Source organism: Cavia porcellus, unplaced genomic scaffold, assembly GCF_034190915.1.
Source record: "Cavia porcellus strain 051 isolate PalLab524CR breed Dunkin Hartley unplaced genomic scaffold, mCavPor4.1 scaffold_32, whole genome shotgun sequence".
Classification (NCBI taxonomy): domain Eukaryota; kingdom Metazoa; phylum Chordata; class Mammalia; order Rodentia; family Caviidae; genus Cavia; species Cavia porcellus.
Window position 1 is genome coordinate 8,148,885 of NW_026947515.1, and position 144,179 is coordinate 8,293,063.

Here is a 144,179-nt window from a genome sequence, read left to right on the forward strand (position 1 = left end):
CAGGGTCACAGCTCTGAGGAGAAAGATCTGAGTTTAGACCCAAATCCTCCTCCTGTCTTCCTATGTAAACCTAGACAAGACACTCTCCCTCAGGTCTTTCACAGAGTGTCCCCATGCACTATAGAGGTCATCTTGGCATCTACTTCCAAGGGACATTATCACCAGTCTGAAATGACAATTGTAATGCCTGGTAGCTGGTGTCTTGTGTACATAGTATACAGAATTAGAGGTTAAATCCAGGAATGGGCGCAATGAACGTGGAATACAGTGCTGCCTGGTGGTAGAAATGACACTGACCTCCTGGACATATTCCCTGGAGGCATTGTGAGGAGTTAGACGTTCTTCAATTCAATCATCTTTATGTTCCCTAAGCATCACAATCTCTGCTATGTACTGGTGCTATGGCCTCGAGTCAGGAACTCACACAGGCTATGCAAGCACTATGGATGGAGTTGCACCCCAAATCTTCTGGCATTGCTTCTACATTCACACCTTTGCAAATTAGCACTCCTATGACCTGACTCCTACTCAATAGCAGACAGCTGATCTTCTAATGCAAAAAGCTGAGTAGCCCATTCCCTACATTATTGGCCTCACTTAGTCGATTATTTTTATTATTACTATTATTAGTGTTGTTATTTTGCATTAGCAGTGCTGAAATTGAGCCCAGGGCCTTATGCATGGTAAGCAAGTACACTATGCTGAGCTCTCTCCCCAGCTCCTGACTCACTGTTAAATAACTGACAATGGCAGACATCATGTGATGCGAATACTAAGGTTCACGCATTAAAATAACTGTTATACATCTTCTGTTCTTTCCCTCTTTTGTTCTCTCTTATATTTTAGTATTTATTTTTCTCCCTCTCTGGATCTCTGGCTGTGGGGCAGTCACTGCTGTCTCTGAAGCTTGCAAGAGGAGAGGCTGATGAGCTTTGAGTGAGAAAAGGGAAAACAGTCCAAAAGGAATCAGGCTTTTGCCTTGGGTCCTGCAGCCACACCCAGCATCAGAGAAACCCTAACCCCCACTGCCACGCCCACCGCCTCATTCTTGCCTCCTGGAGGGCTCTGCACCTCCTGTGTCCCAGCTTCTGGCCCCACCACTCACATCGCTTGGCCCCACCCCCTGGGCCCGAGGGAAGATTACACTCCACCTGGCCCAACCTGGGCGGCCCGTGCCCAGGGACGGTCCCTAGCCACTGGCCTCCACATCCCACTCAGTCCCACCCCGCTCCCGGCCTCGCTTCACAGGGGATGCACGGAGTGGCCATTTTGCCGCTAGCGACCCCTTCTGGAGACCTGAGCACTCTTCCTTCCTTCCTCGGCCTAGGCTGTGGCTGGGCTGGGACTGGGGTCTGGCCAGGTAGGTGGACAGCAGCAGGTGTTGAGTGGTGGCGCTGCCCGGTTGCCCGGATTTTAGCGGCACAGGTGCCCTTGGTGGGGGGGGGGTCCGGGGAGGCTGCGGGCGCGGCACTGGGGCGACCTAGCCTCAGGTCTTCAGGGCCCTCTCTCCTTTCCTCCCTCCTCTCTGTCGGGGTCTGCATGGCCAGCCTGGCAAGGGGCCTGGGATCCTCCCGGGCACCCCCCCACCCACCCACTAGGTGTTGTTGAAAGCCCAGCCCTTGTGTGAGACCTGTGGCAGAGAGGCTCAGAATCTCACATGGCCTCTGTTGTCAGTGAGCCGCGGACATTTACCCCAATAGGATGATTTTATTTCACTTGGAGCTCCTCCCTTCAGACTGAGAGAGGACCTAGATGTTAAACTAAGACAGCAGTTCTTATTTTACCTGCACATGCTTTGTCTCCAGTCCATTCCATTGATAAGGGCTTTCTGCTTGTTTTAATATTGGCACCTCTTGGGTGTTTAAGCTTTGTGAGGAGTCTGATGTGGCATGGGGCTTTGAAGGATGAGGAAGTGTGATCAACAGTTTAAAAATTTAAGTCCACAAATAAGAATAATTCCCCACATTGTTGAACCTGCTGCAGAATACCCATCTTGTCCTTATTCGGCTGTCTCTAACCATACTCCCCAGTTGTGCTCACATCATTTGTGTATTTGCGTAGTGTTGAATATTTATATTGTATGCATAGGTAGAGTTTTACTTAGTTATCCTGTTACTGACCATGTACACAAGTCTAGTTCCTCTTAGAAAAACTGCATTGAGTATATATCTTTTTTTCTTGGGATAAATTCCAGACATTGGAAGTAGAAAATCAAAGTTCTGTGTTCTTTCCCTGGTACTTGATATGAATTGCTTCTTAGACAAGACATGTTAACAATAGACACCTTGAAAAATTTAGGTATTTGCCCAATTATATGGAGAAATTTGGAGTTCAGTAAGGTGTTGAGTCATTTTCTGTACCAGCTGAGAGGCCACACCACCTACGGTTGGATTTTATTTTTAACTGATGTACCATGATAATCCTTTTGTTTTGATTCACTCTATTATGTTTTATTTCATTTGGTTTTATCCTCTTGACAATTAAAAAAAAAACACTTTCTTGCAAGGCATTGTGGTGCATGCCTGTAATCCCAGCACATGGGAGTGTTAGACTCGAGGATCACAGGGAGTTCAAGGCTAGCCTGAAATACTTGTTGAGTCAAGGTCAGCCTGCAGTACATAGCAATACCTTGTCTCAAAGGAAAATAAAACAAACAAACAAACAATTTTTTTCTTCTTTTTTATTTTAATGTAGCACAGGTAGATGTTAATAAAGTATGAAAACAATTTTATAAATAGATTAATTTTTTCATAACAGAATAATGGTTAATACACTGTATTCAATGATCCCAGGGATTTCTGTATGAGCTATATGCCCATGCACTTTAAAATTTGTTGTTGTTTTTTTAAATTTTTGACACAATCTCTAAATAATTTACTCAGCTCTCCAAGTTGGGTTTAAACATGTGGTCCTCCATCCTTACTCTCCCTGAGTGCTTGGAGTACAGGTATAGAATATCTTCCATTGGTAATTCACAATAGTTATGAATGTTTGTGGGGTAACATGTACTTTTGATCTATGGCTCCTTTGTAGAAAGAATCAATCCAGTTAATGTGTCTACGACGTTACTAACCTACAAATACTTTCACAGTGACTACAACTGCAAATCCCATTGTTTAGCAGTTTTGAAAGCTATCCTTCTTATTAACTGTGGTCACCATGCAGTTTAGTAATCATTGAAAATTTCTTCTCCATTGGTAATGAGACTTTGTATTCTTGGATGAAAACCCTCCTTTCCCCATCCCTCTTGGTACTGATCATTCTTTAAAATCAAAGTGACCAAGAAAGATGTGGAGGCTCAAGCTGCTTGGGGCACACTGCTCTCCAGAAAGACCAGGTGATGGTGCTTTGTAGCCCTTCAGCTTGCTCCCAATTTTTTTCCTTAACTCAATTCAGGGAATTGAATGCAGGCCCTTGCACTGAACTTCAGTAAATTCTGATTTTAAATTTCTTTTTTATTTTGAGTCAGGGTTTGCATAAGTAAGTACACTGCTGAGACACCAATCTTGGGCATAGATTCTTACATTTCTGTGCATGAACATACATTGATGTCAGAGACATTTCATTTTCAAGACCAAGATATTCCATGCACACATCCTACTCTAAGCAGTGTATTACTTTGTGATCAGATTCCTTTTTCTCTTATCTTGTGGGCCCAGAAAGACTGAGCTCAGCATCCCCGCAGCTTTCCCTGGTTCTTGTGATCCATTCTAATCCCTTGAACTCTCTATGTGAAGTGTAGCAAGGCTCCCAGTGTCCTCCTGCTTCAAACAGTGCAGTGAACCACAGTCTTAAACACAAAGCCTGAAAAGTTATGTGGATCTCTGTGTGGGATAAATCTCTATTGTGAGCATTGCAAGGTCTGGGGACACCTGTCTAGAGCTGTGATGGGAGCTACTGGACAGGGCTCTTCTCTGAACACCATGTTCTCCCCAGTGATGTTCAGCACTTGCCTTAAAACCCGCCATCAGATGGGGACACAGCACATGTCAGGGATGTGTGCCTGCATGAATCAGCTTTGGGAATCTAAGCATTTTCTACATTTGTTTACATGTGGTGATTCTCTTTTGAATTACAAGAATTTTTCATCTCTCACAGAATGGACTCATGACACCTCTTTGTCACTTCTAATACAAACTATTTATCTGCCTACTGCATGTAAGCAAAGATTTCTTATTGTGGATTATACATTATTCTTGTTTCTGTTTTTCAAATGTAAAGAATCAGATCTTTCTCTCTCCCTTGTACCACTGAAATCATGGGAAAGCTTTTCCAACATGAAAAGATGAGTAGATAAACAATAGTCTTTACATTTTATCTGTACACTTTGGTCTACCCAGGATTTTGTCTTCTATCGAAGAGCAATAGCAGCCAGTCTCCTCTAGGAATATTTGGTCAAACATTGTCTGATGCACGAATATTAAAGACCCAGAGAGCTAAATCACATGGTGAAAAAATCAGAGTGAGTGGGGAATAGTAAGAGAGTACAAGAATATGGAAGGCTACAAAACTGAGCAGAGTGCTGGAACTCAATGGATGTGGAAATTGTACAAATTGGTGATGTGATGACATGCTACTGAATTGAATATGTTGAAATGCATGATATCTTCACTTTAAATTAAAATTAACTTAGAATTTGATGTTGAGAATAATTATAGAGATAGGAGTAAAAATCAAAACTGAAAGAAATACTAGGGGATGGGTTACAAGTGGCTGGGAAGGTAAAAGCAGGTACTTTGCAGGACATGGCCTAAGTGGAGTTCAAGACACCTGTCATGGCGTGAGTAAAAGTGCCAGTTATGGAATTCCTTAAGAGTGCGTGCCTCACCCTAGTTTTCACTTTGATCCCAGAGCTGGTGAGGTCAATGGAGGTGCAGATGACCAAAGCTCTGCAATTGGGACTTGAAGTTAGTCATGAACCAGCCATGCATCAGCAGAAGGAGAACAATCACCAACTGTCCTGGCTCCTTGCAGGGCCCAGAACTTCCCAGTGCCTGTCACAGACAACTCTGTTCACAAATCCACCCCAGCAAAGTTTCTCACTCAGGTTTGACCAACTCATTTCTGCATGCCTCAGGGTTGCATGAGGTCCCAAGACTGGCAGTCTTTCTCCTTGTCAAGTGTCCCATGCACTCATCAGAGACCCACAGGGAAAAGCCAAAATCTTCTGAACGCAGTGTTTAGTTTCAGTGAGCTCAGGTTGATCCAATTCAGCTGGGACATCTTGTAGAATTGGACACCAGCATTCTTCTCCAGTTGCACAAAGCCCAGCCCAGCCTTCTCTCTGCCTTGAATGGGACAGTGCTGGTCCAAGAAGACTTCCCCTGCTGATAGTAGTCCCTAAAAGTGCTGTGACCACCATGCTTCGTTCTTTAGGAAAGCATGGAATCCATCTTCCTTTCCCACCCTCGTGGTGTTGTCTCTGTGAGAAAGAGAATGGTGTCTGCAGTGTTGCTCTACTTGTGCTTACTCTACAGGGTTGGTGCACTGCAAATATCTGTGAAATGAGTGGTCAGAGGGACTGTGTTCTGCCTGCCATTCCTTCCTCTTCAGTTCATATAGAGATGCATCATTCCATTATGTGTGTCTTCTGGGGCACCTATTCCTCTATTATGTGTTCACATACACAGAGACCAGGTATTTAGAATCATTCACAGTAATGTGGGTAGTACCTGATCTGTTCTTTAGAGGGACTTGTGTCCTGGATAACATGGAATCACAAGAGAACAGTGGCAAAATTTGCTCTGGCCATTGCATTAGGGTCATAGCCTAGTAAATTGGTGGTTAAATGCACTCACCAGCTCTTTTTATGATGTCTGTGTGAACCTGTGTCCTATGGTATCCCCCAGAGATTCTTACTGTGGATACCTTGGAAGCCCATGGAATGACTCTCCAGTGTCCTTTACAATGAAGAGAACAGCTTCACCCATGTGACAGATCCATGATAGGAGGCAAGGCTTCCCCAAGGCTAAGAAAAACCAGCAGTGATGACAGGGTCACAGCTCTGAGGAGAAAGATCTGGGTTTAGACCCAAATCCTCCTCCTGACTTCCTACATAAACCTAGACAAGACACCATGCCTCAGGTCTTTCATGGAGTGTCCCCATGCAATATAGAGGTCATCCTGGCATCTACTTCCTAGGGATATTTTCACCAGTCTGAGATGACAATTGTAACGCCTGTTGGCTAGTGTCTTGTGTACATAGTGTACAGAATTAGAGGTTAAATCCAGGAACCGGTGTGATGAACGTGGAATACAGTGCTGCCTGGTGGTAGAAATGACACTGACCTCCTGGACATATTCCCTGGTGGCATCATGAGGGGGCAGAAGTTCTTCAATTCAATCATCTTTATGTTCCCTAAGCATCACAATTTCTTCTACGTATTGATGCTATGGCCTCGAGTCAGGACCTCACACAGGCTATGCCAGCACTATGGATGGAGTTGCACCCCCAAATATTCTGGCATTACTTCTACATTCACACCTGTGTGAATTAGCACTCCCATGATCTGACTCCTACTGAATAGCTGACAGACGACCTTCTGATGCCAAAAGCTGAGTAGCCCATTCCCTACATTATGGGCCTCACTTACTGAATTATTATTATTATTATTATTATTATTATTATTAGTGTTGTTATTTTGCATTAGCAGTGTTGAAATTGAGCGCAGGGCCTCATGCATGGTAACCAAGTACTCTATACTGAGCTCTCTCCCCAGCTCTTCACTCACTCTTAAATAACTGAATATGGCAGACATCATGTGATGCAAATACTAAGGTTCAAGCATTAAAATAACTGTGACCCATCTTGTGTTCTTTCCCTCTTATGCTCTCTCTTACATTTTAGTGTTTATTTTTCTCCCTCTCTGGATCTCTTGCTGTGGGGAAGCCACTGCTATCTCTGAAGCTTGCAAGAGGAGAGCCTGATGAGCTTTGAGTGAGAAAAGGGAAAAGAGTCCAAAAGGCACCAGGCTTTTGCCTTGGGTCCTGCCTGTAAGCAAGGGACAGACCCTGAGAGCAAATTATGCCCTAGTGCCATCTCCCCTGAGCCTGTCTTTACAGAGATATGATTGTAACAGATCCAGCAAAGCCTCTTGGATTCCTGATACACAGCAACTCTGATAGAACAGAGTTTATCTCTTATATGAACTGACCTTTCTTCTATCACATGTGTCTTGTCACATTTTCAAAATGTATGTAATGACTGGATAGAATTTGACCTCTCTGCCTTCTTTCATCAATCATAATCATTAAGGATTATGTACAGTGAGATTGCTGTACAGTGTTTTCCCATGGATTTTCTTTCGTAGGTTCTCACTTCATGGTTTTCTGTGTTTTTTTTTATTCATTCAAATGTTATTGGATATTCACATTGCAATTTTCAGTTGTTGGAAACAAAGTTCATGTGAATATCTTACAAAATTCTCTTCATGACATAGACAGGATTCTATGTACAGAATCCTAAGATAGTCAGATTAGTTAATGTGAAATTAACTGTCAAAATGATATCTGAAGTGAATTTACCACAAGCAAGAGAGAAGAAATTTTCTTTGTGCACTTCCTCACCAATACCAGTATGTTTTGCTGAAAAAAAGAAAGTCTGCTTTTGTGCTCTTCAAAACAAAAGCAGGGTTTCTCTTGTGGAATGAATATTCGTTTACCTGATAATTGACAATGATAGGAGGCGTGTAGAAACTGTGAAGGGTTCATGTGACTGCCACGGGCATGTTGAAGGCCTTAGAAGTGATAGAATTGTGAATCCCATGGAGGACTTGGAATCACAGCTGGCTCCTGTTTAAGTCACACTGCATGACCCAGGGAGTGCTGACCTCTCCTGAAGTTAAGGCCCCATGACTAGGACAGTCCCTGTGAGAGTTCCTTGGTATTGCATGACAGGCCTACTACTTGACAGAAGATGGAGATGGAGGAGCCCCTAGCCCAAGGAGAGGGACTCAGGGGACTCTCCTCTCTACCCATAATACATGTGTACAATCTAGACAGCTTTGGAATATGGGAGCAGCCAAAAGAGTTAAAGCAAAATGTGAGTGAAACAGTCCCACCATGGGTATTATACCTATTGGAAAATGACAAAAAGAAAAGGCAAAATGCAATCTCAAACATCTAGTCCATCAGGAGAAAGACCAACCTACATTGAAATAGAGGACTTTAAAAGTCATAAATCAGAAACCTCAAAAGATAGAAAATGAAGTAAAGAAATAAATCTATGATGCTATAGAGGAAATTGAATTAGAAATAATTTCTCATGTAAAGAAATAACAACTATAGTAAACTAGTTGCTCAACATAGCTAGAGAAGAAATACATAAAACAAAAATACAGGAGCATGGTAAATTGAAACTATGAATGAACAATGTAGAAAACAAGCAGAATCTATGAAACATATGTAAAGAGATAGTCAAGAAACAAAAAAATATACTGAAAGCTGGCAAAACCATTTAAATGAAGCTGAGGATAGAATTTCATAATTTGAGGACAGTATTGCAGGGAGTGATCATGAATGTGTAGAACATATAAAAATAACAAAGCATCATGAAATGACAATCCAGCAGCTTAAACATGATGCCAAGAGAAGCAATGTAAGACTCATAGACATCAGTGAAAATTCAGGAGTCAATGCAAATGACATAACTAAGCTATTCACATAAATAAAAACAGAAAAATTTCCAAACATGAAGAAAATTCTGATATACAAAAAAGTGAGACACACAAAGTGCCAAACAGTCACAACAATCATAAGTCTATGTTCAAACATATAATAATTAAGATCCCAGATATACAGCATAAAAACAGAATAGTAAAACTGTTAGAGAAAAGACACAACACACCTGTCCAGTAAAGACTATGATTACTATTAAGGCAAACTTTTCAGCACAAACCTTCAGGTTAAGATGAGTTTGGTGTGAAAAATTTCAAGCCCTAAAAGAAAACAACTTTCAACCTAGACCTATGTACCCAGAAAAAGTGTCTTTCAAATTTAATGGAGAAACAAGATACTTCGATGACAAAGAACGACTGAAGAAATTCATGTCAATCAAACCAACCCTAGAAGGATTACTGAAAGACATGCTACATAGAGATAAAAATGACCACAATCTCCAGAACAACAGAAAGAAATGACCAGGCTGGGCAAGAAATTGAACAAGGCAGAAAAGCAGGAAATCAACAACAGGAATACTACATGGCAAAGTCAAGGAAGTACATTATCAGTGATATTTAAAAAGGTAAATGGACACAACTCACCTATAAAAAGAAACAGGTTGACAGAGTGGATCAAGAAACAGGAACCCACAATATGCTGTATACAAGAAACACATTTTACTAAAAAAAAAAAAAAAAAAAAAAAAAAAACTTCATAGGTTAAAAGACAAAAGATGGAAAACAGCTTTCAATGAAACAGGAACCCAGAAAAAAGCAGGATAGCCATTCTGTTTGCAGGAAATGTGAACTTTAAACCTAAAATGTTTAAAGGAGATAAAGAAGGCCACTACATATGTGTAAGTGAGAAACTACAAGAGGAAGAATTACAAATATATATGCATCAAATACAGGAGCACCCAGCTATATGAGACAAATACTAATGGACATGAAAAATCAAACACAAGTATATAATTGAAATAGGAGACCTTAACACCCCACTGTTAGAGATAGATCAATGAGACAAAAAGCATGGGGTTTAAGAGGGCAGCTAGTTTAACAAAGAGGCATGGTACAAGTACATAAATGGCTTTTGGGGAACTTAAATATTCTCACAGACCCCGACAAGTTGTGTGCTGATTTCTGTGTTTGTTTGAATCCACACTGATCATCTGTCTGTTTGTCCATTTGTCCACTCTGTGAAAAGCTGTTCCTTTCATTTTAAGCTCAGTAACTTTTCTCTTTTTCCAAGTTTGCATTGTTTGATCAAAGATATGTTTGGGTTGTGAATTTATGAAGCATGGTTTCACATTGGTTGCCAGCTGCTCAAAATGTCACAAAGACTGGGTATATGAATGCAATATGTTGTTCTTCATCACTGATTTATAGTCTCATTATTTAGAAATTATATTATTAGGATGAATAAACAAAGTCCTGGAGGAGAAAAGATGGTGGATAGGTAACAGCAGGCTGCAGAGATTCTCTGAGATGTCACCTTAGATTCCAAAAATAATACAGCATAGTGAGACCCAGGCAGAGGGAGATAGACCCTCCCAAGCCTGGAACGAATTAAGCTGAGAGAAACCATTTAAAAATACAGTCCCAGTGCTTCTACTGAAAAAGCTACAGTCTTGGTGCTGCCACTTGAACTTGCTGCCACTCCTACACTTGATCTCATGCAGCCAAGATTTATGGAACTACACAAAAGCTCATCAGTTTCATCTCACTGGAGATGCATTTGCAATGAAGATGGGAGTCGGTGATCTTAACTGACAAGCTGAGCTGGCAGGGAACCCTGCATCGACCTGTGGTGAATGATGGGAATAAATGCCTTCCATAGAGCCTCCAAGAGATGACATTCTGGGACAGGGCAAATTGGCCAGAACAAGGGGCTGCAGTGACTTCGGTCAGCTTCTTCCTTCTCAAGTGGGATTGATGGGGAGCACCTGACCTGTGTCATGCCTCAGGCTGAAACCAATAGGCTAGCCCATACCAGTCCCAATGAACTAATGCAGTAAGCCTTCAGCAAGCTGATTAATCCAGAGGGGGCGGGTGCAGCATAGGCTTCCCTGTTCTGTATCCACATAGTACACTGCACTGGGGGCGGGGGGACATACAATCAGCACTTCAGACAAACTGTAACCTACAAACAAAGAACCTGGACCTCCCATATACACCTGTATGGAAGGAAAAAAAAAATAATAAGAGGAAGCAACAAGAAAGGGTTCCCATTCCCCAATCATGAGAGCATGGATCCAGGAACTGTAAATGCAAAGCAGAATGAGGACAGCAAACATGCAATATCAGACATGGCCCTGGGAGACATATAGCAATATCTTCAGGAATGCATAGATAATTTGAAAGGTGAAGTATTTAACCGAATAAACCAAGATATAAATAGAATAACTTAAGGAATGCTAAGCACCTCCCAAGAAAAAAACATGGAAAAAGGGAAGAAAACAAAAAAAGGGGAGAATTGTTTCATGAGGAAAATAGAGAAAAGTTAGAAGAAAGGAAGCTGGTTCAAAGAGAGAACCATAAATTTAAAAATTCCTTTGCAAGCTGGCAAAATGAATTGCAAGAAACTAGGGTAGATTATCCAAACTAGAGGACAGGTTTGCACTGTAGGATAATGAAAGGAAAAATTTCTTAAATATAACAAGAAAACAAGTAGTAAAAGTACAAAGGCTAGATGATGACAACAGCATGTATAACTTAAGAATAACGAATGTAAATGAAGAAGCAGGAGTACAAACAAAGGAACTACAAATTCTATTCACAAAAATAAGGAAAACATCCCAAGCATAGTAAAAGATTCTCAGCTGTATGAGGCATACAGAACTCAAGCCACCTAAACCAAAACAGAACTACACATAGGCATATAATTATCAAGATACCAGAAATCCAATATAAGAACAGAATATTAAAAGCTGTCAGAGAGAAGAAACAGATCGTCTATAGAAAGTCCATCAGAATTACATCAGACTTCTTGGCACAAACAATCAAATCAAGAAGAAAATGGAGTGAATCATTCCAAGTCCTGAAAGAAAATAACCTACTGCCCAGATTGATGTATCCTGAAAAGTTTTTCTAGAAATTAATGGAGAAATAAGATGCTTCCAAGATAAAGAGGAACTGGGAGAATTCACAACCACCAATCCAACCCTACAGAGAATACTATAGGACGTTCTAAAGAGAGAGAAAATCACCAAGATTTCAGGAACAGTGGTAGAGAGGCCACAATGAATGGAGCAAAAAGCAAAGTGAAGAAGACAAATAGACATCTGATGACAGAAAAAGAGAACAACAGAAATGAGACAGAGAAGGTTGGATATAATTTCTAATACAGATGTCCTATATACACTGAATTAAGGAAAAAAAGAGAGAATCACAGACAGAGTGGATCAAGAAATAGGGCCAACTGAGATGCTCTTTATAGGAAGTATAATTGACCTGAAGAAGGGTATTTGGACCAAAATTGAATATGAGAACATAGAACTCGATGTGATAGGGAATGAGAGAGTAATAGGGGCAACTGGACCAGTATTTATGGGTAGGTTGGAAAGAAAGGCTTTAATAAGTAAAGAAATATAACTAGAGGTCAAGTCCTGGAGTGAGAAATTTCAGAAACACTTAGATAAATAGCAGGTTGCCCACACAATATAAAACCAAAGGTGTTGGAGAGACCCAAAAATACACAGTACACCCTGGGGGAGTGAAAGCGGAAGAATAGACTTTATTTTTTTTAATTTAAGAGGAAAAAGAGAAAAACACAAAACAAAACAAAGCAGTGTAAGATTACACATAATACAGAACTACAAGAAAAAACATAACAGTACGAAATCACCTGTTAATAGATTACATATTATCATCTTGGAAATAGTTGCTCAAATCACAGTATCAAAGAATACAAAGTAGACATTCAAACAGAGAGACTGCAAACAGCTTTGTTCAATGATCCAAAAACATTAATATAGTCAGCTATTTAACAGCCCTATACACACTTGCTGTTATATCCGTTAGAGCTCTTTTTTTTCCAGGGAAGAATAGACTTTAAAAAGACAGAAGAAGATTTTGCTATAAGTGTATCAGGAATTAAAACCCATATTACTTGTACCACTCTGTTTAGATAGAACTTATTCCATCCCAGTTTTTATACAAGCACTAAATCTGAGGGCACAGACAGCTATCCCAAAAATATCAGGATATACCACAGTAATCACCTTTAATTTCCTGTTAACTTAAACCAGATTCCTCTATAACTTATACTGTTATATCATTACTGAATTTATTTAAATCTGATTTGTTTGATTGCTTCTTGTTATTGACTATTTTATTCAAAACCGTTAGGTTGATAGTATTGTCAGAGTGTAGACAACTACACTGAAAATAGAAATGATTCTCTATAATACCCATTCTGACTTGATTAATATCTGTTTTTGTAGCTCTACACTATCTACAAAGTTCTATTTCTGTTAATACTGTTATGCAGTGATATATTCAATTATATTTTATCCGATGATATAGCCATTTTTATTGATGATAACAAGAGACAACACAGTAACCATGGTAGAACTCCTTGTACAGCAGTTTTATATGTCTTTTTAGTTTTATGTATCTCTAGGATTATGTTTTGCTCTGTCCTGCTTTGTTCTGTTTCTCCCTCTAATATAGAAAGGATAGTAACACATGTTAAGGTGCATGCTTCCATAAAACCTATCAATAATTTAGAAAAACTGATTTTATGATACATGATGAAATGAACAAATACTTTGAAGGAGAAAAAAGGGGACTGCAGTACCCAGTGCTGGTTCTATAGTGTCATGATGTGAAATCAAACAATACTATTAATCTTCAACTAGAGTGATTTTAATCTGCTTTGGTTTGTTTAAACTCAACATAAATGAAGATATGGATAAATACATACATGATTAAGTGTATAGGATTGATTACCATATTACTTACTTTTTATTAGATAGTTGAACAGAACTACTTGAAGTCTCCCTGATTGAATTCCCATTTATATGGTCCACATTTGTATCTTGAACAATTGTTTGAAAGAGGACAATAAAACACACAAAGTAGTGATTTATTACTGTTTATTCTTTAATTTGAATGATGTACTATTTATGCCTGCTTTCTGTTTTGTTTTGTCTTTCTTTAAATAAAAATAAATTTAAAAATATAAATAAATAAAGTCCCTTAGCAGTTAGATTGGTGGACCAAGCTCTGATTGATAAATAAGAAAGCAGCTGTCTGGTAACATTTTTAACCAGTTTTTATCCATTGATTAGAGACATCAATGATCTCCAGATCACTATAGGAGACACCTCAAATAAATTTATGAAAGTTTTTCCTAAATGTTCACATTGGTCATTATCAAATGAAGTAATACATATTTTTGGTTTGATCATGCATGTATAAAGGTTTCACACGGTTATGACAGTTGATTTTAATCAAATATATGATGTATTGCATATATTCATAATTCTGGATGCATAAGACTCCATGATTGTAAAATGGGGATTACTTATGGTAACAGATTTTTGTCTCATGTGCACACCTTTGCTGCTCACAAAGACTTGTGAGATTCACATTCAACTAAAGATCAATAAGTTTTTCAATAATATACAAAAAACTTCTTGTGTATTAGATAAGGGTGATTGACTAAAAGGGATATTTTATGTCAAACAAGAATTTAGATTATTACAAGAATCTCGTGATTGTCATGATGCAATACTATGTATGGTTCTGATTCCTGATATATTATGTAAAATATGCAAGTGTTAATACTGTAGGTATTCAAAGGCTAAAATGTCCATGGATAGAAGAAAATAGGATTCATTTAATGTTCTAAGATGTTTCATCTTTAGATAAAATAGTAATATTATACTTACTGCCTGTAATATACTGTATTGTTATGAAAAACTTCTTTTGGATGTTTGACAGCTAAGGTTTGGAAGCCAAAACTCAGAGAAACAGATGGGCTAAATGGATAGCCAATATTTTGGCCCCAGCCCTTCAAGGGTGGTGGAGACCCAGGATATAAAATAATCTCTGATTGCATCATCCTAAGATATTCAGTGAGCCCCTGGTTGTCTCATCAAGGAGATGATGAAACCACAGAGGAAAGTCACCTTCAATGCAAGGTGTGCCTAAGAAGAGTCACAGGAGAAAAATCTCCCAAGCTTTCACAGAGAGCAACCTGGTGAAGCAATGATTGTGACTCTTCTAAGTGGCTGACACTGACAGAAGAGCCATGAGGTGTTATGAATGGTTCTAAGATAACTCCTGAGAAGACCTAAGTGACCTTGATAGGAAGGTCTTTTGGCAACTCTTGGAGGTGGACTAAATGTCTTTTGCATAATGGATGTATATGAGTCCTGGGGGCCAGGGGTGGAATGTCATGGTTTATGCCTGTGCCCCCCAGGCCTCATGAGTTTGCATTGTGCATTTATGATGGTTCATTGTCTAGTGTTCGGATTGATAGTGTCAGTCCTAAACCCACATTGGGTGGAGCCAGGATGTAATTCAATGGCAGGAAGAAGGTGTATCTTGCTTTTTTGCTGGTTCCTGTGTGCTTTTTGCAGCCTCCATGAACTGTGGCCCAGCCATACCTGCCTGCCTTGGAGCCAACTGAGTGTGAACTGAAACCTGCAAAAAATGTAAGAAATAAATCTTTCCTTTCTGAAATTGGGCTTCAGGTATTTTGTCTCAGCAACAAGTAAAAAGTAATTAAGACAGAATTTGGTACCTAGGAGTGGGGTCTTTTGCTGTGACTATTCTTGACTATGTTTTTCTAGAGGCTTTTGAAAGGGCTTGCGGGCAGAGTTTGGAAAGGTTTGGACATGTTGCCTGAATGTGTAGAGCTGGAGCAGCTTAGGCTGTTCTGTAGAGGGGATTCTGGTCAGAGCTCAGGAGACCAGAAGGCTGATAGAGGGCCTGATAATAAAAACCAGGCTTGGGAGGTTTCTGTTGGGAAGAAGGACTGCATTGGTTGTTGGACTCCACCTGATGTGTGGTATGGCTTGGAAGAAGGTTTGTCTGCATTTTGCTACTGCCCAGAGACTTTGCTGAGACTGAGACAAAGGGCAATGGACTGATTAATCTTGAAAAAGAAATTAAAAAGCAATCAAACCTTGAGGCTGTGGCATGGCTATTGTTGGGGGCTTTTAGCCACATTTATGTTGCATATCAAAAGCAAAGAGATCAGCAGGATAGTGTACAATGCTGTGAGTTTGGCCAGAAGGAAAATTCCAGGAAGACTGTGGATTGCAAAGACAGAGTTGAGATTTTGATTCCTGAGGAGAAACAGAGAGATAAGAAAGATGGCCCCAGGGCATCATAGGAAGTGGGTCCCCACCCTGTGCAGCCTCACTGCAAAAGTGAAAGAATTTGCTCAGAGGGAAAAGCTGCAGAGTGCCATGTTTTAGAATGGCAACAGAAGCCACTTGAGGTTCCAGAATGGTGGCCCCTTTGAGAAGCTTTTCCTCACAATCATGTAAACAGAGCCCTGCAATCCAGGCAACTGACCCCTATAGCCAAAAGGCAGAAAAGTGTATGTAGCAGCAAACCTTGGTGGCATCCACAAGGTGCTGATTTGAGGTGCAAGGAAAATGCACAAATTCTGAGGCAAGATGGCATCCACCTCAATTGCAAAGTGCCTGGGAGGCAAAAAGGTGTGCCCCTGAGAGGGCCATTTGTGAAGACGTAAGGGTGAAGCCAAAGGTGCGGTGGAGACTTCAGATGTTTGGAAAAGGCAAGAATGTAGTTGATTCAGGGGAAGCTGCAAAAAGAGAGCAGAGAAGATTTAAGAGAAAAGCTGCTGGAGTTAAAATCGCTGGAAATGCCATGGGGGTAGAATTACCCAAACGTTTTGGAGTTTGCAACCAGATTGCTTCTGATGCTGAACATGGAATTCTAGGACTTAATGTTCACCCTGCTGGACTTCTTTTCTTTCCAGTACTTTATGTTCCCATTCTTGTAACTTTTGGAATGGTAATCTTTACCTTGTGCCTTTGCATTTGAGAAATGTTTAACCTTGTTTCATTTGTACATGGGTTATGGTTAAGAGTTTGTCTTAGATCTTGGAGGAGACTTGGGAATTGGACTGTTCAGGAATGCTGAAACACAGGACATTGGCAACTCTTGGAAGTGGACTAAATGTCTTTCGCGTAATGGATATACATGAGTCCTGGGGCCAGGGCTGGAATGTCATGGTTGTGCCTGTGTCCCCCAGGCTTCATGAGTTTGCATTGTGCATTTGTGATGGTTCATTGTGTAGTAGGTGGATTGATGGTGTTAGTGCTACACCTACATAGGGGTGGAGCCAGGATGTAATATAATGCAGGAAAAAAGTGTGTCTTGCTTTTTGCTGGTTCCTGCTTGCTGTTTGCAGCTGCCATGAAATGTGGCCCAGCCATGCACACCTGCCTTGGAACCAACTGAGTGTGGACTGAAACCTCCAAAAAATGAAAAAATAAATCTTTCCTTTCTCAACTTGGGCTTCACGTATTTTGTCTCAGAAACAAGTAAAAGATAACTAAGACAGTAGTTAATGCAGGTCTCATGTTAGCTTGGCCTTGGACATCCTGAAGAAAAGTCTGGCCTCTGAAGATATAGTGCAATGCAAAAGCTTCACTGTGGGGGGAGCTAGGATCGCTAACATCCTCTGACAATTGCTGGCTATACTGGTAAATGACTGCTGTTATGAACTGATGGACTATGATGAATTTAAATTGCAGTTCTCCTCATGCTTCCCCCACCTTAAGCTGGCCACCCATCCTGGGAGTCAACAAAACAAAATAAGAGAGAGTTGTTGGAAAGGGTTGAAGATGAATACATGTTCAGGGCTGTGGTGTGGCCTGGGCATGATTGAATTGAGAATGAGGAGACACCGCAAGGAACAAGGTAGGCCACAGCTGAGGCCACCTAGAGACTTCCTGAAAAATTTTTCGTAATTAGAATCATCTGTTGCTCTGTGGGTTCCTTGAACCTCTCCCAGGGGCCTGCTCAGGTTTTTACCATTGTCCACTCACTTCCTTGCTTGTTCTGATTAAATATGGGCTGCCTAGTGACAGGTGGCTGGCTGGTTAGCAGAGTTATGAGTTCTGAAGAAGATTTCACTCTTCCCGTTGCCCTCAAGACAATGCCACTTTTCTCCTTCTTTTGGTCCTTTGCTGTGCACTTTTTTGGGGGCTAGGTATTTAGGCATAGGCTACAATAAAAAATTAACTTCCAGATAGGATAACTGTAAGTTTCCTGAAAATTTTGTTGCATGTAAATTTTCTTTACCTGTAGATGGAAGTGTTATTATCAACAAATATATTGTTAACTTATCAACATATGCTTCATTATTAACATATTGAGGGGTATTATAGTGATTTCTCAGAAGGCATGATTATACACCTCTTTACATCATTGTCAGTATTCTGCATAACTTTTATAAGTCAGTACTTATAAGTGAAATTGGTAGATAATAACGGAGGCCTCCACCAACTTGCTAAGTACTATGTAACATGAGTCTCGGTGTTTCTAGCAGTTCATTTGTTTTAACCAAGAATTCCTGACCAGATGCCAGTTATGCCTGCTTGGCAGCGAATGGATTGTACAGAAAGTTAAGTGGTTTTGATCGCCAAAAAATTGCTGGAGTCAAACTGAAACACATAAATGCTAAAAAAACTGTTAGGGTTTACATAGATTAAAAACTCATTTACATAATTAGTTGAAGAATGAGTTGATGCATTTGGAAGATTATTCAGAACATACAGCTAGCTGAATTATATTAGATATTTACTTCTTTACTTTTATACAGGTACAAAATACCTGACTTACAGAATCTAATTTAAATATATTCTTTATCTCATGGTTTCCATGAGGGATGTTTGGTTTTGACTGTTTCCAAAGCATAAATACCTTGGAAAAAAGTGAAAAGGAAAAGGTAACTTTTTTTATGAGGTCAAGGAGCCAGAGAACTGTTTCAGAACCTGAGAGGAAGGATCCAGGGACCAGATTTCGTTCATGGGTTCCAACACACATGGCTGCAGTTTATACATATAGAAGCAATCATAGTAATCTCCTAAACATTTCTGAAGCCAAAAAGGTGTTAACAAATGGATGACCAGGCTTTAGCGAATATATGACTTCTAGGAATATTAAAATCCGGAAAAGTGTTATACTGAGATGCTAAAAATTAAAATAATTGATTAAAAGATAATTAACAAAAATGATTACTTAAAAAGATAGTTATTAGTAATATTATCATTCTACTGAGCTCATTGCCCTAGTAACCAAGCACCAACCACATAGTTATAAATTAACTGACCACGTCTTTCTGCTGTTCTGTAATGCATCATCCCCCCCCACTTAGTGACCTGTGTGCTATGTCAACTTTTATTCCCCTTGTAAGAGACAAATGATGCTGTGTCCACCATTGTTCCCTTTATGAGAGACAAATGTTCCTGAAATTGGCAGACCAAGGGCTATGAATTGGCTAACCACCCACTATGAAATGCCTCTGTCCTCAAGCAAAGGGGAAAATAGGCCCACCTTAGTTCTGTTTCTCATCACTATGTACTTACTGATCAATGAGCTAATCATAAATGAACTATAAAAATCAGTCAAAACTCTAACTCAGTTGCACAGCTTTGCAAATTCCATCTGCACTGTGTCACTGAGCCAGCTAAAATAAAAGTGCTTCTTTTAAAAAAGATGTCTTGCCCCATTTGTCATCTTGGGTTCTTGCCCCATATTTCATCATGGGGCCATGTTTTTTTTTTTAAGTAGAGTACAACGAAGAGCTGAGTGCCAATTAGTGACAAGGGAAATATATGGCAAGGAGAACTTAGAGTGTGAAGTCCTTGGGTGTCCCTTCCTCACCAGAAGGAAATGTTTAATTGGATTAGGAATTTGGTTCCATTTCAGCAATAATTGTCACCCCCATGCTTGGCAATATGATCACTTTCCGAATTCAGCATTTTTATGAGTCTGAATGAGTAGCAAGCTTGTCTTGGAGAACTGATGCTTGCTTTTATTTCATTCTTACTCTGTTGCAGACCATTACTATAATTTAAATGTAATGTCTTCACTATAAACGGTAACTGTGCTCCTTTTGTGTTCACATATTGGGTTTCTTGGTGGAAAATTAATAGAAATGTGTGAAAATTATGAAAATGAAGTCTGCTGACTCTAACACAGACTTCCAACTCTGTTCTGTTGTGTCCTGCCCTGGCCTCTTCTCAGAATATTTTCTCACATCAGTTGATTTTTATTCCTGGAGGACTGAACCTGAATCCTAAAAACATTTGCAGGCCATTATGGAAAGAGTCCACTGATTCTTGAAACAAAGCAGGGGTAGCCATGAAATGGCAGGGATAAATAAGAAATTTAGAGAAGACCTAACACCATCACTTCTCAAAATTTAATGAAATCGAATGGGAAATGGTACTTCCCAATTCATTCCTGGAAGCAATCATTACCCTCATACCAAAACCAGAGAACAATCCAAATGAGAAAGAGAATTACAGACCATTCTGCCTAGTGAACATTGAAGAAAAAATCCTCAATAAGATACTGGCAAACAGACTGCAGAATATCATCAAGAAGATTTTACACCATGATCAAGTGGAATTATTCCCTGGGACACAGGGGTGGTTCAACTTACATAAATCCATACATATAATACACCGTATTGACAAATCCAAAAGAAAAAATCATTTGATCATTTCAATAGATGCTGAAAAAGATTCTGACAAAGTCCATCGCCTATTTATAACAAAAAACCTACAAAAATTGGGGAGATGATCTTTATCTCAATCTGATAAAAGCCTTTTATTACAAACCAACAGTCAACCTCATACTAAGTGGACAAAAACTGAAAGCTTTCACTCTAAAATGAGGAACAAAACAAGCATGTCTACTGTCTCCACTCTTATTCAACATAGTACTGGAAAGTAGCTGGGGCAATTAGACAAGAGAAAGAAATAAAAGGTATAAAGATAGGAAAGGAAAAAAAAACTATCACTATTTGCAGAAGCCATGATACTCTACTTAGAAGACCCTAAAAATTCCACCAAAAGACTTCTAGTTTAAGAAGCAAATTCAGTAATATAGCTGGTTACAAAGGCAACACTCAACAATCACTAGACTTCATAAACAAGCATAAAAAACTCATGGAAAGAGAAATCAAGGAAACAATAACTTTTACAATAGCATCCAACCAAATGAAATACTTAGGAATCAATCTAACAAAGGATGTAAATCATCTCTACACTGTAAACTACAGTACTCTCAAAAAGGAGATTGAAGAAGAGATTCTCAAATGAAGAGCTATCCCATAGTCTTGGATAGGGAAATTCAATATAGTGAAAATGACCATACTTCCAAAGCTATTGTACAGATTTAGTGCAATCCCAATCAAAACCCCGTAGTATATCTCAAAGAATTACACAAAAGAAATCCTAAAATTCATCTGGAATCAGAAGAGACCTAGAGTAGCAAAGGTGATGCTGGGCAACCAAAGAAAGATAGGGTTCATCAAAGTCCCTGACTTGAATTTATACTATAAAGGTATTGTGATTAAAAAAAAAGATATGGTACTGACAAAAAACAAAACAAACAAAACCAGACCCAAAGATCAAAGGAACAAATTAGAAGATGGAGAAACAACCCCAGACCACTAAACCATCTTATCTTTGACAAAGGTGCCAAACAGAGTCATTGGAAGAAAAGCAGCCTCTTTACTAAATGGTGCTGGAAAAACTGGCTCTATACATTCTGAATATTATCTTTCAAAGTGTATTAAGCTAAGATCAGAATAGATCAAAGATCTTATATTAAAACAGAAACATTAAATCTGCTGCAAGATAGAGTAAGTAAAACTCTTGAAGACATTGATGTAAACAAAGAAAACTTTATAAAGAAAGTTTTCTTTATAAAGAAAACTTCCATTGAACAGCAAAAATCAAAGAGAATTAAGTGAGAATCTCACCCTAGTAAAAAACTTTTTAACACCAAGAGAAATCACTAACAGAGTGAAAAGACAACCCACAACGTGAGAGAAAATGTTTGCCAACTGTTCCTCAAAGTATTACTATTGAGAGCATGAAAAACTAAAAAAAATTCAGTCTTCCCAGATTTAAAGACCCAATCCAAAAATGTGCATCTGAGGTGAGACACTGTTCTCAGATGAAGAAATAGATACAGCAAAGAAATATGTGATAAAATGTTCTGCATCACTCCTCATTTAAGAATTGCAAATTAAATAACACTGATATGTCACCTTGCCCCAGAAAAAATGCCTACTGTCAAGAAATCAAGCAAAACGAATGCTGGAGAGGTTGTGGGGGAAAAAGGAACCCTTCTCGATTGTTGGTGGTAAAGCAACCAGTGTGGAAATCAGTGTGGAGATTCCACACAAACTAGGTCTACAGTTCCCACTCAACTCAGCTATTCACCTTCTGGGTATCTACCCAAAAGAATAAAAATCATCATACCACAGTGATATATGTGCACCCACGTTTATAGCAGTAGTTTGTGGAGGCCAGATCATGGATGGAATGCATGATCTCCAGCTTGCCAGGCAGGCGCTTAAGCTAAATCCCTGGACCACTTTTTTTACTTTTTAACTTTCAAATAAAATGTGTTTGGGAGAAAAAACAAAGACTGAGGTAAAGACTTTCAGTGCAAATACCCATCAGATGAGCTGAGGTCAACATTCCAGAAAACAGCCAGCACCAGAGGCCTCCACCATCTTTCACTGGGGATCCACAGTTACTGGGTGGGTTTTTTTCTGTAATTATTCTTGGTGGGGAAGGCAGGCAGGAGAGCAGGAGCCAATCAGTGATGAAGAGGCTGGCTGAAGAACTGTCCAATCAGGCGGGCCAAGGTAGGCGGTGTCTTCCGGTGTCATGGCGTCAATGTCAAGGCCAGGGCACAAATGGGAGCGCTAGATGTTTGCTAGACCACTATTTTTTGCTTGTATTCGCTGTGGACTGCTTAGAAAGAACCTGGGAGACCTCCAAACTACACAATGGTGACGTTATGGGATGGGAGCAGTGAAATGGGGTGGAATCCGATTGAGACCAGTTAGAAGTGGCGAGAAGGGGCTGGGGGTTTAGCTCAGCGGCATGGGCGCCTGCCTTGAAAGCAGGCAGTCATGAGTTCGATCCCCTGTACCGATAAAAAAAAAACGAAGACCAAAGGGGGGGGGAATAAGTGGTGAGAAGCAGCTGTGCTCCCTAGAGCCTGTGTGCTTAGCCTCAGACCCTGAGGTCCTCTAGTGCTAGCAGTCAGTCACCCTCTGTCCCTTTTACCTCTCGCCTGGGCCAGGACAGTTCTGGCTCCCTAGAGCACTGTCGCCACTGTGATACCACCAGGCCACAATGCTGTTTTTGAAATCGCCTGCTGCCCTTGCTCTTCCAACAGTCTGGGCCCAGGAAGGGGCATGAGGAGAGCCTGATTCCGATGTGGTTTCAAGCTGGGTGCAGCTGTAATAAGCCAGGTCTCTGCTCTCATTCCTGTCAGCAACAGATATGAAAGCCAGAAGTTTATAAATGTCTCTGCTGCAGACCTGATAGCCACAACTGCTCTCCTTAAACTTATGCATTTATGTATTTTGTGATCGCCTACATTTATACTATGTTCTCATATTTCCATTCTCATGAAAGGTGGAGGCAAAGGTTCTGAGAATTCAAAGACGTGTAGTGATGTGCCTCAGTGGAGGAAGGCTTCCCAAACACCGGATGAAATGCTGTGTATTATACAGAACAATGCAAAGAATTTCTGCACATACTTTATGTGACACATGGGCTCATAGACGATGTTTGGGAGAACGGCCATAGAGATTTAAATTTTGAGAAAAATGAAGCAGATATAAAAGTGTCATCAAGGGCAGGGTAAAGTGTGCTTGCTAAGACAAATTCCAGAAAGGGCTGCCTGTTAAATTCTCACTGAAAAATGTCTAAATGTAGTCATTTGCATGAACATATACAAGTGATATCCTTCTGAATGTAAAGGAATGTGGGTGTCATCTCTAAATTAAGAGGTGATTTAATAGCTTGGTTGATCATATACATTGTTGTAATATGGAAATGCTCTGCAGTGGACTTTACTAAGTGGTGTAAAGGAGATGCCATAAATTGAAATTGTGCAGGGATATCAATAGTTTAGTCATGAAGGGTTTTCTGCTTAGGGTGGATCAGAGGAGCATGGAAAGGATGTTGAAGTGACCGTCAGGACGCAGAGTGTCAATAGTAGGACATACAACAGAGAGGGTCTTCCCTGAAATTCAGGTAGTTCTAGAGTAAGCATGAAGTTAAAGTTGGCTTATGATTTTTTCCTTGAGGTGAAAAACACTAGCTCTGGTAAGAATCTGTATTCTACATCCTTGTCAACCCATGAATTCTTTGTTCTTCACTTGAGATCTAATTTTGACTATCTCTAATTATGACCCATTGTCATGAAGGCAAAATTTGAAATTTTTTTGTAACAGGGATTGAACTCATGATCTCAAGCTTGCTAGGTCGGTGTTCATGCTGCTGAGCTAAACACCCTGCTCTGAAAGTGTTTTCTGTATACTATGTATGATATTAACATTGTTGCTCAGAAAATGTTGAATACTGTGGAATTTTTCTATATTGTATGGATATAATTTTTAAGGCAAATCAAAGGTGTCGTATGCAGTCACTTTTCAAGTTTCACATTGTCTGTGGGGTGTCTCAGTCACAGTTTCTATATTTCAGACAGCTCTGTAACTTAGGCTAGCCCCAAACTCAAGGAAGTTCTCCTGCATCAGCCTCCCAAGATATCTTTCTTATATCTGAATGGAGAGTGATCACTTGGTGACACTGAGCTATAATTTAAAACTTGTACCTGGTTTCATTGTTTATACATTTTTTACATACAGCAGATTTCCATGAACATTTGAGTTATTATTTATGTATCATATTTGATATTTATGTTTTGTTCTATGAAACCAAATTTAAATATCAAAATGCTGCTTAAATATATTAAGAACAAAGGACTAAGTGGCCTAAATGAGATTTGAAGAGATATCACTGTTAGTACATCAAAGTGATTCATGAGATATTTGTCTGCCTCTGTGCTTTATGGATGCTGGTCCTGCAGGCTCTCACTATGAGCTCTGCTGTAGAGGCAGTGCACAGGGACTCTTGCAGTGACTCAGCATAAGAATCAGTGCTCCTATTTGGCTGTTACATTAGCTGTGAGTTGCCATATAGCATCAAATTTGCTGTCTCAAAAAATGTGTTTATACAAAAATTAATCCCCAAGTTGTGGAATTAAGATTTGAAGAAACAGTCTCCATTTAGCTGTTTTGTTTGGTTTTATTTGTGTAGTTTAGTTTTGTTTTATTGAGACAAGTTTTCTCTATGTATATCAGCTAGATTTGAACCCTTTATGGAGCACAAAATTGCCCTAACCTCAAAGCAGCATTCCTGTCTCAGACTCTTGAGTGCTGGGATTATAGATCTGTGTGTTTTTACCCTAGAAAATATTGAGGCTTGTAACGTAGCTGTGTTGTAGGTTGGCTTAATAGATGCCGTCTTGAGCTTTGCATTTAACTAGTGCCCTGTATTTCACTCAAAAAAATGGAAAATCACTCAGGGTATAAGTCCCAGGAGAAAAGCAAAATGAGCTGTACCCAAGGAAAAAAATTAACCTGCTCAACAAAAGAAGCGGAATACAGTTGTCTTCCAAAGATTATTATAAGATTCTAGCTAAATGATTTCCAACTATCTTTTGGTGATTCTATCTTTTAAAACATCTCTAACTTTCCAGTTCAGAGCCTCTTGTTTAGATCCTGAAATGGGGGTGGGGGTTCTGTATACAAGTGGTGCTGAGAACAGCTAATGAAATTCCACATTTCTCAATTGGGTTGCTTGGCTTCCTATATTATTGTTCACAAAATCACCTCAAGCTGCAGAAACCTTACTGACACAAGCAAACCTCAGGATTAAATGACAGTGCCCCTGAAATGAAAGAATAGTAGTGAAAAGGAGAAGAGAAAAAAGACAAACACCATGTGCTATAATGCCCACCTCTTTTCCCCAGCAATGAAGAAACTGAAACAGGAGAATGGCAATGTATTCAAAGACAGCCTAACCTACATAATGAGTGCAAGGCTTCCCAGAACTCCAAAGCGAGACTATGTCTTTAAATCAAAAAACTAAAATGAAAAAAAAGCAACCAAGTAGACAGAAAGACTATTAAAAACAAATAATTGTAGAGCTGAGTGAAATTTGAGTCATGTAAAATGGGAATTATTGAATGATGTTGCAGAGGAAAGAAGGCCATGTAGTGGCATCCAGGAGGCAATGACAAACACAGACTTAGGAATGGCACCTATTGTGCTACAGGACAGCAGTGACCTCCTTCCTCCAATACATTTGCAGTTCACTAGACTGAGGACTTCTAAAAGCTCATGGAAATGTTAAACTCAGGGCAAACAAGCAGCTTGAAATTCAGGCTTTGGAACAATGCCTTTAGCAGACATTACATATTTAAATTGAGATAAGAGAAATATAATCCTGCCCTGCTTGATATCAAATGCACCCTTTAATGGCTCACAACATTGAGAAATGAAGTCATAAACTAAAAGAAGTTCAAAATTTTTCTTAGAAAAAAAGAAAGAAGAATAGCCCTGAATTTTCAGGAGTGGTCTTTTGTTTTTTGGCCACAGACCTAATGTAAGGGGTCATTTATACAAGAAAGTCACAATGTGAGTACAGTGTGGGTCTCAGACTACAATCAACCTATAAGCTTATAGCTGCTTAACTAATAATATTCAACAGGGGAACAAGTCATCCAGAAAAGGTATGTGGAAAGAGCCAAGGCATTTTGTGGGAACAATAGTCCAGCTGTTCTAGTCATTGAGTATGGTAATTGATGCCCATCTGAACTTCCTGGAGGAGGTAGTGGCAACTGTAGTACATTTCAAACTGTTGTTTTTCTCTTCAGGACCATGTAGACCTGGTCACTTCATCTTCACCTTTAGGTCTGGCTTTCTTCAGCTGTGCCTGTAGCAGTGATTGTTGTATTTAGTTTTTTGCATTAACTATTTGAGGTTCCAGTTCCTCTCTGATTGTATATCAATTTCTGTCTACCTTGACTTCCTTGGCTAAAATCACAGTTCTATTTGAATGAATATTTGAATGAATAGAGTGAAATATTCATTAATACAGGCCAGGGATTTATCTTAGGAGGCTGAAACACCTGCCTGGAAAGTGCTAGGTTGTAGCTTTGATGCCTGGTACCTAAAAAAAAGTAATTTAAACTGCAAGGAAAGAAAATAATTTCATTTGTGAAAATGTAGATTTACAAAATTTATAACTAAATATGTCAATGGCAAATTAAACATTGTTAATAGTCATATTTTTAGTATCTAAAGTAGTTGGGTCTGGAGATTGAACTCAAGGATACAATTAGCTCCTGGAGAGCACAAGGTCATGAGTTCAATCCCTCATACAGAAAAAAAAAATCACAATTGTCAATGATGCAGTGCTATGAGCACATTTATTGAAACTGATACTTGGTATTTAATAGGCTCAGTGTTTCTTTTGTGGCCTATGAAATACCTGCAGATAACATGGCTATTACAGTGAATGATATACTGTCCCTTATAGGATTGCTATTTTCTGAGTTGGTTTTATTTTTTGTTTTCCCACATACTTGAAAGTTGAAAAGGTTGGCTGGTGCTAGGTAGAAATCTGTGATTATCATTTTTTTCAATTTAATGATATATATCCATATATTCATTAAGAACATTTTATTTGCTACAGTTAGTCCAAGTGAAATTGATAAAAAATTCTTAAATTTACAGGCAGCTGAGTTAGTTAGAAATAGAGGCAACCATACCATGATATAGTGGAATGAAATTCCTTACCTTCTATGTCTGGTATTAGTTTGCGTTCTCTAAAATGCAAGAATGAATTTTAGAAACAAGAGTGTTGAAAAGCGGAATATATTTATTGAGAGAAAGAAAGTGAAAGTATTTTGCTCTAAATAGGATATTTTGGAAGTGGGAGGTGAAACCAGGGGACTTTTACCTTGAAGTCACTTTCCTCTCCCCTATTCAACCTACCTGTGGCCAGAAAAGAATCTCAACCAGCTACTTGCATATCAGCAATGCCACTTTTAAGCAGCACCCAAGTCAAAATTATATGTATGCAGCCCACACATTTCCAGAAAAAAAAGTCTGACCCCCTGTGGTCATGGGGTTCTCTCCATGGTCTTAGAATCAAGGCCATTTTGACTTTATATTCTCTTCTTTACTACAACAAAAATCCTATCAGAAAGCTTCTGTCTGAAAGAAAAAGAGGGATTCTGAGCCAGTCGCAAAGGATTCTGATTTTATAGAAGAAAATCATGTGGTGAGTGTGATGGCTCAGACCCCAACATAAAACCCAAGGAAGCAAGAAATTAAAATTTGGGGAGCAAAGGCTTTATTGTATGACAGGCCAGGTGATGCAATCTCAGGGAGCCAATTTGGAGACTGTGTGCCTTACAGCTAAAAAGGTTGGGTTTTAAAGCTGAAAACCACAGGAATGTTGTGAACTTTGACCCAGTTTGATAACTTTCTTGTAGTTAAACATTTCTTAGGGACAGTACATTGTATTGCAGATAGGCTGAAGGGGTGGGGGATTACAAGAAACTGAAACTTAAAGCTTTTATGGGAAATGGAGACTTAACCTAAGAATTGGGGAGGGGAGGGGAATTTACCAGGAGCTGAAACTTAAGTCTTTACTGGAGAAGGAATTTTAGTCTCTATTTAAATGGCGCATATAGAACAGGAAGGGGGCACATTGGTTAGAACTAGGTTACAACAGTGAGAGAGGTTTAAAGTGGGTTAGATTACTGAGGTTACTGAGGAGGTAATTGAGCACAATAGAGAAGCAGAATATAAGAAATGTAAAAGTGGCCTTTTATTTAAAGAATGTGGAGAGGAGCCAGCAGCCCCCAAGGGTTTGGCTCCCCTCCTGCTGGACTAACTATGGGGTTATGTGGTTGTGATAACTCAGACCCCAGAATAAAATGCAAGGAGCAAGAAATTAAAATTTAGGGAGCAAATGTTTTATTTTAGGCCAGGCCTGGCAAGGAGTCACCAGGAGCCAATTTGGAGACTGGGCATCTGACAGAAAAAAGTCAGGGCTTCTATCTTGTACATCCACAAACAGCTGCTGGTCTCACAATGCAAGGAGGGGGATGGGGTGTGGTACACTACAAAACAGAAACATGGTGCCTTCCATTTCATGGGAAGAGCAAGATTCAGGTAACAAGCATGTTTTCCTGTAAACAAGCAAGTTTAGATAAGAAGAAATCCTGTTTTCCTCTGCAGAGACTAGAAGTCTAGCAGTGATTAACAACTTCTGTTAGCTTATCTTAGCATTACATCTGTTATTTGTAGAGGGCAACAATGGTTAACATATCAATTAGGTAAGATTTTACAATTCTTTACAGAGGAGAGCATTGATTAACATATTAATTAGATCATCCAGAGGGGGAAGGGAAAAACACATATACAGTAAGGCCAAGTTACAGGTATTGGTATGATACAAAAATAATGAAGCTATTTTTCTAGACTACAATAGAGGTATATGTGACTTTTGAGTGGATGTGGTGCTTGGAGGGGACATTGATGTCATGCAAGGAGGTAATGGGAATTTTCTTTAGGGCCCTGGGAAAGAAAGAGGAAGTTGTAATCAAGGAAAAAAGAGGAAGTGGCCATATGAGTAAGCATCCCTGATTTTGGCTTCTTCCACCTTGAACTACCACCAAGAGGTTCTGTAATAGTTTCTAGGGCAAAACTCTTTCAAGTACATCCTTCAGTTTCAAGGAAGAAATCAAAACAAAGAATTTTTGCCCCCTGTCTTCCTCTATGGCTAGTAGTAAACCATTCATAAGAAATACTGTTAGTCATTTCCTTAATGCATTGTAGATACCATCACCAAAATTATAGAACATTTCGCTTTCAGAAAACAAAAGTAGCACTTAAAGTCAGGGATAAAGCCCTTCAGTTCAAGCATCCCTGGAAAGGTGAGATCAACATTGTAGAATACAAACTACTACTGATTTATCTGACTTCAGGAAAGAGAAAAATTTATAATGATATTGCTATAGAGTAATAAATCTCCCAGTCTAATATGTCTTGTATGAGTTTGTGTTCTCTAAAGTCAAAGAATGAATTTTAGGAACAACAGAAATTAAGAGCACAATATACTTCTTGAGAGAAAGAAAGCTACCTGAGAGAGAGAAGGGGTCCTGAGCGGGATGCCAAATACTGTCTTTCTAGGGAACTTTATACAGTAAAATTATGTGGTAAGATGAGTTTAAGGTGGGGAAAAATCGGAACTCACAACGCAGATGGGCATAAGATGGGACAGAGCTATGGTAGCCAGTAAGATTATAAGTTCATGTAAAAGTTGATTAAATTGGGAACAAAGGGGGAAGGGAGTCACATAGAAAGCAGGCATTCTTACGCAGCAGTGACTTTTCCCTTAGGGTTTTGGGAGGGTGACACCTGAGTTCATCAGGATGATAGGAGATATTTAAAATTTCAGTCCTTAGGATAAGCATACTTTTCTTTGAATGGTGACTACTGACCTCCTCAGAGTGCTATGGGACTATTTAGAATATAAGTCTTTAGGATATGTATGAATTTGCTTATCATTTGTCTTGAGACTTGGCCCATAGCATGAGGTGTCAGTCTTCCCCATAGTTGCACGATATCTCTTCTCCTGCATGGACTCCATGGAGGACCTAGCCCTGCCTTATGCCAATACTATTTAAATAACTCAGGTGCCTGTAACAGTACTGTTTGGATAATTGATTACAGATGTCTTGTGCTCTGGGTGAATGATCTGGGGATTACAGTGTGCAATGTATATACCAGTGTTGCCCCTGATTGACATGTTTTGAAATTTAATTTTAGTTGATGTATTCTTTTTTCACTGAAATAGAATGGATTTGAAAATTAAAAGACGGAGGTAAAGCTCTTCAGTACAAACACTCCTCTGGTCAAGCTGTGATCACCACTGTAGAAGAATGGCAGCTCCAGAAGTCTCTGCACTACAATCTATCATTTGGGATCCTCTCTTTCAGGGAGGGGTTCCTTTCCCTGTAGATTCTTGACTCAGAAGGAGAGCAGTAGAGCAGGAGTCAATCAGTGATGAAGGGGCAGGCTATGTGAACAGTCCAATTTTCAGGCCATTTCTGGCTGTGTCTTTTGTCTCTTCTGGTGTCTCAGCATGATTTACCTTTTCTGAGTGGGATACTGGTAGCAAAACACTTGCTTCATCTCATTTAGCACTTTTGATGTCCTGTGGCCTCATTAGCAAAGAACCTGAGAGATCCTGGAGCCATGGAATGGTCAGGTTGTAGATGGGAGCCCAGATATAGGGTGGATTTGGTGAAATGAGTTACAAGTATTTAGAAGTAAATCAAGTGTCTGGAGCCTCAGGTATTTAGTTAGCTTCAGCTCCTGAGGTCCTGCAGCATTGGCCATGGGTCTCTCACTGTCCCTTTTGCCTCTTGCTGTTGGCAAGGGTGATTTGGGGTCCCCAGAACCCTGGCTTCACTATGACAGCATCAGACTCAAGTATCATCTTTGAAATTCACTGCTTGTCTGGTAACTCCACAATCTTAGGCATTGGAAGGAGCTTGAGAAGACAATGACTATGATGCTTTTTGTAGCTTGTAGAGCAGTAATGAGCTAGGTCTCTGCTCTCTTTCTCAGAGTAGCTGATCTGGAATGTCCAAAGTTTATTAATGTCTGTAATACAGGGCCTCATAGCCACAATGGCTCAACTTAAACTTGGGCTTTTTGGTATTTATAGTGATCTCCTAAATTTATAGTATGTTCTCATATTTCCATCCTCATGACAGGTAGTGGCAAAGTTCGTGAGAATTCAGAGATGTGTAGTAGTGGGTCTCAGTGGAAAAAGGCTTCGCAAACAACTCAAGAACTCCTGTGTATTATACAGATCAGTGCAAAATAATTTCTGAATATACTTAATTATTTATGTGGCACCGCTGCTCACAGACTATGTTTGTGAGAACAGCCATAGGGTTTTGAAATCTGAGAAAAATGAAGCAAATATGAAAGTGTTATCAAGGATGGGGTAAAAATTTGTGAAGGACAAGTTCCAGAAAGGGCTACCTGTTAAATTCTCATCGAAAAATTTTGAAATTTAGGCATTTGCATGGACATATACACATAATATCCTTCAGAATGGAAAGGAATAGGTGTGTCATCTCTGAATTAAGGGCTGATTTAGTGGCTTGGTTTTTCAAAGACAGTTTAAATATGGAAATGTTCTGCAATGGAATTTACTAAATGGTGTAGAGCAGAAGCTCTAAACAGAAATTTTGCAGTGATATCAATAGTTAGGCATGAAGGGTTTCATGCTGAGGATGGATCAGAGGAGTGTGGAAAGGATGTGCAAGTGACTGACAGACTGCAGGAAGCCAATAGCAGGACATACAACAGAGAGGGTCTTCACTGAAATTCAGGTAGTTCTTAGAGTAAGTGTGAAGTTAAAGTTGGGTTCTGATTGCTTCCTTGAGGTGATCAACACCAGCTCTGGCAACAATCAGTATTTCACATCCTTGTCAACCCATGAATTTTCTGTTCCATACTTGAGATCTAATTTGGATTATCTCTAATTATGCCGCAGTGTCATGAAGGTAAAATGTGGGGTTTTTTTGTACCAAGGATCAAACTCATGACCTATGCTTTCCAGGCAGGTGTTCATGCCACTGAGCTAAATACCCAACTATGAAAGTGTTTTCTTTGTTGTATGGAAGATATCCACATTGTTTCTCAGAAAGTGTTGAATATTGTTGGAATTTTTCCATATTATATGGCTATAATTTTTAAAAACAAACCAAAGGTGTCTTATGCAGTCTCTTTTCAAGATTCACTTTGTCTGTGGGGTGTCACAGTCAGGGTTTCTCTATTTTAGCCAGCTCTGTAACTTAGTATAACTCCAAATTCAAGGAAGAAGTCCTTCACCAGCCTCACAAGATATATTCCTTATATCTGAATTGAAAGTGAACACTTGGTGACAGTGAGCTATAAATTACAGCTTGGGCCTGGTTCCATTTTATATACTTATTTTTTAAAAACACCATTTTCTGCTAACATTTAAGTTATTATTTGTGTACCATATTGGGTGTTATTTATGTTTTGTTCTATGAAACCAAATTCATGTTTCAAAATGCTGCTGAAGTATATTAAAAACAAAGTACTCACTGGGCTAAATGAGATTTGAAGAGACATTATCTGCAGCCTATCAAAGTAATTGATGAGTTTTTTTTTTCTTTTTTTACATTTTGAAAGTGGTAAAATAAAACAGAACAAGGCAGAATAAGGCCAACTAAGATCAAACAGTGAAATTGGTACACAACTTCACAACTGGTTACTGCAATAACAGTAATAGGTATCACAGTATATTTTATTATCTTTATAATAGATGTTCTTTCTTTCATTCTTTTTTTTTTTTTGTCTTTTTCCCTTTTATTGGTACCGGGGATCGAACACACGACTGTCTACTTGCAAGGCAGGTGCTTATGCCGCTGAGCTAAATCCCCAGCCCCAATAGTTGTTCTTTCAAACACGTATATCAAAATGAGATGAAATACCAAACATATAAAGTACTTATCAAAACAGAATATTGAATAGAGCAATACCATTAATCAGAAAATAGCAAAACAGAAATAAAAATATTCACCTTCAAAGAGATAGTAGAAGGAAGCCCCCCTTATTTGTTAGGGTCTGTTTCCTAGGAGACACTCAGATTTCTGGTTCCCATTTGCTAATGGGGGTTGACAGGAGAAGAGGGGTAGGGAAGTGGGATGTTTGATTCTATGCCGTGCATCAGTAGGTTCATTATTGCTTAGTAGGGAGACAGGCCGGTTGTTTTGTTTCACAGCGTCCTAGGTTCCCACATGGCATGGATCTCAGGAGCTGCTGCTTGTTCTACCCCTGGAAGGGCAGCATTCTGCCAGACCTCCACCACTTATACCAGGGAGAAGTGGTGCTTGCTTGCCTTCCAAGTATCCTAAATTCCAGCATGGCATGGATCTCAGGAGCTGCTGCTGGTTTGCCCCCTGGATGGGCCACAGTCTACCACACCACCACCACTTACCAGGGAAGAGAGGTGCTTGCTTGGCTTCCCAGTTGATTGAGGGGATATTTATCTGCCTCTGTGCTTTGTGGATGGCGGTCCTGCAGGCTTCTCACTGTGAGCTCTGCATTAAAGACAGTACACAGGGAATATTGCAGTGACTCAGCACAACAATCAGTGCTTCTATTTCACTGTGACATTAGCAGTGAGTTGCAATCTATCATCAAATTTGCTGTCTTCAAAAATGTGTATATATACACAAAATTAATGACCAAGACTTGGATTTAAATTTGAAGAAATCAGTCTTCATTCAGCTGTTTAGTTTGGTTGTATTTGTTTAGTTTTGTTTTGTTTTATTGAGACAAGCTTTCTATATGTATATCAGCTAAATTTGAACACCCTATGGAGCCTAGAATTGCCTTGAACTCACTGAAACCATCATGCCTCAGCCTTTTGAGTGCTGGCATTATAGATATATACCACCACACTTTGCTTTTGATTCAGATTTGTAGAAGAGAATTTAAGATATCCCAAACCTGGCGTCTCAACCTTCATGTGAGAAATATATGTATGATCCTTTAGGAGGTGGTGAGCTTTGAGGATGTGGTCGTGAACTTCAGCAATGAGGAGTGGACTTTGCTGAGTCCATCCCAAAAGAACCTCTACAGAGATGTGATGGGTGAAACCTTTCGGAACATGACTGCAATAGGTAATGACAAAATACTTTTGTCACTCATGCTGTCAGAATGTTGTATATCGCTGTTTCATTAAAAACAATGTGAAAATATTTTTAAAAATAGTTCAGATCTGGACACATTATATCATAACTCTAAACAAAATCTATTAATTTGTATGTATTATTCTAATGAGTGCTGGTATTTCTATGTCTACAATTCAGGAGGACTTGGGAATATCCAGGAAGCTGAAAAAGAATGCAAAATTTACTGGAGATACTTAAGGTAATTCACACTCATAAGGAGAAGGAATGTTCCTGAGTAATTAGTGAATCAGCAGAAAAATACCGCCAAAGAAATGAGGTACCATTCAATTTATTGTCAGTAATATTCTCCAAAGCCGTATAAGCTAAGGTATGTATAATGAGTGGATTAAATCAAGAAAATGTCATACAAGAAAATGTCTTGTATGACATTGCATATAGATGTGTATGAAAGGCATACACTTTCAGTTATGACATTCTCTCTTCAGTTTTTCTACCCATATATACATGTGAATACAACACATTCATCATCTAAAAATTGCTAAGATTGCAAAAGAATTTGAAATAAAATGGAGTTCTTGTGTTTCCAAGCCATGCTCTAAACAATCAGCCATTCTGACTAAAATTCTTAGAAGGCTGGTAGAATGTTAAGTGCACTCATTCTGAATATCATTGTGCAGTTGTCTCTAAAAATTGATCCCCTCATACTTGTCCTGGATATATTTTTAAAAATTCAAAATGCACATAAAATACTGATACATGCTTACTCATATACAAAGCAGATCAAGTTATAATAGATCAGGCCTTGATGAAGCTTAGCTTACCACTGGATTTGTGGAGAAGGAAAATGTTAATAGACTCTTTGTGATTGTGAATTCTTGTAAATCCAGCACACTAGGAGTCAGATTTTGCAGAACTGCAAATTCAAGTTCAAACGTCACAGCTTAATGATCAGCGAAAATCTCATAAAACATATTTTAAAAGCTATACATTTTATGCTAATAGCTGTTGTTCATTCCCAGCATGGAAATGAAAAAAATGTGTTATATAATGTCAAAAAATTAAGAATATAATGTCATTTGCCATAAGAAATAGGTGGTTCTTTCTCCCATCAATTCGGTGAAATAGCTCACCTATGAAAGGTAAAAGTTCACAGGGTTTCTCTTACATGAGAAACCAAAATATAAATTGTGGAATGAAATGAAAGAGTTAATAGAGAAAAGTAAGACTAACCATATGGAAAAGGGAACTACAGGTTAAGGACAGAAGGGAGATTGTGATGGTGAAACATATCATAATGATCTGTGTGTGATACACATAGTGTATCCATGCCCAAAGTGAAGAAAAAGATTCTGCATTTCAAAAGGTACCAAATTTTAAGATTTCCAAATGTGTACCAGTCTTTTGGGAATAGTTGTTTTCAACATGTCTTACAAGGCCATTCTGTTACTTCATGTTCAGAGTTTCTTAGCAGGCATTAAAAACAGAACTTGACATTAATGCAGTCATTAAACTGAGACCCATTTCACTGTGAATGTTTCTTTTTTTATTTAATGTAAGGAAAGACTAAAAAAACCAAAATAAGTAGAAATGATACCACTTTCAAAGTGAAAATAAACAATAAAAAATCTAAAGTCAGTGATTACATATGCTGCTCATAGAAATAGTTAATGAAATACAAAAGTGAAACATATGATGTGGGGATTCAAACAGCGAGACTACAAACATTTTTATTCAAATGTCCAATAAAAACTTAGTAATATGGTTATCAATCCGATATGTTTTTTTTTTGTTGTTTTTTTGGTTTTTTTTTACAGAAATGACAAGATAGGGAAATCCTGTGAACATACATCTTGGAATCAGTGTAAAGAAGTATTCCTTTGTACTGCAGAAGGTAATGTGAATGTTAAAGAAGCAGAAACACACCACAATGTTCAGATCCATGAAAAATATGGCAGTGGGGAGAAATCGTATGTATGTCAGCAATGTGGAAAAGGGTTCACCAAATGTCAACATTGTAAGCAACATGAAATAATTCACACTGGAGTGAAACCAAATGTATGTAAGAAATGTGGGAAAGCTTTTAACACACGTGCATATTGTAAGGTTCATGAAAGAATTCACACTGGAGTGAAACCATATGTATGTAAGCAGTGTGGGAAAGCTTTTAACAGACGGGAACACTGTAAAATACATGAAAGAATTCACACTGGAGAGAAACCCTATGTATGTAAGCAATGTGGGAAAGCTTTTACCCAACATGGAACTTGTAAAGAACATGAAAGAATTCACACTGGAGTGAAACCATATGTATGTAAGAAATGTGGGAAAGCTTTTAACACACGTGCACATTGTAAGGTTCACGAAAGAATTCACACTGGAGTGAAACCATATGTATGTAAGCAGTGTGGGAAAGCTTTTAACAGACGGGAACACTGTAAAATACATGAAAGAATTCACACTGGAGAGAAACCCTATGTATGTAAGCAATGTGGGAAAGCTTTTACCCAACATGGAACTTGTAAGCAACATGAAAGAATTCACACTGGCGAGAAACCATATGTATGTAAGCAATGTGGGAAAGCTTTTACCCGACATGGACTTTGTAAGCAACATGAAAGTATTCACACTGGAGAGAAAACATATGTATGTAAGCAATGTGGGAAAGCTTTTAACACATGGGGAATTTTTAAGAATCATGAAAGAATTCACGCTGGAGAGAAACCCTATGTATGTAAGCAATGTGGGAAAGGTTTTTCCCAACATGGAAATTGTAAGCAACATGAAAAAATTCACACTGGAGAGAAACCATATTTATGTGAGCAATGTGGGAAAGCTTTTAACACACGTACACAATGTAAGGTTCATGAAAGAATTCACACTGGAGTGAAACTATATGTATGTAAGGAATGTGGGAAAGCTTTTAACACATGGGCAAATTGTAAAATACATGAAAGAATTCACACTGGAGAGAAACCCTATGTATGTAAGCAATGTGGGAAAGCTTTTAACACATGGGGAGATTTTAAGAAACATGAAAGAATTCACACTGGAGAGAAACCCTATGTATGTAAGGAATGTGGGAAAGCTTTTAACAGATGGGCAAACTGTAAAATACATGAAAGAATTCACACTGGAGAGAAACCCTATGTATGTAAGCAATGTGGGAAAGCTTTTACCCAACTTGGAACTTGTGAGCAACATGAAAGTTCACACTCAAGGTAGAACCAGTGTATATAAGCATCATGAGAATTTTTTGAGCACAAGTACATATTGCATAATGCATGAAAAACTTCACACTGGGCAGAAAACTTATATATGTAAGGAATGTGGGAAAGGTTTCAGCAGAAATGCTTGTTGTCCAATTCATGAAAAGATTTACAATGTTGAGAAACCCTGTTTATGTGAAGAATGTGGGAAAGCTTTCACCACACATGGATTTTGTAAAATTCATCAATGACTCCACTCTGGTGAGAAAACCTATGTATATAAAAATGTGGCAAAGCTTTTACCACATACAGTCATTGCAAAACATGAAAGAATTCACACTGGGAAGAACCACTGGCTATGTAAGCAAGCGGAGACACTTTCTACAGCCAGATTGTAAGTGAAATACGTGAAGAAGCTCACACAAGAGATAAATCCTATGTGTTATGAAAATACTCTCAGCACACATGATCATTTTTACATATATGAAAGAGTTCACTTTATCCTATGTGCATTACCAATGTGAGAAATATGGCAATCCATGTTTGCTGTTAAATACATAGAAAAAGCAGCACTCTTCAGACAGTTTAAATCTAACTTTACTTTAAAAATTCCAAGTAGACCTGAAGAAATAATCAATACAGAAGTTTTATATCAATATTTCTTTACAAATTTTCCAGAAATGACAAATCTGAAGTGGAGCTCTACTCAAGTACATATTTTGTATGGTTTTCAGTTAATCACTTATACCTCTTTAGATTTTTTAAAGAGTCTTTGTGCTTCAACATGGCATCTTGTAATTAAACATGGTAAACTGAAATGGGCTTTTCACTTTCAAGTATTGATAGTGTCTATGTACTTAAGATTTTGTCTTTAAACCTTAATTTTTATATTTTTGGTGAATTATTTTTATTTAAAGAAAAAAACCAAAAAGTGTAGAAATAACACAGAAGTTCTGAAAAATAAACAGAAAGAAATCTCTAGTTGATTAGTTATATATTATCATCTTAGAATTAATTGTTCAAGTTGCAAAATTAAAGCACACAAACTGATATTCAAATAATGACACTGCAAACACTTCACCTCAGTGATCCAACAAAAACTTATTAATATGCTTATCTGTTCTACAAACTTTTTATCTTAAAGACAGTAAGATTAAATATGACAAAACAGAACAGTTCATAAGGAAACAAGTTAAGGAAACACAGGTTTCAAAGCAAGTCCACTGAGATGTTCATTTTCTATCTTACTGTCTCTAGTTTTCTTCAAAATAGTTGTTCCATCTTCACAAGCCTTTAATATATACTGAACATTATAGAACTAATCAAGTAATTATAGGATGATAAAGGCTTTTTTGATCTTCAAGACTGATTTTGGGGAAGTTGATAATGATTACCATAATGTGTCTCATTCTCTTCATAGTAGACGTCTTTATTTTTATGTATGCTTAAATTGAACATAAGAGAGTAAACTAATATCACCCTGAACAGTGAATAATAGTATCCTGAGAAGGAGAAAGTTGAGGAATTGCCTAAAAAAAGAAGGCAGAGCACATTGTGAAAAGTGTTTAGGATTTAAAAGCTACAGTAGTTCTGTTGCTCTGTTTAGTTTGATTATATTTTGTTGTGGTCTGTCTACTCATATTAGATTTGAGGGCACAGAGAGATAACCCAAAAATGGCAGGTTATACCATGATGGTAATTGTCCTTAATTTCCTATTATCTAACACTGAAACCCTGTATTACTAACATTGTCTTACTATGACTGATCTTATTTTAAGCTGGTTTGTTTGAATGTTATTTGGCCTTGACTGATTTTATTCACATTTGGTATGATTGCTGGTATTAAGTCCAAGAGTAGAGGCAACTACTCTGAAGATGATAAGATGTGACAGATATATATTGGGGGTCTGGGGATTTAGCTCTATGGCTTAAGCCCCTGCCTGGCAAGTGTGAGCTTTCCAGTTTGATCCCCAGTACCAAAAAAAATTAAATAAATAAAAGATATAAATTCCAGGTTTAATTTTTTTATTTAAAGAGAAAAAAAAGAACATAAAAAAACAAAGCAGTAAAAGGGTACAAATAATACAGAATTTCAAGAAAAAAAATACAGTAAGAAATCACTAGTTAATAGGTTATATATTGTCTTCTTTGAAACAGTTGTCCAAATTATAAAATTAAAGCATCTAAAGTGAACATTCCTACAGCGAGATTGCAGACAGTTCTGTTCAATGATCCAACAAAAGCTCAGTAATATGGTTTTCCTTCCTACACACTCAAACAGGCACTTATATCCTTTAGACCACCTTCGTTTCCTCGCTTCTTCACAATAACAATTACACTTTTGAGTTTTTTTTACTCCCATAGTTCTTATTACTTTTTTTTGAAGAGAATAAAACCTCAAATGAGTTAACAAAACAAAGTTGGTTAGAACATAAGGATGGGCATAGTACTTGATGCAAAAATAGAATATCAGCTGACCAAAAATGGTTACCATTGTGCCTTTTGCTATTTTTAAAAAGAGTTGCTATATCATCAGGTATAATAGAATTGATCAAAACAGTAGAGAACAAGACCAATAAAATCTACACTGGAGACCTTACAGAATTTCAAAAGAAGATAATAGTCAAACCATACTGGGCATCATAGTAAATCTTATTGCCTACAAAGTGATTGCCTATACTCTCAAACTTGATAGTATCAAACAAAATAGAATATAGTAAAATCAGGCAGAACAAGATGGGGAGAGCAATACTGGGGTTCAAATGCGGTTAATAGGAAAACAAATATTTACTATAATATATCCCGCTATTTTTTAATTTAGTTTTCCTTTAATAGAAAAAAAAATAAAAAATACAATAATTTTTTTAAAAAAGGGTGGATATTGAGATAAACAAAATAGAATATAGTAAAATCAGGCAGAACAAGATGGGGAAGCAATACTGGGGTTCAAATCCGGTTAATAGGAAAACAAATAGTTACTATAATATATCCCACTATTTTTTAATTTAGTTTTCCTTTAATAGAAAAAAAATTAAAAGTAGAATAATTTTTTTCAAAAAGGGTGGATATCGAGATAAAAAAGAAATTGTAATAGAACAACACAGGTCAGAACTGAACAATTAAAGCATCATTTTGTTTCACCACCAGATAACCTAACATAATAGTAGTCACCATAGTGCCTCTTTCCTTGAATTGTTTGAGTATAACTTCGTATAATATAGAATCAATCATATCAAGACAGTGTGAAGCCATTCAAGGGTATGAAAGAATTACAGGGTATTTAGAGCCAGTTAACAGAAAATGAACAACGATTTCTATATTATCTCTTTGCCTGTAAAAATTTTTATTTATACTATCACATACAGTAAAATATATTAAGACACAACATGTTAAAACCAGTGGAAATATGTACAACAGCTTGATGGGAGTTCCAAAGAAGATGATATTAAATCAGCACTAGCTTTTATGATGTGTTATTTTCTTCAGAATGGCTATTCATACTATCCTTGATACTAAAATTGAGTAAACCAGGATAAAACCATTGCACTTAATGAGTAAAAACATTATATGGATTCAAACCAACATGATTGGGTATCATGATTACCACATACTTCTATGTATTATCATTTTTTATACTAGGGAATATATTCAGTATTTATACATTTGAGTTTGATTTATTTCACTTCTGAATATGGTCTCAAGCTGTGTCCATTTATTTATATGACAATGTGATCATTCTTTATAGCTGAGTAGTACTCCATTGTATAAAAACACCATAAATTTTTTATCCATTCCTCAGTTGATGGACACTTAGGTTGTTTCCAAGGTCTGGATATTACAAACTATGCTGCTATAAAAATGGGTGCACATATATCACTATGGAATGATGCTTTCAGTTCTGTGAATATGCCTAGAAGTAGAATAGCTGGGTCGAAAGGTGCTTCCAGTCCCAGCTTTCTGGAAATCTCCAGACTGACCTCAACAATGGTTGCACCAGTCTACACTCCCATGAACAGTGCAAGAGAGTTCCTTTTTCCCAACAGTGTCTCCAACATTTGTTGTTGTTGGTTTTCTTGATTTTGGCCATTCTTTCTGGAGTGAGATAAAATCTCAGTGTGGTTTTAATTTGTATTTCTCTAATGACCATTGATGGTGAACGTTTTTTCATGTATTTATTTGTCATTTGTATTTCTTCATCTCAAAATTGTTTATTTATTTCAGATGCTCATTTTTGGATTGGGTCTTTGAATTTTGGTGATCTCCTTTTTAAAAATGCTTTATATGTTTTAGATAGAAGTCCTCTGTCTGAGGGGCAGTTCACTAAGATTTTTTTCCAGTTTGTGGGTTTTCTTTTCACTATACTGGAGATTCCTTTTGATGTGCAGAAACTTTTTAATAAGAGGTGATCCCAATGATTGATTCTGGGAAGCATTTCCCATGCGGTTTGAGTCCTGTTCATCAATTCTCTACCTACTCCTAGTCTTCAAGGTTTTTACCCAATTTGTCTTCCAATAGATTTAGTGTTTCTGTTTTAATATTTAGATCTTTGATCCATTTAGATTTTATTTTAGTACATGGTGATAGGTATGGGTCTAGTTTTAGTTTTAGGCATATGGAGAGCCACTTTTTCACCACCATTTATTAAAGAGAATGTCATTCTTCCAGTGAACATGTTTGGCCCCTTTATCAAAGATAAGGGAGTTGAGTGTGTTTGTAGTGGTGGTTGTATCTTCTCATCTATTCCACTGATCTTCAGCTCTGTTTCAATTCCAGTACCATGTTGATTGTACTACAGTTGCTTTGTAGTATAACTTCAAGTCAGGGATTGTGGTACCTCCTGCCTTGCTTTTGCTGCTTCTAATTGTCCTTGCTATTCTAGGTTTCTTCTCATTCCAGATGAATTTTAGGGGTGATTTCTCAAGTTCTATGAGGTATGTTGATGGTATTTTTATCGGGATTGCATTGCATCTGAATAAAAGTTTTGGGAGAATGGCCATTTTCACAATATTTATTCTTCCTATTCATGAGCAAGGGATGTCTTTCCATTTTCTGAGATCATCTTCAATTTCATTTTTCAGTGTGTTATAATTTTCCCTGTATAGTTCTTTCACTTCTTTCGTGAGACTAATTCCTTTTTTTTGGTTGCTAGTATGAAGGTTGTGGCCTGTCTTATTTCTGTCTCTGACTTTATTGTTAGTGTGTAGGAATGCTATTGATTTTTGAGTATTGATTCTGTATCCAGCTACATTACTGAATTTATTATATCTAGGAGTCTTTCAATGGCGCTTCGGGGATCTTCTATATAAAGTATCATGTCATCTGCAAATAATGATAATTTAACTTCTTTTCGTATCTTTACACCTTTTATTTCTCTCTCTTGTCTAATTGCTCTGCCCAGTGTTTCCAGTACTATATTAAATAGGAGCTGTGATAAGGGGCATCCTTGCCTTGGGCCTGATTTTAAAGTAAAGGCCTTCAATTTTTTACCATTTAGTATGGTACTGGCTGTTATTTTGTCATTGCCAGGCTTAATTATATTGAATAAGGACCATCTATTCCAATTTTCTGCAAAGTTCTTATCATAAATGAATGTTGGACCTTATCAAAAGCTTTTTCTGCATCTATCTTAAAGATCATGTGCTTATAACTTTTGGCTCTATTGATATGGTGTATTACATTTATTGATTTACATATATTAAACAATCTATGCATGCCGGGATGAATCCCCCTTGGTCATGATATATCATTTTCTTGTTGATTTGCTGCATCCTATTTTCCAATATTTTATTGAGGATTTTTGCATCCTTGTTCATTAGGGAGATTGTTCTGTAGTTCTTTTTTTCAGTTGGGTCCTCCTCTGGTTTTTGTACTAGAGTAATATTTGCTTCTCGGAACAATTTATGAAGGATTGCTTCCCTTTCCATTTCATTGACATGTTTACGGAGTGTTGGCATTAACTCTTCTTTATATTTCTTGCAGAATTCTTCAGTGAATCTGTCTGGGCCTGGGCTCCTTTTTGTAGGTAACGATTTTATTATGTTTTCAATTTCATTAATAGAATTTGGGTTATTCAGTAGATTTACATCTTCATGACCTAGCTTTGGTACTTCATATGCTTTTGGAATATGTCTATTTCCTCTGTGTTATAAAACCTTTGAGAGTAGAGGTTTTCGAAATAGGTGTTGTTGATCTTCTGTATTTCAATAGGGTCTGTAGTAATTTCACCTCTTTTATTCCTTATTGCATGTATTTGAACATTTTGTTCCATTTTTTAAATAAGGTTGGTGAGGGGCTTTTCAATTTTATTTATTCTGTCAAAGAACCAGGTCTTTGATTCACTGATTTTTTGGATTGTTTTTTTAGTCTATTGCATTGATTTCTGCTCTGATTTTTATAATTTCTTCTTTTCTTTTGGCTTTGGGCTTGACTTGCTCTTCTTTTTCTAGATGTTTGACACATAACATCAGGTTATTTATTTGTATTCGTTCTGTTTTCCTAATGTGGAAACTCATGCCATAAATTTTCCTTAGAGAACAGCTGTCATTGCATCACACAGATTCTGGTACGTTGTATTTGTGTTTTCATTTGTTTGTAGGTATTATTTAATTTCTTCTTTAATTTCCTCTGTGACTCACTGATTACTCAAGAGTGTTATTCAGTTTCCATGTGTTTGTGGGATTTTTGCAGTATTTTTCATCATTAATTTCTAATTTCATCATGGTTTGGTCTGGTAGCATGCAAGGGATAATTTCAACCATTTTGCATTTATTTAAATATGCTCTGTGTATTAATATATGGTCTATTTTAGAGAATGACCCATGTAATACTGAGAAGAATGTGTATTCTGTTGTTCGGTGGAATACTCTGTATATGTCTATTAAGTCCATTTATTCACAGGTGCGATTCAGTTCTTTTATTTCTTTGCTCATTTTCTGTCTGGTTGATCTGTCCATTGGTGTCAGTCGTGTGTTAATATCTCCTGTTAGAATTGTGTTACTGCTAATTTGATTTTTCATTTTTGTTAGTACTTGTTTTATATAGTTGGGTGCTCTGGAGTTTGGTGCATATAAATTTAAGATAGTTTTCTCTTCCTCTTGGAGCTTTCCCCTAACCAGTATTTAGTGACCTTCTTTATCCCTTCTGATCATTATTGGCTTGAAGTTCACATTGTCTGCAAACAAAATAGCTACCTCTGTTTTTTTTTTTGTTGTTTGTTTGTTTTGTTTTGTTTTTTTGGTTCCTGTTGCATGAAATATTGTTTTCCATCCTGACTTTCAGTCTGTGAGTATCCTTTTGGGTTTAGATGGGTTTCTTGCAGACTGCATATGGTTGGATTTTGTTTCTTAATCCATTCTGCCAGTTGGTTTCTTTTATTGGTCCAATGAGACCATTTACATTAATGGTTAGAACTATTATATATTGGTTTATTGTTGACATATTATCTTTCTGTTTTTTTTTTTTTTTTTTGGTCTTTTTCGTTTTTTTTTTTTTTTTTTTTTTTTTTTTTTTTTTTTTTTTTTTGGGTATCTTAGTGAATCTTATTGTCTTCAAAGTAGTTGCCTATGTCTTCAAACTTGATACTACCATATAGAATGGAACAGAGTCTAATCAGTCAAAACAAGATCGTGGGAGTACTACAGGACTTCAAAACAAGTTAATAGGAAATCAAAAAGAGTTATTATTTATATATCCTAATTATTTGAATTTTTTCTTTAATTAAGACAAACATAAGAAATGAATAAATAATTTTTTTGAAACAAAAGGGGGAGATTGAGATAAAACAGAACATAACAATATAACAATAGAGGTCACAGCATGACCGTTTCAACAACCTAGTACTTCACCACCTTATAACCTGACTTAATAGTAGTTACCATAGTGTCTTTTTCCTTGAAATATTTGGATAAAACTTCATATACTCTAGCTTCAAATATTTTCATATCAAGAAGCCCAGAATAAAGCCTTTCTAATTAATGAGTGAAAACTTTATAAGGCTTCAAGGCCACCTAATGGGGAATCATGATTACCACATATTTTTATATATTTGAATCATTACTTACATTAGGGAAACTATTCGGTATTCACACATGCGAGATTGATTTATTTCACTTATGAGTATGGTCTCAAGCTGTGCCCATTTATTGATAAATATCTCAATGTGATCCTTCTTTATAGCTGAATAATACTCCATTGTATAGAAATACCACAACTTTTTTATCCATTCCTCAGTTGATGGACACTTGGGTTGTTTCCATGATCTGGCGATTACAAATTGTGCTGCTATAAACATAGGTGCACATATATCACTGTGGTGTGTTGCTTTCAGTTCTTCTGGGAATATGCCTAGAAGTGGAATAGCTGGAATAAATGGGACTTCCAGTCCCAACTTTTTGAGAAATCTCCAGACAGATCTCCACAAAGGCTGTACCAGTCTACACTCCCACCAGCAGTGCAGGAGAGTTCCTTTTTCCCCACAGCCTCTCCAGCATTTGTTGTCGGTTTTCTTGATCCTGGCCATTCTTTCAGGAGTGAGATGGTATCTCAGTGTGGTTTTAATTTGCATTTCTCTAATGACCAATGATGATGAGCATTTTTTCATGTATTTATTTGCCATTTGCATTTCTTCATCTGAGAATTGGGTATTCATCTCAGATGCCCATTTTTGGATTGGATCTTTGAATTTTGGAGGTCTGAGTTTCTTTAATTCTTTATATGTTTTAGACAAGAGGCCCTTGTCTGAGAGAGAGTTCACTAAAATCTTTTCCCAGTTTGTGGGTTTTCTTTTCACTATGCTGCAGATTTCTTTTGACATGCAGAAACTTTTTAATAAGAAGTGGTCCCAGTTATTGATTCTGGGAAGTATTTCCCGTGCAGTTTGAGTCCTGTTCATGAATTCTTTACCTACTCCTATGTCTCCAAGGTTTCTACCTAATTTGTCTTCCAATAGATTTAGTGTTTCTGTTTTAATATTCAGATCTTTGACCCATTTAGATTTTAATTTAGTACATGGTGATAGACATGGGTCTAGCTTTAGTTTTCGGCAAATGGAGAGCCAGTTTTTCCAGCACCATTTATTAAAGAGACTGTCATTCTTCCAGTGAACCTGCTTGGCTCCTTTATCAAAGATAAGGTGGTTGAGTGTGTTCGTAGTTGTGGTTGTATCTTCTAATCTATTCCACTGATCTTCGGCTCTGTTTTGATTCCAATACCATGTTGATTTTACTACTGTTGCTTTGTAGTATAACTTCAAGTCAGGGATTGTGATGCCTCCTGCTTTGTCTTTGCTGCTTAGAATTGCCTTTGCGATTCTGGGTCTCTTCTGGTTCCAGATGAAATTTAGGAGTGATTTCTCTAGATCTATAAGGTATGTTGATGGTATTTCTATTGGGATTGCATTGAATCTGTATAACAGTTTTGGGAGAATGGCCATTTTCACAATGTTTGTTCTTCCTATCCATGAGCAAGGGATGTCTTTCCATTTTCTGAGATCATCTTCAATTTCCTTTTTCAGTGTATTATAATTTTCACTGTATAAGTCTTTCACTTCTTTCGTAAGAGTAATTCCTAAATATTTCATTTTTTTGCTTGCTAATGTGAATAGTCCAGTTTCTCTTATTTCCCTCTCTGTAATTTTGTTGTTTGTGTATAGGAATGCTATTGATTTCTGAGTATTGATTTTGTATCCAGCCACATTACTGAATTTATTTATTGTATCTAAGAGTATTTCAATGGAGTTTAGGGGGTCTTCTATGTAGAGTATCATGTCATCTGCAAACAATGATAATTTAACTTCTTCTTTTCCTATCTTTACCCCTTTTATTTCTCTTTCTTGCCTAATTGCTCTGGCTAGTACTTCCAGTACTATATTAAATAGGAGTGGTGATAAAGGACATCCTTGTCTTGTGCCCGATTTTAAAGTAAAGGCTTTCAATTTTTGGCCATTTAGTATGATGCTGGCTGTTGGTTTGTCATATATGGCCTTTATTATATTGAGGTAAAGACCATTTATTCCAATTTTCTGTAAAGTTCTTATCATGAATAAGTGTTGGACCTTATCGAAGGCTTTTTCTGCATCTATAGAAATGATCATGTGATTCTTATTTTTGGCTTTATTGATATGGTGGATTACATTTATTGATTTGCGTATGTTGAACCATCCTTGCATTCCTGGGATGAATCCCACTTGGTCATGGTGTATAATCTTCTTGATGATTTGCTGGATCCTATTTGCCAATATTTTATTGAGGATTTTTGCATCTGTGTTCATTAGGGAGATCGGTCTATAGTTCTCTTTTATAGTTGGGTCTTTCTCAGGTTTTGGTACTAGAGTAATGTTTGCTTCCAGGAATGACTTAGGAAGGATTGCTTCCCTTTCAATTTCATTGAATAGTTTGAGGAGTGTCGGCATTAGGTCTTCTTTATATTTCTTGTAGAATTCTGCAGTGAATCCATCTGGGCCTGGGCTTTTCTTGGTGGGTAAGGCCTTAATTACATTTTCAAGTTCATTAGCAGAGATTGGGTTATTCAACAGTTTTATATCCTCTTGATCTAGCTTTGGTACTTCATATGCTTCTAAGAATCTGTCTATTTCTTCTGTGTTATCAAACTTTTGAGAGTAGAGGTTTTCGAAATAGGTGTTGATGATCCTCTGTATTTCTATTGGGTCTGTAGTGATTTCTCCTTTTTCATTTCTTATTGCATGAATTTGAGCTTTTTCTTCCCTTTTTTTAATAAGGTTGGCTAGGGGCTTATCAATTTTATTTATTCTTTCAAAGAACCAACTCTTTGATTCGTTGATTCTTTGGATTGTTTTCTTAGTCTCTATTGCATTGATTTCTGCTCTGATTTTTATAATTTCCTCTCTTCTTTTGGCTTTGGGCTTGACTTGCTCTTCTTTTTCTAGCTGTTTGAGGTGTAGCATCAAGTTATTTATTTGTATTCGTTCTGTTTTCCTGATGTGGGAACTCAGTGCAATAAATTTTCCTCTCAGAACGGCTTTCATTGCATCCCACAGATTCCGGTAGGTTGTATCTGCATTTTCATTTTCTTTTAGGTATTGTTTAATTTCTTCTTTAATTTCTTCTGTGACCCACTGATTACTCAAGAGTGTGTTATTTAGTTTCCATGTGTTTGTGGAATTTTTGCAGTATCTTTTGTCATTAATTTCTAATTTCAGAGCACTATGATCTGATAATATGCAAGGGATGATTTCAACTTTTTTGCATTTGCTTAAATATGTTCTGTGAGCTAATATATGGTCTATTTTAGAAAATGATCCATGTACTGCTGAGAAGAATGTGTATTCTGATGTTGTTGGGTGGAACATTCTGTATATGTCTATCAAACCCATTTGTTCACAGGTGTGATTCAGTTCTGTTATTTCTTTGCTCATTTTCTGTCTGGTTGATCTGTCCCTTGGTGTCAGTGGTGTATTAAGGTCTCCTGTTACAATTGTGTTACTGATAATTTGAGTTTTCATTTCTGTTAATAATTGTTTTATATAACTGGGTGCTCTGGAGTTTGGTGCATATATATTTAAGATAGTTATCTCTTCCTCTTGGAGTTTTCCCCTTACGAGTATGTAGTGACCTTCTTTGTCCTTTATGGTCATTGTTGGTTTAAAGTTCACGTTGTCTGCAAACAGAATGGCTACTCCTGCCTTTTTTTGGATTCCTGCTGCATGGAGAATTGTTTTCCATCCTTTGACTTTCAGTCTGTGAGTATCCTTCTGGGTTAGATGGGTTTCCTGTAAACAGCATATGGTTGGATTTTGTTTCTTGATCCATTCTGCTAGTCTGTTTCTTTTAATTGGTGCATTGAGACCATTTACATTAATGGTTATTACTGTTAAATGCTGGTTAATTGTAGGAATGTTATCTCTCTGCTGTTGCATCTTTATCTTTCTGTTCTGTTTAATTATTTGCTTTGCTTAGTGGTTTTTTCCTTTGTGTATCTAAACTGTCTTTCAATATTTTTTGCAGGATTGGTTTGGTGTTCATGAAGTTCTTCAGCTGTTCTTTGTCATGGAAGTATCGTATTGCACCATCTATTTTGAATGATAGTTTTGCAGGATATATCAGTCTCGGTTGGAAATCGTTTTGCTTTAGGATCTGGAATACTTCACTCCATGCTCTTCTTGACTTTATTGTTTGTGCTGAGAAGTCTGCTGTGATTCTGATAGGTTTTCCTTTATAAGTGATCTGTCTTTTCTCTCTGACAGCTTTTAATAATCTATTCTTGTGTTGGATTTCTGGGATGGTGATTATTATATGTCTGGGTGTAGTTTTATTTTGGTTGTGACTGTTTGGAGTTCTATATGCTTCACTGATTCTGATGTCAGTTTCTGATCTCATGCTTGGGAAATTTTCAGCTATTACTTCTCTAAATATCCTCCTGACATCCTTCATGTTGTCTCCCTCTCTTTCATTAATCCCTATCATTCTTATGTTATTCTTCTTTGCATCGTCCTGCAGTTGTTGAATTGTTGTTTCCTGATTCCTTGTTATTTTCAAAAGATCTTTCCTTTCCTGTTCACTAGCTGCAATCCTGTCTTCAAGGTCTGAAATTCTATCTTCACTTTCATTAAGGCGGTTTTTACAACTTTCAGTGGAGTTTTTTTATTTCCTGTATATCTCTGTGCATCTGCATTATGTATTCTGTTTGTTTCTTATATTGCTCGTCTAGGGATTCTATCTTTTTGTTTAGTTCCTCCAATTTTTTATCTGTGTTTTCTTTAGATATATTTAGAATCTCTTTCATTTCTTTTATCATTTCTTCTTTTATCTGGGAGATTATTTCGAGTTTGAATTTCTTTAAAGCTTCCTGGAGTTGCTTGTCAATTTCAGTGGCTATTGTGTCCGATATATGAGGTGGATGGGATATATTTTCTTCTATATACATCGCTCCTAGGGTTTCTTGAGATGGGCTGGAGGTTTGAGGTTGTAATTTAGTCTTTCGTTTTGTCATTTTCCTATATTTCTGTGTTTCAAGTGTTATTTGAAAGCTTCCTCAGGATCTGTTGAAAATCCCCTTCTATGTTTGGAGCTACTGAGACTCTGGCACCACGCTACCCCAAGCCTTTGGGCCTACAGAACTAGTGGCTCTCCTCTGCCTGCTCAGAACTCCGCAGTTCCAGACAAGCTGGGCCTCAGGGACACTGTGCGCCCACCTGCCCCTTGGAAGCTCCACAGTTCTTCAATCGCAGCCGGGTTAGGGTACTCACCACAGGCCGTAGTGCTTCAGGAACCTGTGGACCCTCCCTGGTTGCAGAGATATCCAGAGTCCTCCAGACACGCAGAGAGGCCGGTGAGGGCACCCCAGATCTGCCCAGCTCCTCCTCTGCAGACCTATGTCCAGGCGCGGCAGCTAAACAGGCTGGGCTAGGCTGATAGTGTGGGCCCGCCCATCCGTCGGCAGCTCAGCAGGTCTCCAAGTGGAGCCGGAATGGGGAGGCTGATGTGATAGCCTCAAACCCACCTCGCCCCTTTACTGCACCTGGAAGCCTGGGGGAACTCCAGCAGTCTGGGCGGAGATATCCAGAGTCCTCCAGACACGCAGAGAGGCCGGTGAGGGCACCCCAGATCTGCCCAGCTCCTCCTCTGCAGACCTATGTCCAGGCGCGGCAGCTAAACAGGCTGGGCTAGGCTGATATTGTGGGCCCGCCCATCCGTCGGCAGCTCAGCAGGTCTCCAAGTGGAGCCGGAATGGGGAGGCTGATGTGATAGCCTCAAACCCGCCTCGCCCCTTTACTGCACCTGGAAGCCTGGGGGAACTCCAGCAGTCTGGGCGGAGATATCCAGAGTCCTCCAGACACGCAGAGAGGCCGGTGAGGGCACCCCAGATCTGCCCAGCTCCTCCTCTGCAGACCTATGTCCAGGAGCGGCAGCTAAACAGGCTGGGCTAGGCTGATAGTGTGGGCCCGCCCATCCGTCGGCAGCTCAGCAGGTCTCCAAGTGGAGCCGGAATGGGGAGGCTGATGTGATAGCCTCAAACCCACCTCGCCCCTTTACTGCACCTGGAAGCCTGGGGGAACTCCAGCAGTCTGGGCGGAGATATCCAGAGTCCTCCAGACACGCAGAGAGGCCGGTGAGGGCACCCCAGATCTGCCCAGCTCCTCCTCTGCAGACCTATGTCCAGGCGCGGCAGCTAAACAGGCTGGGCTAGGCTGATATTGTGGGCCCGCCCATCCGTCGGCAGCTCAGCAGGTCTCCAAGTGGAGCCGGAATGGGGAGGCTGATGTGATAGCCTCAAACCCACCTCGCCCCTTTACTGCACCTGGAAGCCTGGGGGAACGCCAGCAGTCTGGGCGGAGATATCCAGAGTCCTCCAGACACGCAGAGAGGCCGGTGAGGGCACCCCAGATCTGCCCAGCTCCTCCTCTGCAGACCTATGTCCAGGCGCGGCAGCTAAACAGGCTGGGCTAGGCTGATAGTGTGGGCCCGCCCATCCGTCGGCAGCTCAGCAGGTCTCCAAGTGGAGCCGGAATGGGGAGGCTGATGTGATAGCCTCAAACCCCGTCTTTTTCGTTTTTATCGGTACCGGGGATCGAACTCACGACTGGCTGCTTGCAAGGCAGGCGCTTATGCCGCTGAACTAAATCCCCAGCCCCTGTCTTTCAGTATTCTTTGCAGGGTTGGCTTGGTGATCATGAAGTTTTTCAGCTTTTCTTTGTCATAGAAGTATCTTATTTCTCCATTGATTTTGAAGGACAGTTTTTCAGGGTACATCAGTCTAGGTTGGAAATCATTTTCCTTTAGGATCTGAAATATTTCACTGGATGCTCTTCTTGACTTTATTGTTTGTGCTGAGAAGTCTGCTTTGATTCTGATACATTTTCCTTTATAGGTGATCTGTCTCTTTTCTCTGACAGTTTTTAATATTCTATTCTTTTGCTCAGTTTCTGGGATGGTCATTATTATATGTCAGGGTGTAGATTTATTTTGGTTATGGCTATGTGGATTCCTATATGCTTCATTGATCTTGATATCAGTTTCCAATATCGTGTTTGGGAAATTTTCAGCTACCACTTCTCTAAATATTGTCTTGACATCCTTTATGTTGTCTCCTTTTTCATTTATCCCTATCAACCTTATGTTGTTCTGCTTTGCATCATCTTGCAGGTGTTGAATAGTTATTTCCTGATTTCTTGTTATTTTTAAAAGATCTTTCCTTACCTGTTCATTGGCTGCAATCTTGTCTTCGAGTTCTGAGATTCTATCTTCACATTCATTGAGGCAGTTTTTACAACTTTCAATGGAGTTTTTGATTTCCTGTATATCACTTTGCATCTGCATTATGTATTCTGTTTGTTTTTTATGGAGTTCATCCAGGGATTCTATCTTTTTGTTTAGTTCTTCCAATTTTTTAACTGTGTCTTCTTTAGATATGTTCAGAATCTCCTTCATTTCTTTTTTTTTTACCTACAAGATTATTTCTAGTTTGAATTTCTTTGATGCTTCCCAATGTTGCTTCTTTATTTCAGTTACTATTATTTCAGGTACTTCAGTTATGTGGAATGTGTTTTCTTCTATGCACATTCATTATCTAACAATTGCTAAGATTGCAATAGAATTTGAAATAAAACTGAGTGCTCATGTTTCCAAGCCATGCTCTAGACAATCAGCGATTCTGATTAATATTCTTAGTAGGCTGGTGGAATGTTAGTGCACTCATTTTGAATGTCAGTATGCAGTTGTCTCTAGAAATTGATCCGCTGATACTTGTCCTGAATATTTTTAAAATCTCAAATCTGCATAAAATACTGATACATGCTTACTCATATACAAAGCAGATCAAGTTATAACAGTTCAGGCCTTGAAGCTTAGCTATCTATCACTGGACGTGTGGAGAAGGAAAATGTTAATAGTCTCACTGTGATTGTGCATTTTTCTAAACCCAGCATACTAAGAATCAGATTTTGCCAAATTGCAAATTCAAGTTCAAACTTCACAGCTTAATGATCAGTGGAAATCTCTTAAAATAGATTGTTAAATAGCTATAGATTTTATGCTAATACCTGTTGTTCATTTCCAGCCCAGAAAAGAAAAATATGTGTTATATAATGTCAAAACATAAAAATACAATTTCATTTGACATAAGAAATAGATGAGTCTTTCACCCAACAATTCAGTGAAATAGCTCAGCTATAAAACCTAAAAGGTCACAGGGTTTCTTTTAGATGAGAAACCAAAATATAAATTGTGGAATGAAATGAAAGAGAGTTGATAGGGAAAAGTAAGACTGACCATATGGAAAAGGGAACTACAGGTTAAGGACAGAAGGGAGATTGGAATGGGGAAACATATCAGAATAATCTGTATATGATACCCATATGTGCCCATGCCCAAAGTGAAGCTAAAGGTTCTGAATTTTAAAGTACCAACTTTTAAGATTTCCAAATGTGTACCAGTCTTTTGGGAATGGTTGTTTTCAACATATCTTACAAGGCCATTCTGTAGCTTCATGGTCAGAATTTCTTAGCAGGCATTAAAAGCAGAACTTGACATTAATGCAGTCATTACACGGAGACCCATTTCACTGTGAATTTTTCTTTTTTAAATTTAATATAAGGAAAGACGAAACAAAACAAAATAAGTAGAAATAATACTACTTTCAAAGTGAAAATAAACAGTAAGAAATCGCAAGATGATGATTACATATGCTGCTCATAGAAATAGTTATGAAATACAAAAGTGAAACATACAAAGTGGGGATTCAAACAGTGAGACTGCAAGCAGTTTTGTTCAACTCTCCAACAAAAACTTAGTAATATGGTTATGTATCCTATATATGAAACCTGTATTTTTCTTTACAGAAATGACAAGCTAGGGAAATACTATGGACATACATCTTGGAATCAGTGTAAAGAAGTATTCCTTTGTACTGCAGAAGGTAATGTGAATGTGAAAGAAACAGAAACACACCACAATGTTCAGATCCATGAAAAATATTGCAGTGGAGGGGAACCCTATAAGAAACATGAAAGAATTCACAGAGGAGAGAGACCCTACATATGTAATCAGTGTGGGAAAGCATTTACAACAGGTGCATGTTGTCAAGTACATGAAAGTCTTCACTCCAGAGAAAAATGTTATGAATGTAAGCACTGTGAGAAAGCTTTCAGCACATGTACTTATTGTGTAATCCGTGAAAAACTTCACACTGTGCAGAAATTGCATATATGTAAGAAATGTGGGACAGCTTTTAGCAGTAAAATTCATTTTCAAACACATGAAAATGTTCACACTGGAGAGAAACCCTATGTGTGTAAGCAATGTGGAAAAGGTTTCATCCATCCTGGAAATTGTAAGGAACATGAAAGAATTCACACTGGAGAGAAACCTTATGTATGTAAGCAATGTCAGAAAGCTTTTAAAACACAGGGAGATGGTAAGAAACATGAAAGAATTCACAATGGAGAGAAACCCTATGTATATCAGTAGTGTGGAAAAGGATTCACCAGATCTGGACATTGTAAGCAACATGAAACGTTCACACTGGGAAGAAACCATATGTATGTAAGCAATGTGGGAAAGCTTTTAACAGACATGCAAATTGTAAGGTTCATGAAAGAATTCACACTGGAGAGAAACCATATGTATGTAAGCAATGTGGTAAAACTTTTAAAACACAGGGAGATTGTAAGAAACATGAAAGAATTCACACTGGAAAGAAACCATATATTTGTAAGCAATGTGGGAAAGCTTTTATCACATGGGGAGATTGGAAGACACATGAAAGAATTCACACTGGATAGAAACCATATGTATGTAAGCAATGTGGAAAAGCTTTTAAAACACAGGGAGTTTGTAAGAAACATGAAAGAATTCACACTGGAAAGAAACCATATATTTGTAAGCAATGTGGGAAAGCTTTTATCACATGGGGAGATTGGAAGATACATGAAAGAATTCACACTGGATAGAAACCATATGTATGTAAGCAATGTGGAAAAGCTTTTATCACACATGCAAATTGTAAGGAACATGAAAGTATTCACACTGGAGAGACACTGTATGTAAGCAATGTGGGGAAGCTTTTAAAACACAGGGAGATTGTTGGAAGCATGAAAGAATTCACATTGGAGAGAAACCCTATGTATGTAAGCAATGTGGGAAAGTTTTTACCCTACATGGACATTGTAAGCAACATGAATGTTCACACTCAAGATAAAAGCAGTGTATATAGGCATCACGAGAATGGTTTCAGCACACGTACATATTGCATGATGCATGAAAATCTTCACACTGGGCAGAAAACTTACATATGTAAGGAATGAGGGAAAGGTTTCAGCAGAAATGCTCATTGTCCAATACATGAAAAATTTGCAGTGTTGAGTAACCCTGTGTATGTGAAGAATGTGGGAAAGCTTTCACCACACATGGATATTGTAAAATACATCCATGACTTCACACTGGTAAAGCAACCCTATGTATATAACAATGTGGCAAAGCTTTTACCCCATACAGTCATTGCAAAACACATGAAAGAATTCACACTGGGAAGAACCACTGGCTATGTAAGCAAGTGGAGACACTTTCATCAGCCAGATTGTAAGTGAAATACGTGAAAAAACTCACAAAATAGATAAATCCTATGTGGTATGGGAATACTCTCAGCACACATGATCATTGTTATATATCTGAAAGAGCTCACTGGGCAAAGATCCTATGCGGGTTAACAATGTGAGAAATATGGCAATCCATGTTTCTTGTTAAATACATAGAAAAAGAATCACTGTTCAGACAGTTTAGATCTAAGTTTACTTTAAAAATCCCAAGGAGACCTGAAGAAATAATCAATACAGAAGTTAGATGTCAATATTTCTTCACAAATATTCCACAAATGACAAATCTGAGGTGGAGCTCTACTCAATTGCATATGTTGTATGATTTTCAGTTAATTCCTTGTAACTCTCTAGATTTTTTAAAGTGTTTTTGTGCTTCAACATGGCATCTTGTAATTAAACATACCAAACTGAAATGGGCTTTTCACTTTCAAATATGGATAGTGCCTGTGTACTTAATATTTTGTCTTTTAAACTTAAATTTCATATTTTTTGGTGAATTGTAATGTTTATTTAAAGATAAAAGTGTAGAAATAATACAGAATTTCAGAAAAATAAACAATAAGAAATCACTAGTTGATTAGTTTCGTATTGTCATCTTAGAAGTAGTTGTTCAAGTTACAAATTTAAAGCATACAAAGTGATATTCAATTAATGACACTGTCGACAGTTCACCTCAGTGATCCAACAAAAAGTTATTAATATGCCTATCTGTCCTACACACTTTTTTAAATAAAGAGGGTAAGATTAAACATGACAAAACAGAACAGAACAGTTCATTAGGAAACAAGATAAGGAAACACAGATTTCAAAGCAAGTCTACTGGAGATGTTCACTGTCTATCTTACTGTGTCTAGTTTTCTTCCAAATAGTTGTTCCCATCTTTACACACGTTGAATATACACCAAATATTATAAAACTAATCAAATAATTACAGGATGATGCAGGCTTTTTCGGTCTTCAAGACTGATTTTGGGGAAGTTGATAATGACTACCATAATGTCTCTCGTTCTCTTTAGCTGTCTTTGTCTTTATGTATGCTGAAATTGAACATAAGAGACTAGACTAATATCACTCTGAACAGTGAATAATAGTATCCGGAGAAGGAGAAAGGTGAGGAATTGCCAAAAAAAGGAAGGCAGTGGACATTGTTAAAAGTGTATCAGGATTTAAAAGCTACAGTAGTCTTGTTGCTCTGTTTAGTTTGGTTATATTTTGTTCTGGTCTGTCTACTCAGATTTGAGGGCACAGAGAGATAACAAAAAATAGCAGGTTATACCATGGTAACTGTCCTTAATTTCCATTAACTAAAACTGAATCCCTATATTACTTACATTGTCTTCTATGACTGATCTTCTTCGAAGCTGGTTTGTTTGAATGTTATTTGGCCGTGACTGATTTTATTCACATTTGGTATGCTTGCTGGTATCAAGTGTAAGAGTAGAGGCAACTACTCTGAAGAGGACAAGATGTAAAACATATCAATTGGTGGGCTGTGGACTTAGCTCAGTGGCTTAAGCACCTGCCTGGCAAGTATGAGGTCATGAGTTTGATCTCAAGTGCCAAAAAAATAAATAAAAGATATCCATTCCAGGTTTGATTATTTTTTAATTAAAGAGAACAAAGAAATAAAAACAAAGGAGTAAAAGGGTACAAGTAATGCAGAATTTAAAGAAATATACAGTAAGAACTCACTAGTTAATAGGTTACATATTGTCATCTTAGAAACAGTTGTCCAAATTATAAAATTAAAGCATAGAAAGTGGACATTCATATAGTGAGATTGCAGAAAGTTATGTTCAGTGATCCAACAAAAGCTCAGTAATATGGTTTTCCATCCTACACACTCATGCATGAAGTTATATCCCTTACACCACCTTCCTTTCCTCTTTTTCACAATAACAATTAAAGTTTTTGAGTTTTTTTATTCGCAAAATTCTTATTACATTTTTTGAAGAGAATAAATCTTAAGATGACTAAACAAAACAGAGTCGGTTAGAACAGAAGGATGGGCATAGAACATGATTCAAAAATAGAATATCAGATGATCAAAAATGGTTACCATTGTTCCTCTTGCTATTTTTAAAAAGAGTTGCCTATACCATCAGGTATGATAGAATTGATCAAAACAGTACAGACCAAGACCAATAAAAATTAAACTGGAGACCTTACAAGATTTCAAAAGAAGATAATAGTCAAACTATAATGGGCATCATAGTAAATCTTATTGCCTTCAAAGTGGTTGCCTATGCCCTCAAACTTGATACTATCAAACAAAATAGAATATAGTAAAATCAGACAGAACAAGATGGGGAGAACAAATATTGGGGTTCAAATCAGGTTAATAGGAAAACAAATAGTTACTATAATATATCCCGTTATTTTTTAATTTAGTTTTCCCTTAATTGATAAAAAATAAAAAATAGTTTAATTTTTTAAAAAAGGGTGGAGATCAAGATAAAAGAGGACATTGTAATAGAACAACACTGGTCATAATGGAACAATTTAAGCATAATTGTGTTTCACTCGCAGATAATTTAACATAATAGTAGTAACCATAGTGCTTCATTCTTTGAATTATTTGAGTATAAATTTGTATACTATAGCATCAAGCATATCAAGTCAGTGTGAAGCCATTCAAGAGAATGAAAGAATTACAGGGTATTTAGAATCAGTTAACAGAAAATGAACAATGGTTTCTATATTATCTCTTTGCCTATAAAAAATTTTGTTTATACTACTATATATCATAAAATATAGTAAGATACAACATGTTAAAACCGGTGGAAACAGATAGTTTGTGTAAGAGGGACCATTCTTGCACCACTGAGATTGAGCCCAGTGTTGATCATGATGGTTAATTTTGAATATGCTGGTGAGTTAACATGGCAAACATTTAGATGAACAGTTTTGTGTATGTTTGGTAGGAATATTAGCCAACAGAGTTTTTTCATTTATATTATTTTTAACACATTATTGTCTGGCTTCATTTTCAGTATTTTCTCACTTAAAAGAAGTTGGTTTTGGTTTTTCCTTCAACTTGATTGAAGAATTGAAAAACAATCAGTATTTATTCTTTATTATATACTGCCTAAAATTCACCAGTGCACTTATTGTATCCCAGCTTTGTTGTTGTTATTAAGCAGCTGTGATTTTTACACATTGTCTGTGCTCCTTATTGCTCTGTTCATCAGACTATTTCCTTCTGATGCATGTGGTTTGGGGACATCAATGGACACCACATATCCATTAAGGGTCACATCTCATTTTACTTATGGATGCTACCATTTACTTTTGTATCTTCAAACTATCTCTATGATATATCATTTTGTGAGTAATTCCTTTCAGTTACTCAGATTTAATGCACACTGTTCCATGGTGTGGTTACTGCTGGAGGAAACTGGGGCTGGTGAGGGCCTGGTCACTTATGTAAGGCTTCATACCCTGACCTGCCTGCAGTGTCCCCATCTCCTGACCTGCTCCCTGTAAACACCTGTCCTGCTCCATAGCTACGGTGAGTCCACATGTGGCAGTTCAGATCTTCACCTGGGTGGAAAACATTCAGACAATTGGGCTCTGTAACAGACTGACCTTGTCATACAGAGCTTCCCTGAGTGAGAGAGGGGGCCTCAGGCATGTAGGCAGGAGCTCTCGAACCATTCCAGCTCTCTCCTGTCCAGTGTGCAGTGTGTGATGCTTGCCTGAGAACTTACTCAAGGATGAGACGACCTGGACCAGGCCTTTTTTAGCCATGGTGTCCTGCACCTCTGCCTGGACCATCTCTCTGACTTTAGATCTCCACATAGATCTGAGCAGATTCAGTCTTCCTCTACCAGGCTCTAACTCTATGCTGAGGCTTCAGGTGAAAAATCTGTGAAGTTCACCTTATATACATTTAACCTGGAAATTCCACTTCTAAGGGTCATTATAAGAAATAAGATTGAAAGACACCATATTCTCTTCTTCATCAGTTAAGGTGTGGACTGTTAGAAACCCTGAACGTTCCACAGCACAGCAGCTGAGTTAATTATAAATTACAGCCCCTGAAAATGCTGAAAGAAGGCCATGTCCTAGGCCATGTCCCTGATCTTTCCTGAGATGGAAGAGAGTTTGTGTCTTGGCTCTCTCTCCACCCAGCAGTGAAGAGACACAGGCCTGCACAGCAGGTGAGGACATGAGAGAGATGGCAGACCTCTCATCCTGGGAGGGATGGCAGACCTCTCATCCTGGGAGGGATGCCTTTGTGGTTTTTTCCATTTTGTTTTTCCACTGCATTATTTATAGTGCTCCATTCAGTATTACTTCTCTTCTGTTCAATTCACTTAAGAATAAATAGTTGGTATTTTCTTGAATAGGTGAGTGGAAATGGATGACTTAGTATTCTTTTGTATTTAATTGGGATATGCATATAGAAGAAAATTCACACTTAACTTTATAGATATATAAAATAAGGAGTCTTTTATTCAAGAAGGCAACACATCATTCATGATAACTTTTAAACCCCCAACACATGAAGCCATGCAGATCCCGCTGTGGTGGGTGTCCTGCCCTCCCTACATGAGAAGTCACTGTGTTCATCTGTGTCTGGTAGAGGACACCCAGAATCTTCTTCAGAGTCTCTTTTTCCAGCAAGGAGGACTTGAATCTTCCTGTGCTCAAGTCAAGCAGGGAGTGTGCAGCATGCAGAGGAGCCAGCACCTCCTGCCTTACACCCTTTTCCACCACCGCATCCCTGATGCAGCCCTGCAGGCCCAATAAGGCAGAGCCATGAGGGTGCAGCAAAGTCTCTGCCACCTCAGCCCTAGGGGCCTGAACTCCTGAGTCCTGGCCTCAGCCTCCACCAGGCTCCAGGCTTTGCCCTGGGTTGAACTTACATAGTGGGCCAGACACACCATCAGTGCCTTGGGGCAAAGTCCATTTTCCACAGTGACCCTTCCATTCTGCAAATTTTGATCCATTCCTTTCTAAATGAGGCTGAGGCATTGGAGACAAAACCACATACATTGGCATTACTTTTTGTTTTTCTTTCTTTTCCTTCTTTTTCCTTCTTCTCTTCTTCTTCTTCTTCTTCTTCTTCTTCTTCTTCTTCTTCTTCTTCTTCTTCTTCTTCTTCTTCTTCTTCTTCTTCCTCTTCCTCTTCTTCTTCTTCTTCTTCCTTTTCCTCTTCATCTTCATCTTTGTCTTCTTCTTGGTTTCTTTGATGCTTTAAATATGTATTTAGAGGTGTATTTTGCCAAAAAACTTTCCTTGTCTTTTCACAACCCAGTTAACTGAAGTTTTTACAGCTTTCTGGTGCACTTCACACCCTATGTGTTTGAACACTCAGAATCCATTCTGTAGCTTAGTAAAATGAGAGAAGCAAAGCAGAAACTGAACTTGGGGATGTTACTGTGCCTTCCAACACTCCAACTCATATCTTTTTACCTCAAAAATATGGGCTTCAGTAGCAGCTGAGTCTGGCACAGACAAAATGAGTTTCCTGCATGTATATCAGACTATCTCATTTCCTCTCACGCACATTGTATCAGGTTTCTTATGGCCAAACTTGAAGAATTATTTCCAGTACATGAGAGGCTGCCACTGGTCCGAAATCAAGATGGAACTTTTTGTAAACACATAGTCTGATCTACACCCTGGGGACAGAAGCTAAGAGAGGCAGAGATGGCTGGCACAGATAGAAACACCTCAAAATTGTCAAGCAACAGCAGCAAGAAGCAGGAACCAAGTTGCTGAGCTTTCACAATTGGGTAATGGAATCATGTGGTGCATTGTGCCCTTGGTTTACTGAGGCAGCTCAGTAAATCTAGGTTGCTGCCTCTATCCCCCTTCCTTCAGTGCAATATAAACACAAAGTCATGCACATGCATCATTTATTTGCAATTTTTCTATTGCAGTTACAAAACCTGTGTTCATGAGTCTATATCTGTGCCATAGCAGACCCACCCACGGGCATTACCACCATGTCTTGTAAAGGATCAGTTTATTTATACAAAATGCAGACTAGTGTTCTCAGACATGGTTTTCCAGACTGGTGCATTTTCAGTCATTTCTTGAAGGGAAGCTAAACGATTTAGTTTGGGTAAACTTCAAGTGTGTTGCTGTGCTTCTGTGTGACATCCTTGCTGCCAGACCTGATGAAGGCAATGAGTGGGATCTGCTGGAGGTTTAGCTCCAGAGAGACACGTTTTGCACAGCTGTGTCACGCAGGGCTGCTCCTCCCCTGACTGGCCACCCAGGCATCCAAATGTCTTTTCCCAGTGCTGTCCCTGGCTTTGGGAGGCACTGGATTGCAGTGGAGATGCCCAGTGCACTGGCTGGCCCAGGGAAAACCTTGTCATGCCATGAGTTTGTCATCCTTAGCCCTGAAGATCTGGGGCCAGGGCAAGGTTCCCCCCAGCTACAGTGAACAGCATCATCCAAACAACTCTCCTGTGCGTACTCTACATGGAGGGTAGGGAGGGTCCCAGTTACTTCCTGCTTCAAAGAGTACTGTGAATCAAACTCTTGAATATTTGTGCAGCATTCTGTGTGGGAGAAAACTCTATTCTTAGTCGTAGGAGTTCTAGGGAAGGCTGTTTAGAGCTCTGATGGGAGCTGCGAGATAGGGCTGTGCTCTGCCCTCCATGTCCTTCCCATTGTTGTTCAGCACCTGCCTTAAAATGTGTCAGTGGATGGGGAAATAGTACATTTCAGGGATGTGTGCCTGCATGTATCAGGTTTAGGAGGCTCAGTGTTTTGTGTGCTTGTTGGCCTTGGTGATTCCCTTTGAGTTAGAAGAATTTGTCATTTACCTCACAATATGTACTCATGAGACCTCTTTCATACTTGTAATAAAAAACATCTATCTGATTATTCGTTGTAAAGAAAGGTTTCCTGTTGTGATTTTTGCATTATTGTTGTTTTTCAAATGCAATGAATCAGTCATTTGTAGGTACCTTTGTATCACTGAAATCATGGAAAACATTTTCTGACATGAAAAGATGAGTACATACAAATGGTCTCTACATTTTCCCTATAGACTTTGTCTATCTGTTGTTTTCTCTTCTGTCAAACAGCAGTAACATCCAGTCTCCTCCAGGAATGTTTGGGCAAACAGAATCTGATAAACTGATATGAAAAACCCAGGTTAGTAAATCACAGTGTGAGAAAGGTCAGCGGTGGGTGGGGACTAGCAGGAAAGACGGGTATGGATGGGTCCAACACTGAGCAGAAAGGTGGAACTAGACAGATGTGAAGATTGTACCAATTGACAATGTGCTTATGTGTGACTCAACTGAACATGTGGAAACTAATGAAATCTTAACTTAAAATTAAATTATCTTAGAATTTAATGTTTTAAATAACTATAGATTTAAGAGTAGAAATGAAAACTGAGAGAAATAGAAGAGGTAAAGTGAGGGGGAAACGAAGGGCGGGTACTTTGCAAGACTTTAGCCCTAAGTGGAGCTGAGGACACCTGCCAAGGAGCCAGCGACAGACCTGCCCTTGAATTCCACCTGACCGGGTGTGTGACCTTGATTTTCAGATTGATCTGGTGAGGTCATTGGAGGTGAGGCTGGCACAAGATCTGTAAGTAGACCTTGAGCTCTGTCTGGTACCAGCGCTGCCTTAGAAAAATCCCCAACTGTCCTTGCTCCTTGCAAGCCCCAAAGCCTTCCAGGGCCTGTCAGGAACAGCTCGGTGCACAAATGCAGCCCAGGAAAACTTCCTATTTTGCCTCACCCCACTCACTTCTGCATGCCTCTGTGTTCCAGGAGGCCCCAAGTCTGAGAGTCTTTCTCCATCTAAAGTGCCCTATGTCCTCCTCAGAAACCAACAGACCCAGGCCAATTCCTTCTCACTGTATTACTCATTTTCAGTGAGCTAGGCTTGGCCCAACTCAATCAGATTTGATAGGGCTGGTTGTCCCACCTTCCAGGACCTGCCAGGAGCCAAGAAGGGAAACTCTGATCCTGAGGAGGACAGTTGTAAGCAGCACTACAGGTCTGGCTTCCCTCCCAAACTGCCCTCCGAGGGTATCCTGTGTGCTAACCATAATCAGCCCTCACTTGCTGACAGAGTTCCCTGGACAGTGCTGTGACCACCTGTCCTCCACTCCTCAGGAAGCCTGAAATGCAATTCCCTTTATCACCCTTGTGGCATATTGCCTCTGTGAGAAAGAGAGAGGAGTCTGCAGTGTTATTTAATCATGGGTGCTCAACAGGGTGCTGCTCTGTAACTATCTGAAAAGTGAGTGGATAGTGGGAGTGCTTCCTGCCTGCCTTTCTTCAACCTTCAGTTCATATATGGATGCATCACCCCATTCTGTGTGCCTTCATGGGTCTCCCCTTCTCCTATTATATGGCCATGTGTACAGAGTCCAAGAATTAGGGAAACTCACAGTAATGTGGGTAGTACCTGGTCTGCTCTCCAGGGTGACTGTGTGGCTTTCATAACATGGAAGCACAAGAGACCAATGTTTGCATCTGCTCTGGTCATTGCATCATGGTCAATGCCTGGTACATTGATGATTTAAGGCCCTCACCAGCTCCCTCCATGATGTCTGTGTGGAACTGGGTCATCTGGCATCCCCAGAGATTCTTGCTCTGGATACCATGGAAACACATGGAATGACTGCCCAGTGTCATTCAGAGTGAAGACAACAGCTCCACCCAAGTGATGGATCCTTGGCAAGAGGCAAAGCTTTCCCATGGGAAAGGAAAAACCACAATAAAGCCAGGGTCGCTGGTCTGAGCAGACCTAGTTTTAGACCCAATTCCTCCTTCCCACTTCCCTTGTCAACTTAGAAAAGACACAATGCGTTTCAGTTCCTTTCCAATGTGTCCCGCTGAACTATGGCATCTGCTTCCTAGGGACATCATCAGAAGTGAGAGATAACACTTTTAAACCTTGTGGGCTGGTGTCATGTGTACACAGTGTACAGAATTAGAGGTAAATTCCATGAAGGGGTGGAAGGGAGGTGAACACAAGCCTGGTTCCTGCTGTATGGTGGTGGAAATAACGCTCTCCTCCTGGACATATTTCCCTGGTGGCATCATAAGGGGGCAGAAATTCATCAGATCAGCCATCATTATGTTCCCTAAGCATCTCAATTTCTTCTGTGCGTTGGTGCTATGGCCTCAAGTCAAGACCTCACACAGGATAAGCAAGCACTATGGATGCAGATGCACCCCCAAATCTACCAGCACTGTGCCTACATTCACACCTGTGTGAATCACTACACCCTTGGCAAGGGTGCTCAACTGCTGACAGCTCACCTTCTGATGGCCACCTCCTGAGTAGCCCATTCCTTGAGCGTCAGTAACACATAGTGAATTTTGTTCTGGTTTGTATTAGCCAGGCTGAAGTTGAGCCCAGGTCCTCATGCATGGTAGGCAAGTGCTCTATCTTGAGCTCTCTCCCCAATTAATTACTTATTCTTAATAACAGAACATGGCAGATGTAATTCGATGTGACTACCAAGGTTCACACATAAAATGACTGTGACCAACCTCCTGCTCTCTCCCTCCTCTGTTCTTCCTTCCTTCCTCTCTGTTTCATTCTGTCTTCCTCTCTAAATCTCTGACTATCTCTGCATTTTCCCTGAGGAGAGGTTGGCTCTATGCAGAGAAAAGGGTTTACAGACAGAGGAGACATCAGACCTCCATCCTAACTGAGTTCCTGCCTGTTAGCAAGAGAGAGAGCCTGAGAACAGATTCTGCCACAGCAGTGTTTCCACTGAGCCTGCAGCCTAGTCAGGAGAAACTATGGTGGATTCCGCAGCAGCACCTCCTGAATTCCTAACCCATAGAACCTGAGAGAACTGAAGTTTACCTGCTGTACCTAAGTTTGCAGCCATGCAACCATCAGTGGTCACTGATGCGCTATAGCAGATGTGAGATTCTGCCCCCACCCCTTTCACTCCCCCACTCCTCCCCTCTCTTATTCTCACCAGGCCCTCTGTTTTCTCTTCTCATCTCTTTCTTGACTAAAAAAATTTTTGACTTTGAATCTCTAAATGGTTGGTCCTCTGTCTTCTGCCACACAGACTCAACTCTGTACAGCATTAGGGCCTGCATATCCCAGGTTCAGGCATCAGTTCCATCTCAGTGAGGCTGTTCAGATCCCCCATGTAGTGACCTTGACCTCTGTGTTCCCTTGCTTTATTGGGATATAGCCCTGGGTCTTCTCTTCCACTATATTCTGCATTGGTTTGTCCCTTTCCTCCAGCCTTCCAGCTTCTGGGTGGCCAGTGACATATTGTCCTGTTCTATGTTGGTGCCAGCCTAGTTCAGCCCAGGAATAATGTGAGAATTTGAGGCATGTAGACTGAATGAATCAGATCACTTTTCCTCTGAGCAACCCAGTGTGTGCCCATGGCATCACTGTTTGTTCCTGTGTGTGTGTGCACATGGGTGTGTATCCCTTGGGACGCTGCTTGAAATCAGTCCCATATGTTTAGGCTCAGGTCCCAGGAGCTTGGGGGCTGCTGTTCCAATGCCTTTGTGAGTCGGCTGGGTCCTGTGCTAGGAGGTCTTTCTCCTTTGGACTTCTCCCATATCCTCTTCACTCTGCCCATGTCCTGTGCCGAGGACCTGGCATTGTCCCTCTCTTGGCACTGGTTCTCAAATGTCCATCGGGAGTGGGATAACACACATAGTCCTTTACTGTGGAGATTCTAGCATGCTCGAGGGTGAGGCACTAGAGGGCCACATGGGGTTCTCTTCACCTGGGCACTATCCCCATCCACACCTGCCTGTAATTTGATACCATCCCTACTAAGGCCTTCATCCTCAGGTTACCTCACATTGCCATTGTCACATGCAGTCCATTGGGCAGGGCAAAGCCTGGACTTAGAACTCACCACTCACTGTCACTGATGCCTTGCCCCAAGCCTGTGACACTTTACAGGCCCACTTGGTTCATAGACCATGGGAAAACTTTCTATCATCCATCGAATTCAGGAACTACACCTTAGCTCACACTGGGGCACTCACATATTCAGCTATTTCTTTGTGGAAAACCCAGCGGCTGCTGAATCAGTGACCTAATCTCTCCTGTTGCCAACCCCCAGTAGCAGCACAGTACAGCCAGGACTTGGTGGAATAACTTCAACCTGGAACATTTATAGCATGGAGCATCCAATAGGCTGGCCTCTGTGAAGGCTGCAGGGGTTTACACCATGACACAGCAGATCTGTGATTGAAGACTGCACCCCAGCTCCTGAGGAGTCATGGAGAGCTTTTGGGCCCCCACCATCTACCCCAGCCTGGCCAGGAGCCTGGTGGATTAAAGTTCTGGGCTGGTTTTTACTACCTGGGACCTGATGCCACTGCTGTTTCCCAGTGCTCGTTTCTCCAGCTTGTTTGCCTCCTTGACCATTATGTTTCTTTTCTTATGTACACAAAGCCTCGTTATTCTTAATTGGCCTGTGTTCAGGTGTCTGGTTCTTTGATTGAACTACTGGGTAAGAACTGAAACTTATAGGTGGTGATATGCTGAGCCAGACTTTATGCAAATTTACTCTGTCCAGAGAAGAGGACATAGGCAGACATATTTATAACATTGCATGGAAATAAACCACATGGGAATTCAATGGACATGCTGCTTGTGACACTGCACTTTCTATATTAATAATATTTCATTGGAAATATCTAAAGTATACACATGGGTGTGACACTACCATGGTGCTGCTCTGTAACGAAAGAAAGTGTGTTAGTCTCCTTCATATGAAATAGACATGAAATAACCTACATGTAATTAAATGTGGAGCAGTTTTGACGTGTATATGTCTATAAAGCCAGGAACATAATTAAGAAAATAAAGAATCCTAAGATTTACAAAAAATTCTTCAATTCTTTTTCTATGCCCTGCCAAAAGTCCATGAATACCTGAATGAGAAATTGATGCAGTCTGTCTGGATTTTCCCTTCTCAGACAAGGCGAGATTAAACAGTTACTTACAGCAGAGTTAGGCAGAGGAGAAACATAACTGCAGGATGTGGAAAAGGTAGGACAGGTAAATTACAAGGACATAGGATGAGTGGTGGCCAGGGTCTAGTAGGAAGGAAAAGAAAAGAAAATATATTTGGGTAGTGAGTTGATGAAAATGTTTTCCCCATGTGTGTGTCAGTGAGGGCAGTGGAAGTTCATCCCTGGGAATCAGAACAGCCTCTGTCATAGGTCTTCATGGGGCCCAGGCCACAGCTCATCCCTTGCCATGGATCCCCCATTTCATCCTCAGTGACCCTGCACTCTGGATCCACTCAGGACCCCACAGTTCAGTGTTGTAAACCGAGACTGAGGTGCTTTTACATAGCCAGGACTTGAATACACAGGTGGCTAAGTCCCACGGGGCTGTTCAGGTGAGAAATTAACTTCCCTGTATCTGAACTTGTCCTGGACTCAGTGTCTCTGAGTGGCTGGTGGTTGAGCCTAGGGATGTGTGTTCTGGGCTTCCTCTTGTCTCTGGGCGCCTCTGGGTGCCTCTGTGTGCCAATGAGTCCTGGCCTGAGCTGCTGACAGCTGGGTGTTTCCAGTTGAACTTCCTGAAGCACCTGGACCAAGTGAACCATCCTCTCCATATGTTCCCACGTGGTTCACTGACACAGGGTCCTGATGATGGGGCCAATTGCCCTGGGAAAGCAGTGTAGCATGTTCCTTGTCCACTATCTTGAGCCAGCCATCCATGAAGGCCAACTATCCCCAGACCTCAGTGCCTGGTGACCAGAGCCTTCAGAGTTCTGTTTGGACTTGTCACCAAGGAAGTGAGATCATGTGCTGGGGTCCACAGTTGAGGCTCCACCTCCTTTTTTTAATTGTGAGCCAATCTGTGTCCTACTTAGAAACAACAAGTTAAAAAACTAGCAAAATTTGTGTGTTTTTAGACTTTTCCTTCCAAAAATCCTTTCCCTTGAGGATGAAGTACACAGTTTCTTCATTTAGAGATTTCTCAAATTTTATTTTGACTGTCTTTTCTGGACTTAAGTTAGTTTCATTTCATTATCATTAAGGAGCATGGAGGTGTTCCCATAATGCCCATAATAATTTTCCTTGAAGGATATGAAATATTTCATGTTATAACACCCATGTGTCCAGAAAGGAGGATTCATAGCAAGTTTTACTCATGTTACCTCAGCCACACACTGTAGTGCTCAATACTATGGCCTCCTTTGAGGAAGGACAGCAGGTGGTGAGGGCAAGGGGAGGCTTTGCAAGACCATGGACATCATCACCCTGTGCTAATGAGGACACATGGGCATCCCTCCTGGGGAATTTGTCTCCTAGTCACTGTTTTCACTTCCTGTTCTCCCATCCCAAACAGACCATGGGCTTTGTGTCCCTGCTGGGTAGTTTGCCTGTCCTAGAGGTGATGGTGCTGAGCCTGTTCACTTTCAATGCTCTTGGTTGGTCTCCTTCAAGCAACATCTCTGTGCTGGGCTCTCCACATACTGCTGCCTATTGGTGGTGGAGCCACCACACACTCTCATGGGGCTGAACCCGCCAACTGCAACTTGTTCATGCATCTGTCACCCATCTACTGATCCCATTTGTTCTGTTTCTGGGTTGGCCCTGGAAAGCCAGCTGCCACAGCCATTCTTAAACATGGTCTTGAGTGGACATAGATTTTTATTTCAAAGAAAAAGTACTTAGATGTTAAATTGCCAGATTATATGTCCTGTGTGTGATTAGCTTACAAACTGTTAAGGTACACTTGGAAGCAATTTTAAAATCACAGTTAGGTGGTTCTTATCTTTTTGGTACTGAGGATTGAACTTATCACCTCAGGTTCGCCAAGGGGGCACTTATACTGCTGAACTAAACCTCCAACCCTATTTTCTTATTTTGTTTTGCTTTGTTTTGTTGTGTTTTTAATGCTATAATATGTTATGTTATGTTATGTTATGTTATGTTATGTTACACTATGTTTAGTGTTGGTGAGGATTTTGAGTTTCCTTCAGTGCATTTTCAGTGCTTTCTGAGTTCATTTTGTATAACTCACCTGATAAACTATGACATATCATATAATCCTGGGTAATTTAATTTTGGAAAAAATTTAAAAAGTAAACAAGAGCCAGGTTTGGTAGTAAACATCTCTAATGCCAGAAGTTACAAGTCTGAGGCAGCAAGATTGCTGTGAGTTGAGGTGAGCCTGGGCTACAATGTGAGTTCAATGAAAGCCTAAACTTCCTAGCAAAATCCTGTCTCAAAAATAAATAAACAAATCAAAATAAAAGATACATTTAAAAAGGTTTAAAAAGACACAAAAATCATCTATAAATCAACAAATCAACTCTTCGTGAAATTTTCTTACATATGTACTTTAGTCAGCACACTGAGCATTAGGTTTACCATGAGGTAGACATTGATCTACTGCCAAGAAGTTGAACTGTTTCAATTTTTTTGACGTTTTTACTGAAATTAATGTATGTATGCTACTGAATACACAATCTTAGGATTTGGATAGCATAGTATAAACAGAATTTGATGGTTCTTTTTATTTTTGTACTAACTTTATATATGGAAGTAGGATTTGAGCAAAGGATTACTGTTTTTTGGAAAGAATTTCCTGTCTTATTTTAATGTAACTCAGTTACATATTAATAAGGACCACTTAATAGATGCTACTGTTAAGTCTATAAAAGAATAAAATACAGAAGAATAATGAGAGAATAACATTGGCTACTGCATTGTGCACAATGATTCCTTAATGATCTATATTTTCATACATTTGTAAAATTTGTTAATGTTTTTTACAAATTCTAAAACATGATCTCACTAAGATTGTGAGTTTCCCAGGCCAGGCTTAAACCTTTCTTTACTCAATCTCCCTCCCTCTCCCAAAGTGCTATGATTGCAGGTATTATCTTGATTTGGTAATCAGCAGTAATTTTGTGCATTCATAGAATGAAATAATTGGCTTTGATCTTTAGACACTTGCAGAAAGAATGGATCTAGTTAAGCCATCTACCAACTTCCTAACTGGCAGTTTTTTTCACAGTGAGTAGGATTGAAAATCCCATTAACACTGTTGGTAGATTCTCTGCTTTGTAACTGTGCTCATCATGCCCTTCAGAATATCACTGCAAATGCCTTCTGCACTGGGTCTGAGACTTGGTGTCCTTGAAGCACATTCTGTTTTTTTTTTTTAATCCCTCATGGATTTTGATGATTGTTTGAAGTCAAACCACAAGAAAAACATGAAATCTAATGCCAATTGGGACACACTGCCCTCCAGAAGGATAGGACAGTGTTAAATACTATTTTTTCTACCATTGGACTTTCCAAGTTTTTTGTTTTGCATTCAGTTTCTATGGATTGAATACTGAGATTTGCACTTAGCTCCATGGCCTTCCACATTTAAAATTCTTTATATTTTCATCCAGGTTCTGGATAAGTGGCTATACTGCTTAGACTGTCCTTAAATTTATGATGTTGTTGCCTCAGCCTTCCGGACTGCTGGCATTACAAGACGCTCCAACAGACCTGGTTTCATCATAGTGTTGTTAAAAACTCATCGGCTGAGCATGGAATGTTTAATATGCCTGTAATGCCTGCACTCAGGAGGCTGAGGCAGCATGATTCCTGTGAGTTTCGGACAAGCCTGCAACACACTCTGATTTCAGCTTAGGCCAGAGCTACACGGGAAGAACTTGACCAAAAACTGAAAAAGAAAAAGAAAGAAAACTAAAGTAAACAGAAATGAAGGAAAGCAGAGGTGAAGCGGGGGAGGGAAGGTAAGGAAAAAGGTGAAACAAAACAAAATTCCTGGTGACTGTATGAGTTTTTCTCTACTGTGCTGGCCCTTTTAACCTGTGGTCCAGTTCTTGCAGTGTAGGACCCTTTTGACTGTTGTCACTTTATTATATACCAGAAAACTCTGTATTTTGTTGCCTCTACTTTAATGTTTTTTCCATGGCTATAGGATGACTCCTTGTCTTTCCCTGTGCATTTTCATTTTGTTTTTTCTATTTCTAAGAAAATGACTCTGATATTTTGACAGGAATGGCATTTAAACTCCTAGTTGCTCTGGGTAGCATATACATTATAACAACATGAATTTTTCCCATCCACCATCATAATTTGCCTTTTTTCTCTTAGTTCCACTTCACTCATTGCTTCAGTTTCTACAATTTTCTGAGAAAAGGTGTGTTTGGTTTAAATTTTACATAACTATTAATTCTTTTGGATGAATTATGAAATGAATTGTGTTCTTTGTATTTGAGTCTGCAGTTTGTTTGAGACACATAGATATGAATTGATTATGACATATGGATTTTGCACCTTGAAAATGAAGTTATTTTCCAATTTGTTCTAAAAGTTGTTCAGTGGAGTTTTAAGTTTATTATATGAAATGTATCCTCAGGAAACAGAGGTACCTCTTAATTCTTCCTTTCTGATTTGGTAAACATTTGGATTCTTATTGTTGATTAATTCTAGGACTAGGACTTCAAGTAGTGTGTTGAAAAGAGCCCAAAGCCTGGTCTTGTTCCTGACCTGAGAAGCCAATCTTGCAGCTTGTCAGCCTCTGAGCATGATGTCAAAGATGGGCCTTGTCATGCCTATTCTTTGCTGTGCTGAGATTCATTCCTCCTACCCATGGTGTGTGTGAATGGTTCTTATCATGAAAGAATGGTGAACTTTTGAATTTCTCAAAGTGATTTTTCTAAATCCCTTGAGGGGTTAGCTGTGCCTCATGCTGTGAATGTGGCAAGTGACACTGAATGATTTGTGCAAGTGGAACCATTGTAGCACCACTGAGGGTGAACCCAATGTTTATTGTGGTGTTTAAATTTTGTATGTGCTGGTGAATTTAGCTGATGAGCATTTACTTGAATATTTTTGTGTATGTTCATTAAGAACATTGGCCATTAGAGTATTATCATTTTTTGAATGCATTATACTCCGGCTTTGTCATCAGGGTGACTTTGTCATTTAAAAAGAATTGGTGGTGGTTCCCTTCCCTTGAAAAACATGAAAAATTATTAGTATTTATTCTTTTTCAAAATTTTATTTTGAAGGTAGGAAAATACAACAGAGCAAACAGAACAAAGCAAATTGAGACAATGCACTGAAATTGGTACAGAAATTCACAGCAGGGTCCGTGATAACAGTAATAGGTACAATAGTATATCTCATTATCTTCACAATCAGTTTCCATTCAATTAGTTATAGTGAAATCCAAACAAACACAGAACATTTTAAAACCAGTCAAAAGATAATATTGAATAGAGCAAAACAATTAATCAGAACACAGCAAAAGTCTAAAGACAACACTGGTTTTCAAACACAAGATAGAAAGAAATCTCCCATATATTCTATATTGCACACAGTCATCTTCCTAAGAGATGCTCAGAATTCTGCCTCTCCTTGCTAACCAATGGTGGCTAAATGAGATGTATGGCTCTCAGTCCATGCACCAGTAGGCTCATGGGAGATGCTGACTGGTTCTCCTCCTGGCTTGCACCAGGGGTGCTTGCCAGGAAGGCAGGAGATTTGTTTTCTTGTTCAGCTCCCTAAGTCCCAACATGGCCAAATCCAGTATTTATTCTTTACTATACACTTCATACAAGTCAGCAGGGCATTTATCAGATTCTGGCATGTGTTGTTATTATTTTTTTTTAAATTTTTTTAAAAAATTTTATTTAAGGAGAAAAGAAAAAAAAAGCAGGGAAAGGGTACAAGTTATACAGATTTACAGAAAAAAAATGAACAGTAGGAAATCACTAGTTAATGGATTACATATTGTCTTCTTAGAAATAATTGTTCAAGTCACAAAATTAAAGCTTATAAAGTGGACATTCCATCAATGATACTGCAAACAGTTCTGTTCATTGATCCAATAAAACTGTGATACCATTTTCTATCTTATACACTTAAATGTACATGCAGTTATATAGTTTGGAGCACTTTCTTTTCCTCTCTTTTGTACCATGACTATTACACATTTTGGGTTTCATTGCTCCCACGGTTCTTATTACTTTTTTGGAAGAGAGTAAAACCAAATGTGACATAACAGAACAAAATCGGTCAAGTCAAAAGGGTGGACATAATAGATAATGTAAAAACATAATACAAGGTGATCAACAGTGGTTACCATAATGCCTCCCGCTATCTCTAATAGAATTGCCTATATCGTTAGTTATAATACAATTGAACAAAACAGTAAAGAATAAAACCGACAAAACCAAAACATTGGAGACATTGTAGGTCTTCAAAAGTAGATAAAAGTCAACAAGAATGGGCGTCATAATGAATCTCATTATCTTCACAGCTGATGCCTAAACTTTCGAACCTGATACTATCTAGCAAAACAGAATAGGGGAACATCAGTTAAAAACCACATGGTGAGAGTAATACAGGGCTTTAAATCAAGGTAATGAAAAGTCAAAGTGGGTTACTATAATATATACTGCTATTTTTTCCTTTAATTAAAAGGATAAAGATAAAAAAGTAAATAATGGAGATTGAGATAAAAGAGGGCATAACAACGAAACAGTGCAGATCAAAACATAACCATTTAAGCAGAGTAGTGTTTCACCACCAGATAATCCTAACCTAAAAGTAGTTACCATATTGTCTCTTTCTTTGAAATCCTTGAGTACAACTTCGTATACTGTAGCATTAAGTATATCAAAACAATGTAAAACCATTCAAGAGAATGACAGCATTACAGAGTATTTAGAATCAACTAACAGAAAATGAACAATGGTTTCTGTATAATCTCCTTGTCTTTAAAAGGTATTTGCTTATACTATCGTACATAATAAAATCCAATAAGATACAGCCTATTTAGACCATTGGAGACAGAAGGACAAAAGCTAGATGAGACTTCAAAACAAGATGATACTAAATCAGTATTACCTATTAAGATGTCATTTTCTCTGAAATAGCTGTTCCTATCATCCAATCTTCTCTGCCTCATTTCTGTTGAGCTCTTTTTCTGTCATTAGTTGTCAGTTTGTTTTCTTCATTTTGTTCTCTGCTCCATTCATTGTGGCCTCTCTGCCATCATTTCTGGATTCTTTGTAGTTTTCTTTTTTTAGAATATCCTGCAATACTCTCTGTAGAGTTGAATTGGTGGTTGCAAATTCCCCCAGTTCCTCTTTATCCTGGAAGCACCTTGTTTTTCCATCAATTTCCAGGGACAGTTGTGCAGGATATCGCAATCTTGGCTGGAGATTATTATCTTTCAAAGCTTGAATTATTTCTCCCCACGCTCTTCGTGATTTGATGGTTTGTGCAGAGAAATCTGCTGTAATTCTGATGGGTGTTCCCTTGTAAGTGGTCTGTTTCTTGTCTCTGACAGCTTTTAATATTCTGTTCTTGTATTGAATTTCTGGAATTTTGATTATTATATGCCTGGGTGTAGCTCTGTTTGGGTTGTAGGTAGCTGGGGTCCTGTATGCCTCATACATCTGAGTATCTTTACCTTTTGCTAAATTAGGAAAATTCTCCTGGATTATTTCTGTGAGTAGCTTTTGTAGTTCACTTGTTTGTGTCCCTACTTCTTCTTTTATGTTCTTGATCCTTAAGTTATGGATCCTCTTATCATCTTCTTGTCTTTGTATTATTGCTGTTTGTTTCTTTGTTATTTTTAAGAAGTTTTTCATTTCATTCTCCCATATTACAAGTCTGCCCTCCAGTTCAGATAGTCTGTACTTAGTTTCTTTCAAGCTGTTATGCCAGTCTTCGATAGACTTCTTAGTATCTTGGTAGTCCCTTTGAACCTGCTTCACATATTCTATGCTTTCTCTGTTTTCTCCATCAAACAATTCTCCCCTTTTTTTTCTGTTCTTCCATTCCACCACCTGTTTTTTCTTGGGTGGTGCTTAGTATTTCTCTAACTATTCTGCATACTTCTAGCTTCAGGTCGTTGATAACTTCATTCCTGAATTGGTCTATGAGGCTCTCTATATGGTGCCTTATGTGTATTGGTGCGGTGTCTGCTATTGCCTGTTTCTCAGAATTGGGGGCCGAGGAGCCTTTCTTGTTGCTGCCTCTTCCCATGCTGCCTCTTCTTCTCTGTTCCTTATATATGCAAGCTTATATAAGAGGCCCAGCTTCTCTCCCAGTCAGCCACAGCCTGATCGAATTGCGCCGGTTAGGTGTTCCCGCTCACCGCTGCGCACCAGGGAGTTACAGACCAGGCAGCCTACGCGTCTCCCCTCCCGGCCACCATCAGGCTCTGGGATCTGGGTTGGGACAGCCTACCAGGTCCGCCGGCAGCGTCACGCAGGCCAGGCACTTTTCACCAGTCCAGCCCGAGAGGGGGATGTGTGGCTGGAGTCACCACCGCGCCCTGCTCCCGCAGGACTGCTCGGGCCCAGAAAGTCCTCTGCTGGAGTCAAACTGTGGTAGAGTGTCAGTTTCTCTCACTCACCTCACCACAAGTCAGTGCACGCCTCCCTGCCGTTCGCAGATTGCCGTTCTCAGAGCTTCTGCGCGTCTCTCCCCTTGCCGAGCCACTGTAGAGGCAGCCAGCCGCCGCGCGGCGGGAAACCCAAATCGCGGCTTACAATGGCGCGGCGTCCAGCCTCCACACCGAGGCTTTTCTGTTCCTGTTTTAGCACCAGGATTGCATTCCAAGTAGGTTTCTCTCAGCCCAGTTCATTCCTGAGTCAGCAGAGCATATCTCCACCTGCTTATGTCTCCATAGTCCACACCATTTCTGGCTTCTGAGCCGAGTCTTTCAGAGAGCCTCCCGTAGTTGCTGCTATCTGTCCGCCATGTTCTCCCGGAAGTCCATGTGTTGTTATTATTAAGCAGTTATGGTTGTTGACTCATTGCCCTTTTTTGTTAATGTTTTGTCAAATGGTGTGTATTCTTCTGAGGATGTGGGTCAGGGACGCCATAGGAGATCATGTCCTGATTAGGGGTCACGTCACATTTTACTTAGGGACATAGCAATTTACTTTTGTATCTTCAAACTTCCCCTACAGTATATATTTTTATGAGTAATCAGTTAAGTTATTTAGTCTTTTAAAGCACATTGTTGCAGGTACAGTTACTCCTGGAGGACACCGGGGCAGGTTAGTCCCAGGTCTGTTATTTCAGGCTTTGTACCCTTACCTGCCTGCAGTGTTCCCACCTCCTGACCTGCTTCCTGTAAACACCTGTCCTGCTCCACAGCTGTGGTGAATCCACATGTGGCAGTTGAGATCTCACCTTGGTGGAAGACATTCAGTCAAGGTAGGCTCTGAAACATGCTGATCTTCTTGTACAGAGTTCCCCTGAGTGAGCCATGGGGCCTCAGGACTGCAGGGAGGAGCTCTGGCATCAGGGCCACAACAGCCCTCTCTTACCCAGCCTGCAGTGTATGCTGTATGCTGAGAAGCTGACTGATGGATCAGGAGTCCTGGAACTGAGCCTTTCTTGTACATGGTACACTACTAGGTGCTGTGGTGTCCTCCACATCTGCATGGTCCATCTTCCCCTGACTTCAGATCTCCACAGAGATCTGAGCAGCCCCAGGCTTCCCCTTCCAGGCTCCAACTCTATGGTGAGTTTTAGGGTAAATTTTATGATCAGGAAATTCAATTTATATACATTTAACCTAGAAATTCCACTTCTATGGCCTCATTATAAAAAATAAGATTGAGAGACATGCATGATCTCTTCTTATTCAGTTATGAGTGTGGATAGATAAAAACCGTGAATGTACCACAACAGATCTGCTGAGCCAATTCTAAAATTATAGTCACAGAAAATGCTGAAAGAAGACCATGTCCTAGGCCATGTCCTGGATCCTACCTGAGATGATAGAAGAGCTCAAAGCCTGATCCTCTCTCCACCCAGCAAAAAAGAGACCCAGGCCTGAATAGCATGTGAGGACAGAAGAGAGGAGCTCCTGGAGGGCAGACCACTGAACCTGGGGGGAATCCTTTTTGGTGTTTTTCCCACTTTTCCATTCCATAGCATTATTTTAGTGTTCTATTCAATATTCCTATTATTGAAATCAGTCAATATTTAATTGTGGCTAATTTCTTGAATAGGTATGTGAAAATGGGTGATTTAATTTCATTATATATACTGAAAGTTATGCACAATACAGACACTTCAAACATCACTGTAAATATAAAATAAGCAGGCTTGGTATTCAGCAAGTGTCTATTTTTCCAGCAAGGAAGTCCTGAATCTTGCTGCTTTCAGGCAGCACAGGGAGTGTGCAGCTTGCACAGGAGCCCAGCACTGCCTGCCTTACACCTTTTTCCCCCACCTCATTCTGTGCTGCAGCCCGGGAGGCAAGGGAGGGCAGAGCAGCCAGGACACAGCAAAAACTCTGATTCCTCAGCCCCCGGGGCCTCACTTCCTGGGTCCTGGTCTCAGCCTCCACCAGGATTCAGGTACTATCCTGAATTCATCTGACTTAGTGGGCAGGGCACCCAATCTGCACCTCTGGAGATGAAGGCCACAAAGACCACTGTCTTCAGTGATGCTTCTATTCTGCAAATTTTGCTCCTATCTTTGAGACTGAGGTAGTGGCATTGGAACAAAACACAATATTATCATTACATTTCTTGTTGTTGTTATTTTTTTCGGGCTGCTTTGTTTATTTAAGCATATATTTAGAACTGTGTTTTGCCAAAAACCATTTCCTTGTCTTTTCATTACCCAGTTAACAGAAGTTTTTACAGATTTCTACTGTAGTTCAAACCCTATGTGCTTGAATGCTGAGAATCTACTCTCAAGCTTGGTAGAATGAGGGAAGGAAAGCAGAAACTGAACTTGGGGACAGTGCTGTGCCTTCCAGCATTTTGTACAGCAAACCCTGACTCATGCCTGTTTACCCATAACATATGGGCTTCAATACCAACTGAATCTTCCACTGACAAATGAGTTTCCTACATTTACTTCAAACAATCTCATTTCCCCTCAAATTGCTAAGCACATGGTCTAAAGATTCTTACACCCAAACTTCAAAAATAATTTCCATTAAACAGGAGACTGCTACCCATCCTGAAATCATGATGGGATTTTATGTAAAGATGTAGTCTGATCCACACCAAAACAATCATGAGCTGAGAGGGGCAGAGATGGCTTGTGCAGAAGGAAACACCTTGAAATTGTCAACCAGCAGCAGCATCAAGCAGGGAGCAGAGCTGCTGAAACATCACATTTGTTTGATGGAATTGTCTGGTGGGTTTTTGCTTTTGTTTACTGAGGTGGCTCAGTAAATCTAGCTTGCTACAATGCAGTGCCAAAGGGAAGTCATGGCCATGTAGCATTTATTTGGAGTTATTTTATTTATTTATTTATTTATTATTTTTTTTTAAAATCTGTACCAGGGACCAAACTCACGACTGCCTGCCTGCAAGGCAGGTGTTTATGCCGCTGAGCTAAATCCCCAGCCCCTGGAGTTATTCTTTTGCAATTGTGAAACCTGCATGCATGACGTTCCACAACTCTGCCATTGCAGACTCACCCACAGGCATTATTTCCATGACTTGTAAAGGGTCAGTTTATTTCCACAACATGCAGAGTGCTGTTCTCAGCCTTGTTTTTCTCAGACTAGTGCATTTTCAATCATTTCTTCAAAGGAAGCTAAATGATTTAGTCTGAGCAAAATTCAATTGTGTTGCCATGCTTCTGTGTGATGTCCTTGCTGACAGACCTGAAGAAGGAAGTGAGGTGGACCAGGTAGGGATTCAGCTCCAGAGGGATACTCTGCTCAGCTGTGTCAGTCAGGGCTGCCCCTCACCTGACTGACCACTCTGGCATCCAAATGCCCTTGCTCAGTGTTGTCCCTGTTGTCAGGAAGCACTGGTTTGAAGTGTAGACTCCCAATGCACTGGTTAACCCATGAAAAACCTTGCTGTGCTATGAGTTTTTCACCCCTAGACCTGCACCTCTATGGCCCTGGCCAGAGTTCCCTCCAACAATCATGCATGGCATTCTCCAAACAGGTCTCTTGTGCATGCTCTATGTAAAGGCTAGTGAGGGTCCCAGTTCCTTTCTGCTTTAAACCGTACTGTGAATCAAACTCTTGAAAAGAAATCTTGACAATTTGTGTATCATTCTGTGTTTGAGAAACCTCTCTTCTTAGTCCTGTGAGGTCTAAGGATGGCTCCATATATAGCTGTGATGGGAGCTGTGGGACAGGACTCTGCTCTGTCCCCCATGTTCTCTCCAGTTCTGTTCAGATCCTGCCTTAAAATGTGCCATTGAATGGGACACAGCACATCACAGTGACTTGTGCCTGCGTGAATCAACTTTGGGAGGCTCAATGTTTTCTGCACCTGTTGGCCACAGGAGGTGATTTCCTTTCGAATTACAAGACTTTCTCACTTCTCTCACAAAATGGACTGGTGAGACCTCTTTTACTCCACTAATTCAAACCCCGGGATTGTGAAGCACTTTCATCACCAGTCACAGCACTAAACAGAGAACCAATCACAGATGCTAGGTTTAGCTGGCTCTGTGACTTCATGAGGCTTTGATGGGGACACCCAGATACAAACCATAACACCTTCTAAAGTAAATCTTCTGACAATGCCCATGCTCTGGACTAGAAGATGATTCCTTGCCTTAGTCCAGGGTTTATCTTATTTTATTTTATTAATTTATTTTTTAAGACTCTCACTGTGTAGTTCAGGCTGGCCTTCAATTCACTATGTAAATTAGGCTGACCTAGAACTTGTAACACTCCTCCTGCCTCAGCTTCCTAAGTGCCAGAATTACACGCATGTACCATCACACCCAGCTATTGTTTGTTAAGCTGTATTTATTGATTTACTTGAGACTACTCAATTTAGGTACCTTTGTTATACTTCAGTACAAAAAAATGCTAATAAGTGTAATAAAATTCCAGCCAAATGTAAACAACTTAGCAACTTTGCAAGGCCCTGTCTGGGAATAAATTATGATAAAAGGACCAAGGCAGTGGATTCAATCTTCAGCACAGCAAAATTAAATAAATCTATAAACAGACTTCGTAGAAAATAATCCATAAACAATACTACTTAGAAATAAATCTATAAAAAAACAAAATTGCTAGTCAGTAAATCTATAAGTAAATAAAGCTTTTGTGTGTAGCTCAGATGAGAAGTGTTTTAAAAGCAATTTTATTTCATTATAATTGACATACAATGAACTAACAGGTTTAAATACAAAATTGGATGAAGCTTGACATGGGCCAGGGATATAGCTCACTGGCAAAGTGCTCCCTGGCAAGCACAGGGTCCTGAATTTGTTTCCTGGTATCAAAAATAAACAATACGGAGACTAAAAACAAACAAAAAATCCTCTAGGAATCTTGTCATACATGAGCCCCTTGAAAACCATCACCGAAGTGGTCATGTATATGTGACCTTCATATTTTGCTTATGGCTCCTTATAATTGCTTCCTTCTATCCTAAGCAATGTGTCTGCTTTTTGTCTCTGGGAAACACTTTGTATTTTCTAAAGGTGACAGGTCTGTAACCACACAGGATGCAGAAGGTTTTTGTTTTTGTTTTGGGGGAGCTGGTAGAGTTTATTCAATCCTCATTACCATGTTAGGTTTCCCAAGTGCTGCTCCTTGTCAGTGGCTGAGCCATCACATCCAATTGTGTGGATGAACCACAGATCCTCATGTGTCCATCAGCTGAGGCCCTTTTTGGTGTTTCCAGTTTTGAGCTCAAAAATAAAGTTGCTGTAGTCATTCTTGTGTTTGTATAGCTGTAGCACTGATTTCCAAGGGGAAGATACTCAGTGTGCAGTTGAATATTTCAGGTCTTGCTTGTTTAACTCAGAAATTATTTAAGTGTCTTTCAAGTAGTTGTTCAAAGTAGATTAAAGATTTCTGGCTCTTCCTGTGACTATTTTTAAACCCTGTTCTTTTTTAACTCTTGTTCATCTATTTTTCAATCTTTTTCAGTTCATTTTATAAACTTTACCTAAGGAAAGTTTATTTCTATTACCTAAAATTCAGAATTTTTTGACTTTGGATAGAATTTTAAAGGTGGAAAAAACCCAAAATACTGTATATATGCACATATGTAAATCTCCTATAATTTTCACATCACAAAACTTCTGCTATGTGATTATTATCTTCATTGTCAACTTGATGGGCTTGAGAGCTGTCCAAGAGATTAGTAAAGTGTACTTCTCAGCTCATCTGTATGGGTCATGGAGAAATGACAATAGGTACTCCACCTGGTCTCTGGTTCCTTCCTCCCTGGTGCTGTCCCTCTACTCTTTTTCCTGGCCACCATGGACTACTTAGAGCATTATACAAGAATGTAAATATGAGATAACAAACTGTAAGAATTATACAACAAAAACAGTGGTTCTCTGCTCTGCTTCACACTGCCTGCCACTGTTGCTGATGTCTTGAACATGTACATTCTCTGACCTTGGGAGCTCACCCAAGAAAATCTTCCTTGAGTTCCCAAAACAGGCCAACAAGTGTTCACACAGTGCCCATGAACAGTCCATCTAACCTTCAGCCAATTCTTCAGCATCTCCAAGGAGAACATGGCCCTTTTGTGTTCTCTCCGTGACTCTGCAGTTGGCCATTCTAATCCTACTTTGTATATACTTTATGTGTGACACATACACACATACATACACACACACACACACACACACACACACACACACACAGAGGCACACACACAAATTAAATCTGACCCTCTGGTGAACCCTGACACAAACTGCCTCTAGCTACCTGTGCAACCTCCCACGAATAATTTCATGCCTCACTCATGTGAAAAATCCAAAGCAGAACTGTAGCAGTGCTGTGCCAAGTATGGGTTAGTTAACGGAGGTGTTGGTATGAGGCTCACTGTGTTAAAATTCTGTGCACTTGTTAGTCATTGGAAAATGTATTAAATGTTGGTGTCTTGTCTCACACAGCTATGAAAATGAAGATAATTCCTAAGTCCTACTCTTGTAAGAATTAACATATGTAAAACACCTCAGAGAGGCCCTGGCCTCACACCTGTAAGGGTTACATATGCTTGTTAGTTTGTTATATTAACATGTAAACATATATGTAAGTTATGAAGACATCAGACGACGGATACCAAAAGCACTCATTTCTCTGTAATAAAAGAAGGGCAACAACACAAATAACAATGGCATCTGAGAACTTGATGTATGTTAGGAACCATGGGAAGAGCTCTGCAGTGTTTTCATTGGATCTTCACAGCAGTGCCAAGAGATGAGTATTGCCATTCTTCACAGTTTGTTTTTTTAATGGAAAAAAACCCGCAATATTTCAAAGCAAAATAATAGGAGAATAACAGTAGCAGAAATTGAAGCTCCTAGAAGAGTAGCAGTGTACCTAAGGTGTCAGGCCCGGGAAGATTTGAGTCCAGACATCTATAAATTCCAAGCCTCAGACTCAGTCCACTCCTCTGCTTCCTCCCACAGCAGGCCTGGGGCTCAGTCTCCCCGAAGCTCCACCTGCAGCCACACCCAGCTTCAGAGAAACCCTAACCCCCACTGCCACGCCCACCACCTCATTCCTGCCTCCTGGAGGGCTCTGCACCTCCTGGGTCCCAGCTTCTGGCCCCGCCACTCACATCGCTTGGCCACACCCCCTGGCCGCCAGCGAAGATTATGCTCCACCTGGCCCAACCTGGGCGGTCCGCGCCCAGGGACGGTCCCTAGCCACTGGCCTTCGCATCCCACTCAGTCCTGCCCCGCCCCGGCCTTGCTTCACAGTGGATGCACCGAGTGGCCATTTTGCTGCTAGCGACCCCTTCTGGAGACCTGAGCACTCTTCCTTCCTCGGCCTAGGCTGTGGCTGGGCTGGGACTGGGGTCTGGGCCAGGTAGGCTGAAGGCAGCTGGTGTTGAGTGGAGGCGCGGCCCTGTGGCCCCGACTTTAGCGGCACAGGTGCCCTTGGTGGGGGGTCCGGGGAGGCTGCGGGCGCGGCACTGGGGCGACCTAGCCTCAGGTCTTCAGGGCCCTTCTTTCCTTACTCCTCTTTCGGGGTCCAGGCCTCGCGAATAGCCCGGGACCCTTACCGCGCCCCCCCCCCGTTGCTGTTGAGAGCCCAGCCCTGCTGTGGGACCTGTGGTAGGGCGGCTGGGGGTCTCACATGGCCTCTGCTCTCAGTGAGCCTGGCCCTGCTGAGCCGCGGACATTTACCCCAACAGGACGATTTTATTCCACTTGCAGCTCCTCCCTGCAGACTGAGAGAGGACCTGGATGTTAAACTAAGTTAGCAGTTTTTATTCTACCTGCACATGCTTTGTCTCCAGTTCATTCCATTGATAAGGGCTTTCTGCTTGTTTTAATATTGGTCCTCTTGGTTGTTTAAGCTTTGTGAGGAGTCTGAATGTGGCATGGGGCTTTGAGGGATGAGGAAGCGTGATCAGCAGCTTAAAAATTTAAATCCGCAAAAAATATAATTCACCCACATTTTTGAACCTGCTGCAGAATACCCATCTTGTCCGTATTTGGCTTTCTCTAACCATACTCCCCAGTTCTGCTCACATCGTTTATGTATTTGCATACTGTTGAATATTTATTTTAGATGCATAGGTAGAGTTTCACTTAGTTATCCTGTTACTGACCACGTACACAAGTCTAGTTCCTCTTAGAAAAACTACATTGAGCATATATCTTTTTTTCTTGGGATAAATTCCAGACATTGGAAATAATAAATCAAAGTTCTGTGTTCTTTCCCTGGTACTTGATATAAATTGCTGCATAGACAAGACATGTTAACAATAGACACCTTGCAAAATTTAGGTATTTGCCCAATTATCTGGAGAAATTTGGAGTTCAGCAAGGTGTTGACTCATTTTCTGTGCCAGCTGAGAGGCCACACAGATTTTATTTTTAACTGATGTACCATGATCATCCTTTTGTTTTGATTCACTCTATTCTGTTTTATTTCATTTGGTTTTATCCTCTTGACAATTAAAAAAAAAACACTTTCTTGCAAGGCATGGTGGTGCATGCCTGTAATCCCAGCACATGTGAGGGTTAGACTCGAGGATCACAGGGAGTTCAAGCCTAGCCTGAAACACTTGTTGAGTCAAGGTCAGCCTGAAGTACATGGCAATACCTTGTCTCAGAGGACAATAAAACAAAGAAACAAACAATTTTTCCTCTTTTTTATTTTAATGTAGCACAGATAGATATTAATAAATTATGAAAACACTTTTATAAATAGATTACATTTTTTCATACCAAAATAGTGGTTAATAAACTGTGTTCAATGATCCCAGGGATTCCTGTATGAGCTATATGACCATGCACTTTAAAAATTTCTTGTTTTTTTTTTTAATTTTTGAGACAGTCTCTTAATAATTTACTCTGCTCTCCAAGTTGGGTTTAACCTTGTGGGCATCCTTCCTTTCCCTCCCAGAGTGCTAGGAGTACAGGTATAGGATACATCCTTTGGTAATTCACAATAATTAGGAATGTTTGTGGGGTGACCTGTGCTTTTGATCTATCGCTCCTTTGTACAAAGAATCAATCTAGTTAATGTGCTACTAACTTACTAACCTACAAATACTTTCACAGTGACTACAACTGCAAATCCCATTGTTTAACAGATTTGAAAGCTATCCTTATTAACTGTGGTTACCATGCAGTTTAGTAATCATTGAAAATTTCTTCTCAATTGTAAATGAGACTTCGTATTCTTGGATGAAAATCCTCCTTTCCCCATCCTTCATGGAACTGACCATTCTTTAAAATCAAAGTGCCCAAGAAAGATGTGGAGGCTCAAGCAGCTTGGGGCACACTGCTCTCCAGAAAGACCAGGTGGTTTTCTGCAGCCCTTCATCTTGATCCCAATTTTTTTCCTTAACTCAATTCAGGGAATTGAATGCAGGCCCTTGCACTGAATTACAGTAAATTCTGATTTCAAATTTCTTTTTTATTTTGAGTCAGGGTTTGCATAAGTAAGTACACTGCTGAGACACCAATCTTGGGCATAGATTCTTACATTTCTGTGTGTGAACACACATTGATGTCAGAGACATTTCATTTTCAAGACCAAGATCTTCCATGCACACATCCTACTCTCATCATTGTATTACTTTGTGTTCAGATTCCTTTTTCTCTTTCCTTGTGGGCCCAGAAAGACTGAGCTCAGCATCCCCACAGCTTTCCCTGGTTCTCGTGACGCACTCTAATCCCTTGAACTCTCTAAGTGAAGTGTAGCAAGGCTCCCAGTGTCCTCCTGCTTCAAACAGTGCAGTGAACCACAGTCTTAAACACAAAGCCTGAAAAGTTATGTGGATCTCTGTGTGGGATAAATCTCTATTGTGAGCATTGCAAGGTCTGGGGACACCTGTGTAGAGCTGTGATGGGAGCTACTGGACAGGGCTCTTCTCTGCACACATGTTCTCCCTAGTGATGTTCAGCTCTTGCTTTAAAACCCGCCATCAGATGGAGCCACAGCACATGTCAGGGATGTGTGCCTGCATGAATCAGCTTTGGGAAGCTCAGCATTTTCTACATTTGTTTACATGTGGTGATTCTCTTTTAAATTACAAGAATTTTTCATCTCTCACAGAATGGACTCATGACACCTCTTTGTCACTTCTAATACAAACTATTTATCTGTCTGCTGCTTGTAAGCAAAGATTTCTTATTGTGGATTCTACATTATTCTTGTTTCTGTTTTTCAAATGTAAAGAATCAGATCTTTCTCTCTCCCTTGTACCACTGAAATCATGGGAAAGCTTTTCCAACATGAAAAGATGAGTAGATAAACAATAGTCTTCACATTTTATCTGTACACTTTGGTTTACCCGGGATTTTCTCTTCTATCGAAGAGCAATAGCAGCCAGTCTCCTCTAGGAATATTTGGTCAAACATAATCTGATGCATGAATATGAAAGACCCAGAGAACTAAATCACAGGGTGAAAAAATCAGAGTGAGTGGGGAATAGTAAGAGAGTACAAGAATATGGAAGGGTCCAAAACTGAGCAGATTGCTGGAACTCAATGGATGTGGAAATTGTACAAATTGGTGATGTGATGACGTGCTACTGAATTGAATATGTTGAAATGCATGATATCTTCACTTTTAATTAAAATTAACTTAGAATTTGATGTTGAGAATAATTATAGAGATAGGAGTAAAAATCAAAACTGAAAGAAATACAAGGGGATGGGTTAAAAGGGGATGGGAAGGTAAAAGCAGGTGCTTTGCAGGACTTGGCCTAAGTGGAGTTCAAGACACCTGTCATGGCATGACTAAAAGTGCCAGTTATGGAATTCCTTAAGAGTGCATGCCTGACCCTAGTTTTCACTTTGATCCCAGAGCTGGTAAAGTCACTGGAGGTGTGGATGACCAAAGCTGTGCAATTGGGACTTGAAGTTAGTCATGTACCAGCCATGTGTCAGCAGGAGAACAATCACCAACTGTCCTTGCTCCTTGTAGGTCCCAGAACTTCCCAGTGCCTGTCACAGACAACTCTGTTCACAAATCCACCACAGCAAAGTTTCTCATTCAGCTTGGACCAACTCATTTCTGCATGCCTCAGGGTTGCTTGAGGTTCCAAGACTGGCAGTCTTTCTCCTTGTCAAGTGTCCCATGCACTCATGAGAGGCCCACAGGCCAAAGCCAAAATCTTCTGAATGCAGTGCTTAGTTTCAGTTTTATCCAATTCAGCTGGGATATCTTGTAGAATTGGACACCAGCCTCATGCTCCAGTTGCAAAGAACCCAGCCCAGCCTTCTCTCTGCCTTGAATGGGACAGCGCTGGTCCAAGAAGACTTACCCCGCTGATATTAGTCCCTAAAAGTGCTGTGACCACCGTGCTCCTTTCTTTAGGAAAGCATGAAATCCATCTTCCTTTCCCACCCTCGTGTTGTTGTCTCTGTGAGAAAGAGAATGGTGTCTGCAGTGTTGCTCTACTTGTGCTTACTCTACAGGGTTGGTGCACTGCAAATATCTGTGAAGTGAGTGGTCAGAAGGAGTGTGTTCTGCCTGCCATTCTTTCCTCTTCAGTTCATATAGTGATGCATCATTCCATTATGTGTGTCTTCTGGGGACACCTATTCCTCTATTATGTGTTCACATATGCAGAGGCCAGGAAGTTAGGCACATTCACAGTAATGTGGGTAGTACCTGATCTGTTCTTTAGAGGGAATTGTGTCCTGGATAACATGGAATCCCAAGAGAACAGTGGCTAAATTTACTGTGTCCACTGCATTAGGGTCATAGCCTAGTAAATTGGTGGTTAAATGCACTCACCAGCTCTTTTTATGATGTCTGTGTGAACCTGTGTCCTATGGTATCCTCCAGAGTTTCTTACTGTGGATACCTTGGAAGCCCATGGAATGACTCTCCAGTGTCCTTCACAATAAAGATAACAGCTTCACCCATGTGACAGATCCATGATAGGAGGCAAGGCTTCCCCAAGGCTAAGAAAAACCAGCAGTGCTGACAGGGTCACAGCTCTGAGGAGAAAGATCCAAATCCTCCTCCTGACTTCCTCCATAAACCTAGACAAGACACCATGCCTCAGGTCTTTCACAGAGTGTCCCCATGCAATATAGAGGTCATCCTGGCATCTACTTCCTAGGGATATTTTCACCAGTCTGAGATGACAATTGTAACGCCTGTTGGCTAGTGTCTTGTGTACATAGTGTACAGAATTAGAGGTTAAATCCAGGAACCGGTGCGATGAACGTGGAATACAGTGCTGCCTGGTGGTAAAAATGACACTGACCTCCTGGACATATTCCCTGGTGGCATCATGAGGGGGCAGAAGTTCTTCAATTCAATCATCTTTATGTTCCCTAAGCATCACAATTTGTTCTACGTACTGGTGCTATGGCCTCGAGTCAGGACCTCACACAGGCTATGCCAGCACTATGGATGGAGTTGAACCACCAAATCTTCTGGCATTGCTTCTACATTCACACATGTGTGAATTAGCACTCCCATGATCTGACTCCTACTCAATAGCTGACAGATGACCTTCTGATGCCAAAAGCTGAGTAGCCCATTCCCTACATTATGGGCCTCACTTAGTGAATTATTATTATTATTATTATTATTATTATTATTATTATTAGTGTTGTTATTTTGCATTAGCAGTGTTGAAATTGAGCCCAGGGCCTGATGCATGGTAACCAAGTACTCTATACTGAGCTCTCTCCCCAGCTCTTGACTCACTCTTAAATAACTGAATATGCCAGACATCATGTGATGCAAATACTAAGGTTCAAGCAGTAAAATAACTGTGACCCATCTTCTGTTCTTTCCCTCTTATGTTCTCTCTTACATTTTAGTATTTATTTTTCTCCATCTCTGGATCTCTCGCTGTGGGGAAGCCACTGCTATCTCTGAAGCTTGCAAGAGGAGAGCCTGATGAGCTTTGAGTGAGAAAATGGAAAACAGTCCAAAAGGCACCAGGCTTTCGCCTTGGGTCCTGCCTGAAAGCAAGGGACAGACCCTGAGAGCAAATTATGCCCTAGTGCCATCTCCCCTGAGCCTGTCTTTACAGAGATATGATGGTAACAGACCCAGCAAAGCCTCTTGGATTCCTGATACCCAGCAACTCTGAGAGAACAGAGTTTATCTCTTATATGAACTGACCTGTCTTCTATCACACATGTCTTGTCACATTTTCCAAATGTATGTAATGACTGGATAGAATTTGACCTCTCTGCCTTCTTTCACCAATCATAATCATTAAGGATTATGTACAGTGAGATTGCTGTACAGTGTTTTCTTATGGATTTTCTTTCATAGGTTCTCACTTCATGGTTTTCTGTGTTTTTTTTATTCATTCAAATGTTATTGGATATTCACATTTCAGTTTTCAGTTGTTGGAAACAAAGTTCATATGAATATCTTATAAAATTCTCTTCATGACATAGAGAAGATTGTATGTACAGAATCCTAAGATAGTCAGATGAGTTAATGTGAAATTAACTGTGAAAATGATATCTGAAGTGAATTTACCACAAACAAGAGAGAAGAAATTTCCTTTGTGCACTTCCTCACCAATACCAGTGTGTTTTGCTGAAAAAAAGAAAGTCTGCATTGTGCTCTTCAAAACAAAAACAGGGTTTCTCTTGTGGAATGAATATTCGTTTACCTGATAATTGACAATGATAGGAGGCATGTAGAAACTGGGAAGGGTTCATGTGACTGCCAAGGGCATGTTGAAGGCCTTAGAAGTGATAGACTTGTGAATCCCATGGAGGACTTGGAATCACAGCTGGCTCCTGTGGAAGTCACACTGCATGACCCAGGGAGTGCTGACCTCTCCTGAAGTTAAGGCCCCATGACTAGGACAGTCCCTGTGAGAGTTCCTTGGTATTGCATGACAGGCCTACTACTTGACAGAAGATGGAGGTGGAGGAGCCCCTAGCCCAAGGAGAGGGACTCAGGGGACTCTCCTCTCTACCCATAATACATGTGTACAATCTAGACAGCTTTGGAATATGGGAGCAGCCGAAAGAGTTAAAGCAAAATGTGAGTGAAACAGTCTCACCATGGGTGTTATACCTATTGGAAAATGACAAAAAGAAAAGGCAAAATGCAATCTCAAACATCTGGTCCATCAGGAGCAAGACCAACCTACATTGAAATAGAGGACTTTAAAAGTCATAAATCAGAAACCTCAAAAGATAGAAAATGAAGTAAAGAAACAAATCCATGAGGCTACAGAGGAAATTGAATTAGAAATAATTTCTCATGTAAAGAAACAACAACTATAGTAAACTAGTTGCTCAACATACCTAGAGAAGAGATATATAAAACAAAAATACAGGAGCATGGTAAATTGAATCTATGAATGAACAATGTAGAAAACAAGTAGAATCTATGAAACATATGTAAAGATATAGTCAAGAAACAAAAAAAATATACTGAAAGCTGGCAAAACCATTTAAATGAAGCTGAGAATAGAATTTCATAATTTGAGGACAGCATTGCAGGGAGTGATCATGAATGTGTAGAACATATAAAAATAACAAAGCATCATGAAATGACAATCCAGAAGCTTCAACATGATGGCAAGAGAAGCAATGTAAGACTAATAGACATCAGTGAAAATGCATGAGTCAATGCAAATGACATAACTAAGCTATTCACATAAATAAAAACAGAAAAATTTCCAAACATCAGGAAAATTCTGATATACAAATAAGAGCCACACAAAGTGCCAAACAGTCACAACAAACATAAGTCTATGCTCAAACATATAATAATTAAGATCCCAGACATACAGCATAAAAACAGAATAGTAAAACTGTTAGAGAATAGACACAGCTCACCTGTCCAGGAAAGACTATGATTACTATTAAGGCAAACATTTCAGCACAAACCTTCAGGTTAAGATGAGTTTGGTGTGAAAAATTTCAAGCCCTAAAAGAAAACAACTTTCAACCTAGACCGATGTACCCAGAAAAAGTGTCTTTCAAATTTAATGGAGAAACAAGATACTTCAATGAGAAAGAACAACTGAAGAAATTCATGTCCAACAAACCAACCCTCGAAAGATTATTGAAAGACATGCTAGATGGGGATAAAAATGACCACAATCTTCAGAACAACAGAAAGAAATGACCAGGCTCGGCAAGAAATTGAACAAGGGAGAAAAGCAGGAGATCAACGACAGGAATACAACATGGCAAAGTCAAGTAAGTACATATCAGTGATATCTAAAAAGGTAAATGGGCACAACTCACCTATAAAAAGAAACAGGTTGACAGAGTGGATCAAGAAACAGGAACCCACAATATGCTGTATACAAGAAACACATTTTACTAAAAAAAAAAAAAAAAAACTTCATAGGTTAAAAGACAAAAGATGGAAAACAGTTTTCTATGAAACAGGAACCCAGAAAAAAGCAGGATAGTTATTCTGTTTGCAGAAAATGTGAACTTTAAAATGTTTAAAGGAGATAAAGAAGGCCACTACATATGTGTAAGTGAGAAACTACAAGAGGAAGAATTACAAATATATATGCATCAAATACAGGAGCACCCAGCTATATGAGACAAATACTAACGGACATGAAAAACCAAACACAAGTATATAACTGAAATAGGAGACCTTAACACCCCACTGTCAGAGATAGATCAATGAAACAAAAAGCATGGGGTTTAAGAGGGCAGCTAGTTTAACAAAGAGGCATGGTACAAGTACATAAATGGCCTCTGGGGAACTGAAATATTCTCACAGACCCCGACAAGTTGTGTGCTGATTTCTGTGTTTGAATCCACACTGATCATCTGTCTGTTTGTCTATTTGTCCACTCTGTGAACAGCTGTTCCTTTCATTTTAAGCTCAGTAACTTTTCTCTTTTTCCAAGTTTGCATTGTTTGATCAAAGATATGTTTGGGTTGTGAATTTACGAAGCATGGTTTCACATTGGTTGCCAGCTGCTCGAAATGTCACAAAGCCTGGGTATATGAATGCAATATGTTGTTCTTCATCACTGATTTATAGTCTCATTATTTAGAAATTATATTATTAGGATGAATAAACAAAGTCCTGGAGAAGAAAAGATGGTGGATAGTTAACAGTAGGCTACAGAGATTCTCTGAGATGTCACCTTAGATTCCAAAAATAATATAGCATAGTGAGACCCAGGCAGAGGGAGATAGATCCTCCCAAGCCTGGAAAAAATTAAGCTGAGAGAAACCATTTAAAAATACAGTCCCAGTGCTTCTACTGAAACAGCTACAGTCTTGGTGCTGCCACTTGAACTTGCTGCCACTCCTACACTTGATCTCATGCAGCCAAGACTTATGGAACTACACAAAAGCTCATCAGTTTCCTCTCACTGGAGATGCATTTCACTGAAGATGGGAGTCGGTGATCTTAACTGATAAGCTGAGCTGGCAGGGAACCCTGCATCAACCTGTGGTGAATGACGGGAATAAACGCCTTCCATAGAGCCTCCAAGAGATGACATCCTGGGACAGGGCCAATTGGCCAGAACAATTGGCTGCAGTGACTTCGGTCAGCTTCTTCCTTCTCAAGTGGGATTGATGGGGAGCACCTGACCTGTGTCATGCTTCAGGCTGAAACCAATAGGCTAGCTCATACCAGGCCCAATGCCCTAATGCAGTAAGCCTTCAGCAGGCTGATTAATCCAGAGGGGGTGGGTGCAGCATAGGCTTCCCTGGTCTGTATCCACATAGTACACTGCACTGGGGGGGGTGGACATACAATCAGCACTTCAGACAAACTGTAACCTACAAACAAAGAACCTGGACCTCCCATATACACCTGTATGGAAGGAACAAAAAATAATAAGAGGAAGCAACAAGAAAGGGTGCTCATTCCTCAATCATGAGAGCATGGATCCAGGAACCGTAAATGCAAAGCAGAATGAGGACATCAATAATGCAATATCAGACATGGCCCCAGTAGACAGATAGCAATATCTCCAGGAATGCATAGATAATTTGAAAGGTGAAGTATTTAAGCAAATAAAGCAAGATATAAATAGAATAATTTAAGAAATGCTAAGCACCTCTCAAGAAAAAAACATGGAAAAAGGGAAGAAAACAAAAAAAGGGGAGAATTGTTTCATGCGGAAAAAAGAGAAAAGTTAGAAGAAAGGAAGCTGGTTCAAAGAGAGAACCATGAATTTAAAAACTCCTTTGCAAGCTGGCAAAATTAATTGCCAGAAACTAGGGTAGATTATCCAAACTAGAGGACAGGTTTGCGCTGTAGGATCATGAAAGGAAAAATTTCTTAAATATAACAAGGAAACAAGTAATAACAATACAAATGCTAGATGATGACAAAAAGATGTATAACTTAAGAATAACGAATGTGAATGAAGCAGCAGGAGTACAAACAAAGGAACTCAAATTCTATTCACAAAAATAAGGAAAACATCCCAAGCATAGGAAAAGGAAAAGATACTCAGCTGTGTGAGGCATACAGAACCCCAGCCATCTAAACCAAAGCAGGCATATAATAATCCAGATCCCAGAAATCCAATATAAGAACAGAATATTAAAAGCTGTCAGAGACAAAAAAACAGATCGTCTATAAGGGAAAGTCCATCAGAATTACATCAGACTGCTTGGCACAAACCATCAAATCATGAAGAAAATGGAGTGAATCATTCCAAGTCCTGAAAGAAAATAACCTATGGCCCAGATTGATGTATCCTGAAAAGTTTTCCTAGAAATTAATGGAGAAATAAGATGCTTCCAAGATAAAGAGGAACTGGGAGAATTCACAACCACCAATGCAACCCTACAAAGAATACTATAGGACATTCTAAAGTGAGAGAAAATCACCAAGATTTCAGGAACAGTGGTAGAGAGGCCCCAATGAATGGAGCAAAAACCAAAGTGAAGAAGACAAATAGACAACTGATTACAGAAAAATAGAACAACAGGAATGAGACAGAGAAGGTTGGATATAATTTCTAATGCAGATGTCCTACAAACACTAAATTAAGGAAAAAAGAGAGAATCACAGGCAGAGTGGATCAAGAAATAGGGCCAACTGTGATGCTCTTTATAGGAAGCATAATTGACCTGAAGAAGGGTATTTGGACCAAAACTGAATATGAGAAAATAGAACTCAATGTGATAGGGAATGAGTAATAGGGGCAACTGGATCAGTATTTATGGGTAGGTTGGAAAGAAAGGCTTTAATAAGTAAAGAAATATAACTAGAGATCAAGTCCTGGAGTGAGAAAGTTCAGAAACACTTAGATAAATAGCAGGTTGCCCACACAATATAAAACCAAGGGTGTTGGAGAGACCCAAAAATACACAGTACACCCTGGGGGAGTGAAAGGGGAAGAATAGACTTTAAAAAGACAGAAGAAGATATTGCTATAAGTGTATCAGGAATTAAAACCCATATTACTTGTACCACTCTGTTTAGATAGAACTTATTCCATCCCAGTTTTTATACAAGCACTAAATCTGAGGGCACAGACAGCTATCCCAAAAATATCAGGATATACCACAGTAATCACCTTTAATTTCCTGTTAACTTAAACCAGATTCCTCTATAACTTATACTGTTATATCATTACTGAATTTATTTAAATCTGATTTGTTTGATTGCTTCTTGTTATTGACTATTTTATTCAAAACCGTTAGGTTGATAGTATCGTCAGAGTGTAGACAACTATACTGAAAATAGAAATGATTCTCTATAATACCCATTCTGACTTGACTAATATCTGTTTTAGTAGCTCTACACTATCTACAAAGTTCTATTTCTGTTAATACTGTTATGCAATGATATATTCAATTATACTTTATCCGATGATATAGCCATTTTTATTGACGATAACAAGAGACAACACAGTAACCATGGTAGTACTCCTTGTACAGCAGTTTTATATGTCTTTTTAGTTTTATGTATCTCTAGGATTATGTTTTGCTCTGTCCTGCTTTGTTCTGGTTCTCCCTCTAATATAGAAAGGATAGTAACACATGTTAAGATGCATGCTTCCATAAAACCTATCAATAATGTAGAAGAACTGATTTTATGATACACGATGAAATGAACAAATACTTTAGGAAAAAAAAGGGGACTACAGTACCCAGTGCTGGTTCCATAGTGTCATGATGTGAAATCAAGCAATATATTAATCTTCAACTAGAGTGATTTTAATCTGCTTTGGTTTGTTTAAACTCAACATAAATGAAGATATGGATAAATACATACATGATTAAGTGTATAGGATTGATTGCCATATTACTTAGTTTTTATTAGATAGTTGAACAGAACTACTTGAAGTCTCCCTGTTTGAATTCCGATTTATATGGTCCACTTTTGTATCTTGAACAATTATTTGAAAGAGGACAATAAAACACACAAAGTAGTGATTTATTACTGTTTATTCTTTAATTTGAATGTATGTACTATTTATGCCTGCTTTCTGTTTTGTTTTGTCTTTCTTTAAATAAAAATAAATTTAAAAATATAAATAAATAAAGTCCCTTAGCAGTTAGATTGGTGGACCAAGCTCTGATTGATAAATAAGAAAGCAGCTGTCTGGTAACATTTTTAACCAGTTTTTATCTATTGATTAGAGACCTCAATGATCTCCAGATCACTATAGGAGACAGCTCAAACAAATTTATGAAATTTATTCCTAAATGTTCACATTGGTCATTATCAAATGAAGTAATACATATTTTTGGTTTGATCATGCATGTATAAAGGTTTCACACGGTTATGACAGTTGATTTTAATCAAATATATGATGTATTGCATATATTCATAATTCTGGATGCATAAGACTCCATGATTGTAAAATGGGGATTACTTATGGTAACAGATTTTTGTCTCATGTGCACACCTTTGCTGCTCACAAAGACTTGTGAGATTCACATTCAACTAAAGATCAATAAGTTTTTCAATAATATACAAAAAACTTCTTGTGTATTAGATAAGGGTGATCGACTAAAAGGGATATTTTATGTCAAACAAGAATTTAGATTATTACAAGAATCTCGTGATTGTCATGATGCAATACTATGTATGGTTCTGATTCCTGATATATTATGTAAAATATGCAAGTGTTAATACTGTAGGTATTCAAAGGCTAAAATGTCCATGGATAGAAGAAAATAGGATTCATTTAATGTTCTAAGATGTTTCATCTTTAGATAAAATAGTAATATTACACTTACTGCCTGTAATATACTGTATTGTTATGAAAAACCTCTTTTGGATGTTTGACAGCTAAGGTTTGGAAGCCAAAACTCAGAGAAACAGATGGGCTAAATGGATAGCAAATATTTTGGCCCCAGCCCTTCAAGGGTGGTGGAGACCCAGGATATAAAATAATCTCTGATTGCATCATCCTAAGATATTCAGTGAGCCCCTGGTTGTCTCATCAAGGAGATGATGAAACCACAGAGGAAAGTCACCTTCAATGCAAGGTGTGCCTAAGAAGAGTCACAGGAGAAAAATCTCCCAAGCTTTCACAGAGAGCAACGTGGTGAAGCAATGATTGTGACTCTTCTAAGTGGCTGACACTGACAGAAGAGCCTTGAGGTGTTATGAATGGTTCTAAGATAACTCCTGAGAAGACCTAAGTGACCTTGATAGGAAGGTCTTTTGGCAACTCTTGGAGGTGGACTAAATGTCTTTTGCATAATGGATGTATATGAGTCCTGGGGGCCAGGGGTGGAATGTCATGGTTTATGCCTGTGTCCCCCAGGCTTCATGAGTTTGCATTGTGCATTTGTGATGGTTCATTGTGTAGTAGGTGGATTGATGGTGTTAGTGCTACACCCACATAGGGGTGGAGCCAGGATGTAATATAATGGCAGGAAAAAAGTGTGTCTTGCTTTTTGCTGGTTCCTGCTTGCTGTTTGCAGCTGCCATGAAATGTGGCCCAGCCATGTACACCTGCCTTGGAGCCAACTGAGTGTGGACTGAAACCTCCAAAAAATGAAGAAATAAACCTTTCCTTTCTCAACTTGGGCTTCACGTATTTTGTCTCAGAAACAAGTAAAAAATAACTAAGACAGTAGTTAATGCAGATCTCATGTTAGCTTGGCTTTGGACGTCCTGTAGGAATGTCTGGCCTCTGGAAGATATAGTGCAATGTAAACGCTTGGCTGTGGGAGAAACTAGGATCACTAACATCCTCTGACAATTGCTGGCTATACTGTTAAATGACTACTGTTATGAACTGATGGACTATGATGAGTTTAAATTGGAGTTCTCCTCAATGCTTCCCCACCTTAAGCTGGCCACCCATCCTGGGAGTCAACAAAACAAAATAAGAGAGAGTTGTTGGAAAGGGTTGAAGATGAATACATGTGCAGGGCTGTGGTGTGGCCTGGGCATGATTGAATTGAGAATGAGGAGACACCACAAGGAACAAGATAGCCCACAGCTGAGGCCACCTAGAGATGTCCTGAATAATTTTTCTTAATTAGAATCATCTGTTGCTCTTGGGGTCCCTGACCCTCTCCCAGGGGCCTGCTCAGGTTTTTACCATTGTCCACTCACTTCCTTGCTTGTTCTGATTAAATATGGGCTGCCTAGTGACAGGTGGCTGGCTGGTTAGCAGAGTTATGAGTTCTGAAGAAGATTTCATTGTTCCTGTTGCCCTCAAGACAATGCCACTTTTCTCCTTCTTTTGGTCCTTTGCTGTGCACTTTTTTGGGGGCTAGGTATTTAGGCATAGGCTCCAATAAAAACTTACCTTCTAGATAGGATAACTGTAAGTTTCCTGAAAATTTTGTTGCATGTAAATTTTCTTTACCTGTAGATGGAAGTGTTATTATCAACAAATATATTGCTAACTTATCAACATATGCTACCTTTTTAACATATTGAGGGGTATTATAGTGATTTCTCAGAAGGCATGATTATACACCTCTTTACATCATTGTGAGTATTCAGCATAACTTTTCTAAGTCAGTACTTATAAGTGAAATTGGTAGATAATAACGGAGGCCTCCATCAACTTGCTAAGTACTATGTAACCTGAGTCTCGGTGTTTCTAGCAGTTCATTTGTTTTAACCATGAATTCCTGACCAGATGCCAGTTATGCCTGCTTGGCACAGAATGGATTGTACAGGAAATTAAGTGGTTTTGATCTCCAAAGAATTGCTGGAGTCAAACTGAAACAGGTATGCTAAAAAACTGTTAGGGTTTACATAGATTAAAAACTCATTTACATAATTAGTTGAAGAATGAGTTGATGCATTTGGAAGATTATTCAGAACATACAGCTAGCTGGATTATATTAGCTATTTATTTCTTTACTTTTATACAGGTACAAAATACCTGACTTATAGAATTTAATATAAATATATTCTTTATCTCATGGTTTCCATGAGGGATGTTTGATTTTGACTGTTTCCAAAGCATAAATATCTTGGAAAAAAGTGAAAAGGAAAAAGTAACTTTTTTATGAGATCAAGGAGCCAGAGAACAGTTTCAGAACCTGAGAGGAAGGATCCAGAGACCAGATTTTGTTCATGTGTTCTAACACACATGGCTGCAGTTTATACATATAGAAGCAATCATAGTAATCTCGTACACATTTCGGAAGCCAAAAGGTGTTAACAACTGGATCACCAGGCTTTAGGGAATATATGACTTCTAGGAATATTAAAATCCTGAAGAGTGTTATACTGAGATGCTAAAAATTAAAATATTTGATTAAAAGATAATTAACAAAAATAGTTACTTAAAAAGATAGTTATTAGTAATATTATCATTCTACTGAGCTCATTGCCCTAGTAACCAAGCACCAACCACATAGGTATAAATTAACTGACCACGTCATTCTGCTGTTCTGTAATGCGTCATCCCCCCCACCTTAGTGACCTGTGTGCTATGTCAAATTTTGTTCCCCTTGTAAGAGACAAATGATGCTGTGCCATCCACTGTTCCCTTTATGAGAGACAAATGTTCCTGAAATTGGCAGACCAAGGGCTATGAATAGGCCAACCACCCACTGTGAAATGCCTCTGTTCTCAAGCAAAGGGGAACAAAGGCCCACCTTATTTCTGTTTCTCATCACTATGTACTTACTGATCAATGAGCTAATCATAAATGAACTATAAAAATCAATCAAAACTCTAACTCAGTTGCACAGCTTTGCAAATTCCATTTGCACTGTGTCACTGGGCCATGTAAAATAAAATTGCTTCTTTTAAAAAAGATGTCTTGCCCCATTCGTCATCTTGGGGTCTTGCCCTGTATTTCATCATGGGGCCATGTTTTTTATTAAGTAGAGTACAACAAAGAGCTGAGTGCCAATTAGTGACAAGGGAACTATACGGCAAGGGGAACTTAGAGTGTGAAGTCATTGGGTGTCCCTGCCTCACCAGAAGGAAATGTTTAATTGGATTAGGTTCCATTTCAGCAATAATTGTCACCCCCATGCTTGGCAATATGATCACTTTCAGAATTCAGCATCTTTATGAGCCTGAATGAGTAGCAAGCTTGTCTTGGAGTACTGATGCTTGCTTTTATTTCATCCTTACTCTGTTGCAGACCATTCCTATCATTTAAATGTAATGTCTTCACTATACATGGTAACTGTGCTCCTTTTGTGTTCACATACTGGGTTTCTTGGTGGAAAATTAATAGAAATGAGTGAAAATCATGAAAATGAAGTCTGCAGCCTCTAACACAGACTTCCAACTCTGTTCTGTTGTGTCCTGCCCTGGCCTGTTCTCAGAATATTTTCTGACATCAGTGGATTTTTATTCCTGGAGGACTGAACGTGAATCCTGAAAACATTTGCAGCCCATTATGGAAAGAGTCCACTGATCCTTGAAAGAAAGCAGGGGTAGCCATGAAATGGCAGGGATAAATAAGAAATTTAGAGAAGACCTAACACCATCACTTCTCAAAATTTAATGAAATCAAATGGGAAATGGTACTTCTCAGTTCATTCCTGGAAGCAAGCATTACCCTGATAGCAAAACCAGAGAACAATCCAAATAAGAAAGAGAATTACAGACCATTCTGCCTAGTGAACATTGAAGCAAAAATCCTCAATAAGATACTGGCAAACAGACTGCAGAATATCATCAAGAAGATTTTACATCATGATCAAGTGGAATTATTCCCTGGTACTCAGGGGTGGCTCAACATACATAAATCCATAAATATAATACACTGTATTGTCAAATCCAAAAGCAAAACTCATTTGATCACTTCAATAGATGCAGAAAAAGATTTTGACAAAGTCCATCACCTATTCATAAAAAAAAACCTACAAAAATTGGGGAGATGATCTTTATCTCAATCTGATAAAAGCCTTTTATTACAAATCAACAGTCAACCTCATACTACGTGGACAAACACTGAAAGGTTTCACTCTAAAATCAGGAACAAAACAAGGATGCCTACTGTCTCCACTCTTATTCAATATAGTCCTGGAAACTAGCTGGAGCAATTAGACAAGAGAAAGAAATAAAAGGAATAAAGATAGGAAAGGAACATTAAAATATCATTATTTGCAGGAGACATTATACTCTACTTAGAAGACCCTAAAAATTCCACCAAAAGACTTCTAGTTTAAGAAGCAAATTCAGTAATATAGCTGGTTACAAAGGCAACACTCAACAATCAATAGACTTTATAAACAAGAATAAAAAACTCATGGAAAGAGAAATCAAGGAAACAATAACTTTTACAATAGCATCCAACAAAATGAAATACTTAGGAATCAATCTAACAAAGGATGCAAATGATCTCTACACTGTAAACTACAGTACTCTCAAAAAAGGAGATTGAAGAAGATATTCTAAAATGAAGAGCTATATCATAGTCTTGGATAGGGAAATTCAATATAGTGAAAATGACCATACTTCCAAAGCTATTGTACAGATTTAGTGCAATCCCAATCAAAACCCCGTAGCATATCTCAAAGAATTACACAAAATAAATCCTAAAATTCATCTGGAACCAGAAGAGCATCAGACTAGCAAAGGTGATCCTGGGCAACAAAGGAAAGATAGGGTTCATCAAAATCCCTCACTTGAAATTATACTATAAAGGTATTGTGATTAAAAAAAAAGATGTCGTACTGGCAAAAAACAAAACAAACAAAACCAGACCCAAAGATCAAAGGAACAAATTAGAAGATGGAGAAACAACCCCAGACAACTAAACCATCTTATCTTTGACAAAGGTGCCAAACAGAGTCATTGGAAGAAAAGCAGCCTCTTTAATAAATAGTGCTGGAAAAACTGGCTCTATACATTCTGAATATTATCTTTCAAAGCGTATTAAGCTAAGATCAGAATAGATGAAAGATCTTATATTAAAACAGAAACATTAAATCTGCTGCAAGATAGAGTAAGTAAAACTCTTTAAGACATTGATGTAAACAAAGTCTTTATGAAGAAAACTTCGATTGAACAGCAAAAATCAAAGAGAATTAAGTGAGAATCTCACCCTACTGAAAAACTTTTTAACAGCAAGAGAAATCACTAACAGAGTGAAAAGACAACCCACAACGTGGGAGAAAATGCTTGCCAACTGTTCCTCAGACAAAGTATTACTATTGAGAGCACGAAAAACTAAAAAATGTCAGTCTTCCCAGATTTAAAGACCCAATCCAAAAATGTGCATCTGAGGTGAAATACACAGTTCTCAGATGAAGAAATAGAAACAGCAAATAAATATGTGATAAAATGCTCTGAATCACTCATCATTTAACAATTGCAAATTAAATAACACTGATATGTCGCCTTGCCCCAGAAAAAATGCCTACTGTCAAGAAATCAAGCAATAACGAATTCTGGAGGAGTTGTGTGGATAAAAGAACCCTTCTCCATTGTTGGTGGTAAAGCAACCACTGTGGAAATCAGTGTGGAGATTCCACACAAACTAGGTCTACAGGTCCCACTCAACTCAGCTATTCTCCTTCTGGGTATCTACCCAAAAGAATAAAAATCATCATACAGCAGTGTTATATGTGCACCTGTTTATAACAGCACAGTTTGTGGTAGCCAGATCTTGGATGGAATGCAGGACCTCTAGCATGCCAGGCAGGTGCTTAAGCTAAATCCCTGGACCACTTTTTTACTTTTTAACTTTCAAATAAAATGGCTTTGGGAGAAAAAACAAGGACTGAGTTAAAGACTTTCGTTGCAAATGCCCATCAGACTAGCTGAGGTCAACATTCCAGAAGACAGCCAGCTCCAGAAGCCTCCACCATCTTTCACTGGGGATGCACAGTTACAGGGTGGATTTTTTTTTCTGTAATTATTCTTGGTGGGGATGGTAGGCAGGAGAGCAGGAGCCAGTTAATGATGAAGAGGCTGGCTGTAAAAACTGTCCAATCAGGCGGGCCAAGGTAGGCGGTCTCTTCCAGTGTCATGGCAACAATTGCAAGATCAGGGCAAAAAAGGGAGCACTAGATGTTTGCTAGACCACTATTTTTTGCTTCGATTCATTGTGGACTGCTTAGAAAGAACCTGGGAGAACTCCAAACTAGGCAATGGTGATGTTATGGGATGGGAGCAGTGATATGGGGTGGAATCCGGTTGAAACCAGTTAGAAGTGGTTTGAAGGGGCTGGGGGTTTAGCTCAGCGGCATAAGTGCCTGGCTTGAAAGCAGTCAGTCATGATTTTGATCCCCTGTACCGATAAAAAGGAAAAAGACAAAAAAAAAAAAAAAAGAAAAAAGAAAGAAAAGAAAAGAAAAGAAAAAAAAACAAATGATGAGAAGCAGAAGCAGCTGTGCTGTCTAGAGCCTGTGTACTTAGCCTCAGACCCTGAGGTCGTCTAGTGCTAGCAGTGAGTCATCCTCTGACCCTTTTACCTCTTGCTGGGGCCAGGACTGTTCTGGGTCCCTAGAACGCTGTCGCCACTGTGATACCACCAGGCCACAATACTATTTTTGAAATCGCCTGCTGCCCTTGCTCCTCCAACAGTCTGGGCCCAGGAAGGGGCATGAGGAGAGCCTGATTCCGATGTGGTTTCAAGGTGGATGCAGCTGTAATAAGCTAGGTTTCTGCTTTCATTCCTGTCAGCAACAGATCTGAAAGCCAGAAGTTTATAAATGTCTGTGATGCAGGACCTCATACCACAACTGCTCTCCTTAAACTTATGCATTTATGTATTTTGTGATCACCTAAATTTATACTATATTCTCATATTTCCATGCTCATGAAAGGTGGAAGCAAAGGTTCTGAGAATTCAAAGATGTGTAGTGATGTGCCTCAGTGGAGGAAGGCTTCCCAAACACTGGATGAACTGCTGTGTATTATACAGAACAATGCAAAGAATTTCTGAACATACTTTATGTGACACATGTGCTCATAGACAATGTTTGGGAGAACATCCATAGAGGTTTAAATTTTGAGAAAAATGAAGCAGATATAAAAGTGTCATCAAGGGCAGGGTAAAGTGTGCTTGCTAAGACAAATTCCAGAAAGAGCTGCCTGTTAAATTCTCATTGAAAAATGCCTAAATGTAGTCATTTGCATGAACATATACACATGATATCCTTCTGAATGGAAAGGAATATGGGTGTCATCTCCGAATTAAGAGTTGACTTAATAGCTTGGTTGATCATATACATTGTTGAAATATGGAAATGCTCTGCAATGGACTTTACTAAGTGGTGTAAAGGAGATGCCATAAATTGAAATTGTGCAGGGATATAAGTAGTTTAGTCATGAAGAGTTTTCTGCTTAGGGTGGATCAGAGGAGCATGGAAAGGATGTGGAAGTGACTGGCAGGATGCAGTGTGCCAATAGCAGGACTGTTAGACCGGTGTCGCAAGGAAGACTCCAAGGGCCTCGCTCTCATGTAAAAAACAAAGGGGTTTTTATTATTCCGTGTACCTGGGGTCCTCCAAACAGGTGGAAATGGAGAACCCCTTACTGGAGCAGGGCTGTGCCTTTTAAGGCCTAAAACAGCAAAGCAAGCAAGCAGTGTTACAGAAGCCAATCATAGCGGTTAGAGCAGAGCTGATGGTGAGCTGTCCTTAAGGGATTGGGTTTTTTAGTGGGGCAAGGGAGTGTCTCCCTAGAAGGGGTGGCATTTCTTAGGAATGGGCGTTTGTCTCATGACTGAGAGATCTGCCTTAGGTTAAGACTGTTTGTCTTAACTGTTTAAGAACACTGGTTCTTGTGGGGGGTGGAGCTGCACATAGTTTGGAAACTCGCACCACAAGGCCTCCTGAATAGAAAAGTCTAACAGCAAGTAACATCCTTAATTACCTTACTTTAGCAACACAACTGTTCTATTTGTAGGGGGCAACAATGGTTAGCATATCAATTGGGTAAGATTTTACAATTCTTTACAGAAGAGAGCATTGATTAACATATCAATCTTTTACCCAGGGGAAAAGGAAGACACACATTTACAGTTACAGGTATTACTATGATATAAATGAAGCTATTTTTGTGAAGAATGTACAATCTAATACAATCTGATGAAATTAACACAATTTGTGATGGGGCTTCTGGATAGGGAAGACCCAGGATGTCAGGAGCTATTACCTCAGGCCTTTGTTTTATGGCCTTTAGGAAGTTAAAACTTAACCTAGTTGGATTTGAAGGGAGAAGGGGAGGGGAAGCAGCAGATGGAACGAGCTTTCTTGGTCTCTTCAGACATAAAACAGAGAGGGTCTTCCCTGAAAGTCAGGTAGTTCTTAGAGTAAGCATGAAGATAAAGTTGGCTTATGATTTCTTCCTTGAGGTGAAAAACACCAGCTCTGGTAAGAATCAGTATTCCACATCCTTGTCAACCCATGAATTCTGTGTTCTTAACTTGAGATCTAATTTTGATTATCTCTAATTATGACCCAGTGTCATGAAGGTGAACTTTGAATTTTTTTGTAACAGGGATCAAACTCATGATCTCAAGTTTGCTAGGTAGGTGTTCATGCTGCTGCGCTAAATACCCAGCTTTGAAAATGCATTCTGTATACTATGTATGATATCAACATTGTTCCCCAGAAAATGTGGAATATTGTGGAATTTTTCTGTATTGTATGAATATAATTTTTAAAGCAAACCAAAGGTGTCATATGCAGTGACTTTTCAAGATTCACATTGTCTGTGGGGTGTCTCAGTCAGCGTTTCTATATTTCAGACAGCTCTGAAACTTAGGCTAGCTCCAAACTCAAGGAAGTTCTCCTGTATCAGCCTCCCAAGATATATTTCTTATATCTGAATAGAGAGTGATCACTTGGTGACACTAAGCTATAATTTGAAACGTACCTGGTTTCATTGTTTATACATTTTTTACATACAGCAGTTTTCAATGAACATTTGAGTTATTAATTATGTATCATATTTGATGTTATTTATGTTTTGTTCTATGAAAGCAAATTTAAATATCAAAATACTGCTTAAGTATATTAAGAACAAAGGACTCAGTGGCCTAAATGAGATTTGAAGAGATATCATTGTTAGTACATCAAAGTGATTCATGAGATATTTGTCTGCCTCTGTGCTTTATGGATGCTGGTCCTGTAGGCTCTCACTATGAGCTCTGCTTTAGAGACAGTGCACAGGTATTCTTGCAGTGACTCAGCATAAGAATCAGTGCTCCTATTTGGCTGTTACATTAGCTGGGAGTTGCAATAGAACATTAAATTTGCTATCTCAAAAATGTGTATATAGGGGGCTGGCTATTTAGCTCAGCAGCATAAGCACCTGCCTTGCAAGCAGGCAGTCATGAGTTCGATCCCTGGCACCGATGAAAAATTAAAAAAAAAATGTGTATATACCAAAAATTAATCCCCAAGATGTGGAATTAAGATTTGAAGAAATCAGTGTCCATTCAGCTGTTTTGTTTGGTTATATTTGTGTAGTTTAGTTTTATTTTATTGTGAAGAGTTTTCTCTATGTATATCAGCTAGATTTGAACCCTATATGGAGAACAGAATTGCCCTAACCTCAAAGCAGCACTCCTGCCTCAGCCTCTTAAGTGTTTAGATTATAGATATATGTGTTTTTACCCTAGAAAATATTGAGGCTTGTAACTTAGCTGTGTTGTAGCTTGGCATAATTGATGCCATTTTGAGCTTTGAATTTAACTAGCGCCCTTTATTTCACCCAGAAAAATAGAAAATTACTCAGTGTTGAAGTCCCAGGAGAAAAGCAAAATGAGCTGTACCCAAAGAAAAAAATTAACCTGCTCAACAAAAGAAGCAGAATACAGTTGTTATCCAACCATTATTATAAGATTCTAGCTAAATGATTTCCAACAGGATCTTTTTGTGATTCTATCTTTTAAAACATCTGTAACTTTCCAGTTCAGAGCCTCTTTTTTAGATCCTGATATGGGGGTGGGGGTACTGTATACAGGTGGTCCTGAGATCAGCTATGAAATTCCACATTTCTCAATTGGGTTCCTATATTGGCTTCCTATATTATTGTTCACAAACTCAACTCAAGTTGCAGAAACCTTTACTGACACAAGCACACCTCGGGATTAAATGACAGTGCCACTGAAATGAAAGAATAATTGTGAAAAAGAAAGGAGAAAAAAGACAAACACTATGTGCTATAATGCCCACCTATTTTCCCAAACAATAAAAAAGCTGAAACAGGAGAATGGGCTTGTATTCAATGACGGCCTAAGCTGCATTGTGAGTGCAAGGCTGCCCAGAACTCCAAAGTGACACTATGTCTTTAAATCAAAAAACTAAAATGAAAAAAACAACAACAAAGTAGACAGAAAGACTATTGAAAACAAACAAAAATAGAACTGAGTGAAATTTGACTTATGTAAAATGGGAATTATTGAATGATCCTGGCAGAGGAAAGAAGGCCAGGTAGTGGCATGCAGTGGCATTCAGGAGCCAGTGACAAACACAGGCTTAGGAATGGCACCTATTGTGCTACAGCACAGCAGTGACCTCCTTCCTCCAATACATTTGCAGTTCACTAGAATGAGGACTTCTAAAAGCTCATGGAAATGTTAAACTCAGGGCAAACAAAGAGCTTGAAATTCAGGCTTTGGAACAATGCCATTAGCAGACATTTCATATTTAAATTGAGAAAACAGAAATATAATCCTGCCCTGTTTGATATCAAATGCACCATTTGATGGCTGACAACATTGAGAAATGAAGTCACAAACCAAAAGAAGTTCAAAAATTGTCTTAGAAAAAAAGAGAGAATAGCTCTGAATTTTCAGGAGTGATCTTCAGTGTTTTGGCCACAGTCATATTGTCAGGGGTCATTTATACAGGATAGTCACAATGTGGGCAAACTGTGGGTCTCAAACCACAATCAATCTATAAGCTTGTAGGTGCTTAACTAATATTATTCATCAGGGGAATAAGCCAGCCAGAAAAGGTACGTGAAAAGAGCCAAGGCATTTGTGGGAACAATAGTCCAATTGTTCTGGTCATTGATTATGGTAATTGATGCCTATCTGAACTTCCTGGAGGAGATGGTGGTAACTTTAGTACATTTCAAGCTGTTGTTTTTCTTTTCAGGAGCATGTAGACATGGTCACTGCATTTTCACTTTCAGGTCTGGCTTTCTTCACCTGTGCCTGTAGCAGTGATTGTTGTATTTAGTTTTTTGCATTGACTCTTTGAGGTTCCAGTTCCCCTCTGATTGTATATCAATTTCTGTCTACATTGAAAACCTTTGCTAAAATCACAGTACTATTTGATTGAATAAAGTGAAATACTCATTAATTCACGCCAGGGATTTAGCTCAGCAGGCAGAAAAGCCTTCCTGGATAGTGGTAGATTGTAACTTTGATCCCTAGTACCTAAAAAAAAAAAAGTAATTTAAACTGCAACGAAAGAAAATAATTGCATTTGTGAAAATGTACATTTACAAAATTTATACTAAATATGTCAATGGCAAATTAAACATTGTTAATAGTCATATTTAGTATCTAAAGTTGTTGAGGCTGGGGATTGAGCTCAGTGATACAAGGAGCTGCCTGGAGAGCACAAGGTCATGAGTTCAATCCCTCATACAGAAAAAAAAAAAATCACAGTTGTCAATGATGCAGTGCTATGAGCACATTTATTGAAACTGATACTTGGTATTTAATTGCTTCAATGTTTCTTTCGTGGTCTATGAAATACCTGCAGATAACATGGCAACTACAGTGAATGATATACTGTCCCCTATAGGATTGCTATTTTCTGAGTTGTTTTTATTTTTTGTTTTCCCTCAAACTTGAAAGTTGAAAATGTTGGCTGATGCTAGCTAGAAACACTGTGATAAACATTTTTTCAGTTTAATGATATATTTCCCTATATCCATTAAGAACATTTTATTTGCTACAATTGCTCCAAGTCAAATTGATAAACAATTCTTAAAGTTACAGGCAGCTGAGTTAGTTAGAAATACAGGCAGCCATACTGTGATAAAGTGGAATGAAATTCCTGACCTTCTATGTCTGGTATGAGCATGTGTTGTCTAAAACACAAGAATGAATTTTAGGAACAACAGAGTTGAAGAGCAGAATATATTTATTGAGAGAAAGAAAGTGATAATATTTTGCTCTAAATAGGATATTTTGGAAGTCGAGGTGGAACCAGGGGACTTTTACCTTGAAGTGACTTTCCTTTTCCCTATTCAAGGTACCTGTGGCAAGGAAGGAATCTCAATCAGCTACTTGCATATCAGCAATGACAACTTAAACCACCAACCAAGTCAAAAACTACTTGTATGCCACCCACAGTTTTCCAGAAGAAAAAGCCAGACCCCCAGTGGTCATGGGGTTCTCTCCATATTCTTAGAATAAAGGTCATTTTGACTTTATATTCTCTTCTTTACTACACCAAAAATCCTATCAGAAACCTTCTGTCAGGGAGAAACAGGAGGGGTTCTGAGCTGGTAGCAAAGGACTCTATCTTTTCTAGGAATTTTATAGAATAAAATCGTGTGGTGAGATAGGTTTAAAATGGATTAGATTATTGAAGTTACTGAGGAGATAAACTAGAACAGTAGAGAAGCAGAATATAAGCAATGTAAATGTGGCCTTTTACTTAAAGAATGTGGAGAGGAGCCCACAGCCCCTAAGGGTGTGGCTTTTTTATTTTTTCCAACTGACTATGGGGTTATGGGGTATATGTGACTTTTGACTGGATGTGGTGCTTGAGGGGAGATTGATGTCATTCGAGAGCTGATGGGAATTTTCATTAGGCCCCTGGGAAGGAAAGAGGAAGTTGTAATTAAGGAGAATAGAGGAAGTGGCCATATGAATAAGCATCTCTGATTTTACCTTCTTCCACTTTGAACTACCACCATGATGTCCTGTAATTGTTTCTAGGGTAAAACACTTTGAAGTACAACCTTTGATTGGAATGAAGAAATCAAAATAAAGAATGTACTTATTGAGAGAAAGAAAGCTGCCTGAGAGAGATAAGGGGTCCTGAGCAGGTTGCTATACACTGTCCTTTCTAGGGACCTTTATGGAGTAAAATCATTTGGTGAAATGAGTTTAAGGTGGGGAAAATTAGGAACTCACAATGCAGATGGGCATAAGATGGGTCAGAGCTATGGTAACCAATAGGATTATTAAGTTCAGGAAAAGCTGATTAAATTGGGAGCAAAGGGGGAAGGGAGTCACATAGAAAGCAGGCATTCTTAGGCAGCTGTGACTCTTCCTTTAGGGGTTTTGGAGGGTGATATCTGAGTTCCTCAGTATGACAGGAACTATTTAGAATGTCAGTCTTTAGGATAAGGATACATTTCTCTGAATGGTGACTCCTAACTTCCTCAGAGTGCTAGGGAACTATTTAGAATATCTATCCTTAGAATATGGATGAATTTGTTTATCGTTGTCTTGAGCCTTGGCCCATATCATGAGGTGTCAGTCTTCCCCATAGTTGCAAGGTATCTGGTCTCCTGCATTAGCTCCTTGGAGGACCTACCCTTGGTTCATGTCAAGAGTATTTAAGTAACTCAGGTGCCTGTAACAGTACTTTTTTGAAACTTGATTAGAGATGTCTTGTGCTCTGGGTGAGTGATCTGGGGATGACAATGTGCAATGTATATACCAGTGTTGCTCTCTGATTGACATGTTTTGAAATTAAATTTAGTTGATGTGCTCTTCTTTCCTTGAAATAAAATGGATTTGAAAATTAAAAGCCTGAGGTAAAGCTTTTCAGTACAAACACTCCTCTGCCTAGCTCAGTTCACCACTGTAGAAGAATGGCAGCTCCAGAAGTCTCTGCACTACAGTCTATTGTTAGGGCTGACGCCACAGGGAAAGAGACCCCAAGGACTCAACTCTTGGTGAGGGAAAAAAGTTTATTTCCATGCGCATGGGGTCCTCCAGGTAAACGAGTGTGGAAGGCCCTGAGGGGAATCTGTGCAGGGTTTTTAAGGGCACAAGCGGGAAGGAAGCAGGTTTACAGAAGCAAATCGCATTGGTTAATTTTGAACGGCGCAGGACTTGGCAGATGCTGATTCGAGGGGTCTGGGGCTGAGTAACCACGGAGACTGAGGGTCCTGGTCTGATCTCAGAGTGCCAGGTACAACTCGGTCTCGTTTGAACAGCACATTCCTTTACTTATCTTTATCTTTACAGAGGACAGAACATCTTGTGGTTAATGACTAGCAGATGTATTCCTTCCTGTCCTGCTCCGATATCTCAAGGAGGAATTAGGGAGTGAAACATTCCTTACAGCTCTGTTCTATAGCTCGAGGGGGTTACATTACAAACGGGGAGTCAATTCTCTCATTCCCCCCTTTTTTTTGTGGATGACTTTTAATCTTAAAGGTCCTGTATGGGTAAGGTTCCTGTCCTGCTCCGATATCTCAAGGAGGAATTAGGGAGTGAAACATTCCTTACAGCTCTGTTCTATAGCTCGAGGGGGTTACATTACAAACGGGGAGTCGATTCTCTCATTCCCCCCTTTTTTTGTGGATGACTTTTAATCTTAAAGGTCCTGTATGGGTAAGGGATCATATTGTTGACGTAGCATCATAACTTTTACTTGAGAAATCTGGGCCCTTACAAACCGGGTTACTCGGTTAATGAGGCAAGGGGCTATAGCCTTGACTATAATGAATCTGGCCAGAGGTCCCAATAAAGGGAGGATATAGGGCAGAATTGATTCCCGGAAAGAGAACACTTTGGCTTCACTTGAAGGGGGCTCTCGAGATCTGATTTTCTCTCTCAAATTTTTATTGCATCTTTTACAATCCCAGTATGATCAGTGTAAAAACAACATTTATTTCTAAGTGCGGTGCAGAGACCCCCTTTTTTTAAAAACAAAAGATCTTTAACAATTGTTTTTTTTTTTTTTGCTTACAGGGGGACCAAAGCCGCCTTGTAAGGTCGGCATCAATGTTATTAAAATCAAAACAAGCAAGCTAAAACAGTTTATGACCAGTATAATCTAACTATGCTTTAGTCAATTTTTAACTTTAAGGGTTACCAGTCTATTGTGTAGTCCACTGAGTATGTCCCTCATTGTCTGTTGTTTCCAGTGGCTTTACATGTGTGTAGTGAATCCGTGCAATTTTTCCTGCTACCTTGATGCCAGTGGGGGTACTGAGCACCACGGTGAAAGGTCCTTCCCAGCAGGATTTGAGGGAGTCATGGTGGTGACATTGAACCAAGTCTGGAGTCCCTGGGGCCTTGGTCTCTGAAGGCGGGTCCAAGTGTTTTTGTCTAAACAGCTGGTGGATCCAGGCCAACACAGGTTGGAGTGTCTGTAGGGACTTAAGATCTTGATTAGTAGTTTTAGCTAATTTGTCTTCTGACAATCTTGGAACCAATGGCGGGGGCCTCCCAAACATGGCTTTAAAGGGGGAAATTTTAGAAACATATGGGGTATATCTAGCTCTTAACAGTGCAAAGGGAAGAAGGCTCATCCAATTATCGCCAGTTTTTGAAGACAGCTTAGCTAAAATGTCCTTGAGACTTTGGTTCATACATTCTATTTGCCCTAAGCTTTGTGGCTGATAGGCACAGTGGAGTTTTAATTAATCTTTAATACTTTAATGTCTGGGCTAACTTTTGGGTGACTCGGGCTATGAAAGCCAGGCCATTATCGGACCCCATTGATAGTGGGAGGCCAAATCAAGGTATGATCTCATGCGATAGCCTTTTAACTATCACTAAGGCTGACTCAGGCTTAGTAGGGAAAGCCTCTACCCAGCCAGTAAAAGTGTTTATTAATACCAAGAGATAGCGGTGTCCCTGTAAATTAAGTTTTACCATGTCCATAAAGCTTACTTTTTAATGTTCTCCTGGAACAATTCCTTGATGTCGGGTGGTCTCCAGTGCAGAGCTCTTGGCTGAGTTGACTAACAAGCACTGTGGGCATCTGGAGCTCGAAGAGGTGGTCAGTTTGTAGAGTTTTGGAATAAAATATTGAGTTCTGGACAAATCTACAAGTTTAGTTTTTTCTAAACGAGTAGTCTGGCGAGCCCAGTATAACAGCTCCTGCCCTAGTGTCTCTAGTAACCATACTTGTATATCAGGTAACTGGTATTAGCCCCTTGGGTTGGGAGACTTTACACCAAGTTGAGATGCCAACCGTAGGTCTTTCTTTGTGTAGACTGGTTCTGACAAGGTCAGAGGAATAGTATAAGAGCAGTTACTTTCTTGGTTGACCCCTCTGATGTGGTTGCTATTTTTTTTTAATGGCTTGATCTGCCAAACTGTTTCCTAAGGTGACAGCGTCATCTCCTGTCTGGTGAGCCTTGTAATGAATAGCAACCCATTGAGGCAGCCAGACAGCTGTCAGCAAGTCTAGAATCTGTGGAGCATTTTTAATCTTAGTCCCAACTGAGGTTAAGAAACCTCACTCTTGATAGATGGCTCCACGTATATGTACAGTAGCAAAGGCATATCTACAGTAAGAAAAATGTTTTACCCTCTTTCCCGTGGCTAGTTTTAGCCTCTCAGGCAAAGCAACAAGCTTCGCCTTTTGGGCAGAAGTGCCAGGCTCTACCCGCTTAACGCAGAGTACCTCCTTTTCGGTGGTCACTGCTGCCTCGGCCACTCGTTTGCCGTTTTGGATGAAGCTGCTTCCATCGAACAGTTGTTGGCATTTCCCCAAAAGCTGGTCAGTAAGATCAGCCTGTAGGTTCTGCTGCAGTTCGAGGATGTCAGCGCACTCATGGAGAGAGGTGTCCTTTGTTCCTCCGGATCATCATCAGGCATAAGGGTGGCTGGGTTTAAAGCTGAAGAAGTCTTGAATATCATTGATTCTGAGTCTAGAAGCAGGGCTAGACAGTAGAATTCTGGCATTTGAGAGCCTTTTTTTAGGAGGGGTTTTGATAAGAGTTTCTAAACTGTGAGAGGTTACCACAGAAATCACTTGCCCAAAGCATGTTTCTTCGCTTCCTTAAGTAACATTGTCACAGTAGCTAGTATTTTAAGGCAGGGGGGCCATACTCCTGTTACTGAATCAAGTCTTTTGGAGAGGTAGGCTATAGGCCTCTTTCAAGGGCCAATGTCCTGAGTTAGGACTCCTTTGGCAATGTCCCTGAGTTTATCTATGAACAAGATGAAAGGCTTGGTAACGTCAGGGAGTCCCAGGGCTGGGTCCTCTGTCAAGGCCTGCTTGAGCTGTTGGAAGGCCTGTTTACATTTATCAGTCCAGTTCAGCGAATTTTGAGTTTCTCCCTTATGGGAGTCATATAGAGGCAAGTTTCCAGTAAAATTTAGCCTACAGTATCCAACTGCCTCCAGAAAGTCTCGTCTGTAACACCTTGGCTATCTTTTTGTAAAATTTTTTTAGTTCTCAAAGACCTTTTTGTGTTATCTCTATTAACTGGCTGAGGGGCATTTCCTTAAACCTCTCAAACCTTTGTAATTTTTGTCTAACATGTGGGGCCGACTGAGTTACAAAAAGAACAACTGGCGATATTGGGAAACCTCCTTACATCTGGATGTCCAGTCAGGGTGGCACAAAAGGAGAACATGGTTTTGGCATTCCGGATCAGAGAGCCGGCTTCATCTGGATGGCACACTGTTTTTTGTCCAAGGGTGTCACGTGACAGGCCATCATTTTACTAAAATTATATTTTTAACAAAAAGAGCTTTTTCATAGGTAACAAAATTGTGCTGCATAATCTCCCAGATGTTTACAGCACATGTAAGAACTTGTATCTTATTTCTAGTATCACCTATCATCTCATTTTAATGAAAACATTTTGCAGCAAAGTACAATCTTTTGAATACCTTTACCAAAACTGATCTAATACTGTCAAATTCTGAACACATTTACTTCTTGTCAAACCTGTTATTTGTAGTACTATAAACCAAGACAAATAAAATTCACATCCTCTTGAGCCTTCTACAACTTACAATAATACCTCTCAAACTAAACTTTAATCTTTTTCTACATTCTGGCATAGCCAGACACCTTTACTTGAAGACCACTCTCTTTGTCCCTCTTTTTACTATTACCAGTCAATTACCTTTTTTCTCACTTCTCAGACAACATCAAAACTCTCAACAAAACCCTTGAAGTCACCTTCTAGTAGTCCAAAACATACTTATTTTATGTCTTTTTACCACATAAAAATGCTGTATTTTAAAAACAAAACTGTAACCTTTTAACTGGCTCAAATATAGTACCGCCTGGTTTTTACTTGGCAAAGTTGACATGACTCTTAATAACCATAGATATACATATATATGTGCACATGTTTACATTTTCACCAGAGAAAAAAATACTCCTTTTAAAAGGCATGCCGAGGTTGCAAGCAATCAATTGAAGTCTTACATATTAAACAAGGCGCCACAACATTAAAGACACAAACAAAGGGAGCTTCTTGCATAGTTTGGTCAGCTAAAGGAAATAATTTTTCTTATCATGAACCTTGAATCCAATAAACCATATGGATCCTGCAACAGAAATGGGCAACAAGCCCCTAAGTTAGTAACAAGTTTAAACAGGCAACCAAGGAGAGGGCGGAGGAAGGAAGGGTTTTACCCACGGTGGGGGCTCCTCCCTGAGGTCCTGCCATACCAAAATGTAGGCGACCCGGTCGGGGTGGCCCTCTCGTCTGGGGCGGAAGATGATGTTCTTAACTGCTAAGATGAGGGGAAGGTGGAAAGTCCCCTCCAGTGGCCAACCCACGGAGAATGTGGGCCACTCAGACAAGCAGAAAGTCTGCCATTTACTTTTTTAACCTGTAAGGAGAGATTGTGAGCCCTCTCTCAAACCTCCGACCAATGGTCGAGGCTGAGGGACAATGGGGACGATGTCGTTTGGCCCATGATGTTCTGAAGACAAAGACTGGTTAGCATACACGCGACACAACAAATAACCGTTCACAACAGTCACAACACACAGGAAGAACAGGCTGGCCACCTCACTCTCACGCATTAGTTTCACACCAAACAAGTCACCTTAGGGGGTGCCTCCAGATTGGCCCGGACGGACCACAGATTGGGAATGAAATTCCCCAGATTGGCCCAGACGGACCACAGATGGGGAATGAAATTCCCCAAACCGATAGGAAAATCCTATCGCAGATGGTGAGTCATGGAAAACCGTGTGGGGCGTTCCCCAGTCACCAGAGAACAAAAACAGTACCGGTAGATTGATCCTCAGAGTAAAAATAAGAAGCGACCGGTCATACTCACCCATCGCAGAGCCGTTGAGGTCACCTCCCGTGAGACGTGCTATCTCGCTAGGGCCTCCAAGATGTTAGGGCCGACGCCACAGGGAAAGAGACCCCAAGGACTCAACTCTTGGTGAGGGAAAAAAGTTTATTTCCATGCGCATGGGGTCCTCCAGGCAAACGAGTGCGGAGGGCCCTGAGGGGAATCTGTGCAGGGTTTTTAAGGGCACAAGCGGGAAGCAAGCAGGTTTACAGAAGCAAATCGCATTGGTTAATTTTGAACGGCGCAGGACTTGGCAGATGCTGATTCGAGGGGTCTGGGGCTGAGTAACCACGGAGACTGAGGGTCCTGGTCTGATCTCAGAGTGCCAGGTACAACTCGGTCTCGTTTGAACAGCACATTCCTTTACTTATCTTTATCTTTACAGAGGACAGAACATCTTGTGGTTAATGACTAGCAGATGTATTCCTTCCTGTTCTGCTCCGATATCTCAAGGAGGAATTAGGGAGTGAAACATTCCTTACAGCTCTGTTCTATAGCTCGGGGGGGGGGTTACATTACAAACGGGGAGTCGATTCTCTCACTATCATTTGGGATCCTCTCTTACAGGAAGGTATTCCTTTCCCTGTTTATTGTTGACTCAGAAGGAAGGCAGTAGAGCAGGAGTCAATCAGTGATGAAAGGGCAGGCTATATGAACTGTCCAATCAGGTGGGCCATTGCTGGCTGTGAATTCTGTCTCTTCCAGTGTCTCAGGATGATTTATCTGTTCTGAGTATAATAATGGTAGCAAAATGCTTGCTGGATCTCATTTAGTACTTTTGATGTCCTGTGGCCTGATTAGCAAAGATCCTGAGAGATCCTGGAACCATGGAATAGTGAGTTTGTGGATGGGTGCCCAGAAGTAGGGTGGATTGGGTGAAACCAGTTACAAGTATTTAGGAGTACTTCCAGTGTCTGGAGCTCCAGGTATTTAGTTAGCTTCAGCTCCTGAGGTCCTCCAGCACTGACCTTGTGTCATTCACTGGCCCTTTTGTCTCTTGCTGTTGACAAGGGTGATTTGGGGTCCCCAGTACCCTGGCTTCACTATGACAGCCGTAGACTCAAGTATCATCTTTGAAATTCATTGCTAGCCTGGTAACTCTACCATCTTAGGCACTGGAAGGAGCTTGGGAAGACCCTGACTATGATGCTTTTTGTAGCTTGTAGAGCAGTAATGAGCTAGGTCTCTGCTCTCTTTCCTCAGAGTAGCAGATCTAGAATGTCCGGAGTTTATTAATGTCTGTAATGCAGGGCCTCATAGCCACAATGGCTCAACTTAAACTTGGGCTTTGTTGTATTTATAGTGATCTCCTCAATTTATACTATGTTCTCATATTTCCATCCTCATGACAGGTAGTGGCAAAGTTCCTGAGAATGCAAAGATGTGTAGTAGTGTGCCTCAGTGGAAAAAGGCTTCCCAAACAACTTGTGAACTCCTGTGGATTATACAGATCAGTGCAAAATAATTTCTGAACATACTGAATTATTTAGGTGGCACCCTTGCTCACAGACTAGGTTTGTGCGAACAGCCATAGAGTTTTGAAGTCTGAGAAAAATGAAGCAAATATGAAAGTGTTATCAAGGACGGGGTAAAAATTTGTGAAGGACAAATTCCAGAAAGGGCTACCTGTTAAATTCTCATCAAAAAATGCTGAAATTTAGGCATTTGCATGGACATATACACGTGATATCCTTCTGAATGGAAAGTAAAAGGTGTGTCATCTCTGAATTAAGAGCTGATTTATTGGCTTGGTTGTTCATAGTTTAAATATGGAAATGCTCTGCAATGGAATTTACTAAGTGATGTAAAGGAGAAGCTCTAAACAGAAATTTTGCAGTGATATCAATAGTTAGGCATGAAGGGTTTCCTGCTGAGGATCCATCAGAGGAGTGTGGAAAGGATGTGCAAGTGACTGACAGAATGCAGGAAGCCAATAGCAGGACATACAAGAGAGAGGGTCTTCACTGAAATTCAGGTAGTTCTTAGAGTAAGTGTGAAGTTAAAGTTGGGTTCTGATTGCTTCCTTGAGGTGATCAACACCAGCTCTGGCAACAATCAGTATTTCACATCCTTGTCAACCCATGAATTTTCTGTTCCATACTTGAGATCTAATTTGGATCATCTCTAATTATGCCCCAGTGTCATGAAGGTAAAATGTGGATTTTTTTGTATCAAGTATCGAACTCATGACTTATGCTTTCCAGGTAGGTCTTCATACCACTGAGCTAAATACCCAACTATGAAAGTGTTTTCTTTGTTGTATGGAAGATATCCACATTGTTTCCCAGAAAGTGTTGAATATTGTTGGGAATTTTCCATATTATATGGCTATAATTTTTAAAAACAAACCAAAGGTTTATTATGCAGTCTCTTTTCAAGTTTCGCTTTGTCTGTGGGGTGTCACAGTCAGGGTTTCTCTATTTTAGACAGCTCTGTAACTTAGGATAGCCCCAAATTCAAGGAAGAAGTCCTTCACCAGCCTCACAAGATATATTCCTTATATCTGAATTGAAAGTGAACACTTGGTGACAGTGAGCTATAAATTACAGCTTGGGCCTGGTTCCATTTTGTATACTTATTTTTTAAAAACAGCATTTTCCAGTAACATTTGAGTTATTATTTGTGTACCATATTGGATGGTATTTATGTTTTGTTCTATGAAACCAAATTCATGTTTCAAAATGCTGCTGAAGTATATTAAGAACAAAGTACTCACTGGCCTAAATGAGATTAGAAGAGACATTATCTGCAGCCTATCAAAATGATTGGTGAGATTTTTTTTCTTTTTTTTTAAATTTTGAAAGTGGTAAAATACAACAGAACAAGGCAGAATAAGGCCAACTAAGATCATACAGTGAAATTGGTACACAACTTCACAACTGGTTACTGCGTTAACAGTAATAGGTATCACAGTATATTGTATTATCTTTATAATAGTTGTTCGTTTTTTTTTTTTTTGTCTTTTTCCTTTTTATCAGTACCAGGGATCGAGCCCATGACTGTCTGCTTGCAAGGCAGGTGCTTATGCCGCTGAGCTAAACCCTCAGCCCCAATAGTTGTTCTTTCAAACACGTATATCAAAATGAGATGAAATACAGAACATTATAGTACTTATCAAAAGAGAATATTGAATAGAGCAATACCATTAACCAGAAAAGACCAAAACAGTAATAAAAATATTCACCTTCAAAGAGATAGTAGAAGGAAGTCCCCCTTATTTGTTATGGTCTGCTTCCCAGGAGACACTCAGATTTCTGGTTCCCAGTTGCTAACGGGGGGGGGGGGTGACAGGAGAAGAGGGGTGGGGAAGTGGGATGTTTGATTCTAGGCCATGCATCAGTAGGTTAACTATTGCTTAGTAGGGAGACAGGCCGGTTGTTTTGTTTAACAGCATCCTAAGTTCCCACATGGCATGGATCTCAGGAGCTGCTGCTGGTTCTCCCTTTGGAAGGGAAGCATTCTGCCAGACCTCCACCACTTACCAGGGAGAAGTGGTGCTTGCTTGCCCTCCAAGTGTCCTAAATTCCATCATGGCATGGATCTCAGGAGGTGCTGCTGCTTTGCCCCCTGGATGGGCCACAGTCCGCCACACCACCACCACTTACCAGGGAAGGGAGGTGCTTGCTTGGCTTCCCATTTGATTGAGGAGATATTTATCTGCCTCTATGCTTTGTAGATGCTGGTCCTGCAGGCTTCTCACTGTGAGCTCTGCATTAGAGACAGTACACAGGGAATATTGCAGTGACTCAGCACAAGAATCAGTGCTCCTATTTGGCTGTTACATTAGCAGTGAGTTGCAATCTAACATCAAATTTGCTGTCTTCAAAAATGTGTATATACACAAAATTAATGACCAAGACATGTATTAAAATTTGAAGAAATCAGTCTTCATTCAGCTGTTTTGTTTGGTTGTATTTGTTTAGTTTTGTTTCATTTTATTGAGACAAGCTTTCTATATGTACATCAGCTAGATTTGAACACCCTATGGAGCCTAGAATTGCCCTGAACTCACTGAAACCATCCTGCCTCAGCCTTTTGAGTGCTGGCATTATAGATATATACCACCACACTTTGCTTTTGATTCAGATTTGTAGGAGAGAATTTAAGATATCCCAAACCTGGTGTCTCAACCTTCATGTGAGAAATATATGTATGATCCTTTAGGAGGTGGTGAGCTTTGAGGATGTGGTCGTGAACTTCAGCAATGAGGAGTGGACTTTGCTGAGTCCATCCCAAAAGAACCTCTACAGAGATGTGATGGGCAAAACCTTTAGGAACATGATTGAAATAGGTAATGACAAAATACTTTTGTCACTCATGCTGTCAGAATGTTGTATGTCACTGTTTCATTAAAAACAATGTGAAAATATTTTTAAAAATAGCTCAGACCTGGACACATTATATCATAACTCTAAACAAAATCTATTAATTTGTATGTATTATTCTAATGAGCGCTGGTATTTCTATGTCTACAATTCAGGAGGACTTGGGGATATCCAGGAAGCTGAAAAAGAATGCAAAATTTACTGGAGATACTTAAGGTAATTTGCACTCATAAGGAGAAGGAATGTTCCTGAGTAATTAGTGAGTCAGCAGAAAAATACCGCCAAAGAAATGAGGCACCATTCAATTTAATTTCAGTAATATTCTCTGAAGACGTATAAGCTAGGGTATGTATAATGAGTGGATTAAATCAAGAAAATGTATGACATTGCATATAGATGTGTATGAAAGGCATACACTTTGAGTTATGACATTCTCTCTTCAGTTTTTCTACCCATATATACATGTGAATACAACACATTCATCATCTAAAAATTGCTGAGATTGCATTAGAATTTGAAATAAAATGGAGTTCTTGTGTTTCCAAGCCATGCTCTAAAGAATCAGCCATTCTGACTAAAATTGTTAGAAGGCTGGTAGAATGTTAATTGCACTCATTCTGAATATCAGTGTGCAGTTGTCTGTAGAAATTGACCCCCTCATACTTGTCCTGGATGTATTTTTAAAAATTCAAAATGCACATAAAATACTGATACATGCTTATTCATATATAAAGCAGATCAAGATATAATAGATCAGGCCTTGAAGAAGCTTATCTATCTATCAATGGATTTGTGGAGAAGGAAAATGTTAATATACTCTTTGTGATTGTGCATTCTTGTAAATCCAGCACACTAGGAATCAGATTTTGCAGAATTGCAAATTCAAGTTCAAATGTCACAGCTTAATGATCAGTAAAAATCTCTTAAAACATATTTAAAAAGCTATAGATTTTATGCTAATAGCTGTTGTTCATTCCCAGCATGGAAAAGAAAAAATTGTGTTATATAATGTCAAAAAATAAAGAATATAATGTCATTTGCCATAAGAAATAGGTGGTTCTTTCTCCCATCAATTCAGTGAAATAGCTCAGCTATGAAACCTAAAAGTTCACAGGGTTTCTCTTAGATGAGAAACCAAAATATAAATTGTGGAAAGAAATGAAAGAGTTAATAGAGAAAAGTAAGACTGACCATACGGAAAAGGCAACTACAGGTTAAGGGCAGAAGGGAGATTGTGATGGGGAAACATATCAGAATGATCTGTATGTGATACACATACGCACCCATGCCCAAAGTGAAGATAAAGATTCTGCATTTCAAAAGGTACCAAATTTTAAGATTTCCAAATGTGTACCAGTCTTTTGGGGAATGGTTGTTTTCAATATGTCTTACAAGGCCATTGTGTTACTTCATGGTCAGAGTTTCTTAGCAGGCATTAAAAACAGAACTTTACATTAATGCAGTCATTAAACTGAGACCCATTTCACTGTGAACGTTTCTTTTTTTATTTAATGTATGGAGAGACTAAAAAAACAAAATAAGTAGAAATGATACCACTTTCAAAGTGAAAATAAACAGTAAGAAATCTAAAGACAGTGATGACATATGCTGCTCATAGAAATAGTTAATGAAATACAAAAGTGAAACATATGTTGTGGGGATTCAAACAGCGAGACTGCAAACTATTTTGTTCAAATCTCCAATAAAAACTTAGTGATATGGTTATCAATCCGATATGTGATTTTGTTTTTTTAACAGAAATGACAAGGTAGGGAAATCCTATGGACATACATCTTGGAATCAGTGTAAAGAAGTATTCCTTTGTACTGCAGAAGGTAATGTGAATGTGAAAGAAGCAGAAACACACCACCATGTTCAGATCCATGAAAAATATGGCAGTGGGGAGAAACCCTATGTATGTCAGCAATGTGGAAAAGGGATCACCAAATCTCGACATTGTAAGCAACATGAAATAATTCACACTGGAGTGAAACCATATGTATGTAAGAAATGTGGGAAAGCTTTTAACACACGGGCAAATTGTCAAATACATGAAAGAATTCACACTGGAGAGAAACCCTATGTATGTAAGCAATGTGGGAAAGCTTTTAACACAGAGACAAAGTGTAAAATACATGAAAGAATTCACACTGGAGAGAAACCCTATATATGTAAGCAATGTGGGAAAGGTTTTACCCAACATGGAGCTTGTAAGCAACATGAAAGAATTCACACTGGAGAGAAACCATATGTATGTAAGCAATGTGGAAAAGCTTTTAGCACATGGGCAAATTGTAAAATACATGAAAGAATTCACACTGGAGAGAAACCCTATGTATGTAAGGAATGGTAGAACTAGTGTATATAAGCATTATTAGAATTTTTTGAGCACAAGTACATATTGCATAATGCATGAAAAACTTCACACTGGGAAGAAAACTTATATCTGTAAGGAATGTGGGAAAGGTTTCAGCAGAAATGCTCATTGTCCAATACATGAAAAAATTTACAATGTTGAGAATCCCTGTTTATGTGAAGAATGTGGGAAAGCTTTCACCACACATGGATTTTGTAAAATTCATCAATGACTCCACTCTGGTGAGAAAACCTATGTATATAACAATGTGGCAAAGCTTTTACCACATACAGTCATTGCAAAACACATGAAAGAATTCACACTGGGAAGAACCACTGGCTACGTAAGCAAGTGGAGACACTTTCAGCAGCCAGATTGCAAGTGAAATACTTGAACAAGCTCACACAAGAGATAAATGCTATGTGTTATGGGAATACTCGAAGAACACATGATCATTGTTACATATCTGAAAGAGCTCACTTTATCTTATGGGCATTAACAATGTGAGAAATATGGCAATCCATGTTTGTTGTTAAATACATAGAAAAATCAGCACACTTCAGACAGTTTAAATCTAAGTTTACTTTAAAAATTCCAAGTAGACCAGAAGAAATAATCAATACAGAAGTTTGATGTCAATATTTCTTCACAAATTTTACAGAAATGACAAATCTGAAATGGAGCTCTACTCAAGTACATATTTTGTATGGTTTTCAGTTAATCATATACCTCTTTAGATTTTTTAAAGTGTCTTTGTGCTTCAACATGACATCTTGTAATTAAACATGGTAAACTGTAATGGGCTTTTCACTTTCAAGTATGGATAGTGTCTATGTACTTAATATTTTGTCTTTAAACCTTAATTTTTATATTTTTGTGAATTATTTTTATTTAAAGAAAAAAACCAAAAAGTGTAGAAATAATACAGAAGTTCTGAAAAATAATAAATAAGAAATCACTAGTTGATTAGTTACATATTGTCATCTTAGAAGTAATTATTCAAGTTACAAAATTAAAGCATACAAAGTGATATTCAAATAATGACACTGCAAACTGTTCACCTCAGTGATCCAACAAAAACTTATTAATATGCTTATCTGTTCTACAAACTTGTTTTTTATCTTAAAGATGGTAAGATTAAACATGACAAAACAGAACAGTTCATAAAGAAACAAGTAAAGGAAACACAGGTTTCAAAGCAAGTCCACTGAGATGTTCATTTTCTATCTTACTGTCTCTAGTTTTCTTCAAAATAGTTGTTCCATCTTCACAAGCATTGAATATATACTGAACATTATAGAACTAATCAAATAATTACAAGATGATGCAGGCTTTTTTGATCTTCAAGACTGATTTTGGGGAAGTTGATAATGATTACCATAATGTGTCTCATTCTCTTCTTAGTAGACATCTTTATTTTTATGTATGCTGAAATTGAACATAAGAGACTAAACTAATATCGCTCTGAACAGTGAATAACAGTATCCTGAGAAGGAGAAAGGTGAGGAATTGCCTTTAAAAAAAGAAGGCAGAGCACATTGTGAAAAGTGTATGAGGATTTAAAAGCTACAGTAGTTCTGTTGCTCTGTTTAGTTTGATTATATTTTGTTCTGGTCTGTCTACTCATATTAGATTTGAGGGCACAGAGAGGTAACCCAAAAATGGCAGGTTATACCATGATGGTAATTGTCCTTAATTTCCTATTAACTAAAACTGAAACCCTGTATTAGTAACATTGTCTTACTATGACTGATCTTATTTTAAGCTGGTTTGTTTGAATGTTATTTGGCCTTGACTGATTTTATTCACATTTGGTATGATTGCTGGTATCAAGTCCAAGAGTAGAGGCAACTACTCTGAAGATGATAAGACCTGAAAAATATATATTGTGGGGCTGCGGATTTAGCTCAGTGGCTTAAGCCCCTGCCTGGAAAGTGTGAGGTCATCAGTTTGATCCCCAGTACCAAAAAATAAATAAATAAAAGATATAAATTCCAGGTTTAACTTTTTATTTAAGGAGAAAAAAAAGAACATAAAAAAGCAAAGCAGTAAAAGTGTACAAATAATAAAGAGTTTCAAGAATAAAATACAGTAAGAAACCACTAGTTAATAGGATACATATTGTCTTCTTAGAAACAGTTGTCCAAATTATAAAAATTAAAGCATATAAAGTGAACATTCCTACAGCGAGACTGTGGACAATTCTGTTCAATTATCCAACAAAAGCTCAGTAATATGGTTTTCCTTCCTACACACTCAAACAGACACTTAGTTCCCTTAGACCACCTTCCTTTCCTCTCTTCTTCACAATAACAATTACACATTTGTGTTTTTTTTACTCCCATAGTTCTTATTAGTTTTTTGAAGAGAACAAAACCTCAAGTGAGTTAACAAAACAGAGTTGGTTAGAACATAAGGATGGGCATAGTACTTGATGCAAAAATAGAATATCAGGTGATCAAAAATGGTTACCACTGTGCCTCTTGCTATTTTTAAAGAGAGTTCCCTATATCATCAGGTATAATAGAATTGATCAAAACAGTACAGAACAAGACCAATAAAATCTACACTGGAAACCTTACAGAATTTCAAAAGAAGATAATAGTCAAACCATAATGGGCATCATAGTAAATCTTATTACCTACAAAGTGGTTGCCTATACTCTCAAACTTGATACTATCAAACAAAATAGAATATAGTAAAATCAGGCAGAACAAGATGGGGAGAGCAATACTGGGGTTAAAATCAGGTTAATAGGAAAACAAAACAAGTTACTATAATACATCCCACTATTTTTTAATTTAGTTTTCCTTTAATTGAAGAAAAATAGAATAATTTTTTTTAAAAAGGGTAGAGATTGAGATAAAAGAGACATTTTAATAGAACAACACAGGTCAGAACTGAACAATTAAAGCATCATTTGGTTTCACCACCAGGTAATCTAACATAATAGTAGTCACCATAGTGCCTCTTTCCTTGAATTATTTGAGTATAATTTTGTATACTATAGAATCAATTACATCAAGACAGTGTGAAGCCATTCAAGACAATGAAAGAATTACAGGGTATTTAGAGCCAGTTAGAAAATGAACAACGATTTCTATATTATCTCTTTGCCTGTAAAAAATTGTTTTGTACTATCACAGTAAAATATATTAAGATACAGCATGTTAAATCCAGTGGAAACATGTACAACAATTTGATGGGAGTTCCAAAGGAGATGATATTAAATCAGCACTAGCTTTTATGATGTGTTATTTTCTTCAGAGCAGCTATTTTTGGTACTAAAATCGAAAAACCCAGGGTAAAACCATTGCACTTAATGAGTGAAAACCTTATATGGATTCAAACCAATATGACTGGGTATCATGATTACCACATACTTCTATGTATTATCATTTCTTATACTAGGGAATATATTTGGTATTTATACATGTGAGTTTGATTCATTTCACTTATGAGTATGGTCTCAGTCTGTGTCCATTTATTTATATGTCAATGTGATCATTCTTTATAGCTGAGTAGTTCTCCATTGTATAAAAACACCATAACTTTTTTATCCATTCCTCAGTTGATGGACACTTAGGTTGTTTCCAAGATCTGGCTATTACAAACTGTGCTGCTATAAAAATGGGTGCACATATATCACTGTGGAATGATGCTTTCATTTCTTCTGTGAATATGCGTAGAAGTAGAATAGCTGGGTCAAAAGGTGCTTCCAGTCCCAGCTTTCTGAGAAATCTCCAGACTGACCTCCACAATGGTTGTACCAGTCTACACTCCCACCAAATGTGCAGGAGAGTTCCTTTGTACCAAGAGCGTCTCCAACATTTGTCTTTGGTGGTTTTCTTGATCTTGGCGATTCTTTCAGGAGTGAGATGAAACCTCAGTGTGGCTTTAATTTGCATTTCTCTAATGACCATTGATGGTGAACATTTTTTCATGTATTTATTTGTCATTTGTATTTCTTCATCTCAAAATTGTTTATTTATTTCAGATGCTCATTTTTGGATTGGGTCTTTGAATTTTGGTGATCTCCTTTTTAAAAATGCTTTATATGTTTTAGACAGAAGTCCTCTGTCTGAGGGGCAGTTCACTAAGATTTTTTCCCAGTTTGTGGGTTTTCTTTTCACTACACTGGAGATTTCATTTGATGTGCAGAAACTTTTGAGTAAGAGGCGATCCCAATTACTGATTCGGGGAAGCATTTCCCATGCGGTTTGAGTCCTGTTCATCAATTCTCTACCTACTCCTATGTCTTCAAGGTTTTTACCTAATTATTTTCCAATAGATTTAGTGTTTCTGTTTTAATATTTAGATCTTTGATCCATTTAGATTTTATTTTCGAACATGGTGATAAGCATGGGTCTAGTTTTAGTTTTAGGCATATGGAGAGCCAGTTTTTCACCACCATTTATTAAAGAGAATGCCATTCTTCCAGTGAACATGTTTGGCCCCTTTATCAAAATAAGGTAGTTGAGTGTGTTCGTAGTTGTGGTTGTATCTTCTCATCTATTCCACTGATCTTCAGCTCTGTTTTGGTTCCAGTACCATGTTGATTTTACTACAGTTGCTTTGTAGTATAACTTCAAGTCAGGGATTGTGGTGCCTCCTACCTTGCTTTTGCTGCCTCTAACTGTCCTTGCTATTCTAGGTTTCTTCTCATTCCAGATGAATTTTAGGAGTGATTTCTTAAGTTCTATGAAGTATGTTCATGGTATATTTATCGGGATTGCATTGCATCTGTATAAAAGTTTTGGGAGAATGGCCATTTTCACAATATTTATTCTTCCTTTCCATGAGCAAGGGATGTCTTTCCATTCTTTGAGATAATCTTCAATTTCATTTTTCAATGTGTTATAATTTTCCCTGTATAGGTCTTTCACTTCTTTCATGAGAGTAATTCCTAAATATTTCATTTTCTTGGTTGCTAGTGTGAAGGGTGTGGCCTCTCTTATTTTTGTCTCTGTGACTTTGCTGTTAGTGTATAGGAATGCTATTGATTTTTGAGTATTGATTCTGTATCCAGCTACATTACTGAATTTGTTTATTATATCTAGGAGTCTTTCAATGGAACTTCGGGGATCTTCTATATAAAGTATCATGTCATCTGCAAATAATCATAATTTAACTTCTTCTTTTCCTATCTTTACGCCTTTTATTTCTCTCTCTTTTCTAATTGCCCTGGCCAGTATTTCCAGTGCTATATTAAATAGGAGCTGTGATAAGGGACATCCTTGTCTTGTGCCTGATTTTAAAGTAAAGGCCTTCAGATTTTGATCATTTAGTATGGTAATGGCTGTTGTTTTGTCATTGCCGGTCTTAATTATATTGAGGTAAGGACCATCTATTCCAATTTTCTGCATGGTTCTTATCATAAATGAATGTTGGACCTTATCAAAAGCTGTTTCTGCATCTATAGTAATGATCATGTAATTATAACTTTTGGCTCTATTGCTATGGTGTAGTACATTTATTGATTTACATATATTAAACAATCTCTGCATGCCTGGGATTAATCACACTTGGTAATGGTGTATGATCTTCTTGTTAATGTGGTGCATCCTATTTGGCAATATTTTATTGAGGATTTTTGCATCTTTGTTTATTAGGGAGATTGGTCTGTAGTTCTCTTTTTCAGTTGGGTCCTCCTCCGGTTTTGGTACTAGAGTGATATTTGCTTCTAGGAACAATTTATGAAGGAATGCTTGCCTTTGCATTTCAATGAAGAGTTTGAGGAGTGTTGGCATTAGGTCTTCTTTGTATTTCTTGTAGAATTCTTCAGTGAATCCGTCTGGGCCTGGGCTCTTCTTTGTAGGTAATGATTTTATTACGTTTTCAATTTCATTGATAGAATTTGGGTTATTCAGTAGTTTTACATCTTCATGACCTAGCTTTGGTACTTCATATGCTTTAGGAATCTGTCTATTTCTTCTGTGTTATAAAACCTTTGAGAGTAGATGTTTTTGAAATAGGTGTTGATGATCTTCTGTATTTAAATAGGGTCTGTAGTAATTTCACATCTTTTATTCCTTATTGCATAGATTTGAACTTTTTCTTCCATTTTTAAAATAAGGTTGGCTAGGGGCTTTTCAATTTTATTTATTCTTTCAAAGAACCAGGTCTTTGCTTCATTGATTTTTTGGATTTTTTTTTTTTTTAGTCTCTATTGCATTGATTTCTGCTCAGATTTTTATAATTTCTTCTCTTCTTTTGGCTTTGGGCTTGACTTGCTCTTCTTTTTCTAGATGTTTGAGGTATAACATCAGGTTATTTATTTGTATTCATTCTGTTTTCCTAATGTGGAAACTCGTGCAATAAATTTTCCTCAGAGGACAGCTTTGATTGCATCACACAGATCCTGGGTACATTGTACATGTATTTCCATTTGTTTGTAGGTATTGTTTAATTTCTTCTTTAATTTCCTCTGTGACTCACTGATTACTCAAGAGTGTTATTCAGTTTCCATGTGTTTGTGAGATTTTTGCAGTATCTTATCATTAATTTCTAATTTCATAATGGTATGGTCTGATAGCATGCAAGGGATAATTTCAACCCTTTTGCATTTATTTAAATATGCTCTGTGAATTAATATATTCTCTATTTTAGAGAATGACCCATGTAATACTGAGAAGAATGTGTATGCTGTTGTTGTTGGGTGGAATACTCTGTATATGTGTTAAGTCCATTTGTTCACAGGTTCAATTCAGTTCTTTTTTTTCTTTGTCATTTTCTGTCTGGTTGATCTGCCAATTGGTGTCAATGGTGTGTTAAGATCTCCTGTTAGAATTGTGTTAATGGTAATTTGATTTTTCATTTTTGTTAGTACTTGTTTTATATAACTGGGTGCTCTGGAGTTTGGTGCATATAAATTTAAGATAGCTTTCTCTTCCTCTTGGAGTTTTCCCCTAACCAGTATGTATTGACCTTCTTTATCCCTTCTGATCATTATTGGCTTGAAGTTCACATTGTCTGCAAACAAAATAGCTACCCCCCTTTTTTTTTGTTTCCTGTTGCATGAAGTATTGTTTTCCATCCTTTGACTTTCAGTCTGTGAATATCCTTTTGGGTTTAGATGGATTTCTTGTAGACAGCATATGTTTGGATTTTGTTTCTTAATCCATTCTGCCAGTCGGTTTCTTCTAATTGGTCCATTGAGACCATTTACATTAATGGTTAGAACTGTTATATATTGGTTTATTGTTGACATGTTATCTTTCTGCTGTTGTGTCCTTATCTTTCTGCTCTTTTTAACTGTCTGTTTTGTTTAGTGCTTTTTCCCTAAATGTATCTAGGCTGTCTTTCAGTATTCTTTGCAGAGTTGGCTTGGTGATCATGAAGTTTTTCAGCTTTTCTTTGTCATATACGTATCTTATTTCTCCATCGAGTTTGAAGGACAGTTTTTCAGGGTACATCAGTCTAGGTTGGAAATCATTTTCCTTTAGGATCTGAAATACTTTGCTGTATGCTCTTCTTGACTTCATTGTTTGTGCTGAGAAGTCTGCTGTGCTTCTGATACTTTTCCTTTATAGGTGATCTGTCTCTTCTCTCTGACAGCTTTTAGTATTCTATTCATTTGCTCAATTTCTGGGATGGTCATTATTATATGTCTGGGTTTAGATTTATTCCGGTTATGGCTATTTGGATTTCTATATGCTTCATTGATCTTTATATCAGTTTCCAATCTCATGTTTGGGAAATTTTCAGCTATTACTTCTCTAAATATCCTCTTGACATCCTTTACATTGTCCCCTTCTTTTTCATTTATCCCTATCAAAATTATGTTGTCCCGCTTTGCATCATCTTGCAGGTGTTGAATAGTTATTTCCTGATTTATTGTTATTTTTAAAAGATCTTTCCTTTCCTGTTCACTGGCTGCAATCTTGTCTTCGAGGTCTGAGATTCTATCTTCATATTCATTGAGGCAGTTTTTACAACTTTCAGTGGAATTTTTGATTTCCTGTATATCACTTTGCATCTGCTTTATGTATTCTGTTTGTTTCTTATAGCGTTCATCCAGGGATTCTATCTTTTTGTTTAGTTCCTCCAATTTTTTAACTGTGGCTTCTTCTGATATGTTCAGAATCTCCTTCATTTCTTTTGACATTTCTTTTTTTACCTATGAGATTATTTCTAGTTTGAATTTCTTTAATGCTTCCCAAAGTTGCTTCTTTACTTCAGTTACTATTATTTGAGGTATTTCAGTTATGTGGAATGTGTTTTCTTCTATGCACATGGCTCCTAGGCTTTTTTGCGATGGGATGGATGTTTGAAATTGCATTTTGGTCTTTCATTTTGTCATTTTGCTGTATTTTCAAGCTTCAAGTATTGTTCCAAGTGAGGAAGCGAGTTCACCCAGATTGGGATGGGATTCCATGCCTCGGCTGAACTTGCTGGCAAGGTAGGGAGTTCCCCCAGACTGGAATTGGAATCTGTTCCTTGGCCCTACTCGCTGGTCCGGGAAGGAATCTGTGGGCTTATCCCCAGGTGAGGAAGAGAGTTTCCCCAGTCTCAAAAAGGATTCTGTGCTTTTGCCCGACTCCCTGGTTCTGACTTGCTGTTCCCAACTCACTGGTCACAGAGGGCAACCACCTGGTCCCCAGGTGAGGAAGGGAGTTCCTCCAGACTGAGATGGTATTCCATGCCTTGGCCTGACTCACTGGTACTGGCAGGAAACCACGGGTTCTACATCAGGTTTGATTATTAACTGCTTTCACATCCTACAATGTCTTCAAAGTTGTGTTTTTATAAAAATAGCTATATAATGTTATGCTTAATTATATAGTCCCTGATGATGTGGACAATTCTATTGAAAATAACAAGAGAAAGCATAGAAGGTACTGTATATCACCTAATATTGTGGTCTTATATGTCTCTTTCATATCATGATTTTCTAGGAATTTGTTTTGTTGTCTTCTTTTGATCTGTTTTCCCCCATAACACAGAAAGCATAGATATACACATAGAGATTCACACATGGGAAGAATTTATAACCTATTTATTAGAACAAATAATATAATGCATAATGTAATGAACAGATACTCTGAAGAAGAAGTGACACTAAGAAACCCAATGCTAATTCTGTAGCATTATGATATAAAATTGAGCAATACTATTATTCACTGTTCAGAGTGATATTAGTCTAGTCTCTTATTTTTTGGGGGGGAATTGTAATATTAACATGGCTTTGTTTTAACCTTTTGATGCACATGCTTCATTTTCTCTTTCATAAATGATGTTTCTGAAGTAGAAGCAATATTTGGCATTAAGATATACATTTATAGAAGCTTGGAGCATGTGTTTTTGAAAAAGTTATGTTCTTTTCACATAACTTGTACATTAATGAATGTTATGTTTTCCAAGTTGTGACAAGACATCTGCTGATTTCCTAGCATCACTGGATATCATACCATGTAAATTATGTTGCCTGATTTTGTTTCTCAGTGGAGCCAATATTTGTCATTTAAGTAAACCTTTGTTTTTCTAACCATCAGAATTTTACTTGTTATGTTTATATTACATCTTTATTTGCTAGTAAGGTTTCCCCACATGTACCAAATGTAAACCATACTACTGTGAATTTCTGATTGTGCCATACTGACAGAATCATAACTTGTCTCCCATAGCACATCACAATATATATATATATATATATATATATATATATATATATATATATCAATATCTCAAGAAATTATAAAATTTGGCATGATTTATGAGTAACCATATTTGAAATCAATTTTTCTTAAATATGGAGTTGTTTTGGGGGGAAAGGTTGTTTTTGGTTGTATCATGCAAATGCCTTTATTTTATTCCTTGATGCTGTGAAAGCATTATATATTTTGTAATTATTACTGTTTTTTCCTAAAATACTGAAGTAATGGCATGAAGGGAAACCTAAATTTTGAGCTGTCAACACAGTAAAAAGTAAATTTGCTAAATTAAGATTCAGATTGTGTTTTGTTTTACTGAATTGTGAATTTATACAATGGCATATCACTTTATTTATAAGGACCAGTGTATGACGTTGGTGTTGTGTAGTGATTATCTTTAAACACATACACTGGGCCATGAGTCCCAGTTGGTTTCCTGTGGCCTGTGGTTTTCACTTCCATTTTAACATTCATGTAATTTGTAACGTGTTTAATGCAGTGTTGTTGAATACAAAATCTGCTTAGGAATTATGTTGTTAAAAACTGTGATGTCATGAAAACACAAGTGAACATTGCAGTAAATACCCCTAATCCAGTGAAAATAGCTTGCCCAAGTCTCAATTATTCTTGGGAAAGTAAATTACTCACCTCTTATGTAATCACCACTAAAACTATATTTATTTTGTACCTGAAGAACCTGATATACTTCACAAAGTAAAAGACACTGTGAAGTAAATTGTCAGCTTCTATGCACTACAGCATGTGGCCAGATCCCCTGCAGCATATTTCTGCATACCATCAATGGGAATATTTGGAGTTTGTATTACAGCTAAAAATAGAATACTGCATCTATAAGAATATATCCTGAGTACATGCACTTTCTCATTTTACCATGAAAGTAAATCTTGCTGGTCCTGTTGATGCATGCTTGTAATGCTAGCACCTCAACGGGCTTAAATTAGTGGAAGAGGAAGTTGAGTCTGACCTACACAATTAGAGTGACCTTGTCTCAAAATATATCTTCAAGTTCTGCAGATGTTGCTTAATGCTTTGGATCTCCTCCCTTTCTTCCCCAGCATCAACATTTTTTAATACTCACAATTGCACATCAGTAGTTGTCTTTTTATAGGTTGGCCATGTAGCAGTTATTCCAGAGAATCACTTGTGAAACACATTTGTTTTCGCAGTGACCATCCTGAGCATCATTTGGGCAAGTGTCAGTTTAACCCATTCATTCTTGTATTGAATACAGTAGAATTGTCACTTTTATATTCCTTGTTATTTTATAAAAACTAACAAAAATTATGCAATTTTTAATCATTTTGTATTTAAATAATTGCATTGGTAAGGAGTTACCTATAAAGATTAGGCTAAAGATGATTTCTTTAGTTCAAGCATCAGGAGAGAATGAGATGGGAGGATAATTGCTTTGAAGCTGACTTTGGGAGTCAATTGCTAGATGGTTTAGCAGAGTGTGAAACAGTTCTTTTTATGCCTGCATTTGAAGTTTAAGGAAACAAGTACGTTGAGGTCAAGAATATAAAGGTACGATAGGGTAAAATAATCACTACTGCAAATTGTGATTTTTCTTTTACTCAGGAAGTGTACTTTTTTGGTAATTTGAGCAGCAGTCTCAAATATGCCTCTATTGGAGTAAAGCATAGTGAAACATGAAAGATCCAGACATTCCATGTTCTGAATGTAGAGGTATTAAAAAACATTTTTTTAAATACTATTCCTGCTGTTTTGTGTAGAAAATAAGATACGGTTACAAAAGAAGCAAAAAGGACTTTGTAAGATTTTAATCCTCCTGCATAAGCATACAAGCCACAAAAAAGTCAAACCAAAAGGATGAAGAAATAAAATACAGAATGAGAGAAATTTTGCCTATTACTCCCTGACAGCTGACATGTAAAACCAATAGGAACGTGAAAGGAATGCACATTTTTCAGAATATGTACAAAGTGCAAAGAAATACTTGAAGAACTACTGAGCATTTTTGCACAATAGAGAAATGCAAATAGGGACATCATTTCATTGTAGAGAGAACTAGTCACCATAAGATCTAAAGAACATTCAGAAGACTACAGGAGAAAAGGAATTATTTAATCTTTTTGGTGGAAATGTACGTAAGTAGTTCAAATACTACTGAATTTTTAAAGTATTCAAAAGACTAAAATTAGTAATGCTCATTAGTGCAGTGCTTCCTTTAGTGGGTCTCTTCCTCAAAGAGTTAAGGACATATTGCAGTGATTCATGCAGATTCCTGTTACTGCAGCAATAGTCATTTTTCTGTGGAGAGCAGCAGCAAGCACTGCTCCATCACCACCAAATACCAATGACGAACAACAAATACTCACTAGTGTACTCCATTTGATAAATGATGTGATATTTTATTGTGAAGTTGGCTGTGACTTAGGTTTTCCAGTAGACTACAGGTCAGTGTAAATATGATAGTCATGCTAATGTCACAAGGCCATCACTAGTACTCTATTACGTTCATTAGATTTGATGTATTTATCTTTTTGAGAAAGCATGTTGATATGAAGTTCAGGCTGGCTTTGAGGTCACATTATAACCCAGAGTGGTCTCAAATAATTCTCCTTCCTTAGTGTCTCAAGTACTGGGCTCCACACAAGAGCCACCAGGCCTAGTTTATATTTGGTATATTAAGTGCATATTCAAGATATTTTATTTCAACTGTTTATGTTGTTAAAGTATTTCCATATTTTACCTCCAGCATTTGTAGAAACTTTGGCCTTATTGAGGTGGTGATTTGCATATCACCAGACTCATGACATTGTCTGCTGTGTTCAGAGCTGTCAGTGTACTGCAGTGCAACATAGCTGTACAAAACTGTTTCTTTTTCTACTTTCCTTAGAAAACATTTTTAAAATTTCCATGGATAGTCAGAGAGTCAATAACCCTGGCTAGAGTTTCATGCAAATGCTGATATTTAAGTACAGTGTAGCACTGACCCGAAGATAACTCTCTGTCATCTGAGAGTCTCTATAGTCCTTTCTGTACACACACTTTGTGCCTGTGCCAGCACCTGTTGTGTGTCCCAGAGTCTGCTGCAAGGCCATGGAACACATAGCTTTGTGACCGCCTCTAGACTGTTGTCCTATATGCCACTCTGCTGAGGCAGAGTACAGCTTCTGGCAGGAAGCCAGAGGCTCTGAGGCTCTGAGACAACACTGGTTTTTCTTTTTGTACATAGATAATATAATATTTCTGTAAGAAAGACAACACTGTTCCATATTTCTACCCAGGAAGACAGAAGATGAATCTGGAGACTGTGGATTAGACAGGTGTGCTGCTCTTCTGCTCTGCCAGCCTGGTATTGGGTGGGAACCTGACAGTGGCCCAGGCTTGTATCCTCCCAGGACCTGCACCAGCCCACAAGGATCTGCCCTCAGGGCTTGTCAGACCCAGTCACACTTGACTTAGGGCAGGAATTGTGTATGGGGATTCACATTTTTAGTCAGGCCTTAATGATACTCTGCTGGATTCAGTGAGTCTGAGTGGCTTGTCGCTGAGTCTTGTGACACCTGTCCTGGTCTCTCTCCTGCCTCTGGGTGCCAGAAGGCTGGGGACAGTGAGCCCTGTCCTTTAATGCCCTTGTCATTTGGCATTTGCCCGCAATCATCCTGAAGGCTCTGGGATGAGTGAACCATTTTTTCAGTCATTCCCACATGGTCTACCTATGCGGGATCCTGAGGCTGGGGTCTCATGTCCTGGGAAAGCAGCATAACCTGCTCCCTGTTCACTGTCTTGAGCCAAGTGTCTGTAAAGACCAACTGTCACCAGACAAAGGCCTGGTGACCTGAGCCTTCAGAGTTCTGTTTGGACCTGTCACCAAGGAAGTGAGGTCATGCACTGGGGTCCACAGTTTGGCCTTCCTCTGTGATATCACCTTTATTTTTGTTGTGGAACAAATCTATGTCCTCCTTAGAAACAACAAGTTAAAATGTTAGAAAACTGTGTATACATTTAGACTTTCTGCACTTTGAAAATTTTAATGCAGCAAACATGTAGATGCTTCAGATGTGTCAGGCTGGGTGCCAAACACAAATGTCCATCCAAAGGATCCATTGTCTCGGAGGATGAAAGACACATTTTCTTCTGTTAAAGATTCGTCAAATGTTAGGATGACTTCCTTTCTTGGGCTTATCTTGTTTAATTTCAGTTCCATTAGGAAGCAGAATACCCATAATAATTTTACCAAACAATGTGAAGGTCTCATGTTATAAACCCCATATATGAAGGGGAGGAGGATTCATAGCCAGTTTTACTCTCATGTGCTTAGGAAAGATTATTTATTCATCCTTAGATGTTCAACTCAGCTATACACTGTAGTGCTCCAAACTCTGATCTCCAGGGAGGGAGGATAGCAGGTGGTGAGTACAAGGGGAGGTGACATCATCACTCCATACTGATGGACACATTTGCATCACTACTGGAGAAATTGTCTGATAGCTGCTGCTGTCACTTCCTTTCCTAGCACGCCAATCAGACCATGGGCTTTGTGTCCCTGATGGGTAGTTTCCATTTCCTAGAGGTGATGGTGCTGAGCCTTTTCAGTTGTAATACTCTTTGGTTGGTCTCCTTGAAGCAGTGTTTCCATGCTGGGCTCTCTCTGTGCTGCCAACACCCACTATTATGTGGTTGAACCAAGCACATGCACCTGTCACCCATCTTGTGATGGCCATTTTTTTATATTTTTGGGTCAGACTTCAAAAGGAAGCTGCCACACTCATTCTTACACAAGCATTTGAGCGGATACTGACATTTATTTCAAAGAAAATGCATCATATTGCTGGTGTATGGATAACTTAGAAATTCTTGCTGTATCTTTGGAAGCAGATGTTTAAACCAGAGTTATGTGGTTTCTTTTTTATTTTGTTTTGTGTTATTTTGCTATACTATATTATGCTCTGTTATGTTATATTATGTTATAGGTTGGTGAGGATTTTGAAAGTCCTTCAGGGTGTTTTCAGTATTTTCTGCTTTGGTTTTGTATAACCAACCTGATGAACTTTGAGAATATCAAAAACTTTGAGGAGTTTTGTTTTGGAGAAAATTTAAAGAGGAAAACACAATCAGGAATGTTGTTAAACACCTGTCATTCCAGGCCTCTGAGGCAGAAAGTTTGTGGTGAGTTTTAGGTCATCCTGGGCTACAAGGGAAGATCAAGGTCAGACTGAACTGCATAGCAAAACCTTGTCTGAAGAAAAAAAGAAAGAAGAAAGAGAGCAAAAAAAAGATAAAAATGAAAAGTCCAAAATTGACTTTCTAGTGAGACATCTTCGTGAGGTTCTCTTGCATGTGTACTTTAGTCAGCACACCTAGCATAAGGTTTACCATCATGGAGACATTGATGTTCTTCCAGGTGTTTGTACTCTTTCAATTTTTAAAAGGCTTTTTACTTAGATGACTGTAGATATGCTGCTGAATATATCCTCTTAGGATTTGGGTAGTTCAGTATGAAGAGATTTTGATCAATCTGGTTTTTTTTCTGTTCTAAATTTATATTTAGTACCAGAATTTGAGCAAGGGATTACTTTTTTTATTTTGAAATAATAACAAGAATCATATAAAGATACACTTTTTAAGTGTATAAAAAGATAAAATAAGTATAGATTAATAGTGATTAGTGTACTTTGTTCAGTGACTTCTGAGATTTCTTAAAGATCATTTGGAAAAGCTTTGGTTTGGTACAAATTTTAAGACATGGTCTCACTAATTTTCTAAATTTCCTAGGCTAGGATTAAACATTTCCTCATCATTCCTCCCTGTCCCAAAGTGCTGGGATTATAGGTGTATATTATCCTGAGTTGGCACTTGGTAGCAATGTTGTGTATTCATGCAATAAAATGTTTGGCTTTGGTCTTCAGACGCTTTGTAGATGGAGTCACTCTAGTTAAGCTGTCTGTCACTTTCCTAGCCTGCAGCTTCTTTCACAGTGACTAGAACTGAAAATCTCATTAACACTGTTAGTAGATTCTCTTTTCTAACTGTGGTCAGCAGGCACTTCAGAAGATCACTCCAAATGCCTACGGCACTAGGATTGAGGCTTGGTATCTTTGAAACACATTCTCTCTCTCTCTCTCTTTTTTTTTTTTGATTACTCATGGATTTTAATGATTGTTTGAATTCAAATCACAAGAAAGGTGCGAAGGTTAAAGCTACTTGGGGCACACTCCCCTCCAGAAGGCCAGGCCAGTGTAAAAATTTATTTACCCTCCTGGTGTCAGTTGCAAGGTTTTTTTTTTGTTGTTGTTGTTGTTGTTCAATTTCTAGGATTTGAATACAGAGCTTTGCATTGGCTTCTTTGTCTTCCCCTTTTAACACTTTTCTTGTTTTGAGCCAGGTCCTTAATAAATGGCTAAATTGCTGAAGCTCACCTTGAATTTGTGATGCTCCTGACTCTGCCTTCCAGACTGCTAGGATTACAAGCCACACCACCAGACCCAGTCTCATCATAGTGTTGTTAAAAACTTATTGGCTGAGCAAGGAATGGTGAAAATGCCTGTAATGCCTGTACTCAATTGGCTGAGGCAGCAGGATTCCTGGGAGTTCCACACAAGCCTGCAACATATTCTGAGTTCAGCTCAGGCTACAATGACACAGGGAGACCCTGCCTATAAACAGAAAATGAAAAAATAGGGAAGAAAAGGAAAGGAAAGGAAAGGGAAAGAAAGCAAAGAAGAAATAAATAAAATGCCTAGTGATTTTGTCACTTGCTGTGCATCTGGGCAAGCTGTTTTAGTCTGTGGTCCTTTTCTTCCAGTGTAAAACCCTTTTGACTACTGTTACTTTATAGTTCCTGGAAACTAGTATTTTGATGCCTCTACTTTTAATGTTCTTTCTATGGCTATGTACTTCCTTGTGAATTTTCATATTTTTTTATGTTTCTAGGAAAATGGCACTGATACTTTGACAGGAATGGCACTGAAACACCTGGTTGCTCTGGGTAGCATGTACATTATAACATGAATTCTTCCCATCCCTCATCACAGTATGGCTTTTCTTCTGTTAGTGCTCTTCTACTTATTGCATTCCAAGAAGATGTGAGTTTGCTTCAATTTAACCTAATCGTTAGTTACTTTTGATTATTTGTGAAATGAATTGTGTTCTTTGTATTTGAGACTACAATTTGTTTGTACTATGTAGTAATGAATTGATTAGGGAATGTGAATTTGTTCTATAAGGTTGTCAATGGAGTTTAAATTTCTTATATACAATGCTGCACTCTCAGGAGAACTGCAACAACAATTAATTTTTCCTTTCTGACTTGGAAGGCTTTGCTTTCTCTTTCTGGATTAAATTCTATGGCCAGGACTTTGAGTATTGTATGTTGAAAAGAGTTGCAAGCCTTGTCTCCTTCCTGACCCTAGAAGCTAAGCTTGCAGGTGGTCAGCCTCTGAGCACCATGTCAAGGATGGAGCTTGTCATCCTGTGCTGAGGTCCATTCCTCCTACATATAGTTATAGTTTATGAATGATTTTTATCATGAAAAAATGGTGACCTTTTGAGCTTTTCAAAGCTGTTTTTCCAAAGTTTTTTCAAGGGTTAGCTGTGCCTTATGCTGTGAATGTGGTAAGCAACACTTAATAGTTTGTGCGAGAGGGAACATTCTTGCACCACTGAGATTGAGCCCAGTGTTGATCGTGTTGGTTAATTTTGAACATGCTGGTGAGTTAATGTGGCAAACATTTAGTTGAATACTTTTGTGTATGTTCGTTAGGCATATTAGCCAACAGAGTGTTTTCATTTATTTTATTTTTAACACATTATTGTCTAGCTTCATTCTCAGGATGACTTGTCACTTAAAAGAAGTTGGTGGTGGTTTTTTCTTCAACTTGATGGAAGAATTGAAAAAGAAGCAGTATTCATTCTTTATCACATACTGGATAAAATACACCAGTGCATGTATTGTATCCTAGCTTTGTTGTTATTAAGCAGCTGTGATGTTTACCCATTGCCTGTCCTCCTTATTGCTCTGTTCATCAGACTGTTTCCTTCTGATGTGTGTGCTTTGAGGACATCAATGGACACCACATATCCTTTAAGGGTCACGTCTCATTTTATTTACGGATGCTACCATTTACTTTTGTATCTTCAAACTATCTCCATAATATATAATTTTGTGAGTAACTCCTTTCAGTTACTCAGTTTTTAATGCACACTCTAGCAGGGTTTGGTTACTGCTGGAAGAAACTGGGGCTGGTGAGGGCCTGGTCTCTTATTTAAGGCTTTGTACCCTGACGTGCCTGCAGTGCCTCCATCTCCTGGCCTGCACCCTTGTGAACACCTGTCCTGCTCCATAGCTATGGTGAGTCGACATGTGGCAGTTCAGATTTGCACTCGGGTGGAAAACATTCAGTCAATTTGAGCTCTATAACAGACTGACCTTCTCATACAGAGCTCTCCTGAGTGAGATACGGGGCCTCAGGCATATAGGGAGGAGCTCTGGAACCATTCCAGCTCTCTCCACTGCAGTGTGGAGTGTGTGACACTTTCCTTAGAACTCACTAATGGATGAGGCAGCCTGGACTGGGCCCCATTTAGCCATGGTTCCTGCTAGGTGCCATGGTGTCCTGCACCTCTGCCTGGACCATCTCTCTGACTTCAGATATCCACAGAGATCTGAGAAGACTCAGTCTTCCTCTACCAGGCTCTAACTCTATGCTGAAGCTGCAGGTGAAATATCTGTGTTCCTCAAATTCATCTTATATATATTTAACCTGGAAATTCCACTTCTATGGCTCATAAAAAATGAGATTGATAGACACCATATTCTCTTCTTAGTCAGTTAAGGTGTGGACAGTTAGAAACCATGAATGTTCCACAGCACAGCTGATGAGTTATTTATAAATGACATCCACTCAAAATGCTGAAAGAAGGCCATGTACCTGATCTTTTCTGAGATGGAAGAGAGCTTGTGTCCTGGCCTCTCTACACCAGCAGTGAAGAGACACAGGCCTGCACAGCAGGTGAGGACAGAAGAGAGGAGCTGGTCCATGGCAGACCTCTCATTTTGGGAGGGATGCCATTGGGGTTTTTCCACTGCATTATTTGTAATGCTCCACTCAATATTACTTCTCTCCTGTTCAATTCACTTAAGAATAAATAGTTGGTATTTTCTTGAATAGGTGAGTGGAAATGGATGACTTAATTTTCTTTTATCTGTAATGTAGGATAAGCATATAGAAGAACATTCAAGCATCACTTTATAGATATATAAAATAAGGAGTCTTTTTATTCAGAATGGCAACACATCATTCATGACTCACTTTTAAACCCCCACCACATAAATCCATGCGGATCCTGCTGGGGTGGGTGTCCTGCGCACCCTACCTGAGAAGTCACTGTGCTCATCTGTTTCTGGTAGAGGACACCCAGAATCTTCTTCAGAGTCTCTTTTTCCAGCAAGGATGTCTTGAATCTTTTTGTGTTCAGGTCAAGCAGTGAGTGTGCAGCATGCAGAGGAGCCCAGCACCTCCTGCCTTACACCCATTTCCACCACTGCATCCATGCTGCAGCCCTGCAGGCCCAATAAGGTAGAGCCACCAGTGTGCAGCAAAGTCTCTGCCACCTCAGCCCCAGGGGCCTCAACTCCTGGGTCCTGGCCTCAGCCTCCACCGGGCTCCAGGCTCTGCACTGAGATGGACTTACATAGTGGGCCAGACACACCATCAGTGCCTTGGCACTAAGTCCGTTTTCCACAGTGACCCTTCCATTCTGCAAATTTTGATCCTTTCCTTTGTAAATGAGGCTGAGGCATTGGAGACAAAACCCCACACATTAGCATTACTTTTTGTTTTTCTTTCTTTTTCCTGCTTTTCTTCTCTTTCTCCTTCTCCTTCTTCTTCTTCTCTTTCTCCTTCTCCTTCTTCTTCTCTTTCTCCTTCTCCTTCTCCTTCTCCTTCTCCTTCTCCTTCTCCTTCTCCTTCTCCTTCTCCTTCTCCTTCTCCTTCTCCTTCTCCTTCTTCTTCTTCTTCTTCTTCTTCTTCTTCTTCTTCTTCTTCTTCTTCTTCTTCTTCTTCTTCCTCTTCCTCTTCCTCTTCTTCTCTTTATCTTTGTCTTTGTCCTTGTCATGGACTTCTTAGTCTTCTTCTTGGTTTCTTTGTTGCTTTAAGCATATATTTAGAGGTGCATTTTGCCAAAAACCCTACTTTGTGTTTTCACTTTCCAGTTAACTGAAGTTTTTACAGATCTCTACTGCAGTTCTAATTCTATGTGTTTGAATGCTCAGAATCCATTCTGCAGCTTGGTAGAATGAGCGAAATAAAGCAGAAGCTGCACTTGGGGAAGATTCCGTGCATTTTAGCATATCGTACAACAACCCCTGACTCATGGCTTTTTACCTCAAAAGTATGGACTTCAGCAGCAAGTGAGTCTGCCACAGACAAAATGAGTTTTCTGTATGTATTTCAAACAATCTCATTTCCCCTCAACTTGTGAAGCACATAGTATAGGTTTCTTATGGCCAAACTTGAAAAATTATTTCTAGTACATGAAAGGCTGCCACTGATCCTGAAATCATGACAGAACATTCTTGTAAACATATAGTCTGATCCACACTCTGGCGGACAGAAGCTAAGAGAGTCAGAGATGGCTGGCACAGATAGAAACACCTCAAAATTGTCAACTACCAGTTGCAACAAGCAGGAACCACGTTGCTGAGCTTTCACTGTTGGGTGATGGAATTGTGTTGTTGGTTTTGCACTAGGTTTTCTGAGGCAGCTCAGTAAATCTAGGTTGCTGCCTGGATCCCCCTTCCTGCAGTGCAATACAAACAGAAAGTCATGAACATGCATCATTTATTTGAAAATTTCTATTGCAGTTATGAAACATGTATGTATAAGAGTCCACATCTCTGCCATAGCAGACCTACCCACGTGTATTACCACCATATCTTGTAAAGGGTCAGTTTATTTATACAAAATGCAGAGTGATGTTCTCAGCCTTGATTTTCCAGACTGGTGCATTTCTTGAAGGGAAATCATTTCTTGAAGGGAATTTCTTGAAGGGAAGTCATCAGTATTCTTGAAGGGAAGCTAAATGATTTAGTTTGAGTAAACTCCAAGTATGTTGCTGTGCTTCTGTGTGACATCCTCGCTGCCAGACATGAGGAAGGCAATGAGTGGGATCTGCTCGAGATTTAGCTCCAGAAGGACACATTTTGCACAGCTATGTCAGGCAGGGCTCTCCATCACCTGACTGGCCACCCTTTCCCAGTGCTGTCTCTGGCTCTGGGAGGTGCTGGATTGCAGTGAAGATTCCCAGTGTAATGGCTGGCCCTGGGGAAACCTTGTCATGCCATGAGTTTGTCATCCTTAGCCCTGCACATCTGTGGCCCTGGGGCCAGGGCAAGGTTCCCCCAGCTGCAGTGAACAGCATCATCCAGACAGCTCTCCTGTGCGTACTCTATGTGGAGGCTAACACGGGTCCCAATTCATTCCTGCTTCAAAGAGTACTGTGAATCAAACTCTTGAAAATTTGTGCAGCATTCTGTGTGGGAGAAAACTCTATTCTTAGTCCTAGGAGTTCTGGGGAAGGCTGTTTAGAGCTCTGATGGGTGTTGCAAGATAGGACTGTGCTCTACCCCCCATGTCCTTCCCATTGGTGTTCAACACCTGCCTTAAAATA

The 144,179-nt window shown here is 39.0% G+C and overlaps 1 protein-coding gene across 1 annotated transcript; it reads left to right on the forward strand.

The window, feature by feature from the left end:
• Positions 1-4,698: 4,698 nt before the first annotated feature.
• On the forward strand, positions 4,699-84,278 carry LOC134474488 (zinc finger protein 709-like). Its single transcript, XM_063242659.1, has 3 exons — positions 4,699-4,721; positions 36,953-37,707; positions 84,196-84,278. The coding sequence occupies exons 1-3, from the start codon at positions 4,699-4,701 to the stop codon at positions 84,276-84,278; spliced, it is 861 nt and encodes a 286-aa protein (XP_063098729.1).
• The last annotated feature ends 59,901 nt before the right edge of the window (positions 84,279-144,179 follow it).

Excerpts from the sequence above, each read along its gene's own strand:
- LOC134474488 (XM_063242659.1), top strand. The coding sequence starts at position 4,699 with ATGGGTTACAAGTGGCTGGGAAG. Across the intron at positions 4,722-36,952 it reads GGTTACAAGTGGCTGGGAAG|TAAAATACATGAAAGAATTC; the intron begins GTAAAAGCAGGT and ends ACGGGAACACTG. Across the intron at positions 37,708-84,195 it reads TTTTACCCAACTTGGAACTT|GCCTCGCGAATAGCCCGGGA; the intron begins GTGAGCAACATG and ends TTCGGGGTCCAG.